Source organism: Myodes glareolus, chromosome 1 (assembly GCF_982192425.1).
Source record: "Myodes glareolus chromosome 1, mMyoGla1.1, whole genome shotgun sequence".
Classification (NCBI taxonomy): Eukaryota; Metazoa; Chordata; class Mammalia; order Rodentia; family Cricetidae; genus Myodes; species Myodes glareolus.
In genome coordinates this window covers 3,658,740-3,802,918 of record NC_142026.1, presented here as the reverse complement: position 1 = coordinate 3,802,918, position 144,179 = coordinate 3,658,740, and the positions used below count along the sequence as shown (strand labels likewise).

General features: G+C 39.3%; 1 protein-coding gene and 2 long non-coding RNA genes across 3 annotated transcripts in view; all 3 read right to left on the bottom strand.

Moving 5' to 3' along the window:
• Window positions 1–39,689: 39,689 nt before the first annotated feature.
• Window positions 39,690–60,502, bottom strand: LOC125416396 (uncharacterized). The gene is made up of 4 exons (XR_007236875.3): window positions 54,729–60,502; window positions 54,074–54,237; window positions 42,483–42,580; window positions 39,690–39,730 (listed from the first exon to the last, which is right to left on the bottom strand). It is a non-coding gene; the product is annotated as an uncharacterized LOC125416396 (long non-coding RNA).
• A 12,245-nt stretch (window positions 60,503–72,747) lies between these two features.
• On the bottom strand, window positions 72,748–74,434 carry LOC148123240 (uncharacterized). The gene is made up of 2 exons (XR_015738092.1): window positions 74,321–74,434; window positions 72,748–72,982 (listed from the first exon to the last, which is right to left on the bottom strand). It is a non-coding gene; the product is annotated as an uncharacterized LOC148123240 (long non-coding RNA).
• A 65,147-nt stretch (window positions 74,435–139,581) lies between these two features.
• Window positions 139,582–144,179, bottom strand: part of Icos (inducible T cell costimulator) — a 21,728-nt gene continuing 17,130 nt past the window's right edge. Inside the window, exons 3-5 of the mRNA XM_048459191.3 lie at window positions 143,868–143,974; window positions 142,867–142,951; window positions 139,582–142,158 (exon numbers count right to left, since the gene is read on the bottom strand). Coding sequence (XP_048315148.3) covers window positions 142,145–142,158; window positions 142,867–142,951; window positions 143,868–143,974 — 206 coding nt within the window. The 3' untranslated portion in view covers window positions 139,582–142,144. The remainder of the gene's footprint in view (window positions 142,159–142,866; window positions 142,952–143,867; window positions 143,975–144,179) is intronic.

Here is a 144,179-nt window from a genome sequence, read left to right as displayed (position 1 = left end):
AGGCTTAGAAATCACAACAAGGGAGACCATGCATGCCTTCTCTCTTGAAAATCTCTTGGTGCGTCATAAATCTTTTTCTATCTGTGCCCTATTCTCTAATCATTTCACAAGTGGTCAGTCTCAAGACCCAGATTTACACTCAGAGTCCTAGCACTGACGTCACCAGAGGACACGATTTATGTAGTGGAGGTTGACTAAGTATGGGATGCAATCCAGTCCTTGTGACAAGAGTCAGAAATGCTCTCATCAGATTGCCCTGCTTACCATTCATCGGACCTCAGTGCTTCATGTGTCCTTAGAGGGTACCTTCTTCAGTCTCTTCCTTTTGCACATAAAAGTGGGGACCTGGGAAGCCGCTTTACTGGAGGATTGTGCATCAAAGAAATCTTTCTTTTTCTGATTTTCTTAATTCCTATTGTGCTATTATAGCCCAATGCCTCAGCTTGAGCAATTACTAAGGAGTAGAAATCTCTTTGGTTATGGTTCTTGGGGGTAGGAAGTCTGAGATACAAGAGGCTGTATCTGGAAAGACCTCTCTTGCTCAATCACCCCATGGCAGAAGGTGGCAGGTGAAAGGAGGAAGGCTAGATTAAAGCTTTTGTAAGGAGCCCACTCCTGTGTTGGTGGCATTAATCCATTCATGGAGGCAATGACGTCTTAAAGGTCCCACTTCTCAATTGTGTTGCAGTGAAGATTGTTTCCACGACATGAATTTGGGCTTGGGGGACATGTTTGAACCACACCGTACTCACCTGCAATTTGTGACTTTAGAAAGGTGCAGTCCCTCCTCCTACCACAATCTGGAGTCCAAGAAGCAGATTCTCGAGACCTTAAACTCTCCTGCTTTTACATGGAAGGAACATGGCCTCACTTGCACTTGCCTTTTGGAGCCACAGAAGGATAGTTTGACCAAGCTAGAAGACTCAGATCTCTGACCCGTAATCATCTCCAATAGGTTTTATACCAGCCTAAATAAAATGCTCATCAAACTCTATTCAATAATATGCATCCCCAAAAGCCACACATGCTAAAATGAGCCCTTTAAAGCAGAACTATTTGACAAGTGCTGTTGGGACAAAAGGGTAGACATCTGGGGGAGAAATGGTTCTATACCTCCCTCCCATGTAATGATCCATTCTAAATGGATCGAAATTCAGACAATAGAAATATAAGCATTAAAGTGTGAGAAAAATCTAATATAGTTTTAATTCTTGGGCAGATTATTTTAACCCTTTCTCAACATTTAGGATCCATCCAAGGAAATGTTAAAAGACATATGCAATAGCAAAAGCTTTTATATAACAAACATATATACACATAACATGCATGCACAATGCATGCATGCACATATGCAGGAGCACACATACATGCACAGAGCCCTAATAGAAAAATTCACAAATTAAAAAATCACAACTTCTATATAAAATGAGATTTATCTCTCTGATTAAAAAAGATAGCACCCACACATAGAGAAATAAGAACTCAACAAGCTAACAGGAAATTTTTTAAAAAGTGGACAAAAGATTTAAACACACAATTCACACAAAAAGAAACACAAAAGGCTCTTAAGCATTTGGAGAGACGCTCGACTTCACTCATAATAAAAGAAATGCAAATTAGAACTATATTGAGATACCATTTTTCTCCTATCAGGTTGGCAAAAATCCAAATCCACTCCACTGGAATGGATGTAGGAAAGGACCTTTCTTATACGTTGCTTATGGGAGTAGATGTTAGCATAACCCCATATGGAGAGCAATTTAACAAAATCTATCAAAATTACAAATGCTTATATCTTTTGCTCCGACAGTTTTACTTTTGGAAATTTATGTTACAAATGTGCAAGCAAATAAATGAAAGGTATTCATCACAGCATTGTTATAAGAAGACATACACAAAATTTTATACATAGCCCAAACTGTTAAATTCAGTAAGTTGCTAAAAGACACAGATTAAACAAATTATGATACATTCAAACAAAACAATTCTATAATAGTTAAAAATTAAAAACAATAGACCAGACTATAGTAATATGGAAAGGTGTCCAAGAGATCATGATAAATGAACACACTTGTACATAAAGCAAATTGCAGAAGAACATAAAAGGAAGCTACCTGCTTCATAATAAGGCAAAAATAGCCTATTTCTTGACCTCACATGGCTGTTGCACTTGTGAACTCATAGCAGCAGAAGGCCCTTCAACAGTTCATCATGGATGAGTAGGTAGGGCTTGATGTGGCTCACCCCTTTGAGCAACTATTGGGAGCTAGTGGTTGTTGCTGATGGAGTAATTTTCTTCAGGTTTGTTGCCACTGACAAGTTATTCATGCCCATGAAAGCAGCACAATACTAATTAAACTCAACAGCAAGTCACAGGGGGACGAAAAAAAGATGGAAATAGGAGGGAGATTAGCAGGGAAGAAGGAATACAACAGGAGAAAGATGAAGGACAGGTTGAGGAAAGGTAATGGGAGACATGAAAATGACCAAACTCATTACTAGGGAGAATACAGATTTACATTCTTCTAATATACAGGGGGAAATGCACCGGGAACTAAGCAGAGGAACTACTAGTGAGGTTTGAGTAGAGATGGAGATTTTTCAGTGGGTGAGAGGGCTTGCTTTACAAGCAGAAGGAACTGAGTTCAAACCCCTAGTGCCCAAATAAAAAGCCAGGAATAACTGTGTGTGTCTGTAATCCCAGCACCGAGAGAGTAAAGCTTCCTGGAGGCTGGATGATCAGGCAATCTGGTTGAAAAGGTGAGCTTGCAGCTCAAAGAGGATGAGAGACCTCAAGGCAGTTAACTTGGGGAGTGATAAAGGAACACACGCTGGCATCCTGCTCGGGCTTCCACTTCTACCTTCATGTTCACTTGCATGCACCACACTCCTACACTACACGCATGACTTACACAAAGGAACAAAGTAAGAGAACTCTGGCTGTGTGGGACCCAATTACCAAGACTGTTTACTGCATATACTGATGTTAAACACATATATATTATGATATATAGAGAGAATATATAAACTTAAAAATTATATTTTAAATAAAAAATAATGAATTCTCTGCGTAACTCTAAGGATGTCAACAAGTCTATCTTACAATTCAAGGTAAGAATCTAGATTAACATGTCACTACCCAGTCTTGGCAGATTCATTTGTTTTTCTTTCTTCCCTTCATTCTATAAAAATTCATTTAAAATGCTCTGTATAATATATGCTGAACTAAGTTCTGAAGTTGCATGGAAAGAATTCTGCTTCCTATCATCTACATTCTAGTCCAAGGGCTTCTTGTTTGTAGTGTGGGGCATCCCACCAGTATGTAAGGTCTCTAGGACACACATTAACTATTCTAATTTCATTATGTCTGCCTTTTTTGTCTTTTTTTGGATGGTTAGCTTATTGTTTTTTGTTTTCCAAGAAATGGTTTCTCTGTGTAGCCCTGACTGTCCTGAAATTTTCACTTTGAAGACCAGGCTGGCCTCAGACTTACAGAGATCTGACTGCCTCTGCCTCCCAAGTGCTGGGATTAAAGGCATGCAACACCACGCCCAGCTCATTGCATCAGCATTTTAAGTGTGAGCATGTTAAATCTTCATTGACAAAGAGTTCAAGAATTCAATATCTTTGATGTTTGTGAGCAAGCAAGATCTTTGTAGAATTCTGTAAGTATCACTTATTGTGCATAATCTAATGTAATTTGAAACTCTTTTCCAAATATGGCCCTTGCTTATGTGTAACCAGGCTTGCAATAATTTCTTGTGATTTATTCTGATGCCATTTCATTAAAGCTCCAGGAATTCAGACCACTTTATTTCCCTCTGTTTTTCCCTAAGCCTTATCAGCCCAGTGTACATTTGTGTGGATATAGAGCTATCTGTAAGGAAGGCAGCATATTTATTTTCTTCCTTCCTTTCTTTCTTATTTTTTTGGGGGGGTTGTTTATGTGTTTGTTTGTATGGTTGGTTTTTCAAGGCCGTTTCTCTGTGTAGCCCTTGCTGATCTTTAACTCGCTCTGTATACCAGGTTGCCTCAAACTCAGAGATCTGCCTACCTCTGCCTCTGAGTGTTGGGATTAAATGTGTCCACTACTATCACCTAGCAAAGGTAATGTCTTTTAGGGCTTCACCCATCAAAACAAAACAAAGCAAAACAAAAACCAATGCTTTCAGGCTTGTATTATCTGTAGAACCTTTCACAGTGATCGAAATGTCTCGTACTTAAGTCATCCCATATAGCACCTGTTAACCACATGTGACTAGTGAGCATTTTAAATGCAGCTGGTGGAACTACAGAATTATATTTTTATATTATTTAAATGAACTTCAATGTTTAAAAAGCTAGCAGAAAGAGCCTATGTTAAATTAGAGTATATAACTTCAGATAGAGCAGCTAGTCACTGAAATGGCAGATCCAAGAGTGAGAAGTTTAGTCTTTATAATCTCTGAGCCTCAGGTACCCCAAATGAAGGGTCCTTAACTGGGGAGGTGGAGTTCACAGAGACTAGACAGTTTCCAGCTGGCTTCTGACCTCAGTCTGAACAGAATGCATTCCTTCTACACTCTATCCTAAAAGAATCAGTAAGCATGGAGAAACTGGTTAGCGCTCTGAGCAGGCACTTTGGTGGGCCAAGGCTAAGTCCCTTCCATCCTCAAGTATGCCTCAAGAACAAAGGAGAAAGGACCATCTTATGAACTAAGCACAAGTCCTGGACACCATGGATACAAGGCTTAGGAAGACAATTATAATTGTAGACCTCACTCAAGAGTGGTGATGAAATTCTACTGTATACACCTCCCATACCCACCCTGGTTAGCTCATGACCTGCCTACAGTCTTCATTCTCAGTAGGCAGAAAGGCTCCAACAGAAAGGAGCTGTTAAGCTCCATGTCTGACTGTTTCACCTTGCTTAATTTAACCTCATTTCTTAACAGGGTTTTCTACAACCTGGGAAACCTGCGATGCTCAGCCTTTGCAACTGCCACATTCACCCCAAACCCCAGCCAAACTTACCTGAGTGTAAGTCCTTCCTTAAACATAACCCAGCACCTCCCACACCTATGCCCTTGCTCGGGCTATTGCCAGAAATGATGCTGTTCCAGTGTCCTTTTCAAGGCAAAACCTCTGCACTTGTAGCTAATTTGGAGTACATGGTCTCTGAAGCCACCTTCCCTGAAACCCACAATCACTCTTCCTTGGTGTCCTGTGGCACTTTTGGTTAGTGTGATTGTTTGGGTACTTATATTCTTCTCCCTTATGTTGTGGCATCAGTGATTTTTCTCTGACCCTGCCTCCTAATTTGTGACCAGTTCATGGAAGGGGCCTGTGCCCTTCATATTCTGTTCCCTTGACTGTGTACAAATACAGTTGGTCTCCAAGAATTTTTTACTACTGCGACGAATGAAGGATAGTTGTACCCATGGTAGAATTTCAGTGAGGATTCAGGAAAAGGAGATGATTTTAGCAATGACATACATGTTGTGTTTGACACAATGACATGTTGTGTTTGACATACAATATCAGTTTTCAGAAGACACTAATATTTAAGTTTAGGGAAGTTCATATAAAGATTACTGCCTCCAAATATTCTTGAAAAGCAAAAAACCAGATACAACATGCTGGTCAGTTATTTCTCTCAGCTGATTTGCCAGCTCTCCACAATCCCTGCTTTGTTCTCTGTAATGACTGAGCTGACTCTAGTTTTCCTTGGATCATATGTGCATAAAGTTTGAGACCTAGAACACTGATAATGATCTACCCATGTTGTTCATGAAGCTCCTGTACCTGTCTTCAATTACATTGGTTCTGATTATTTTAGTAGTTATGATTTTGGGCTTGCTTTTTTTTCTGTACCATTCATCAAAATCCAGAGAGTACAGTCCATGTCCAGATATAAATAAGATTTAGAACATGGAAAAGGAGTGTGATAGCAGACCCAGGTTAATTGGCACTATCTGCAAGTATGAGTTTTTAGACATTAGCTTGGTCAAGAGGCTCAGGGTGGCAGGTCACGAGGCTTCCTTGTTGAAGGCTGAAGAAAAGCGAGAGAGACCTGCATGGCACTGAATGTTGACACTTCATTTCACATCCATTGCGCCTTTTTGTGTGAAGACTGTCAAGGAGATATCAAGCAGTAGTTGGGATTCTCAGCAACTGAGGGGAATGGAAGCTGTCTTCCTCATTGTCAGATGGAGGAAACTGAGGCTTTATCTGTCAAGTTGGGAAGGATCCGTCTACAAGAAACTTGGTAGTTAAATTTAATTATCCTCCTTTCGACCTTTCCCTCCCTTCTTTCCACTTCCTCTTTGATTTCAAGGGTAATTTATGTTAGATCAATTTAAACTCCCTCTCAGAATTGAATCAATGCCACCTGTAACTCCCAACTCCCCTTAGTGAAACCTTAAACTTCAGAAAAATGGAAGGACTAAAGAATGGGAACATGCAAAAGGTAAACTAGATAAGAACTGCTGGGATTTATAGACAAACATCTGGATTGATCTATCTGTCTGTCTGTCTACCATCTATTTATCTGTCTGTTTGTCTATCTATCTATCTATCCATCCATCCATCCATCCATCCATCCATCCATCCATCCATCCATCCATCCATCCATCCATCCATCTATGTGAGATAGGGTCTTCTTATGTAGTCCTACCTGTCCTGGAACTTATTTTGTAGACCAGGTTGGCCTTGAAATCAGAGATCAGTCTGCCTCTGCCTCCTAAATGCTAGAATTAACAGCATGCATGATTTCCATGCCTGACCCACTACACCTGAAATTCAAAATGCTTACACTCCGTTGTCAGTACTCCCTCACTGTCCTCTCTCCCACCTCTGCACACTCTGGCACACACAGCATTTAATAATAGCATTAAAAAAAAACATTTCTGCTCAGTTTTTACTTTAAAGCAGCATACTTGCACCACTTGTAAAGAGACTTAACTTCTTTGACCCATGAAAAGTTCAACTTCTTTTTTAATTAGATCTTTTAGCTAAGTCAACACTTCAAGTATCCAGCAGGTGCTTTTTGTTTAGAAAAGAACAATATTCTGTCTTCGACTGTTAAATCCATTAACCTATTCACAATGCAAATGAACCATTCCAGGGTACCCATTTAGCATGCTGTCCTCACACACATAGAATTTTTCAAGTGCATGGTTTCTTGGTATTTTGAGTAGGATCTGGCTGTCACATCTTCTCTATAATTATCGTTCTCATCTCTGATGACATCCCCCTGACCAAGTCATTGAGAACAAGTAGAAAAGGCAAGAAATAAATACTCAATCACAAGTGGCTTCAGTGACCTTTTAGTCCTGAAGAGAAGGATTAAATGACATCAGATAAAAGTAATTTATAGATCTCTATCCTAGGTAATTAGGGAATCTGGAAAGAAGAAAGTGATTAGACAGACCTGCCCAGACACCATGGTTGTAGGGAAGAAAATATACAAACTTGTGCTTCCTGTCCCTTGTAGGACTTTGATGTCCTCAAATGATAACATTTCTCCAGTTCCAAGTGGGTGTGGGATACTCCAAGTCTGCTGCTCGGGAACAAGTAGGGGTTGCATCAAGCCCAGCCTGGGAAAATCATTAGCTACCATTTCTCCCTTGGATGTGGCTCCTGTACACCCCCAGCCCAAGCCCTTTCTGAATTGCCCCAGGGTGCCCACATGGTCTCAGGTCTCAGCTCAAGCTCCTCCCCCAGCTTCACTGTTGTGAGATCATGCCACTGGATCACCAGCTCATTCCTCCCGTCAACTCTTCTTGTACCGGTGACCTCCCCTGGATCATTTTATGTTCTGTATTTTTCTAAATTACATTGTTCTCTGGAGTCTGCTGCCCAAGTGAGTTACATTTTCTTTCTCTGTTAGTTACTCCAGGTATCAATCATTCTGTAACCACCTGTCCGAGCATTAACCTTCTTCCTGTCTTCTGAATCCAAACCCATTTCTCACTTCCATATGTCAGCACGAGCCACATGCATTGATTAAATGTCTTTCATTTGAAAGCACACAGCCCTGCCGCCCTTGCCTGGGTCTGAGTGCCTCGCATATGCTCTGCATGCAGGCCTGGTTCTCATGTTCCCTCCTCTGCAAAGTCATTCTTCATTGCAATAAGTCTCCCAAAATAAATGTATTCATCATCTTTTTCTCTGACAATCATGTTTCTCCACTACGGGAAATTAAACACTGCAACATATGGCCTGAGCAGCAAACTTGAGTGCTTGCTCGCTCGATTGTTTTAACACATTGCCGCCTTCACATAGTATTCTGTTTGCCACTAGCATGTCAGGCTTCCACTTGACATATGTATGAGACATGTTAATGTCAAGAGAGAAACCAATGGAAGCTGACAATATGACGAAAGAAGGGCAAGTGCCTATTAATTACAAAAACTCACCTTTCCCACCATTTAGCAGAGGAAAAATGAAAAACAAATGAATGTCTTCAGAACATGCCACCACATCAGCTTGGGGAGGTGTCATCTGATTAAAAAAAATTAAAACTTTGGAATTTAAAACAATGGAAGATATTTGTAGTGTCAGAAAAGCTAGTATAAATGACAGCAGGGCTCTCCCTACTGGATGAGCCTATTGGCCTGCTCTGTCTGCTTGCTGGCATGCTGGTTAAAAAAAACAGAATGCTATAGTGGCTGAGTTCTTTCTGTGGCTGTCCAAACACCCCAGTATATGTTAAAGAGCTCTTTCCTGTTAGTGAGCACACAGCTGTTGTGAAAGCCCACTCTAAGTGCTACACATTCCTGAAAATAATAGAACACTGTTTTCTTCTTGGCCATTGCTGTTGAGATTAAATAATTTAATTGACTCTGGGTTTCTATTGTGAATCTACTGACTCTGAACTCACCTTTCAGCTAAGTCATTGTGACCTCAGCATTTGTCTATAGTCTGTCTTTGCGTGAAAGCAATTTTTAGGAGTTTCTTAAATCTGTATTTTTAAAACTAATCCATTGTTATTATAATTTTAAGTACACATGCGTATCTCAAACAATAGAAGGTTTTAAAGTTTTTCAGTGGATATTCTATTAAATTTTCTTTTGTGTTTTGAATTTTCTTTAAGTAACTAGAATTATATTGAGTTGTGTGTTGTATTTGATATCTAAGAGCAGCCAACAGCCAGCAGGATTCCTGGAACTCCAAGTTGGAGTCTCCTGTATCTTTTACATTTCCTGAGATCTCAAAGTCAATGGCTCCCGAGGAAATCCCCCATATCAATGATGGCATGGTTTTGAACTCAATGTCAGGTAATAGTTATTCAAAGTTTTATTGAAAGGGACCACATATAGAAGTATTCTGATGTCCATCCACACCTCCGACTCTCTGAACATTGAGACTAAGACACATGGCAGAGTGATATCCCTACAACCTCCCTGCATTAGTCCTCTGTTGAATTGCTTTTCCACCGAGGTCAATGTCATCAGTGTGCACAGAGGAACTGTGAGAGGCTATCCTTCAAACTTCAGTGGAGACAGTCTTCAAGGTTTATCCAGTACATTACAAAGTAGCTTGGTTATAAGAACCTATATGATAAATTTCTTCTAGGTTCCCATTACAGAAAGGGATGAGACACTACTGAGCATCAGTTTTACTTTCTAAAGAGTAAGAGCACTGAATCTGCTTTATGTATTGCCTATTAGAGAGCTTGAAGTACATAAGTACCCCAGGACTTCAATATTTTTGTGTCCGAACTTCTATAGTGGTTTTATTCCCCACCCCACTCCAAACAGGCTTTGCTTCTTCCTGGTCTTATTTTCTCAACAATTTATTTGAAACTGAGAATGCACTGTAATACAAATGAACTTATACAAAGGCCTTGTGATTTTACAGAAACGAATTAGCTTAAAAGAACTGAAAAAAACACACAGGAACCAGATGTGAAAATGCACACACTTATTCATTTTTGCTAATGCACTTGCTTAATTTCAGCCTGTGCTTGTTGCATTTGAAACCATGCAGCATCAATATGAAGTTTTTATTTGTTTTGTAAAGAAATAGAGATAGCCTCTTCAGAAGAGTGCTATAAAAGAGATACAGGAATACAAACTGTGATTTACAGAGTCACAAAAACAACTGCATGTAAAAGTACATGAGCATTAAGAGGCTACAGAGCCCCGAGCTACTGAGAACAAGGGAAGAAATTTCAGATGAGCTACCAGGCTGAATGTGACAGTAATAATTCTGTTAATAATCTCCAAATAAAGAGGCATGTCATATTGAGAGGTGTCATATCATCAAAGTCTGTATCCATTCATTGGTTCCATAGTATGAATTAAGCAATGTGTTCAGAAAGAGATCTCGGGAGCAATAGGACACGCTGACTGTGTTAGGGGACAGGAACGTTCTAGGCTACATGCCAGAAAAAGCACCCTGCAGGGTTTGATGTGTTTGTGGAAGACCTATTGAAGAGACAGAGGCATCCCAGAATAGTCTAAACATCACAGCTCAACCTAACCATTGAAAGGTTCAAAATAAATGTTGAGTGTCCCAGGAGAGCATATCTTGCTGGATGAGAGACATATTCCTGGGGTGAAGATTGGATACTGGAGCCTGTTCCCTTTCCAGGCAGCATTGAGAGAGCGGCTGAAATAGCTCACTCAGCGGCATCCCCATGACCACGAATGCTCATGGTACTCACACAGCAGTTGATAATCCTGAAGCCCTCACCGCTATTATTTTCTTCTCTTTTTATCCACTAAGATCTAGGACTTTTTTTGAGAAACTTGACAAGAATCCATTTGGTTTATCTTTAAAGTATGTTTAAAGTTCAGTCAAGTTTTTTTTTTTCCTGATATTTTCATCGCATGAGTTTAGCAGCACAGAGAAACTTCACATACGGCCCCAAGGAAAGTCAGAAAACATAAACTTCTTTTCAAGATTTGTTACTCCAAGTCATGTATTTGGATTAAAGTACAGTTCGAGGTTAGCATTTGCAGCCAAGAGATCTCTTGTTTATTTCAATATTTAACTACCAACTGAGGAAGAAAGCAACCTATGACACTGCTTGAGTGGGGCAAAAGATCAAATTCATTGACCAGAAATGTATGTGAGACAAGATGACAGTAAGTACAGTCTTGAAACAAAGATACAGCAACCTCTGTGTGCACACTAATTAGATGACTTCTAGGCTGTACCTGATGTTACCAACTGATGGATCAAGGAAGACCCTGATTACAAACATTACACTGATTCTATTTCAAAGTCACTAAGGTCTGGAACTTTCTTGAGAAGACTGACAAGAGACCATTTGGATTTTTGTTGTTGTTTGTTTTTTAAATACAAATGTACCTTATTTGGAAAGCTTTGAGTATTACACCCATGCATACAAAATGGATCTTAAGTCAGAAGTATAATGATAAAAATAAGAATATTCCCCCACAAAGGCTGACTCGAAGACTGTCTCAGAAGGACAGAGCATTTATAGTCTTGGTGCCTTAACATCTCTTGCCACAAGACTTTGAAAACTGATCAGGAAATGAATGGGGCGACTACCGTCGAGGCTGATTCCTCCAGGAGACTCTTGTTTCTGTCATGCCTATCTGGTTCCTCAAATATAGTTACAGAACTACATTTCATATATTGGCCAGAAATGGGGACCATAGCACTTTACCACACTTAAAAGCTAAAAGGTTCTTTTCTCTTTGTCCCACTTTGACTGGGACCTTTCGTTTTGGCCAGTGAATATAAACAAAAGTATGTAAGAATTGATGATCGCTTGTTTTCTCTTTTGTGGCCACATTGACATAGTGTGGTCTTAAAAGCCATGTAATTTGGAGTGTTGAACTCTTATATGGAGAAAGACAACTTTCTGGAGTTTCCCAGTCCCGCATCAGTCATTACGTGAATGAGACGTAAACTCGTGCTTGTGTTGAGGCACTGGAGATTCTGAGGCTGCTTGCTGTGCCAGCATAAACTAGAGTACTCTGATTAATACACCCTATAACTTCTGCTTATTGTGCTCCATACTAAATCCAACTCATGGTCCTATATTTTTCTAAATACAAAGAAAACCAGATTTGAATTTTAGGTTTTTGCCTTGCCCTTCTCCTACACATAGGACACATGTCCTACTACCACTGTGAGGATTGCAAATCTTGAATGTTCCAAGCTCCTGAACAAATCTGTCTTTCTGAAAAATGTATTTTATCATTCAAATGGTCAGATAGTAAACAAGGATTTAATAAGAAACAACTTTTAGGCAGGAACCATTCTACATCTTAATAGTACAATAATAAACAAAAAGAACATGGATTATTATCACCTTATCAATATTTTGATCTAGCAGGAAAATCACACTCCAAACAAGCAAATACATAAATCTGAGAGTCAATGAATGAAAGAACACTGTTTATCTCAGGCTATCTTGAAGAAATGGCCTTCAGGCTGATAACTGAAGGATCAGGACATCAGCATTAGGAAAAAGACATCCTGCAAAATGAGCAACAGATGCAAAAGTTCTGAGGTGCACATCAGCTTGGCATGTGGGAGAACCCACGCCGGAGGCTGATGCGGCGGCAGTGCAGCACAGGTGAGAGAGTTGAAGAGTATCAGTGAAAAGGAACATCGAAATTATGTCTACAGAATCAAGAAGGTCTGATAAAAGAGTTGGGTTTTACTTGATCCAACAAAAAGCCACTGGAGTGTTCTACATAGAAGGGTGTCTTGCTATGACCTACATTTGGAATAGATTACTTAACTGCATAAAAATGGATGGTGGAGGGAAAGAAAAAAACCAGCAATGACTTGAGAGGTATTACAATCATTCACACAGGGGTGATAGAGAGGTATGATAACTGGGATGCAGGATTTACTTGTTTGTTTGCTTGTTTGTTTATTTATAAGAAAACAAACTATCTCTTTTTCATTTTACATACCAATACCAGTTTCCACTCTCACCCCTCCTCTCATTCCCTCCACTGTATCCCCCTATCCACTCCTCCTAGAAGGTAAGGCACATTGTTTTGGACCAAGTACAAGGCTCTCCCTACTATAGCTAGGCTGTGCAAGGTATCCATCCAAAGAGAACAAGTTCAAAACAGCCAATACAATCAATAGGGATAAATCCTGTGCTCTTTTCCTTCCCTGTCTGGCTAGAGTTGGTGAGCTCCCATTAGCTCAGGTAGACTGTTTCAGTGGGTGAACCCATCAAGGTCTTGACCTATTTGCTCATATTCTCACTCCTCCCATTCTTGAACTGAACTTTGGGAGCTCAGTCCAGTGCTCTGATTTATATCAATGGTCCTCAAACTTGCCTGCAGCTGTACGGACTTGGGATGAGACAGCTTGAAATTCAGATTAATTAGATCATAATCACTGAGGACAGGACACAGTACCACTTTCCCCCAAGAGATTTCAATGTGAAATAAACTTGGGAAACCCTGATGTGAAGTATTTTGAAGACATCTCACAGGACTTACTGGAGGTCAGGCAGTACAGAAAAGGAGGTAATGATGCTACCTGAACTTCTGACACAAGCAACTGCACAGACATTAGTGCTATTTCCTGAAACTTGGGGGTCTAGACAGTGAGGGCTTTGAGGTGGAAGGGGTTAGAATCAACAGTCTAGTTTACATGTGGAAATTTTGAGATGTTTCCTATATAATTCATATTATACACTTTGTATAACTTTATGAATCATGCAGGCAAAAGAGCAAACAAGACAAGACAAATTTTGTAGACAGAATGGTAGACATAGCATTAAAGCTCTGGAAAAAGAGGAAGCAAGCAGACAAGTGAGGGTAGCCTGAGCTAAAAAAGACTGCTCAAAGGATTTAACATTGGGGTCACCTGCCATCTGAATCGGATCAAAGGATTTAACATTGGGGTCACCTGCCATCTGAATCGAAAGATCTTCCTAATCTTGCTTTGATCCTTTGGCAAATTGGCAAGAAAGGATACTTTCCTTCTGGAACATTAACATGGGCTCAACTCTTTACCTTTTCCTCTAGTCATTGGTTCCATATCCCAATCTATGCCCTTTCAAATTACATGCAAAGAACTCTAGCTCGAGTCTTGAGATCTCTTGGATTCTGACTCTGGCTCTTCTGAACTATAGATCTCAGAATGTCTCCCCCATAGCCGTACATACAGAAAGTGTCCAGTGAGGCTCTACCAATGCTAGACACTGGGCTGTGTCAACTGAATGCAGCTGCCTCTGCCTCTTACTCTCTCACCCTTTCCACGCAGATGTGCAGAAAAAATAATTCTAAGATACTCAGCTAATGCTGCCCTTCCGTTACTGTTTATGCTCCTTTGTGGAATTTGTTTCTCAATAAAATACATTTCCTTTTTATGTTCAAGTTAGTACTGCACTTTTTGCTATGTTGACAATTTATTCAACAATTCATTCCTTCATACAGGGAAAAATCCTAAAATCAGCCAATCCTTGAATCAGTCATGCATGGAAGTTCTTCAATTTGTGACTTTGTATCAGTGTTTTATGTCTTCTCCCAGTCTTAGTTTTCCCACTCAGAACAAAGAAAGCCTAGGTAACTGAATCTATCTGAGAGTTAAGCAGGCTGCTGTAAAACACCAGGGCACAGTGCCTTACATAGACTAACTCCTCCACAGATTGTTGCTGTCCAGCTAGTATGTGTCCCACTAGTCCATGGTCTCTGTCCTCTCGGGATTCTGGAGCACTGATTTTTTTTAAAAAAACTGTTCCTAAAGTGTTGATAATTTCTGATAGTGGCCCCAGGTCCGTTTTCAGGCAAATGACATTGATACTTGTTTGTTTTCTTACTGAAGCTGCTGCAAGTCACCCAACCCCTAGGCTTGGTTACAAATGAGGAGCTTGCCTCAGAAAAGACAGCTGCCCAAGTAACTAGTGTTCCCATTTCCTACTCCTTGACTTCGTCTTCACGACTGCATGAACTTCCCATGTTCAAGCTAATGAATCCATCATCTGTGGCTTCCCTACGGTGAGTCTCCAAGGTTACCTTATTATAATATGGTATCTTTAATCATATTTAATCATATATTGAGAGGGAAATAGAAGCAAGTCCCACATGACTGTAATGGAATCTCTTTCCATATTACATGTAGCTGTTTAAGGGTCTTCTCAAAAAGCAAGTTATAAAGTGTCTTTAGCAACTTTAATAGTGGGATTATGGGACATGAGTGTTTAGGAACCTGAGAGTTATGAACTCTCCTTAACTGGTTAAATGATCTAATAATCTATGTCCTTGAAACCATGTTAAGAATAAATTTCTTTTCTTCTTCTTCTTCTTCTTCTTCTTCTTCTTCTTCTTCTTCTTCTTCTTCTTCTTCTTCTTCCTCTTCTTCTTCCTCTTCCTCTTTCTCTTCCTCTCCTTCTCCTTCTCCTTTTCCTCCTCCTCCTCTTCCTCCTCTTCCTTCTTCTTCTTTTCCCTACAAAACTGAATGCTTACTTATTTGAGCTTTTCTGGATGAAGAATGAGTGAGAAAAAAATGTTTTAAAAATTTAACCAGAGGAAAAGGTTAATGAATGTGCTTTACAGTTTCCTTTTGGAACCAAATCCTCTTAGAATTGTGCTAGTACAAGAGGCTTTTTGAGGACATTTTGGCTGGAATCTTCTAACCAAAAGTCCCTTATGATCTTCATCATTTATAGAGTAAATCTAAGTGTGGGCCAAACAATCTAAAACTGATTTGTGTAATTCTACATTCACCATGGGTGTGGAAAACTTAGAGACCTTGCCGGCACATGGGTTTCCCAAGCCCAGCCTGCAGATCAGAGCTTGGGAGATTAGGTACACATGTTCTCCATCAAAATAATCATGCTGGTGAGATGCCTGCATGTCATCATATGCGAGCTGGTTAATAAAAACTGGTGTGATAAAAATAAACAGTAAAGTGATAGTTTGGTTTTCGATCCAGCCTTTCAATCTGTGTTTGAGAGAGAGCGTTCACAGGATTCTTTCTCCCTAATAACATGCGTGCACAGCTCTCATTAGCTCCAGTGAGAGAAACATGTGTACACAGAGGGGAACTCCAGGCCTCACAGTAAGGCATAAGTGGACATAAGTGGACATGATTTTCGGCAGCTTGTGAGATGAAAGCATGGAGCACCTCTGGTTACCCTGCCTACAGGAAGTGATGTGTATGCATATGTATTGCTTATATGATAAATGCCAAAGGCTGAGGAAAAACACAAAGACAGAAATTAGTATATTTTGGCCTCAGATATCCTGGACTTGACCAAACAAAGGTAACACTTGGAAGTCCCTCTTAACTATTTCAGAAAGTACAAATTTGGATCCAGGATACTCTTAAGATTCCATCACAGCTGGATCCTCTGGGCATAAATTCACTCCAGTGGGTACCAGTTACTACAGTGTCTGCAGTGCCCCTCCTTTCATGCATTTAACCATGGCAAATACTGTGAAATAACATTCTCATTTGTGTCTTCTCTATAATATGCTAACAGACAAGGCTACTATCACTTAGGAGGTCTTGCTGCTAGTGTCAAATTAGAAAACAGTTCGTGAACAGTCTTGAGAGCCACGCTCTGTCAAGAAAAAGAAAATACATCTCTTGTTTTGCTGAGTGCAGTTCTCTATTTCTAGAGTCTCTGGCATGTGGCAACAAGAGACTCCTTAACTGCATCCTCACTGTTTGCAGGAGTGTTCTAGAATCAGTGCAGTTCAATAGAAGCATTCGGAGGCACTGAACGATATCAGGAGCCTCTTAGAAATGTTATTGAGCCTGAGATCAATGATCATTTTTGATACAATTCAAAAAAAATGTGATCATCAATGACTTAGTTGTTTCCACGTAGGCTGTTGATGTGTTTCTGGTATGAATACTCTAAACCTGCCTCTTAATGATGGAGTTCCCCAATTTGATGGTGTGAGAGATTCTTTGAAGCAAGAATCTTATCTACTCTCCTTTGTGGTAATTTGGGGGAGGAGGAAAGGGAAGTATTATAAACGATAATAGTTTCTTTGATTTGCTGTACACCAAGCACTCCCGTGGATACCACCTGGAAGACTTTATCTCACCAGAAAATCTCCATGGTGGTGGTTGTGTCCATTATTAACATAGGTAGTGGGTTTTTGAAGTTACTGACCAACTTATACCAGACTACACAAATAAGGAGTGGCTAATTGTGATAAGCCATAAAACTCATGGGTCTTTCAAGCCTTGTCTGCTTCTCTTGTAGAGAAAGGAATCTTTCTCCTTGCTTAAGAGGAGAGGACTCAATGAGGGCCCTGAGAGGTACTAGCAGGATGTGAAATGCCCATACCAGGGAGAAATTCTTTCACTCTGCCAGCATTAGTCAGCATGCCAGGTGCTGTCCACAGTCCCCAGCAAAACCCCTCGGGTCTCTTTCCATTTTTAAACATACCAGCTCACAATTGCCCACACCTGCATCTCTCTGTCAGAAGGCTGCCCTTAGGCTGAAAGGGGCCTGTTCCGTGCACACAGACAGCTCAAAGTGCTTGGAAATTTATGTTCCCCTGGAGAGAAAACCTGACAGGTCTGGAAGCATAAATATGAACTTGGTTTTCCCTGTACAGGACTCTAGAGCCCCATCTGTTGGACTGAGTCAAGATTGCCCCGTGGGATGCTTTGATAACTTACCTTTGTTATCACTGACCTCCGTATTACTGTCATTATGTTCTCTGAATACAGAAGTGAAGTATTAGACATAATCTAAAAAGAAAGACAGAGAAGTTCTTGTTGTTGAGAATATTGGCTGTGATCAGAAACACTAGGTTTTCTCCTCGGATCTCTATGGATTACCAGTTAAACCAAATGAGCTACACTGGAGCAATCCCCACAACTAACTTGTAAGAAATATTTCCTGCTTATAAAGATGTAATACACTAAAACTGGCTCTTGAATTTTTAGAGATAATTCAGAAGGAAACAAGCAGCTGCCACAGTTGCTACGAGATGGTATGATTGATTGTCCGTGACCCCTGATTTAACGAGGTTTGTTTGCTTGTAGAGCTGACTTCAGGATTTGCCTGGTAACCTCTCTACCTCAGTTTCCTACTCTGTAAAATCAGGGTAAAATGAAACTGATCCCAGCTCTTGTGAAACTAGTGTGGTATACAGTAATACATTTAGGTTCCCTAACACAGAGATGGACTCCTTACGTGATAGGCCTTAGCACTGACTTTTATAGCTTGAGGTCCTTTTCAGATCTGTAACTTTGTGTCTCTTTCTATCTCAATCAAAGGTCTGATATTGGAAGTAAGAGCCTGTGGGCCTTGTTACCAAGCATAGAAACACCAGTAGAGATGGCCAGGAGGTACTACCATCAGTCCCTAAGACGATGCCAGGCTTGTGAACATGCGTGTCACTGAAAGCAATTGCCATGTACTGGTTCTAGAAAATATTAGTCTTTCCATGACACGTCACACAATCATGTCATTTAATTAAGCTTTATACCCAGCTGTTTTTAATCCTCACAATGATCATTTGAAGTAGCCATTATCCTAAGTCATAGAGGACACAGTCTCAGAGAAGTTAACGGTTCCAAGATCAAGTGACCGAGGCAAGCTCTAGACCAAAGTCTCCAAGACTCTAGCTGCTGCCACCTCCCACTGTACTCCATTCCATGCAGAGAATATGCCTTTTAGGAATTTTGATTCATCTGCCTCCAGGAAGAGTTTGGCCTGGGTAGAGAAAGTACGTGCACCAGTCTGCAAATTTGAACTAGGCCTAAGTAGCTTACGTTCTTCAGAGGAGAAATGAGAAACCCAACAAGGTGATTAAGATGAAGACATCATTTCTCCCTAAGAGTAAGCTTGTAAAACCAAGGCAACACCTTAGTTCAGCATCCCACCCATTACCTCGGGAGATAAGGAAACTTAGTCCTATAAAGAAAAGCTGTCCAACATTTCCAAAGAACCATTTAGAAACTGCAAATTTTCTGTAGTGCCCTCTAGCAATGAGCCGACTGGCAGGATTCTTGTCCTTTAATTTCTGCAGACTGCTGAAGGGTAAGGGGATGCCATGAAATACAGATATGGGAGATGATCCGAGTCCTTGGCAATTTTCCTAGGAAGCCCCCAAGGTAAGCAGCGCTAAAGGAAATCCTAAAAGACTCACAAGAAGATTTCTTTACTCAATTTCCAACCCTCAAAAGACTGCGCATGCCTGGGCTTGCTAGCAGGAAGTAATAACCAGTTGCCGCTAGTCGACAGACTGGTACCTCAACTGATTCTGCTCCTGCCTCCTGCTGAAATTCTGGAGAACTTGCACAAAAGTGACTGCTTGTCCTTATTTCAGTTCAGAGGCCCGGTGATTCTCTGGTGACTTCTTTAGCCCAGCGGTTCCCGCAAGACTCCCCGTGAACCTAATGCAATCTTCGGTAAAGAGATGATTCCCGTGAAAGAAGCTGTATTGTAGTCAAACATTTCAGTGATAACCGTGGGGTTTGGGAAGAGGTAAAACCTGCGCTAGTCATAAGAATGAGTGGGAGGCTTCTTTTCTTCTTCCTTTCTTCCTTGTTAACGTATTTCAGTTAAGACAAAGAACTAGTATTAAGATAACTACAGTCCAATTCCCTGCCCTGTGCTCCCCTGTCAGGAATCCATTCTTTTTTATGATGCCATCTGCATAGCTGGAGGTGATATTGGAATGCATAAATCTCTTGTGAGCCACAAAACGTTAAGCTGCCGTTGTCCTCATAATTTCATTATCTCCGTTTCTGCCCTAAAACGTTTAACACTAATTGAACACCCGAGGTTTTCCTGTGAGTTTATTTTCTGAACATTACTGAAGTGCTGTTGATAAAAGTCAGAATTTATGGAGTCAGCAATCCTTAAAAGGCCGTGATAGATTTGAGCAGGAATATATATATATAATATATATATATTAAAGCAGGAATATTTTTTATGACTTTGCCTGGAATTTCAAAGTCTTTCAATCATTCTGCATTATAAAACTGTCGATTTCAAAGTGCATTCTGCAAGGACCAAATTACTTCACCAAACTCAACCTTTGCATCTGCAGGTTCAGGCTGGACACATGGGGCTATCAGGTTCAGCTACATTTCAGACTGGCTCTCTATGTTTATTTGTTCCTGATTAAAAATAGTAGACTTCTCCCACCCACCCTCTTTTCCAGGCTGCCCAGAATATGTTAATACTAGCAGTGGTTTCACTAATGACCATCCACTCTTCTTCTCTGAAAGAAATGCATTTGCATGAGTCAGAGCCATCAAATATCTCTTAGTTCTTTAAGAAAAGGAATGGTTTCCTGTACTTTTTTTTTTTTTAGAAAAATCATAGTAAAGAGTAGCCATATGCTAAATCTATCTCTTAGATTTTGTTTGCAATTCAATTAATTTCATATGTCTCTGTCAGAAAGTAATTTAGTTCAAAAATGAACTATGATTGGTGTCTCTTACAGATTTTTATTAATATTTATGCATAAACATCTACAGAAAATCACCCACACTCACAAAAAGAGTCACAGCTTATGGTGTGTAATTCACAGGCAGTATTTTCACAAAGCAAAAGTGAAGCAAGAACTTAGATGTAAGTGTCCATTTCTTGGTGAAAAGAAGTTATTCCCAGTTACTATGGTAACTCCCAACAGACTAGCATTTTCTGTTATTATTGTAATTGGGAAAGCAAAGAATCTATTTTTAAATTATAAAGCATGGAAGGAACTGTGCATCTCAAGTGGGTCCCTAATCTGACTGTGCTGTGGGACTATGGCCTTTTGTATTATTTTTAATAAAACGCTGATTGGCCAGTAGCCAGACAGGAAGTAGAGGCAGGGAAACCAATCAGGAAGTAGAGGCAGAGCAATGAGAATGCTGGGAAGAGGGAAGCGCAGTCTGCAGTTGTGATCCAGCCACGGAGGAAGCAAGATGTGACTGCCTCACCAAAAAAGGTACCAAGTTATGTGGCTAACACAGGCAAGAACTATGGGCTAATGTAAATTATAAGAATTAGTTAATAAGAAGCCTGAGCTAATGGGCCAATTAGTTGATAACTAATGTAGACCTCTGTGTGATTCTTTGGGACTTAATGGCTGCAGGACTGGGCGGGACAGAAAACCTCCATCAATAGAATGGTGCCCACGTGGACAACTGCATCTACATAAAGCCTGAGAGAGCTTGGGAAGTAATTCTAGACAGAAAAGAATCGAGCAAAGAAAGCATGGCTTATTGATAGCAACACTTTCTTGGGTGGGCTCTGCTTGCTAGAGGCAAGCGCTCTCATTTAAGAGAGGCTTCCTGACTCAGCATTAGCTGCAAAACCTTGCAGCTCTTTTAAGAGGTTCTGCCATGAAACACTTAAATGGTGTTGATGAAAAGCTGACTGCATGCTTTTTGATGGTGGCGGGACCTTGAAACTCCATAGAGTTGTGGCAATAAACATAATTCCTACTGGTACCACTGCCACGAGGCTGGAATCTCAGAAAGCTAAGGAATGGGCTGGATCTACCCGTCAAAGCCATTGCTTTAATCTTAGCCATATCAGTAAGCAAATTAAAGACTCATGTGGTCAGAAAAAGAGAGATACAGTAAAGATAGTTTCAGATGAAAAAGCCTCTAAATAGTTTGCAGTGTGTTAAAAAAATATATGTAGGCTTGAGAGAGAAAAGAAAAAGGATTAAGTCCTTAAAAAAGAAAAAGACAGAGTAGTTGGGTGTGGTGGCACACACCTTTAATCCCAACACTTGTCAGGCAGAGGCAGGCAGATCTCTGGTGAGCTCAAGGACAGCCTGGTCTACAAAGTTAATCCCAGGACAGCCAAAGATACACAGAGAAACCCTGTCTCAAAAGGCCAAAAATAAAAAATAAAAATAAAAATAAAAAATAGAGGTTAAAATAAAGCCAAGAAAATGCAACAGATATTTACCCCTTCTGGGACAAATGTTCTGGCTCCATTCTCCTGACCTGGGGTTCGGACTCCGTTCTGGGCCTGGGGTTCTGACTCCATTCTCCTGGACCTGCAGTTCTGGCTCCATTCTCCTGACCTGGGGTTCTGACTCCAGTTTTAAGATAAAACTCAAAGCCGCTTTCACAAAGTGAAGCATGACTGAAAACTGTGGAGTGTGCTTTACTTGTGTGTGTGGTTTGCACTCTGGAAGTGGAGTCTGTGTTTCTCACAGTACGTTTCCAGTCTGTGCCCTCTACTACAGTCCCAGCACCCAGGAGCAGTAGATTGCTTTCCTCATGAGGGAGGACTTCTCTGCCCCTGCGCGCTTCTCCCCCTGTACACACTAGTCTCCCTTTTCAGTTTTTTCTTTCTGTGCAGGAGTCAAGCTAAAAAGAAAATGTCCAAACTGCTTACAATGGGCAACACCAAGTGAACTCATCTTTATGCTTTAATGAAAAATGTAAAATTTTCTGCATAAATGCACACTTCTTTCATGATATGAAAAGCAGATATATTTTTTAAAAATATACTTTAACTCCCTGTGGATTTAAATGACTTTCTACCAGAAATAAAATCTCTACATTGCCCAGATATCAGAGCACTAGATATCAAAATTTACATGATAAAACTGAAATGGTTCTTAAAGGGCTATTTCCCACCTTAATCATTATATCAGAATATAAAATGTGGAAATAAATGACCTAGGACTCTGTTTTTGTTTTTGTAAGATGAGTTATTGATGAAAGATATTTAAAGGGTACTTCTTTAAAAGATGTCTCTCCTGGTATTTCCTGTGCACAGCAATAAAATATTGGCCACAAAGGTTTTCTCTATGGCAGAGTTCCCATGATGTGTCCTAGTATAACTGGTTTTTTGAGCAGCTCCAGCAGGCATGGCTTGGCCTGACCAGCTGTCCCAATACACAAGTCAAGAGACAGATAATTGTGGAAAGCAGAGAAAGAAGATGTAACCAATATATGTTGGAAAGATGAAAAAAATAAAGGGGTTCTAAGTCCATCTTTGCAGTACTGACAGCTTGATGTTTAAGGAAAAGGAAAGATGGAACAGGGCAGGCTGCGGGAGGAAGAGGTATCCATAACTAAGCATCCCCGGTGTGGTCTGGTTCATCATTGCCTCAGTTAGGATCTGCACCGCGATCTGAGGAAGTCCTTACTGCTTGAGGGGACCTCTTACTTTACTGGAGCTAATTACTCCTTCTTCAGGGTGACCTCATGTGTCTTGTGAGTGTCTGTGGGTTCTACAGACTTAAGACAACACACTTTGGGAGTTTGGACAGGATATTGTAAAACACTGACAGTAAGATACATATTGCTCTTTTGTTTGCACCTTCAGTTTTTAAGGGAAATAAGCTAGGTCAGGTACCGCTGGTTTCCAGGGAGATAGAACTTGAGTAATGAACACACCTATGTGCATAGGTAAGCGGTGGCCCAGAGTAAAGGAGGTGCATGTAAAAGAAAGATAGAGAAGCCAGATTTTTTCTTGAGTTTAGTTGTCTTATAATCTTAGTGAGGAATAAATACTTTTTGGCTAATGTAGTTTCTAAATGATTTAGATTAATAACAAATATGATTTCTATGTTTTTCATATGTATAGGGCCTTTCCATAGCCTGAGCTCTCATACACTGCCTAATATTTTAAGAGGGTATTAAATAAAGAGTCTCAAATTCTTTTCATTCACATGGCTCATCTACACTGATAGTATCACATGACTACAATAAGAAAGGATAAGTGAAGGCCTCTCCACCCATGTTGTCTCTACTATGCTTTCTCCCTGTCTTAAGCTATGGCCGACAGCTGACATCTGAGTATATTCCTTAGAGTTTGGTTGCTTATCTGTAATGTATGTGAATACTAAAAACATTAAAATTTCCCTTCATTTTTTTATGCCACTACCATGAGTCTTTATGTGACTTGAGAAGCTGTGTGTTAGTTACCAATTACCAACAAGTGACCACACTTATTGGCTTAAAATCACGGGCATTTATTATTCCTCAGTCTCTGTGCATCAGGATTCTGGGTGTGGCTTACTGGGTCCCCTGCCTTATGTCTTCTCATGGACTCCTACCTAGATATTATAAGGCTGGTGTTTCATCTGTCCGTCCTACAGGAGGCTCTCCCTACAAATTTATGCTGTGCTGGCAGCTTCAGTACCTTGTAGGAGTCCTTTACTCTCTGATTGCTTAGTGGGTAAAGGACTGCCCAGTTCATTGTCCAATAGGGCTTTTTCAACGTGTAATTTTTAAAATTAAAGCCAGTAAAGGAGAGTCCACTAGCAAAATAAAATCTCAATATCACAAGACCAATCATGGAAATAAGAATCTTCTTTGTTCTGTTTCTTAAAACCCAGTCACTACTTCAGCCCAAAATCAAGGGACAGAATTATCCAAAAAATGTGTGTTCCAGGAATTGAGGATTCTTGCTGTGTCCTTGAAGCTGTGTTTCCCTTCCTGTTGTTAGAACAGCTATACGATGGGTGAATAGAATACACAGAAGGTTTTGTGTGTGTGACATATGTAAGATCTCCTGGAGCCCAGACAATTTGTACTAAGTGGTGCACAGGAGCAGAGCCTACTAAAGAAGAAGTTATAGCTTCCTGAGTAATCACGGTCCCAATGTTCCTTCAAATTGGAGGGGAATTTCTTCCAAGTGAGGAGGGGTATGCAAAGCAGCTGGGCTGCATGGTGCCAGAGCAGCTGGTTGCCAAAGTAGGGGCTGTTTGACTGACAGCTGCCACTCAAGACAGCCATGAATTTAAAAAAGAAAGTCTGTCATATGTCATTCAAAGGGCCCAACACCCACGCTAGACAGCTAGACACTTTTATTCATTCATAGAAAGAAAGAAGAAAAATCAAAGGGTACAATAAAGATCTGGGAAATTAACATTCTTAACAAAGGTTAACAGTGTTTAGCCTCCTAGGCAAATACAGCTTAGCATTGGGTCACTCTGATCTGTCACGTAAGAATTACTAAAGACTTCCCCACATTCTTTATTCATATATATGTTAAGTTTTTCCATGTGACCTCTGACATATGCCCTAAGAATTTGGCACAAAAGGAGACTCCCCCACATTCCTTGCATTTACAGCATTTCTCCCCATTGTGTCTACTTGCAGAACTCTGTAAACATGAGGAACAATAGCAGGCCCATGCATTCTTCACACTCCAGAATGTGTGTCTAGGTAGGGTCTGCTCTGCCATGCTTATTAGGGGATGAATGACCTATAAAGGCTTCTCCACATAGTGCAGCAATGGAAATTTACAGCAGCTGGGGGTTCTTAACACAGCAAATTTGGGAACTAGTTGGTTACATTAATTTCTTTTATAGAGACACTGCAATTCGAGGCTTTTTACCTGTTTCTCTTTGTTTTGTGTTGAACATTAATGACATGTTATTCCCGATTTTCTCTTAAAAGGGAGAATCAACTAGAATAATTTCTTAATGCTCTATTTTCTGGTCATTGAATTTTTTTCTCTATGAATATCCTGCTGAGCCACTGACACAGTGGGTTTTAAATTGATCCCACAACCTACTGCAACCAGGCTTCTAGCACATTGCTTTTCCATCGTCACCTCTATGAGCACTCCTTTGAGAAGAAGTTTGCAAACCCTGCTCCTTCTAAGTCAGCTTCAAAACCACATCTTCAAAGACCAGCAAGTCTGTTTCCTGGCTCAACTGTTTGGAGGTTTTTTGGGGGGAGTGTCAGCCCCAAAGTTCAAAGGAGAAAGAGAGGATGGTAGAATTACGGCACCTGTAGCAATCTGAAGTTGGCTGTAAAAAGTGTGTGACACTCAGGCTGGCAGAGGAATAGTGGTTTTTACTTGGCAATAATGTTCGTGTACTCACTTTTAAAATCTATTAAAACGCAGATAATATTTTTAGCTGACATGTGTTTATGACCCTGTTTACTCTATTCCATCATCAGCACCTTCCTTAATTCTTGTCATCACTCTTAGGAATTATACTAAGTTGTTATAGTTGAGGAACTCAGGTAAGGCGTCGCATCCTCCATAGTAAAGTATCCTCATCCAGTTCTCTCTTCAGAGACACTGGATATGTAAACGGACAGTAGTCTGACCATACGTGTCAGAACTCCTGTCCATAACATCTACAGACATAGTTCTTGGAATCTGAACTCTAATCTCCACCAGCAATTGGCCCCATGTAAGCAAGATTGGCCAATAACTGGCAGCTTCTCTATTTTTCCCCTTTCCTATACCTCAGGATCAACAGAGAAAGCCAAGAGTTCTGCATGAACCAGATAGCATAATACATGCCCCTTCAAATTCAGCTCCCCCATGCCAATGACCTCCAACTAGACCAGATTATAAGAGCAAAGGAATACCTTTTCTTTCCATTGCTAACAATGACCTCCAACTAGACCAGATTATAAGAGCAAAGGAATACCTTTTCTTTCCATTGCTAACTATATGACCGATGTACATAATTGAGATAATTTAACAAGAATTCTTTGTAAACTTTTGTATACCATCTGTGTGACATGGGAACCTTCCTAATGAAATCAAGATTTAAAGTCAAAGGCATAGGGAAGTGCATATTTTTGTGCTTGAGTTTTGTGAAGAGGTGGTGGCTCTAGAGAAAGAAGTAAGACTGAACCAAGTAGTTATGACCTAATGGTAGTAAGCCTGACAGAGAGTGTTGGCAAGGCTTGTCTACTCAGCTTACTCTCAGTACCCCTGTGTCTTCAGACAAAGAGGGGCCCTTTCCTCCTGGTATAAGAAGTCTAGCTCTAGAATGAGTGTGTTATCACCTGCTTCAAGATTGGAGGGCAACGGAAAGGTAAGTGAAACCCTTGGTTCAGTGGTTTTTTCAAACACTAAAATGCCTTATATCCTGAAGCCCACTAATAACAAAAGCCTTCTGGTCCCTGCCAACTTTGGGGAATCTGCCAACATGCACAAGATGATGACTAACTCCATCATTATGAACTAAATAAGTGCTCGCTGGTGTCGCCCTCCCTCCCTCCTTTTATTTCTACAGTACACTTTTTACTTCTATGATACTAATTTATTCCATTTGTATATGTGTGTATGCACATATGTGCATGGGTGCATGTGCATGCCATCACAGGCATGTAGAGGGCAGAGAACAACTTGTGAAAATCAACTCTCTCCTTCCAGCTCGTAAGTTTCAGAAATGTCGGTCTTGAAAGGAAAGTGCCTTTATTTACCCTTTGAGTCATTTCACTCTCTTGTTTGGTTCGTTTATTTATTTATTTCTACAAATAAAAATACTGGTGGTTCAAATACTTTTGGATATCTCTCACAGCAGAAGGAAATAAGCATCATGTTTAGGAAAGTTACATCTGCTTTACAAAGTAACGGAACTGCAAAATTTTATTATATTCTTATTAGACAAAGAAGAAAGCTCAACAGAAACAGGTAAAGTTCTTTATCACCCTGCTTCTTCTTCCCATAATATCTGATATTTTATGCAGAGATAAAAATATAGAGACAGTTGTTTTAAATTTCAGTACACACGGGTTTTTTTTCCTTCCCAGATTGAAGCAATAATAAAAGCCAGTGTTTATGGAGTGCTTAGTATATGCTGGGAAGTGAACTACTGCGTCTACAGAATTACAGCAGCCCCATGGAGAAGGTGCTATATTCTCACCTCCCTTTTCCAGGTGGGAAAACAACAAAGCAGAATCTTGTAGCAGACACTTCAAAGTAGGCCTGGGGCTGTAGTCATCTTTTTCAAAGCAGCAGCTTCTAATCTATGGGTCATGACCCCACTGGGGCGATCAAGCAACCCTTTCACAGGGGTCACCTAAGATCATCAGACAACGTAGATATTTACGTTATGATTCATAAAAGTAGCAAAACTAAAGTTATGAAGTAGCAATGAGAATGATTTGATGGTTGTGGTCAGCACAGCATGAGGAACTGTGTTAAAGGGTCACAGAATTAGGAAGGCTGAGAGCCAGGGCTGTGAAGTTTTGCCCTGTCCGCTACATTTCTCAGGTTGCTTGTTATGCCACATTGTGTTTTCTTTAAACAACTGTATTTTACTGTGGCACCCAGGACATTTCCAGTCAAGAGCAGCATTCCTAGGTTTTCACCTCTGCACTAATAGATGTATTGATGAACTAACCTGCCCCCATCTTAGGTTTGAAAGTCATTGTATAGTAAAGACAAAACAGCTTCATTTCTGTTTATGGTTCAATCTGTTTCTCAAGGATTGAACTATGTCCCACTTGTTACCTTAACTATAAATGGTTCTGTACTGTCTGTTCCAGGAAACACCAAGCATGTCTTTGTTTCAAAAAGTTAAAACCATCTTGCAACTCTACCTTTGTTTCAAAGAATTGTTATGACTACCTTGTTATGACTACCATATACCCACCTTGCAACCAGGAGGTTGTTATGACTAACTTATTATGATTATATTCTGCTCCTGTAACCCTGACTATTTTGCCAGCTAAATCACCCATATGGAAACTCCAAACTTGAGCTGTAAATACCTTGTCTTCCTCATGTCCATTGTTGACCTCTTCACCTTAGGGGGAGGCAGTCTGTATACAGGAATCAAAAAGCTTGTTTTAATTAATTGTCTGCTTTAATTACTTTTTGCTATGATTAATTGTGTCAGTGGTCTTTCTCCTCACATCTTTGGGATTAGCAGGATTCCCTCATCCTTTCTTAATTGCTTGCATTCTGTAGAGCATGTGCTATTTTCAAGGTCATGTAAATTTCTCCCAACAGTTGCTACTTGAATGAGCTGTATCTCCTCTCCTCATTTCAAGGTGGACCTCCCCACCATTCGACTGCTAGTGTATCCCCCTCCCCCTCCCTCTGGAGGTAAGTCTGGCCTGCTTTGTTAGCCTCTACCATTCACATGCTCCATCATTCGTCAGAATACATCCAAATAGGACTTCCTCGCTGCTTGCTGCTGGTGAGACTCCTGTTGTGAGGAAATGGGGAACAGGCATGGGTAGAGAGAAACAGCCACTATGTAACACTATGGGGGAAGTCACTTCCCCAGGAACGGAAGTTTGGATGAATAGAATTTAAATTTTGCAAAAATTAGGCGTTTACTTTTTGCTGAGCTTGGAGCAATACCCAGTAGTAGAGACTGGCAGCATCAAAAGAGTCTAGCTGACTGATTGGTGTCTGTGCCTTCCTTGTCAGGATGTCCCAGTTTACTGATTTTATAAGAGTTTTAGGCTGGCTGCCGGCAACCAAATAGCACATAGGCTCTAAAAGGTTCTAAAGTTTTCCTGTTATTATTTAGGCAAATTTAGCTGCTAAACTAGCTGCTGAGGTTGGCTCCCATGTACTGTGAAACTTGTTCAAATAAGAGTTAATATACTCCCAGGTTTCTCCATGCTCTGGTCAAATCCTGGAGAAACAGTCATGTTCAAGAGACACAGGAGGCAGCCAGTGACTGGAAGTGTGACCTTTCTGATCCCCTCGGTGATTCTGCTGGGGAGGAAACCTTGTCATCAACCCCTCATGTGAGCCAGAGGCACTAATCTTGCTGACAGAGCGTTGGTCCTAGGCAAGGCTATGCAAGCAGTTAATTATACCCAGAGTTAATTGAGTGGTCATATTAACAGTCTGGTCTCAGGAGATCTCAAAGAGAATTCTAGAAATTTAGGTATATAACACCCCCACAACAATGTCAAATGAGACATCATGTTCTTTTTGACCCTCCCTTTCAATTTGGGATGATGATTTCATAATTGACAGATGCTAATTAAAATAGCAAATGGGATCCTCGAAGGCAGTTTCGTCTGCGTTTCTTAGATGACCATTCAGTTCTTGACTGATTTACCATGGCTCTTTCTCCTCCATTAACAGACAAGTTAAACTTTATATTCCCTTAAAATTTTATTACTCATAATTAGGAAGCAAAAAAGATCATTTTGCATTTTACAACTTTAAAATGTGGAAGTAAATTGGATACTCAGATAATGTAGGACAAATTTCTAATACAAGATAAGTCAGAGAGGGGGGATACACCAGCATCACCACAAGGCCTGGACCCCCTGGACCTCTCATTTCACCAACCCACCTAAGCCTGTCCTCAGACAAAGGTTCCTTGTAAGAAATTTCATTTTTATTCATTTTTAATTTGAACATGACTGAAGTTTTTAAATTCCATGGTAATTAAATATAAGAATCTAAACGTTAAAAAATTACTACACAAGAAATTGCCTTTCTAGGCTTTAAACATGGCTCAGTGGGTAAAGTACTTGTTATACAAACACGAAGATCCGAGTTCTTAGTATCTGCACCACCAGAAGAAGCTGGGTGTGGTTTTCTACACCTATAATGCCTTGTAATAAGACCCTAGAGGCTTCCTAGCCAATCAGCCTAGCCAACTGGTAGGTGTCAAGTCCAGAAAATACCCTATTTCTAAAACTAAGATGATGGAGAAAAGTAAAAAAGAAAATGACATCTGACACCAACCACTGACCTCCGCATGAGTGTACACACACATACCTCCCCTCACAAAAGAAGTTGGCTTTTATCCTGTAGCCAGGGAGAGGATTATTTCTATACACACAATATATGAACATGGAGGAACAAACATTTGTCTACACTCTGCAGTCCTGGACTATTGTGGAATATTGCATTAACTGTGTGAAGGTGTGTTACATTTGTTTCTGCTGTTTTTGTTAGCAATGCAGAAATGTGTTACATTCATTTGATTAAATAAACTTAACCTAGAATCAGGAGACTGAGTCAGTAACTGGCTGACAGGAAGGGGTAGGGAGGGTTCTCTAGTTGGGACTGAGTAGAAGAGTGGCCCCTTTTTCAGGAGCTGTGAGCAAGGAGAGAAGGTTAACTATGTGCTACTCAGCTTCTCTGAGCTAGCAGGATTTCACCGCAACCTTTGAATCCTGAGTTCTATAGAAAGAAAGAGATTTAGATAAAGTTTTCTTTAGTGGCAGTGATAGAGCTGGTGCCTGAGGGAAGAGTTCCCACCTGGCTGTGCCGATGCGGTCACTGTTGGTAGCTGCAGAGCTATAATTGCTGTTTGGTCCAGCAGGTGCTTAAGGTGCAGCCTCTGTACCGAATGTAAAGCAACACTGGACAGTATACCAAACCATGCGAATGTTCAGTGACTTATTAAACTGAATGGCTCTGTTGTATCACCCCTCTGCAACGCACATGCTTAGTGCGTTTTCTTATGTTTTTACCATTCAGATACACTCATAATGAGAAACTTGAGTACTGAGGGTCAGGTGTAGATACTTGAATGACCTTTCTTGAAAGTGTTGCCTTAATCTAGTCCCACAGCAAAAAAGAGTAAGTGTTAAATGCTGATTGTATCTTATGCCCTAAACAAGAAAGAGGACATTAGCTATGAATGAAATAATTTACATTATATCAAAATAAGCTCAATAATTACCTTTAATGATATTGATTTTCTTTGACACAAATTTTCATTAAAATGCAATTTTAAGTTCTATGCCAATCCAAAGTTTTTTCCTCAGAGGAGAAAATATTGGATTTCAATGGTTTACACTTTGACTCTAAAATGAAATCATACTCTTTTTCTCAGAAGTCTCTCTCTCACACAAACACAGATACGTGCACACACAAACTTTGTAAATGATGTATTTTGAAAGGAAAGGAGAAGCAGAATGGTGGGGAGGAAAGCTTAATTTCTGATTCTTCATTCTTTTTAAGCAGGTGTCTTACCTCAAAAGAAACTTCCACATGACCTCAGGAAGAGATGAGCCATCAATGCAGCCCCCTACAGTCCTAGTGCAGCTAAGGATATCCACAAATGCCTAGGAGAGTTCTTGTCCCCCACGAACTGGAAAGGACCACACCTATGTCTCAAGAGATAAGTGGGCAGATTTTCTTGAAAAGTGGCTCTGACGATAAACTAGCAGAGAAGCCCACTTAATTCACAGGTAGTCCTGGAGGAGTCCACACTCTGCAGTCTCTCTGGAACTAGAGAAAGTTCCATTGAGAATTTATCTAATGACTTGGAAAGGACCTTTCAAAATATGCAAGACGCAGCAAGTTTCCTTCTGTGTTGTAGAGTACAATAGTACAACGAGTGAGATGACAGCAGTCTCTCATGGTCAGCCTCGGACTGAGGTGGTCAGCCTCGGACTGAGGTGGTCAGCCTCGGACTGAGGTGGTCAGCCTCGGACTGAGGTGGTCCTGGAAGCAGGGATTTCAAAACTGACTGTCTCTGGCAAACCAGGGCAATCGCTCACTACACATTTGATGAGAATTGCCTATTTCTAATTGCAAGTGTTTGGGGTTTCACTGAGTGATCATTAATTAAACATAAAGCCACTCTTCTGTAGAAAATAAAGATACTCTAGGACCTTTGATTTGATGTTGGTGGCAAAATAATCCCCTGTTAAGGGAAGGAAATTGGTCAGGAGAAATATTTTAGAAGGATTAAAAGCTGCTACTTAATTATATAGGCAATCTCACTGAACTATACATACCTCATACTGTCCCAGTAACCTCCCTACCACGCTGTCTCTCCTTAACCCAAGAACAGTAACATCCCTTTACCTTTCCTTTGGCATCAGGTAACACTTTTCCTCCATAAACCTGACTTTATCACCAATTACAACTTTCACATATAGACAATGGTAGTGGTACTCTACAGAGGTGATCCTGGGACTTTGTCCTACACAGGCTTCTGTCACACAGTCATTTGATTTTGACCAGGGAACAGGTAGGCAGAGAGATGGAGTCAAAGATCTTGGGCTAAGATTCCATTCCACTTGGTATTCTCTACCACACACTGTCCCATCCCACTGTTATCTAAAAATTCCATATCTAGCAAATAGGACAGTAAAGATGTCTTCTGTGTCACAGTGTTAGCAGAAGTCAGGGTCCATCTTAAAACTTCTCAAGGCTTTGGGTAGACACTACCTACGTACCACCGCAACAAATGCACTCAGGGAACTAGCTGAACTCAAAGCCTTAGAGATTGAATTTGTACCTATGAATGTCCCTTCATCTAATGATGTGGAATAGACTTGAATCTGGGAATGCATAGTGGATTACTGCCTTGGAAAAGGGGTTTGCCACATAAACTTTGATCTTTCTGCAACTATTAGAAAATGTTTGGCAGCAATTTGTAGTTTGGCTTCTAAGATGGCAGATTTTTTTTTTTAATTCTTCAGTTTTGAGGTGTCATATTAGTATCTTCCTAATGTTCTTGCCTAGACTTAAAGGATATATAACCACTGAAACAAGCATATCCAAAGCAGGCATTTGAGTTTAGAGATATAACACACGTGGCTACAGATAGTTCGCAGTGTTATGGTCAATGTATGGCAGCTTTAAAACCAGACATTTGTGTTCATTTCTGGAGGTGCAACCTTCAGCAACTTGCTCTACTCTATATTGTCATCTACAAGACAATAATGATTGGAGTAACTACTAGGGCTCTTGTGAAATTTGGGGAAAGAATCTGCATGGAGTAAACTACACAGATCTAGGCCCATGGTGTTTTGTATTTTACTATTTCCCTTTCACAGAGTATTATGGCTATTAATGAAGGCGCATGCTCAATTCAGGACCCAAGTCAGCATCCCTTAAACCTGGGGGTGTCTGAAAACATGATAGGACTTGCACTCTGCTCCAAACCAGTTAAGCTGAAATTCCTGGAGAGGGGGACCAAAACATTGATATACATTTTTAAGACTCTGCAGATGATAGGCAATCAAGACTGAGAACAACTGATTTATGAACTTCTTTGCTTGTGGCTTACGAATTAATAGCAGCCAGCTGCTGTCTGGGTGGCAGCCACTGGACTGGCTCACAGGTGTCTCTGTTAAGACTGTCTGGTTCTACAGTTTCTGGGTAGAATACTGTACAGTTACTTTACCTTGCTCCTCACTTTGGACTAGTAAGTTCTCAGTGACATATTTCAAAGCAAAATAGCAAGGCTCTTTAGAGTTGAGAGAATAGGATGGTAACAGATTGAAGGGAACACTTGGGTCCTTAAGTGGTTTCCAAAGGTGCCCTTATGTCTAAGTGAGAGAGAGGAGACCAGGGAGCTAAGAGTTTAGAGTTTGAGTGAGGACACTGGGGTGAATCATACATGAGCAATAAAGAAACTGAACCTGAAGGTGAAGTCATTATACACATTTCTTATCGGTGGTCTAAAACAAAGAAGAGTTCTGAGTCTCCTATAATGCAGGAATCAATATCTTCCTCATCATATGGCATTTGAGGGCTAATTTAGCTTTTTTTAGACTGATGATAAATATTTGAATTTGGCTATTATCCACATGTTAAAGCAGAAGAATCCATTGGTCGTTCCCTGAGCTTCTGTTTCCCCATTACTACAAGGCTCGTTATATCTATCTCTTCATTGCCTTTTAGAAGTTTTCTACTTTAAGCTCACAATATCTTTTAAACTAACTATTCATTTCATAAACTTGTTATCATTTCAAACCTGATACTATATTACAGCTTTGAGGCATAGCAGATATGTGCAGCTTGTTTCCAATAATGTTCTCAGGAATTAAAATATGAGAGCAAACAATGTACTCTAATTTGTTGACAATTTTATTTTGTAAAACTTAGTTATGCAGCAGAAGCTAGAGGGGAAGGAACAGATACATGGATACATGCATGGCAGAATATATAAAATGGAAATTTTCAAGAAATGAGAAGCTAGGGAGGTGGCAAATGGCAGGTAAAAAAATATATCTATAGGGAATAAACACTGCTGGGGATTAACGAGTGCAGCGCTGATTTTCATGGAATGATTAAGACACTCAGAAATCATTGAAGAGTTTCTTTCAGAAAGCGGGATCTACTAACGAATCTCTCTAAGAGCTGTGAAGCCCCATGCTACTCGGATTCTCCTCTTCAGTTTACTAGGACGGTTAGCCATTTTCTCCTGGTAAATAAGTTCCCCAAGGAGAGGAGAATGCTGTGGTCAGTGTCCACTTATAGTCCGAAGGTACACCAATTTCCTCCATGGGGAAGAAGCTAACAAAATCATTGCATAGTGCACAGAAAGCATGTGACCCAATGGTAACTATCGTGCTTTGATTGTGACCGTATCGTGATTGGCTCAGGTGTTTGAGCATTGGTGTTTGAGCATACTGGTGGCAGTATTTTGTCAGTATTCCCTTTAGAAGGTAAGTGGGGAGTGGGACACTATGGGTAGCACTGAGGTTTGTCACCCAGCCCTACTTCCTGGTCTCTGCTTCCTGTCTCACCAGGATGTGAGACGAGACATCTCAGCTGTACAATCCTGCCACCATGGAGCCTCTTGCCACTTTAGCTACTGCCTGATAAGCTGTACCCTCAAAATATAAGCTGAAATACACCTTTCCTCATTTAAATTGTTTCTTTCAGGTATTTGGACATAGAAACAAAAGAAATAACTAATACTGTAGTTAGCGAGACTGCATGAGACTCAGGCCCTTGCCAAAGAGCTGTGCTGCATCACTGGTGAGCAGCTAGCACCACAGATTCCTAAAAGCAAGTTACTCTTTTCTCTTCCTGCTTCCCCTGTCCCCACCCAGTGCTGGGAACAGAACTCAGGACCTCGTGCTTGTTAGGCAAGCACTCTCTACTCCTGAGCTAAATCCCTAAATTAGTTACTATTGTTAATGCTGGAACAAGATACCTGAAAACTGAACCTTAAGGAAGGAAAGATCTATTTAGCCCACGGTGTGGGGTGGCAACCCATCGTGATGGCGAATTCATTGTGGCAGAAACTTGCAGCAACTAGTCTCATTTTCTCTGAAATCAGGTAACACAGAGAGAGACAGATGGATTCTGGTACTCAACTTATCCAACTTTCTCCTTTTTATTCAGTCCAGGACCTGCAGGCTGGAATACTGTTCACAGTTAGATTGACTCTTCCCATCTTAATTAACCCAGTTGAAAGAATCCCTCATAATCTGTTTTTTAGTTCATTCTAGTTTTGTACAATGGACAATTAATATTGGCCATCACAGTCACCAGTACCACTCCTTTTAAAATTGGTGATATATTGGAAGGCAGGACCAAGATGTGGAAGGGAGAAGATGGGTCCTAATGACGTCATCTGAACTCTAGTAAAGCAATGGCCTCAACTTTAAGTTACATAAACCACTAGATTACAGTTTTTCTTAAGCCAGTTTGCTGTGAATTTTAGATGACTTGTGACAGAGACCTCCTAATATGGACTATGTTCTATTTACTTACTTTTATTCTTTGACATTTTCACAATTATTTAATAAATTTTAGTCATCCCTCTTTACTCTCTCTCTTTCCCTCTCTTCCTACTTTATTTACTCCATTGTCATGGAGCCTAATTTAGTAACTGGCACATAATAGGCCTTTAACAAACACACGTGAAATTAGAAGGATGCTTAAATGTCCCTGCAGCAACAATATTGTTTCTTCTCATCTCCACTTCATTTGTAGAGTATTGAACTTTCTTAGTCACCAAAAAAGTCTATGTCATGACACTGATGGAAATTAAAAATACATATGTTCTCACATAACATTGAGGACTATCTTGACTCTCATTACTGTGTATGTAAATATCACCCGAACAACATAAAAATAATGATGACAGGTCTTCTATTTCCTTTGGGTTTGATCACCATTATACACAATCCTCTTTTTTAGCATGCATCCAGCCAACGTGTCCTAGAATGAATTTCCATTCATTCCAGGTGTTCCTATGACATTGAGCGAACACTAGGGCTTTTGATATTTGCATTTTCCCCTGTGGATTCCTCTAACAACAAACTGCCAGATATATCCAAAAAAAACTTTAAATTTTTTTTTCTTTTGGGAGGCAGAATATGGTGATAGGGAATTGGAAATAAACAGATGCAGGAGGCGTGGTCTTGGTTCTTAGCCTCCTAGAGACTTCCAGCCAAACTTGAAAAAGCTTTAATATCATTGGTCTTGGTTTTTTCCTGCTTCTTTATAAAGAAGAACTAGACATAGAGTTGTCAGAGTAATTCAGCAATGAGAGGATGGTATTTTAAGAAGGAAAGCTTAAATATTAGGATCCCCACTCTGTAAAAACAAGGGTACATACAATGAACACCGTTTTGTTCCCTAAAACCTAGTGTACTAGGAGACAGGTTGAATTTTCTATGGACACATTTATGAATAACAAGTTATTCATATAGTGAGAATAGAGTATTTAAAAAAACGTAATAAGAGTAAGAGATCTATAAGTGAATTAAAACCACCATTGGTGATTTATAGTCTATTAAACATGGGGGCGGGGAGGAAGAGGGAGAGAGAGAGGAAGGGCGGAGAAGGAGAGAGAGAGAATATGTTGGACTTTATTAATCTGAATCTGGCCCATAAAGATCTTGTATTTACATTCTTTATCAACTGTAAAATAAATCCAAAAAATTCTCATAAAAATTTTGTTGCTGAGGGTCTGAAAATGCTCAGCAGAAGGAAGATATAAATAAGAATGCTTTTATTTCAATGAACACATGTCCATAAATCAGGTTTCTGAAAGTTGTGCCCTCATCTCTCACCCATTTTCATCTCCAATTTGGTTTATACTAGTACTAAAGTACAGAACCAAGTGCCCTGAAAGCTAATTTTCAGTCCTATTATAAATAGCTCCACAATCTCTGTCTCTGTCTCTCTCTCTCGTGTGTGTGTGTGTGTGTGTGTGTGTTGTGTGTTGTAGGCGTGTGGGTGCACATGTGTTTGCAGGGACGCCTACCCACTGCATGTGTGGAGCCCAGGAGTCGGTACTAGAGTCCTCACCCACTATTCTGTACTTGGTTTTGATACGGGGTCTCTCACTGAACATGGAATTTACTGTTTTAGGTAGACTGGCTAGTCAGGGCATGCCTAACAGGCACCTGTCTCTTCAGCACCAGTGTGTGCACTGATGTATCTGACTTTTTCATAGGTAGTGAGCACCTGAACTCCAGTCCTCAAGCACATGTAGCAAGCACTTTACCCCTTGGTTGTCTCCCCAGTCCCAAGTTCTGATATCTTGAACATATCATTTTACCAGCTTGCTTCAGAATCTTTATCTGTAAAAATGATGTTTAGATCTAAACTTAAGGACTCTGCTATCTCTGTAACATTTAAACATAACAAGCAAACTCTGCAGAACAGGCAGAAGGAGTTGGAAAATGGAAGAGTTCTCAGACATCTTTAAACCTGAGGAGATTTGTGCCAAGTAAAGAACTATGGACCCAGGGTGATTGTGTGGGAAAAGTGAAACTAAGTATCAACTAAGTAGAAAACAAGCAGGCATAAGCCCAAAGTCATTCAGACCCCTAGAATTTTCCCCTCTTTTCTCTCCCTCGCTCATTCTTCCTCTCAACTCTCAGAGAAACTGTGTGCTGCAAAGATTAGGAAAATAAGAATTCACTTTGCTCTTTTGTGATTGACAGTGCCGCAGGCTATGACAAGCAATCTTTCATTGCTCAACCATTTAACAATGGAAATAAGACATCCTCTCCTTATTATCAAATACAATATTTGCCATCCTTTGTTAGGGAACACGATACAATTAAACCACCAATCTTACTCTCTGTCTTCCTCTCTCCCACTCACAACTTATTCAAACAATGTTGCTTTATACTTTGGAATCTCTTAGATAATATTCAACATTGGAAATGTTTGTCTTATTCTGTCCTGTGTCCAACTCCCAATTTCTTTTAAAACATGAAGAAGAAAGAGGGTTTTCCTTGATTGCAAATTCACCAGGGAGGTTTTGAATTTTTTGCAGAAAAAAATGCTTTAGGTATATAGACTTTGTAATTTGTGTGTGCCTAATTGGATTGCCTGATTCAAGGACATAGTCAGCATTTCAAGATAGCAGTTGCTGAACCAGAGTGCTCTGGTGACTGGGCCTCTGGTGTGAAACCCTACACCCCTGATTTGATGAAATTAGTGCTGTGCAAACCAGAGGGAAACCATGAGACTTCTCAAAGCAGGGCACTGGTAAAGAATTCACAGGTTTTCACAGATTTTAGTGTTCTTTAAAATTCTCCAGAGCCTATATCCAAGTCTTACCCCTGATTTCGGGTCTCCATTCCAGGTGTGTGGATACCAAACCATACAAACAGCAGTACCCTGTTAGCACTTAGCCCTATCTAGGTTCTACATTCAATCATTCTATCAACTCCCAGTAATGTACATTTCCCTATCTTTATTAAACGGTCCGCACTGATTAACAGTGATTAATAACGTGACACAAGGTAGAATCATCCAGGGGAGAAGTCTCTTACATACCTGTAAGAGATTATCTAAATAGATAAATTAAGGAGGAAAAAATCTGCCATAAATTTGAGTGGTAGTATTTCATTGGCTGGGGTCTCTGAAGTAAGCAAAAAGTGGCCAATGAGTCGAGCATCAGTGTCCATATCTCTCTGTTTCTTGACTATGGATACAGTATGAGCAACCAGGGTCCTGCTCCTCTTCCTTCCCTGCTGCTATACCTTTGTAATCATGATAGAATGATCCTCTGGTACTGTAAGACAGAACAGACTCTGACTCTCCTTCCCTTACATGGCTTCTTGTCAGGTATTTGGTCACAACAGTGAGAAAAAGCAATTATTATATAATCCTCTCTTCAAGCTGGCCACAAGCTCACAGAAATCCACCTGCCTCTCTCTCCCAAGTGCTGAAATTAAAGGTGTGTGCCACCACCACTGGGCACACCATCTTTTCTTAGACATAGCAATGTTGATCTGCTAAACCGACAGAGATAAGAGATCTATTTTCCTTGAATTTTTATCTCTAAGGATTGAATGATGTAAAATGCCATGTGATCTGAGACCAACTCAAAGTCTGCAGGCTAGCACCCAGATGAAAGGGTAGCATACACCCATGTCAGAACATAATGTATCCAACTTTGAACTTACTCTTTTTCCTTTTGCTCTAATTTCTTGGTCCTCCAAATAGCTGTCAAGAGAATACAAAATATTACCTAAAGCAAAGCTAAAATTGCATGTTTTAAATTTTTATGTCAGGAAATGCAAAATTAATATTCTTCTTGAGATATTGCTCATTAATACTGTACTTAGAATAAGCTATGGTTTTAATAGCCTAATTCAAAAGAGTGGAAAATTTTATTTTACTTAATTTAAATCATTTAGATGTATGAGATATTTTATTTCCATTGGCACCTTTTTACAATAAATGTAACAGAGAAAAAAGTGACTGAAACTCTCATAGAACATAAACTCATGCTGAACTGCAACAAGTTTGAGCTTCTAAGTACTTCTGGTATAATGAACCTCTCAGAACATTCTCGGGGTGGGGAGACAACACACAAGTCCATATAATGTGGTCAGAGGGAAAGCAAAACATGACATGGTACTTTTGCATCTCCTTATGAATTACCCATTCAGAACAAGGGAAAACAGCCTGCACTTTGAGAGCTACACAATTTCAGAAGCATGAAGGTGGGGATGATACTCAGAGAAGTCATTAGGAAGCACTGGAGGCAGGGATTGACAGAGGAATGATTAGAATAAGACATTTTCTAAATCCTATCTTTTAATAAAGAAACAGTCCCCATATTCCCTTGTGGAGGGCCGGACCACATTCTCCATTGCTTCTAGGAACAAAGGTAGAGATTGACCTCTGTGACCCCAAGGTGTGGCGGCACACGCCTTTAGTCCTGATGCCTGGGCGGCAGAGGCAGATTGACCTCTGTGACCTCAAGGCGTGGTAGTATACGCCTTTGGTCCCAATGCCTGGGAGGCAGAGACAAGCAGATCTCTGTGAGTTCAAGGTGATGTAGCACACGCCTTTAATCCCAGCGCACGTGCTTTGTAACTCTCTACCGCTGCGTCCCTGCCTACTCCCGAGGCATCATCTGGGATAATGGGCAGTGGACCAATCCAAGAGTGACACGTCAGAAGCGAGGACTGTTTCCTTTATAAGGGCTGGGTTCCCCTCATTCGGGGTCTCCGCTTTGGAAGCTGATGCTCTCCCTCTCAAGACGCATTAAAGCTTTACTGCAGAAGTATCCTAAGTGCCCCGCGTCGTTCTTGCTGACGAGAAGGTAGCGCGGGACATTCCCTCAGCACGTAACAGCCGTGGTTTAGGAAGTCTGGATAGACTGCTGACCTGTTGTGTCACTGCCTGGCCTCAGTTTTCTCATCTATGACAAAAGTATGTTCTAGGCTGGAAGGATCCTGTGGCTTCTGCCAGCTTTGTTTTCTATTCCATGGTAAAATGGCTTCAGGGAAACAGAGTGTCAACCACAGTTAGAGGAACTCGTGCATTAACATCTTCTAAATGAATAGATCTGTACTAGTAACTACTCACGAAAATACAGAAAGCAGAAAAGTATTTGTATCCTTTTATTAATATATATGAATAAAATAAATAAAATAAAAAAGGATACAAATTCTTAAGATAATCCAGAAGGCAGGTGTCAGTGTCAGACAATGATTTTCTAAGAGTATCTATTGTTTCCTCTTCCTACCCATAAAAAATATACTAACTGGATCAAGAGTTGAACCTCCCTGATTTCTCCATAGCTACTTCCATTTCCAACATTTATCCATTATTAGACCATCATGCTCATTTTTAGAAGATAAACTGACCTCAATAGTAATATGCAATGAGAAAGGAGAAGACTAAGACCAATGAAGCTATGGGAAAGAAGTTAACTAGAGGACTGATTTAGAAGAAATGTACTCACAAACACAGAAACACCATGCAAAAAGAAGTGTAGGATTCTCAATCAAGATGTGGTTCATAGTTAAGAGTAATACCACAGGATCCAGAATCTCTAGATGAGCCTCACCCTTCCACTTCCAATTGTGAGGCCTTGGGTACGTTGCATTGACTTTCTATGGCACAGTTCTAGGTCCATATATTCAGCTTTCTACTCAATCATTCTAGCTACATGTCAAAATCAACATGCCCCAAATCAAGTTCCTTATATTCCACCTGCCCACCCAAGTTTGGTTCTTCCAGTTTTCTATCCCTCAATGGAAGCAAATTGTTTTGGCTTCATCCTTGATTTATCCATTTTTCTCATAGCCCACATTCAAAACACTAGGAAAATCATACTGGATATTCTAAGTAGACTGGAACATGCCCATAAGCCCAGCACTCAGAAATTTAAGCTTAGATGTTTAAGGCCAGGCTTGGCTTACAGAGTGAAGTCTTATCGCAAAAAGAAAGAAAAAGAGATAGAAAGAAATAAAGAGAGATAGAAAGAAAGGAAGGAAGGAAGAAAGAAAGAAAGAAAGAAAGAGGAAGAAAGAAAGAAAGAAAGAAAGAAAGAAAGAAAGAAAGAAAGGAAACAACATACCAAAACAACAATCAGAATAGAAGCAACTTCAATCTTCAAATCTAACCACTTTCCACTGTCTCAATCCACCTTAGTCTACCATTATTTTTTACCTACTCTATTTACTCCTTGTCCCCAACAATCTTTCCCTAAAATATCTTGAATATTCTAGTACAAAATCATGATATATCATATTTCTATTCAAATAATTCTAGTAATTTTCTAGTGCAGGAAAAAGATCAAATCCTTCCTGTGACCTGCAAACCCTCCCAAGTCAACTTCAATTTTTACCATCCCTTTGCTTTTCACTCTGCTCTAGGCAAACCAGCCTCATCGGTATCCCTAACTGTCTTCATTACTTTGCTACTGCTGCGAAGAGATACTATGACCAAAGCAACTTACATTGGGTTTATTGGGGACTTGCTTGCAGTTTCAGAGGGTCGTCCATCACTTTCATGGCACCAGGCAGTCAGGCATGGCGCTGGAGCAGTAGCTGGGAACTAATAGGTAAGAGAGCCAAGTGGAATAATTTTGGCTTTTGAAGCTTCAAAACCTACTCTGAGTAGCACACTTCTTTCAACAAGTCCACATATCCCAATCCTTCCAAACAGTTCCACCATGTGGAACTGCATTCAAGCTTATGGGCCTATAGAGGGCAATTCTTATTCAAACCACCACACCAGGATAAGTCAAGGCAAACTGTTCTATAGTCTTATCTTTCTTTAGAGAGGTATAGGCTTGATTCTGTCTTTCTCAAGGCTCTGCCTAGATGCCACAAATGAAAGCATCAACAGTGGTCCTATATGAAACATCACCTTCTTTTTTTCTGTTTTATTTTTATTTTTTAATTAATTAATTAATTTAAAATTTCCACCTCCTCCCATCCTCCCATTTCCCCCCACCTCCCCCACTCTCCCTCTCCCCTCGCTGTCCAGTCCTAAGAGAAGTCAGGGTGCCCTGCCTTGTGGGAAGTCCAAGGCCCCCCCCCCCCATCCTAGGAAGGTGTCCATCCAAACAGACTAGGCTCCCAAAAAGCCAGTACATGCAGTAGAATCAAAATCCAGTGTCATTATCTTTGGCTTATCAGTCCGCCCTCATTGTTAGTCACATTCAGAGAGTTCGATTTGATCACATGCTTGTTCAGTCCCAGTCCAGCTGGCCTTGGTGAGCTCCCACTAGATCAGTTCCACAGTCTCCGTGGGTGGACGCATCCCTCGCGGTCCTGCCTTCCTTTTTTATATTCTCCCTCCTTCTGCTCTCCATCTGGGTTTTGGGAGCTCAGTCCAGTGCTCCAATGTGGGTCTCTATCTCTATCTCCATCCCTCTCCAGATGAAGGTCCTATGGTGATATTCAAGATATTCATCAGTGTGGCTGTGGGTCAAGGCCAGTTCAGGCGCCCTCTCCTCAGCTGCCCAAGGACCTAGTTGGGGAAATCCCCTTGAACACCTGGGAACCCCTCTAGAGTCAAGATTCTAGCCAACCCTATAATAACTCCCTTAGTTAAGATAACTTCTTCCCTGCTCCCATATCGACCCTTCCTCCATCTCAATTATCCCATTCACCCAAGCTCTCCCCAATCCCCCCTTCTCCCTTCTCTCTCCCCATTTCCCCTTCCCCCCAACCCACCCCAACCCCCCTGCTCCCAACTTCTGCCTGGTTATCTTGTCTACTTCCAATATCCAGGAGGATAACTATATGTATTTCTTTGGGTTCACTTTCTTATTTAGTTTCTCTAGGATCGCGAACTATAGGCTTAATGTCCTTTGTTTATTGCTAGAATACACTTATGAGTGAGTACATACCATATTCCTCTTTTTGGGTCTGGGTTACCTCACTCAGTAAAGTGTTTTCCATTTCCATCTATTTGCATGAAAAATTTCTCCAACTACATCCATCTTTCCTTGTACTTCTTGGCACCCTGTATCACCAATGCTTATTTGTTTTTAACTATTGTCTATATACCCTCACCAACAAAAACTTTTGTCTGACATTTTCTCTGCTGTCTACCCATTGCCTGAAAAATGCATGTTCACTAAAAATTTTAATGTAATTGACTAAACTAATATGGAAGTTGGAATAAGAATTGTAAGAACGTGAAACAATTGGCATAAGACTAGTAGTTACCACATAGGACGATACAAATTTTAAATGAGGAAGCAAATGTAAAATTTTTACAGATAAACTAATTGAACATTAACGACTAATGTTAACATCAATCAAACTTGTTTTGCCAGGCAAGAAGTTGACTTAGCAATGAAGCAAACCTTAGGTGAACAGAACAATCTAAGGCAGTCAGATTGCAGCACATCAGTCCAGTATGGATGCATCAATACAGAAGGAGAAGAGATAAAGAACACCAAGGGATAAAAATCAATGTTTGTTAATAAACCTCAAGCAAGGAATCTTATTATTATGTATCTACCTAAGATCATACATAATATATATGTGTATGTACACACACACACACACACACATATATATATATACATATATATATATATATATATATATATATATATATATATATATATATATACATCTCTCTCTTTTGTATCTTAAAGGTAGTTATGTCTCTGAAGCTGCCAATGTTCCTCACAAGAACCCCAGTACCAGGCATGAGAAGTTTCATTTAGATTGTTTGGTCATAGTAGTGTAAGTGACTCCCAAAACAGTATAGACTATTGCTGTTGCCTTTGGTTGCCTTTCAAAAGTTGAAGGTTATGGGGGACCACAGAAGAAGCTGAGAAGGATGGGAGGAAGGAAATGGAAATGTATAAAAAATTAAAAAGAAATATTTAAAAAGAAAAGGATAACATTACATTTTTACTGAGTAAAGGCACAGTAAGTGGATTGTAAAGTATTAAAATTGAATCCAGATGAAGAGAAATGAGATCTGTTAAGATAGAGTTAGACATCAGAGCCCAGGCAAAGCTAATCAGGAGTAATCAGGGCCACCAAATTGAAAGAGAGTGATGAAAAAAAATATAACGTGCGTACACTCCAGTGAGCACTTAGCATTTTGTCCTTAGTGTCACCCTCCCTGCTAGACTCTAGTGCAGAAAGGCAAGAGCCACAACAGGTTCTTTTCAGGAGAGTATGTCAACTAGAGAGAGCCTTGCAGAGAAGGACCAGATACTCATGAACTGGAAGAAACCTCTAAACTATATCATGTGTATCAAGGCAATGGTAAGCAAACAAGAGCTGGATATTACAAGTCACCTGCAGTAACTGTGACTATCTCCATCCACATGCGTAACCATCTGCTCACCTTCTTTCGCACATCACGTTAGCAGAACCACATGTAACTGTCTATGAAGCAATGACTAAAGTCAGAGTACTCTGTGCTATTAAAGCTTTCACAGTGCTTTGGAGGAAGGTCCAAAGCCCTCCCTACTATATCAAGGCTAAACAAAGTATCCCTCCAAAGAGAATAGCTTCTCAAAAAGCCAGTACAAGGAGTAGGAATAAACCCTGGTGCCACTGCCAGTGGCCCCTCAGTCTGCCCCAGGAATACAACTGTCAACCACTTTCAGAGGGTCTAGTTTGGTCCTATGCTTGTTCCTTTCCAGTCCGACTGGTGTTTGTGAGCTCCCATTAGCTCAGGTAGATTGTTTCAGTGGGTGTACCCATAATGGTCTTAACCTCTTCACTCATATTCTCATTCCTCCTACTCTTCAACTAGACTTTGGGAGCTCAGTACAGTGCTTCAATGTGGGTCTCTGCCTCTGTTTCCATCAGTCGCTGGATGAAGGTTCTATGATGATATTTAAGATGTTCATCAGTCTTACTACAGGGCCAGGCCAGTTTGGGCACACTCTCCTCTATTGTTTAGGGTCTTAGCTGGGGTCATCCTTGTGGATTCCCGGGAATTTCTCTAGAACCAGGTTTCTTGTTAACCCCGTAATGGCTCCCTCAAACAAGATATCTCTTTCTTGCTCTCATCTTTATCCTTCATCCTTCTCAACTATCCAGTTCCCTCAAGTTCTCCTCACCCCTCCCATTCTCTCCTCCTCTTCCCCTTTTACCCTCCCTTCTCCCCCAACCCCTATATTTCCAATTATTCAAATGATCTTGTATTTTTCAACTTTCCAGGTGGATCTATATATGTTTTTCTTAGGGTTCACTTTGTTGCTTAGCTTCTCTGGAATCATGAACTATAGGCTCGATGTCCTTTGTTTATGGCTAGAATCCACTTATAAGTGAGTACATACCATTTTCATCTTTTTGGGTCTGGGTTACCTCACTTAGGATGGTGTTTTCTAGTTCCATCTATTTGCATACAAAATTCAAGATGTTATTGTCATTACAGCTAAGTAGTACTCCACTGTGTAAATGTGCCACATTTACGTTATCCATTGTTTCCAGGTTTGGGCTATTACAAATAATGCTGCTATGAACATAATTGAACAAATGTCTTTGTAGTATGATTGGTCATCTTTTGGGTATATGCACAAGAGTGATATTGCTGGATCCTGAGGTAGATTGATTCCCAATTTTCTGAGAAACCTCTGTACTGATTTCCAAAGTGGCTAGACAAGTTTGCATTCCCACCAGCAATGAATGAGTATTCCCCTTACTCCACATCCTCTCCAACTAAGTTATCATTGGTGTTTTTTATCTTAGCCATTATTACAGGTGTAAGATGGTATCTCAGAGTTGTTTTAATTTGCATTTCCCTGAACTAAGGATGTTGAACATTTTCTTAAGTGTCTTTCTTAATGTCAAGTGGCCATTTGAGGTTCTTCTGTTGAGAATTCTCTGTTTAGTTCTGTACCCCATTTTTAAATGGGTTATTTAGAATTTTTATGTCTAATTTTTTGAGTTATTTATATATTTTGGAGATCAATCCTTTGTCTGATGTGGGGTTGGTGAAGATCTTTTCTCATTCTGCCCAATGTGCCTTACCCTCTCTGAAGAGTGAATGGACTGGGGTAGGGTGATATGCAGAAGGAATGGGAGGAGGGGAGTGAGTGGGAACTTAGATTGGTATGTATAATGAAAAAAGATAGTCTGCTTTCTTTTTAAAAAAATAATAAAATCAAATTAAAAGAAAAAACAAATTAACAAAAACATTTTTCCACAATGTAAACTCATTTTTTTTATTTTTGTTTTTGGTTGACTTGAAAATAGTGATGCAGGACATTGCTCTAGTAGTAATTTCGTACCATAAGATGACTCCTGAGACGCATTGCAATATAACACAGTCTCTAAATATACTAGTTTCAGATTCCCCACATGTTTAATAAATAGGATCTTGTTTAATTTTTGGTTTTCTTTCTTTGTTATGGTGTGCTTTATCACAACCTAGTCTAAATCAGTAGAACTTAAAACTTATAATCTCAAGGCAATTACAAATTGAAGTAGAAATTGAAAGCAAGGTAGCAATATAAGAACTTATTACACTTGTTAGAATAAAAATAATCTCAGCTCTCAGACAATGCAAACAGAACAACAGCAGTAGAAATGGAAGTTATTTATCTAGATGAAAAAATATTGCAGAGGTAAAATCAGCATTGGGTTTTTAAGAGTCTAAAACTGATGACAACGTATGTAATATTGCCAAGTTTCTACTCATTGAGCACAAAAAGTCATGACAGTATTCATCAGAATTAATAACAAAGGAGAAGTTGGTCATCAATGAGTTTGCTGAGTGTGCTGTCACACTTTTCAAATTGTGAAGCAAATATACAGTCTTGCATTTCTGAAAAAATAGTTTTCACAAAGGACAATATTTTAAAGCATTGCACCACTGTTTGAATGGAAAAGAGAAAAAAAGATGAATCATGGTTGTTAGTGATCACTGAATTTCTGGATAGATAACAGAATAAGTAACCCAGGAATGAAAAGAAGATGGGCCAAACTTGGACTCAGTGAGGACCGTGGATTGTGATATTGGAGATCACTGACTTTAGACTTGCCAAGATTGGTTTGATTACTGACTCTACCACTTACAAATACTTTGGTCTTACAAAAGTAATGTAAACTCTTTAGAAAATCAGCAAGCTGGTTACCATCTTATTTGGTACTTGGGATAATTCAACTGAAGGAATCAGGTAGCATGACTTTTACTATTCTTAGAATATTATGAGTGTTCAAGCAGATTGTGCTAGAATTTCTGGTGATCTTCCCCAAGAAATATCTAAAGTAGCAATCTCCCCAGAGGTAAATAGAGAAAGTAATTCCCAAGCTATCTACAAGAAAATTCATCTCAAGGAAATAGGACACTTGGCGAGACAGATCTTCAGAAGTTAGTCCAGTTCCCATAATAACCTGCCCTACTTCTCCAACCCATTTCCATAAAGTTTCCTCTTCCTAATGTTCACTTGATTTGAAACTAAAGATTGTTTTTATATTCTTGCTTACTAAATATTATTTTCCCTTACCTTTGGGCACTCCCTTATACTCACACTATTCCTGATGAAAAGCAACCCTCTTTTAAAGGGATTAAAGTGGATTCCTTAATTCTGAAGTTGAAACCAACAGAAATGTATTATATTTTATAATATTAGAAGAACTTGTGGTTTGCTTTTTTCACCCTTCTGAAAATATGTAAAACCTCTTTTTCACTTTGTATTTTTAATTTGCTTTCTTCCCCCAAGTTCCTGTTCTCCTGATGTGTGTGTAAAATTGAGAAAATGATTAGAAAATTACTTTTTTTTTACTGTGAAAAGCAATCAGAGCTAATACACACAAAGACTAATTACCGTGAAGATGGATGATGTGCTTTGCTATCGAATCATATTCTATTTGCTAAGGTGATGCATTCTAAGTGGCTCCATCTTGCCTTCATTTAAATAGAAAAAATGAAAGACATAATCACTGGGCAGAACCACTTAATGAACATTTTTGTGAACATTCAAATCTAGGTCTCAGGGTAAGTTGAACCTGTTCAGTTCCTGTTTAACCTTTCAGGACCACACAGCCTGAACTGTGGTGTGGGAGGAGATGTATGAGAAGGTCAAGGAAGCTCATTTCTTTTCTCTTCCCCTTTACACAGCATTGTGAACACAAATGGCTGTTGGAGCCTAGAAAACCAATAATCTAATTCATGTTATATAAGTAAAGTGTGGCCCTTTCTAACGTGGTTATAAGACACTCACCCATTTTTTCTTCTCCTGATTGCCCCCACTCAGTGAGCCTTCTCTCACAGAGGTTGCATGCAGTTGTCCCCAGATTCACTTTTCAGTCTTTATGTTGATGATCACATCGGTAGCATTTCACTCTTGTAACTAACCTCTTCTGTTCAAAGTGGGACCTCTTGCTGGTTTTAAACCACAGCCAACAGTTTTCCCATGGTCTCAGAGGCTTTTTCCCTTATACCTATTTGTCCATCTTCTTTTCCTTTCTACTTTCATTAAAGTTGTGTGATGCAGAATTGATTCCACTCTTGATTTCCTAATCCTACTCTTAAAGACGTTTGGGATAATGCTCACCACCATGTTTCTAGAAGTTCGCAAATTCTGCATATTTGGATTTTTGATGTAGTTGGTGATTTCCAGCCTGGTGTAGGAGGTCCTTCTGTATTTGAGTTGCTTTCATTGGTTAAATAAAGAATCTGCCTTGGCCTTTTGATAGGGCAGTATTTAGATAGGTGGGAAGACAGAACTGAATGCTGAGAAAAGGAAGACAGAGAGGGAGAGCCACCATCAAGTTGCCAGATCAGAGATGCTGAATCTTTCCAGGCAAGCCATGACCTCAGGGTGATACACAGATTAAAAGAAATGGGTTAGATCAGCATGTGGGAGTTGACCAAGAAGAGGCTAGATATAATGGGTCAGGCAGTAATTTAATTAATGCAATTTCTGTGTGGTTATTTTGGGTGTTAAGATAGCCAGACGGTGGAATGCAGCCTGTTCCTTCTTACTACAGAATGGCACCCAACATGGAGCCAATTAAATCCACTTAAAAACCCTAGAGAGCTTAATTTTAAACACAGAAAAAAAAACCAGAGTTTAACACAGCTTTTTGCTTTTGCTGGCAACTTGCCACAAAGAAATTTTCCCAACTCAGCAGCAAGAAAAAACTGGTGGTTTTAAAATGCCAGCTTTCTGGGCTGTCCCACCAGCATGATTTCTGTCTCTTCCAGGAGACAGAGCATTTAGATGGGGTCTGTGAGTAAAATGATATGGTTTGCTTGATGGCAATGTGGACTCACTGTGTGCTTGGAACTGTACACGGCTCAGGGGCACCAAATGGCTCTGAGGCAGGAGTGGCTCAGCTCCATCATGTTGCACTGTGCTGATCTCAGGCAGGAACTATTGTAATTATCATAATAACAATGCTGTTAAGGTTTAGACTGGGCAGGAAAAAGGTGGTACTGCATTACTCCCTAAATGGCACAAGCTAAAATTTTTAAGAAGCACTCAGCATTTTAAGAAGTGCTCCTGGACAGTAAAGAATTACAGATTCACAATAGGACAGATTCAGACATAAAAGACCTCTAAATGGGTCACACTGTTAAATAAATGTATGTAGGCTTAAAAGAGAAAAGATAAAGAGTATAGAGACTCATAAAATAAAGTTAATGCTTAAAAAAGGGTAAAGTCTTTAAAGAGACAGAGTACAGATAGTAATAAAAAAACAAGCCATGTAAAAATGGAAAATTCACAGAGAGTCTGGATTATGTACATTGTGTTTCTTTTAAATTTTTGGACTGTAAAGGAGCTACATGGAGAGAGACATTAAATGGGCTGCCAAGTTAAATCAGCGTGTATATTGTAAAGATATCTTCAAAATTTGGGTCTAAGGGTATAATGCTTTGGAAAAGAGGTTCTTCTTTTGTTTTCACAGAAGATGAGAACCTGTAGATTGCCCCCAGGCCAATATGTTATAATAGACTACTCCCTCCTGAAAGGTTGCTGTAAATACCCTCAAAAATTTCTTTGCCCTACTACTGACTTAGATAATTCTAGCACACAGGATATATCATAAATGACTTGATTAACAGCACCTCATACAGCATGAAGCTGTTTGGAGAGAGGAAACTATGTCCATATTCCCAAATATTGTTTATAAATGTTCTTTTACATTTAAAGGGGGATAATGTATATATGATATAAATAATTTGCATGGGTATGGATTTAGCTTTATTGATTCAAATTTAAGGTCAATATTGTTATATGTAGCATGAGGGTCGGCTTGTTGGGGTTTCTGTTCCCACCCAGTACCGCACAACCGGCAAGTCCCAGAGAAAGTCAATCACACAGAGATCTCTGTAAGTTATAAAACTGATTATTGGCCCATTAGGTCAGGCTTCTTATTAATCCTTGTAACTTATATTAATCCATTATCATTATCTATGTTAGCCACACAGCTCAGTACCTTTCTCAGTGTGGCAGTTCACATGTTGCCTCTTCAGTGATCTGACCGAAGATCAATTGACAGACAATTTTCCCGCACCATTTCCCTCTTTTTTTAAAAAAAAAAACAAAGGAAAATACCCATAGTCCATTTGTTGGGAATGTGGGCATAGTATTTTAGGCTACTTCCTGCTGGTTGGGGGCGCTGATGATCTTATGGGGACCTAAAGAAAATTTAGAGTTATAATCAAGTCCTGTCTGGAGTATCCTGTGAGTCCTGATCATCTCAGGCAGCATCTTGAATCCATTCTGGATGTAGAACTCAGACATCTGGGTCATCTGTTCCTACCAGAGATTTTAAAATAGCACAGCATTTTTCCTGCTACGCCTGAAAACCGAAAAGCATGTGTTCAGCTTTTCATCAACACCATTTAAGTGTTTCATGGCAGGACCTCTTAAAAGAGCTGCAGGGTTTTGTAGCTAAAGCTGAGTCAGGAAGCCTCTCTTAGATGAGAGTGCTTGCTTGCCGCTAGCAAACAGAGCAGACCCGAGAAATTGCTGCCACCAAGAAAATATGTTTTACTCTATTCTTTTCCAAGCTTTTTCAAGCTTTCTGTGGATTCAGTTATCCACATTGGGCGCCATCTGTAACATGAGGGCTGGCTTGTTGGGGTTTCTGTCCCGCCCAGTACCCCACAGCCAGCAACTCCCAAGGAAAATCACAATAAGCTGATTGGCCCATTAGGTCAGGCTTCTTATTAGTCCTTGTAACTTATATTAATCCATTATCATTATCTATGTTAGCCACACAGCTCAGTACCTTTCTCAGTGTGGCAGTTCACATGTTGCCTCTTCAGTGATCTGGGCAGGAATGGCGGGGGGAGCTTCCTGCTTCCCAGAATATTCCTATTCTCATTGCATCACCTCTACTTCCTGTCTGGCTTTCCCGCCTATAGTTCCTGCCTGGCCAATCAGCATTTATTTAAAATATGATTGACAGAATACAGACAATTCTCCCACACCAGTTATACGTACATGTATTTCTCATCTTGATTAAGGTATTGTGATTGTATAGTTCAATTAAAAATGTAATGTTGAATTAGGAAATATGGGTTGTTAATGGATAATCATCAATAATAGTAAAATTTGTAGTCATGTTAGTTCAATTTTCTAGATATATAGAGATATATTTCAGTTAGATAGAAATTCTTCATATATTTCAAAGACTACAAAATATGGCATTTAAAATGTTTTAATAACTTAGGGCTTTTCATGACAATGAGACGTGCCTGTTCCTGGCAGCACCAATCTACTTCGAGAGGAAGATGGGCATCGAAGAGGCTCCTTATGGAATTGGTTAGCCATTTGTGCAAGAAACTGCTCTTGCCTGGACTGTTACATAAACTGGACATGAAGAACCTGCAAAGAGATAACTGCTGAACTTGCCTAAAGGTGAGATGATCCATGGGGGTTCCTGTTTCATGAAAGAGTCTGCAAGACATTCTGCAGGACACAGAAGAAAGTAACTAAACTGTCCACAAAATTTCCTGCTTCATGGAAAACTCTGCTTGATACTATGGGCCTGTAGGCTGAAAATGGATGCCCCAATGGTACAAAAGAACTTTGGGTGACTGTACAGGCAGCGAGATGTCTCTGTCAATTCTAAAGTTTGGGAAGTTGCTTACTTCTTGTTTGCTTAGGTAATATTATATCCTTCTGGAGTCTTTGATGGAGTTGAAGAATAGATAGATAGTTATAGTTTTCCTTTTTTATGATAAAAGATAAAATAGATCTAAATATTGTTACTGTAATTCTTGCTTGATACCTGTTATATGTAATTTTACTATGTTAAAGCCTTCCTTTTTGTTTAAACAGAAAAGGGGAAATGGTGTAGGAGGTCCTTCTGTATTTGTGTTGCTTTCATTGGTTAAATAAAGAAACTGCCTTGGCTTTTTGATAGAGCAGTACTTAGAAGGGAAGACAGAACTGAATGCTGGGAAAAGGAAGGCAGAGAGGGAGAGCCACCATCAAGTTGCAAGATCAGAGACGCTAAATCTTTTCTGGTAAGCCACAACCTCATGATGATACACAGATTAACAGATCAGGATGTAAGTGTTGGCCAAAAAGTGGCTAGATATAATGGACCAGGCAGTAATTTAATTAATACAATTTCTGTTTGGTTATTTTGGGGATTAAACTATCCAGGTGGTGGAACACAGCCCGTTCCTTCTTACTATACCAGCCTAGGAGGAGAATCTTGGACATCCCTGCTGTTCTCTCCTCCTACAAAATAACCACTTCTTCTCTCTCTGTCCCCTTTCCCAGTCTTAGACTTTATCTCTTTATCTCATCATATTTAATTTTTAACAATTATATGAATATTATTCATAAGTTTATCACAGTGGTTTATACATGTAGTCACAGCCCTTAGGATACTAAAACAAGGAGAATTATGGTGAGTCTGAGACCATCCTAGACTATGTAGTAAATTCCAGGCCATCCTGGCTACCTAAAACTCCTCTCAAAACAATCTAACAAAAAGCTAAGTACTAAAAATTGTGACTAAATTGTATAACATATCACATTGTAATTATTTTCCTACAATAAAATGTTTCTTTGTGGTAATAATAACTGCTATAATAAAGACACTTTCAAATCTCAGTAAATTATCACAGAACCAGTTCATTTCTTACACATAGAAAGTTGAATGCAGATGTACTGGTAAGCTCTCCATAGGATGATTCAGATATCCAGGCTCCTCTTATACTGCTTCCCTCCTACCTTCTGGCACCTTGGGATCCTTTGTTGAATCATTCACACCTTCAGGGAAGCCAGAATGATGTGTTCCTGAGGGAGACTGGGAACGATATAGACAATCTCCACTTATTTCTCATTGGTTAGATTCAAAGAATGAAGGATAAACCAAACAGCAAAACAGGATAGAAACAGAATCCCCTCACAGATAGAAAACAAATGGGAGTTTGGCACTGTTCCTGCCATTCACTCACTCTTCTTCTTACACGTACACAGTCAGTTCTTTCATTAGGGCAGTAACCCAAAGGTCACTGCTTCCATAGTGAAGATCAAGACTCTTAGGTAATGCATAGAATTCCAGCTCTGACTCTTTGAGGTCAACAAACTATGAGCCCAACACACAAACCATTGCCCGGTCTCAGTCTCCAGGGCGTCTACACAGACTGAGCAGCCACTGGGGAGAAGCAGGGATCGTGAAGGGGAAAACAGAAAACACTCAGCAATTGTTGGCACATTTCAATAATGGTGCCTAGACCCTGCTTCTCTTTTCTGGGATGACAGCCTCATTCACATTTTTATGGCTTCTGAATATACCTTTTGGGGATTTTTTCCTGGTTCATGATTTCGACTAACACATCAGAAGTAGTGTTGTGTCTGCCTCTTTTGAGAACTCTGCGGGTTTAAAAGAACATTTTCAACTTAAGAATCATTTAATGTTTACTTAAAATTTTTATGATGTTTTCTAATTTTATGGTGCATTTGATACAACTCCCTCAAACGTTCCTTAGACTTCTGCTTTACTGGTTGTCAATCATTTTCACATCTACTCAAAGTTCATTCCCAGATAATGTTCTCAATCCTAACTTCACTACCTTGCTCTTACTTCTGTCTTTCAACTTGGGGCAATTATCTGGAAATCAAGTAAAACCCACAATTCAGCCAGGAAGGTTGAGTCATTAGTGGAGTCTTTGCTATAGCAAAATTGTTTGGGGTAACAGAGAATTCGTTAAGTCTCTTCATACTTTGTCTTCCAATTCTTCATGAGAAATGTAAAGCTCTTGTATGTTTAAGCACTTCATTCTCCCTTCTGTGTAAAGAAATCATTCCCAGATCCACATTCTCCGTTTGGATCTAGTTGCTCTCTAGGTCTCTCAAACAGTTAGAGCACTGAGGTCTGTGTTTATATTCATCCTGGAAAAAACAAAATCTCCTTCTCTTGCTGATAGTTTAAAGCCTCTGTTTCCTGGATCCCATTGTCAGAATCTGGGATTCAATTTACTCAAGACACAAAGCAATACATTTACCTGATTTTGTGCTAATTAAATTAGAAGAGAGAAAGATACATCTAGATCACAAAGGCTTTAATATAACAACACAACAAGCACCCTATCTGTTCTCCTTCTACTCCCCAGTCCCAAGGGGATGGCACGGAGAGGCTTGGGTAGATGCTGCACATGCTATGAAGTGCTTTACATAAAAGGAACACTGAGCTTGCATTTTATTCCTGTGATTTTATTAGGAAGCTGTAAGCAACCTGCTCTTCATCCCAGAGGGGGTATTACTTCATCCTTGAAGATCACCTGATGCACTTGGAGCCCTTTCAAAATGGCACTTGTAAAGAAAGATCAGGGCCTTGTGTTCTTGGCATACTTTAGATGTTCAGGGATGTTAATGGTTAGTGAAGGCTAACTTTCTCAAAACCTATCTGAGCCACACCCACCTCCTGAATTCTTCAAATTTACCCTATCATGGTTTTTGGCCAGAAAGATGTCTAAGAAAAATCAAGGACCAAATCTATTAGCTACCATTGGATGCCAAAGGCTATGAATGGCACATGGCAGTCAATCACTCCATAATTCAAATAAATGAAGACAAGAGATTTATTCTGTAAATGGTATGTGTTAAAACATGGGTAAAAAAAGCATACATGTGTCCTTTGGAAGATCTTTTAAAATCCATCTATTCTCTATATATTTAACATCTAAATTTTTATTTTCCCTTTCAACTATCTCATATTCCACAACCATTAGAGATCCTAGTTTGACAAGCCCTGTAACTTAGATAAAACCATCCTAGCTTAGAATTCACGTCTATCTGACCTTAAAGTCTGGGCCTTTCCACATGCTTACTTCTCCTGCTCATTACATTTTCCATAAATGTCTAATGACATCCAAACTCCTTCAGTGATTGCTCAAGTGTGGTGGTTCTTGACCAAGGGAATTTTTGTGATGTCTAGAGGCATTTTTGTTCATTATAGCTAGTGTGGGAAGTAATAATGGAAATTTGTGGTCAAGAATTTTGCAAATACCACTCATGGACAATAAATGATCTGCTCCAAAGTGGCCACAGTGGCAATACTGAAAAACTCGGCTTTGGTGTGAATGGATGGCACTTTCTCGTGGGTGTCATTCTGCTGACTGCTTCCGTGTCAAGTGAGCAAGAACCCATTCTTCCCCAGTTTTCATGCCTTAGTGTCTCAAAAGCCCAAATTTATCTTTCATTTAGTGCTATAGACTTTGCTTATTCTGCCACGTTTCTCTCTTCTATCTTTTCTTGTAAAGATTTACTTGTAAATTATTTACTTTGTAAAGTAAGTGATATCCAAAAAAGAGCTTCAGTTAAACAACATGGATGTAGGGCTCATTTCTCCCTGACTCTCAGCCATAAATACTCCTGTGTGGTCAAATTTATGGCATGCTACTGTTTGAATAACAAGGACACAATAGACATTTCATGACCTTATATCTTGCCCTTAGCAGTAAATTAAGTTTAAGATTATTTCAAAAGAGATTCATCTACATAACCAATCTGACCCTTTTGTCAAATATTGGCCTCACTTAAACACAAAGTCCCTAAAAGTTTAGAAGACCTAATCCTACCAAATTAACTAAGTATTTCTGCATTTGTGTTTGGGCTGGGTCAGGAAACAATGTAAACACTAATAATCTACCACTAGATAAGTCCTGTTTGCATGGTCACCTAACCTGACCTAACCCAGGATAAACAGGTAAATCAGTACATGAAAGTTTGGCATGTGGGCTTAATTCCCAGACCTAAGAGATTAGACGTGAGTTTGAAAAGCTATATAAGCACAGATCTACTAATGTATACAGATCACTGTTAAACCCATCCTACAGGTAGAATTCCTTGGCTTCATCTGTGCAATTTCCCGCCTGACAACTCAGTTTGCATTATCTCTTGACAGGTGTTAGAAGCTTGGCATTTTCCACTCATCAATAATATTGGAAACTAAATGGTTGTATAGAAGACGGAAGCCTCCCCCAAAATGTTCTGTATCTCTCCTGGTCTCTTGGAGTTGTCCATGTAGCACCATTGTTCTTCATTTGTCTCTTCTGTATTTCTGCTTTCCTTAAACTTTATCCTGGCACTCATTCCCAGCAAGCTCTTTCCCTCCCTTCTGGCTGCCAACTCCTTTCTTCTGCCACTGCCCTTTTTTCTGGCTCCAAAGAAATCTACTCAGCAGTAATTCAGACTCATAATTCAAGGGTGCAACTTTACAAACAGGAGTGAGCTATTTTTCCATGAAAAAGTAATACTAAAGCCTGCATCTTCAATTACAGGGAATTATATGGAGTGGTAACTGAACTTACAGAATTTCCAATGTTTTTAAGGTAGAAAGGAAAAGGGAGATGTAAGAAGAGAAAAAGGATCCACAAATAGATTTTTTTTTGTCTTGAAGCATACCAGAAGTGGAAGTTTATGTGCCAACAGAATGTTCCAAACACCATTTTTTTAATGCTTTCCCATGAATGCAAAGTATAGTCCCAGTACATCGTTTATTACTGAAACTGGCGTTCATGTGATACAGTAGTTAAAAGGCTACAATAGCTTCCTATAATTTAAGTGACTAAAGTCTAGATGGATGAACTGGGAAAATGGTGGTTGATGGAGGCAATGGGCTTTGCAAGGCAGCCAAACATTTCTCAAATCTCTAGACAGACAGGAAGTGAAGAAAGATGAAAGATTGAACCAGAACATAAAACCATACACCTCTTCTAAGAAAAGAAGAGCTGTATTTGATGCATTCATCTTCCCAGGAAGGAGGTAAGGAATAACAGAGGGTGAACATTGTTCAAAACTCTCTAACAGCTTCTCAATTGATTTAATTTAACCCCACAGATAATGTTCTGGATCTGGATCCAACTCTCATCGTAAAGGCTCATGATAGTCAGTGACACTGAACTCACTTTCTCTTTTCTTTCTCCCAAGCAGGCACTGAACTCTTTGTCTTTCTTGAATATTTTCTACCCAGAACCAGGGACTGGATTTCTACAAAGTCTAAAATGAAAACTTCAAGCCATTCTGGTGGAAGATGGTGAAATAATTACATGTGAAGTTATCCCTGGGGTCCTACAATATGAGAGCAGTCCTTTCTGACCTCCTGCCACTCCCCTGTCCATCTTCAAGGCATTAAAAATAAAATAAGCACTAAAGTCTATCTGATGACAGCGTTTGATAAATGAACTCCTGTAGCTGAGGAGGAAGGAATCAGGTTTGGACTATGCTGAGAGGCAATAGAATGTTTATCAGTTGGCCTGTGGAGACTTACACACTGTTTGGCACGTTTGTTTTTGTAGAGAATAATTGGTAACCATATCTCCTAACTTTGGAAAACTTTCCATGGACTTTGACATCCCAAGATGGAGATAGCTTTGTAGTTTGACTGGTGAGAGGAAAATGTAAGAGAAGGGGAGAAGGAAATAATTTTTCATCTGAAGGTAGAATAATAAAAAAGCACTCTTCTTTTGTTTTTTTTTTTTCAAGACAAGGTTTCTCTGTCGCTTTGGTGCCTGTCCTGGAACTAGCTCTTGTAGATCAGGCTGGCCTCGAACTCACAGAGATCCTCCTGCCTCTGTCTCCTGAGTGCTGGGATTAAAGGCATCTGCCACCACCATCCGGCACAAAGAAGCACAAAGAGTTGAAAACATTTAAACAAATAACTGCTATTTTGTGTGTATGAGCCTTCTTAAATATATTGGAGAGAAAGAGCATACACACACACACACACGCACATACACACACATATGAATTATAGAAAATAAATTCTGCTTTGTTCATGAAAGAAGCAATGGAAGAACCAACCATCCTGGCATTTAAATCTAGACCTGGGGAGGAGTAATTGCAAGAAGCCCTTGACTGTTCATTCTCTTCTGCTGCCCTCATACTCTGTTTAAACCTCCTACAGCACTTTCCACATATGAAGGTAATTAAATATTAATATATCTGGTTTTGTCAACAACTCTTAAGATTTTTTAAAGAAAAAGTCTGCCTTTTTTTCAGCCTGGTTACTGCTGACATATTTGGGATCTTTAAATGTTGAATGAGTGAAGGTATAAATGAATGAATAACATTCTGCATGATGATTCCCTCTTTCAAGAAATGCCCCCACTGAAGAACCATTATGCACATGAAATGAATGGAAGTAGGTAAAAGTGTCATTAAAATGCAATGCATCATCAGTAGTAACTTAAGGAGCAGTGACACCAAGATGAATATGGAGCATGAGCAGATGAAGGTAAGGAGACTTAGAGCATCCAGCCTCCAGCTCACTGGCCACAGCCAACTTACAAATGTCTAATTATATCTGAAAAAGACCCCGTCTGGAGTTACCTAAGGAAAAGTCCATCAGTGGTTATTATTCATTACATTGCTTCTCCCACTGGTCCAATTTATGAAACCAAACTTCTGTTGTTTCTGGAAGAGTTTCCCTACCCTGACGGGCCCAGTAGAGACACAGGAGTCTGAACCTCTCTTCCTGACTTCATTTGAGTGATCTGATCCAGATGGAAAACTTTTCATAGACATTGGAAAGTACTCCATCCGTGAAGCAAACAAAAGAAGGTAAAAGATAATGAACTATATGGAAGTTGAATTACCCATTAGGACGTTACGCCAAGGTCTGATAGTGAATTAACTCGGTGTCGTGTGAATGCAGCTGATAATGCCGAGGAAAACACTTTCTTTCTCTGTTTGCCCTTTTGAGAGTCACTGAAATTATGAATGTCTTTCTCAGTTGGTGGAAAATGTAACTTCCTAATTACTTATTTAACTCAAGTTAAATAAGATTTTTAGCTGACCTTTCATCCTTTTTTTCTTTGTAATTTAGGTATACCTCTTGATAGCAGTACGACCTTGGACATTTTTTAAAAAATATTTTGAGCTTCAGTTTATTTGTAGCAGAAGAGACTCCATTTATTTCACAAGCCTGTTCTCTATGTGATGATAGTGAATGTTGTCAGCAGCTTCTGTCAGGTTGTTGGCATACCATGCTTTGCTGTTTACATCCATCACTTCAGTACTAAAATACAAGAAAGTCAGGTGCCACTGTTCCTTCACAATGGCAGAGGTTAGCTGGAAACTTTGAGCTCCAGGTGCACAGAGCTTGAGTTTATAAGTGTATGTGTTAAAATATACTGATACTTAAACCCATCAGAACATCCAAAATTACAAACAACAACAGTAAATGTTGGCAAGGCTGTGGACCTTTTGTTTGTGGATGGGATTGTAAAATGATAATACCACGTTGAAAAGTGATCTGAGAGTTTCTTATAAGATGGAATGCACACTTCTTCTGTGACCAAGAAACGACACTCAGATATTTATCCAAAAGAAATGAAAGCATATATGCGCAAAATGCAGTATGAGAATATTCATGCAATTTTTACCAAAGCTAGACTGAAGAAACAGTCCAGATGTCCATCAATAATGGATTGACTGTGGTATGAAATGATCACTCATTGCATAACAGTAATTAAAAAAATCTCAAAACATGTTGAGTGAAACCCTTACTCTAAAGAGAATGTAGTGTAGGAGTCTTTTCATATGACATTTTACAAGAGTATAGGGCATGAGGCCTGGGAAGGAGCTAGAAGGCACTTTGGAGGTGATGGTGATAACCTTCTTTGACCTTTTAAGTTTATTTGTTTAAATGTTTTACCTGCATGTATGTCTTGTGCACCATATGCATGCCTGGAACCCACAAAGGCCAGAAAGGATGTTGGATCCCCCGGGACTGAAGTTGTAGACTATTGTAAGTCATGGGGTTCTGGGCATTCAATCCAGGTTCTCCGAAACAGCAGCAAGTGCTCTTAACTGTTGAGCCATTTCTCTAGCACCAATAATCACAACCTTCTAGGTCTTGGTAGACAGACATAGGCACCTGAAATTCTTAATGCATAATTAAGATTTATGTATTTCATTGGATGTAAACTTCATCTTGAACTTAAAATTCTAAGTGATATCTCACTCTCCTTAATTTGACACAAGAAAAACATCTAAGGGACAAATACTGAATCAGCAATTTATTTTGAAATGAATAAAATATATGGGGATCAGCAATTGATGGAACCTTAAATAGATCCATGATAAAGTAAATGCTAGCAGCAAAATGAGAGTGGGTGAAACACTGTCTGTTGTAAAGTTCTTTCAGGACTGTATATGTTTGATAATTTTCATAATGAAATGTTGAGAGAAATAAAATGATGGCAGAAATTCCTTGTCTGCAGGAGTAGTTCTGAAACATTCCTTGGTCTTGGGAGTCTTGTTCTATTAAAAGAAAGTTAGTCAATAAACTTGATCAAAGGGGTGTATCAGATGTACAAGAGTCTAGGAGTGAGAGGAGGTGATCAAAGACCTCCCCAAAGACAGGAGTGGTTAAAATCACACGCCCCTTGCCGTCTTTGTTCTTTCATGTTTCATTCTGTATTTCCTACTTGCTGCCTGTGCCATTCGACCAGTTCCTATGTGAGAGCGGAGCCTTGCCTATCTGCAGTCTAAGGTGGAGACAAGACTTCTCCTTAAATATCCCACTATTTCAGAGAGAGATTGAGATGATGGAAGATGGAACCAGTTATGGCTCTCTGCAGAAACCGAGTTATGTGTGAAATGAGCTTGGTGACAGATGTGTGCCTTTGCTGTAAAGATCGAAATACCTGCATTGCCAGCACATTAATATAATGAATATGGAGGGAAGGAAAGAGTTTGCTTCTCGTGGAGCCAGGAGGAAGAACAGTACTGTATATGAAAAATGAACAACAGAATCTGGCTTTCCACTTTTCCACATTAGAACAAGCTGGTGTAGTAATTTATAGGGTCTGGCCCATACACACTAGCTATGTCTTGACTTTGATATGTTTTCTTGATTAAAATTTTCAGTAAAATAGAAAAGAAATACATTATCTCAAAGAATAAACTGAATTTTCAATAAGGACCTCATCAAGGCAATATTGTTTGTTCTGTTTAGACAGTTACAGGATTTTATTTTTTATAACTGAGCATGAGATCTGGTTATTTTAGCACAAAGAAGAGGAAAATTCAGAAAGAATCAAAGGAAGTGAGCTTATCAAAGGTAGGACCCTGTAGTAGTAGGCTGACTACCCCTGGCTTTAAAGAACACATGAGTGAGCATAATTAAGCATAATTATTAATTTTCCCTATAGAATTTTGGAATGGTCACTTTCAGGAAATGGAACTAACAATGTCAAAAAAGCAACCAATGGGTGTTTGAAAGTGTCACTTACTTTCCCCCAAAGTGACAGGAAATAGCATTTCCCAAAACAAACCTCAGGTGACTGTCAGACACAACATCACAGGAACCTACATCATCAAAAAGTGACACAAACCTATGCCCACTGGTGAAAAGTTTACTTCTTCAACTTTTCAGCTTTGTTCTAGCATCCATCGTGTAGACTTAAAAAGATCTGTCTTGCTAAATCTTGAAGAAAGTGGTTCAAAGGCAAAATCTTTAACGTTTTTGTACATTGAAAAAAGTTGAAAATATTAAAATGGCCAACCCTGAAAGCATACATACAAGTACCATTATACAGGCTGAGCAAGTTTTATTTATGAATATGTATGTATACACATGCACTTCACACACACACTAGCACACACACGCACACGTGCACAAGCACACACATGCACAATAACAATTAGCAAAAAATAAAGAGGCCATGAATTTAAAAGAGAGTGAGGAGGGGTATACAAAAGGGTTTGGGGGAAGAAAAGAGAAGGGAGAAATATTGTAATTAAATTGTATCTCTAAAATTAAAAAAATAAAATAAATTAAGGTGCTTTCGTGAATTTTCTGGAAATGGGACACCCAAAGCATGATTATCAAGTGCTGCTCTTTGTCTTTCCTGGTTTAAAGAAAAGGTTTTTAGAAACAGTGACCACTGAAAAATGTACATGGTCAAGAAAAATGAAAAATGTCCATTCTCATTAGTAATTTAAGAAATATAAATAAAGTAAAGAAATATCATTTTTCTTATCTAGCAAACTAAGCAAGGATTAAAAATTATCCATAAAATGAAGGGATAATGTTTTAAATAACCTTGCAAGGATGGATACAAATTCACTGTAATTTTTTTCTCTAATGCTGTTGGTGGGACGTTTTGGTGATATGCACTGAGAGCTTTGAATATCTTTATTTTAAGGTATTATGCTGATGTAATGGAATTATAAACTAAGGTGTCCAATCTAAAAGATTTTTGAAAGTAATTTTAAAAATAAAATTAAGGTTTTAAGAAGTATTTAGGAAAACACTTACAATATGCATTAAACAAAAGGTGAAAATTATGTTTGCGGTGCTGTTCTACTTATAGCACAGGTCCATGGTGAAAATCTGCAAGTGTGTGTGTCAATATTTGTGTGTGGCAGGACTCTGGGTGATTTTTGTTTTCTTACATTCTCTGAAGTATCTGTATTTTCTACAATGAGCACATTCTGCCAGGCACCAATGAATCAATACTGTGAATTAGACAAAACAGATTTTATGTTTTGTTTGGATCTCATGAGCCATTGTCAGTCAATTCAGTTGAATGATGGGACAATTCAATGACTTAAAAAAAATAGGCAACCTTGTTGGTTGGCAGTTTGCAGACAAAAGGATTGGCTAATTTCCCATACTTGTAATTTTTCAACTAGTTGGTTTGGCGTCACATAAATGCAGCCAGAGTTGGAACATTTGAAACTGAAAAGGAGTTTGTGCCAAAAATCTCTTAGACTCAAATTGAAAAAAGATGAATACTGAATTTTTAATGCAGTTTATCTCATACATAAAAATGAAGTAATAAAGCAAGACTCCCATCTCTACCAGCTATATCTTGAGCATTTTAAACTGTAAATGTAGTCATTAACCCTAGCTGGCTGCAGAAGAGCTATTGGTTAGGCTGCAAAGAGTGTAGGGACCTTGGGATGGGAGGCTGCCTCTGCTTGGAGCATGCCTAGCTTCCTGGCTTTCTTACTTCTTGACACATTTTCATGCTGCTATTTTTCAATTGATCACTTTAGATAGAGTCACATTAGTCGTTATAATTGCTACCACATTTAGGTTGAGTGAAAGATTGTCCAGAACATAATCTTCTTTTTAACACTGCAATGTTTCCAACAACTAGAATAACCTCTAACACACAATTAGGGGTGGAAAAAGATCTCCAACCCAATAAATTCCTAGGGTTCCATGACCATTCAGTCACACCTTCACAATGCAGTCTTGGGAGAATTACTTGAGTGAAAATTCCATTTAAAGGCTAAAAGTTTAAGTTATCTATAATGTATGCTTCAACATATGGGTCCTTAAGAACGAGTATGACTGAGATTGATGGTCTAAAGATAGAAAAAAAGCATGGCTTTAAACCTTAAACCACCAATGATATTCAGGGTCCTGGGCAGGAGGTTGGGAGTTTGAACCAGCCTGAGCTACATCACAAAACTGTCTTTTAAAAAAAAGAAATAAAATGAAAGAAAAGAAAAGAAGAGGAGGAGGAGAAAAGAGTGTTTTCCTGAAAATGATGATAGCTTTAAATAAGTTACCATGTCTTTCAACAGATCCCTAATAATTTTTTTAAAAGGAAAGGGAATTTTTGAGAGCAGAAACTTCTAATATTGTGCTAGATGTTTCTTAATCAACTCCTGCAGTCATCTCTCAAGCACGGTGTTTCTTATGTCCATTTTACAGATAGGAAACTTAACAGGCAAAAAGTGGAAGAGATTTCATTTATGCTAAAGCTTTCCACTCCGCAGGGGATGTGTTTCAGTGGAATGCTGCGAGTGCTCAACCAGAATTTGGTCATCTTATCAGTTTTGTAAATCTGGAGTCACTGATGGGAATCCCTCAGCAGAACTGAGCAACTGGGTGAGTCCATGAGAGCTGAAATCTAGAGGGCCTCTTCTGTAACCAAGCAAATAAGACTTCTACAAACCTATTACCCTGTTCTTTTCACAAATGCTATGATTGCTACAGCAACCTCCTGAGCAGTCAGAAAATGCTCCCTAAGCACCTCAAATATCCTTAAATAAATACTGAAAAGTTCCAACTAAATATCCAGAAAGCAAAGGTTGAACTGAAAGCTAAACAACATTAAATTATTTAAATTTCCAAATATCAAATAAAAGTACTAGACACTAGGTAAATTAGTGAGTTGTTTATGCTCAAACTGGATAATTTCTAATCTAATTTGCAGTGGCATTTGGAATATTGCTGACCATTTGAAATAAATAGCATGTTGTCTTAGATTTGGATGATTAAGACACTCTGCGAGGATCTGTTTCATGGTACAATACAGGCTAGCAAAGGAATATTGCTTTCAGAACGACAACTGCCAAATGGGGATTGTTTTCAGGATATACATGGCTGAGGATAATTGTATGCAACATCAATCTTATCACCATACAGAAAATTCAAACAAGCTTTCATGGATAATAGCCGAAGCTGAAATAAACGTGATTTAGAGGGCTTTTATTCCTGAGGGTAATTGTGCACTCTGGCCAGCAGTTAAAAACTATAAACAACGTCCGGGAAGTCAGAAACAAATGTTTTAATTTTAGTGAGTTAAAAAGTTCGTGAGGGAACATCTGAGGAGAACAAGGGTGCTCTTGAAAGCAAGAGTGAAAACTGACTACTCCCTCAGAAGGGCAGCTTTCCAGGAGACAATTTTGAGAACTGGAAAGTTGGCCTCCCTTCAGCCCAGCTTCCTAATTTCTATAGCGCTGGCTTCCTCTTTTGCCAAGAGAAAAGCAAGGCATGTGTGAGAACAGAAAACGGACACTTTCCATGAGGCTTGTCAGTTTCACAGTCCTCAAGTCTCAGGGCCAAGTGCTTAACAGGTAACAACAAAATGACTGAACAAAATCATTCCAGACCAGTACTGAGCTGTGTCAGAAAATGGGTTGAGATGGGTATGCCAACAACACTTTAGTAGGCTTAATGATTTTAGAAGATTGATTTCAAAAATTAATAATAAGAGTTCATAAATATCCATGTTTGATGTCAGGTTCAGAGGTATGCGTCTCTAGGTGAACTATGTTCTGGTCAATAAATATTGCCTAAGAACTACTGTATTATTGCATGTAATAGTTGCAGTGGAGGAGATATTATTTGATAATCTTTCAATAAAAGGGAAACAGAAGAAGTTGACACTTATCAAAGGTCAAGTTCATGCCAGACATGGTTCTAAGCATTTTACCTTTAGTGAGGCAATCTTCAAGAAAGGCATTAGGATTTTATGAATGAAATGTGAATGGAACAATTGCAAAACTACATGATAGTGTATAATGAAGTCTCATGCTTAACATACTCAGATTCAATAGTTTGGGCCTTAGTGAGTAGCACAGGTAGTTGAGAAAAAGATAAAATAATTTATAAGAGTGATCCCTACAAATGTTTTTGTGAAGAAGGTGGTCCTTGGTTGGATTTTTCAACACACATGTAAGATTGTAAGACATGAAACCATGTCTGGATGAGAAGTTGGGCACTACAGCAAAAAGCCACATAAGCAAAAGTAAAAATCTATTCATAAAGTATGCACAAGGCAGTGGCCACTTGAAAAGATTAGACAGTGGAAACCCTAATCAGAAGAGGAAGTACACTCGGGAAAGTGTCAGAAAATTCACTTAGAAGAAAAACCTTGGGTGTTGGGATTCCAGTTAATAGGAGGGAAGGCAATTCAAATTTCCACTGAGGTTGAAGAAGGAACTTTTAGACTTCGAGGCACACAGTACAGTCATAGCACCATTCTGGACACATCAGCAAATGTGTTATGAAGACTCAGCTGCTTTAGAAAGATACTTATATCTGATTGAGCATTCTTTGATATATGCCCAAAAATGGTATTACTGAATCTTGAGGTAGATTGTTTCCTAATTTTCTGAAAAATCACCATACTGATTTCCAAACTGGCTGTACAAGTTTGCACTGCCACCAAACAATGGAAGAGCTATCTTCTTACCCCACATCCTTTCCAGCATAGGCTGTCATCAGTGTTTTTGATCTTGGTCATTCTGACAGGTGTAAGATGAATTCTCAGAGTTGTTTTGATTTACATTTCTATGATGGCTAAAGATGTTGAGCATTTCCTTAAGTGTCTTTCGACCATTTAAAAACAATAAAAAAGAAAAATACTTGCATCTGAAATTTTGGAGATTAGAACAGGAATAAAACCCAACATAGAGAGAAGACCATATTCCACATGACCACCACAATCTAAATTAGAGTCATAGAAGTAAACAGAATAAGAGTAGTGTTGGGCTAATTTAAACAAAGAGTGTATGGGACTTTGTGATAGAAATAGGGTGTTTGAATGAAATGCATGGAGGTGGCCCCCAGATCTTCTGCCAGGCAGTGGAAGAGCCCCTGGTGATGCAAGTGTAAAGTTTAAAAGGAGAGCATCTCAGTTCTGCTGGGCTTTGGCAGCATCCCTGCTTTAACTAGCTAGCTTGTTCTCACCCACACATGGTAACAATTAAAAGTGAGAACTAGGGAAAAGGACTGAACAGGGCAAAGAATTGCTCATAATGTTTACCTTTTCAGTCCAAATATTATCTTTTCAAAAGAGCTTTTGAAAATGAGGGAAGGGATCTACAGAGTAACTCCACATGTGTACAGTACTGAGGGAACAAAAATTAATGTGATCATGATAGTTCCATTGGCCTCCAGGAACTCTCACATAAACACAGCTCCATAACCCAACATCAATCATCTGGGCCACACCTACCATGCTGTGCCTACCAGTATAATACATGAGACATTCTACATGAGAATAGGACCTGAAAATATCTTGTTGATGTCTTCCTGAACAATCTTGAATCCAAATTGGGGTTGCAACCCTTTGGTCTTCAATTCTCAACGGAAAAAGTAGAAGTGGATTAGAGGGCTCTAGATCTCTGGCCCTATAACCAGTACAGATGAGATGCTGCTGACTTTAGGATTGCCTGGACAGGGTATCTAGTTGGATAAGATTTCTACTCCAGTCTTAAAATATAACTTACAGTCATCTTTGCATCACTGGATGTGCATCATTCCAAAGGTCTTCTGTGGCAACTGCAGTGCATGTGGCCTTCAAACCCTCCCAGGGTGACTCATCCATGAATTTTAGCACAGTGGGCATAGCCTTTGGTGATTATTAGTACGACCCCTTTCAGAGGAAATACCTGCTGAGATGAGGCCCAGTCCTGCTGCTCTAAATAGAAAACATTAGCATGCACCCTTCTATCAGACCTACCAAACCTAATTTTTCTGTTCCTGTTTAGGTGTATCTTTCTTTTCATTTACAATTAAAAGCAGCACTACATTTATATAGATTTTTCTTGTCTAGAAAATATGCAGTGGTAGAAGGTAGGTCAGAGTGCACTGGATGGCTTTAGTGCTCTATCTCAGGCTAAAGAACTTGCATCCCAGGGATCCTAACCTAACCCCTTGAGGAAAGTTGCTTCGGAATTCTAGTCTAAGCTGCCAGGAGAAACCACACCCGCTTCACCAGGCCATGCTTTCCTTGTCCTCCTGGAGTCAAGGCTAGCTTAGATTCCCTCATTCTATACAACTACTCCTTACAAGGACTACGTAGCCTCATGTCTTGGAGTTACACAACATCAAACTCCTTATCAAGTATGTTTCTTGAACAGTAATCTTTCCTGGAGCTGTTAAAGAAAACGAAGCCCCGCTGCTACCTTCTGCCCTCTGGAACTGCAAAATAAACTGTTATCTTAAGCTACCACATCAGTGGTGATTTGTTGTAGCCACCCTATGAAATTTATTCAATTTATCAAGGAAATTAAATACAGGTAGAGGCGCCAAAGACCCTAGGCACCGTCTCCTGGAAGAGGAAGCTAGAGGAGCTGACATACTCAGTGTGGGGAGGCATTCCAAAGCCTTCCTTGTTCTTCTAATTCACACGAATGCCAAAGCGTCTGTGTCATCATCAAAGAGATGATGGTAAAAACATCACCATGGTGGAAACACTGATTGTTAAGACAAAGAACTGGAGAAGGAACAAAAGAGGATAAAGACAAAAAAGAAAGGGAATTGTGAAGAACAGGATGGTTCTAAAGAAAAAAAGTAGCATTCCTATGACTTTATATTTTGACTTGAGTCAAAGCTGAATAACACCCAAATCTGCATCTACTAGGTGAAACTATTATGTGACTTGCTTACCATTTACGGCTAATTGCTTTTTTGAGGACCCATAATAACAAGTGTATCCTTCAATGTTAGATTTAAATTATTGTAAATTTTATCTGATCAATGTATTAAATCTATATAAACAAGGACTTCCACAGTGTAGCCGTTATTAGCTCACACTCTAAAAGAGATACACTAACAGAAGCAGTCAGTAACATCGTTTTCTATCATTCAAATATGCACAGAAAATAACATGATGCATGTTATTCATGAACTTTACCATCCAGACAGGATTTAAAAATTATTAGAAAAAAATTAAACACATTCAACAGGAAAGCAAATGTTTTAAGAACACAAGAAGTCCACAGTGATGCTGTGTACCCTTTTGTATGTGATATTCCAAGCCCCAAATAAAAGTGTCATGTGTTCAACAGAGGAGTATTAAGCTTTCTTTGGCATACCCCAAACATACCTGCTGCCTGGGCTTTAAAAAGACTATTTGTGAGTAATTCATTATCTCCAATTACATATCACTCCACATGCAAAATAATGTCACTTCTCATTTTCAGACCAAGACAAGAAAAATATCCTGTAGTGTGAATGCATAGTTCTATGTAATTGTTGCAACTCAAATGAACCTGACCATTCCCATTTGGAAACCATGAACACAACCTCACAGTTTTCTTCTCTCTGAATCATCAGATTTTTGCTGTTGTTGTTGTTTAACGATCAGTCTGGGTTTAAACAAAATGTAATTTGTTTTTAGAGATATTTGAAACTAAAATGGAAGTCTCATTATTGGTTTATTGGTCTATAACCAGGTTCTTTCCTGTTGAGAATTCTTTCAACATGCAGCCAGGAGACCACAGTTCCAGGATGGGGTGCTGGTGCCCTCTGGAGGAAGGAAGAGGTAGGTGGAGGAAAGAAAGCTGCAGGAAGCGTCAGAAACCAGATCCTATCTATCTCTAAGGATAATTCAGTTCTGCCCAGGATGTAGCCGAGAAGCTTTCTGCTTTTTTTTTTTTCAGCACAAAGACACATATTGTAATATTTATAAGTACAGCCTGCCTTGCTCCTGCTTTTTATTTATGACGTGTTTCCTAAGGTAATGCCATCTGAGGGCAGCAGTGTCCCATTGTCTTCTCATAGCTGTCAGTTAAGAGTGACACTTGATTAAATCCACACAGTCACTGTGCCATTATATTTGCCACTACTGGTCATGCCTGAGCATTACAAATCTCAAAGAGCTTCTCCACTTCTTACTACTATGCCTTCTTCTAACTAAGCACATTTGCTAATTTCACTTTTTCTTGCTACTCACTTCTGCCAAGTAGCTAATCACTTGTCTTACGCTTCTTTGAACTCAGTCCAGTTTTCTGCCTAATTCTGATTTCAGGAATGTGAGCTCAGAGAGTCTTTTCTTTTTTAATGTAGAAGAAATAAAATTCCCCTACAACATTCTTCTAGATGGTTGTGATTCAATGAGGTCACGGTTGCGATGCTCAGGCCAGAGCCTGTGAAATGACTGCACTCTGTAGACGTGCTAGATGCTTACTGTGCAGTGAGGTCTCTGCAAACCCTTCGGAGATAGGAGATAGGATGTCTGTCCAGACAAGGTTAAACATGAGGACTGCCTAACCCTCAGTTACCACTGTTAAATTGACCATCCTCGCAGGACCTGTCTCAACGTGGGCCCAGGGTTCTGCTGCCAGGAAAATTTACAACATCTCTGACTCCTCTAAAACTGTCTTCTTCCTCATGGGGCCAGAAGAGACACCACTTAGGTGAGTTCAAATGTCCTTCCTACTATGTCTGTTAGCAAACACCTGCAGAATCGCATATTAGCCACTGTGTGCTGTTGGCTATTTTGTTGATACAATTCTGGGGTCTCAAAGAAGAGATAACAAGGCAATATGGTCCCTTCCTAGAAGCCTTAAATCTTCTAGAAGTTGTGATTGCACTGGGTTTGAATGCAGCACAAAACGAAGTGTCCTCACAGTATCACTTATAAGTGTATTTTTGGCCACAGAGTGTATTGTTTGAATGATTAGAAAGATCCCATTTTATTGCTAACAAATGACATTCCATATTCTTAGGTGCGACCTCTCACCTTTCTGTATGTTAGTCTACTGCCCATTTGACTCATCCTGAGGACTATATAAGAACACGTCAGACTAAGGGATTGTAAAGGATACTCAGGGCTGCTTTCACTATGTATTAGAGGTATTTGAGGCAGCTAGCCAAGAAGAGCAGGACAACCACCTTCCAGAATATTCCCAGTGTCCAACTGCCCCATCTGTTTCTCATAAAATCCACAAAAGCAAAAAGGTTCTTCTTTTGCCTCAGGTGGCAAATTAGATTACACAGGCATCCTTGGGGTTGAGAATACAGCCAAGTGTAAATGAAATTTTAACTTATTCAGTACGTGCATGGATAAGAATGTGGCAAGGGCTTAGGGGCTGTTTTCTCTTAAGGGGATCTATTGTTATTGTTTAATCATCTCACTGATTCTAGCACATAAATTCAAAAGATCCAAGATCTCAGTTTCACCCTGTAGAGTTTTCCCCATTGCTTTGGAATTCCCATATTAAAGCCTCCCATCACTAAAAACTGGTGGTTACGTGTGTTCAGTCCATAAAAGTGTTTCTGAGGTAAGCCTTGTTTACCTTAATACTGGATAGGCACAAGATAGAATGGGCTAACTGAAATCACTTAGATACCATCAATCACGGAAATTAAACAAGGCTACCCAGAGTTATTCTAGTATTTTTAAGCAGAGTTCCAAATAGACTGTTCAGTCCATAGCCACAGACTCCAAAATATGAGCTGAATATGAAAACATTTTAACTTTCATGTTTTAATGATAAGAATGTTGTTGGCATTAATATTTGAACATTTCAATGTACCTAGTTCTGAAAGCTATGTCATGGCAGGCTCAGAATCCACAGGCAGACTATAAATAAAACCTTTCTATAAATACACTTTATGCCAAACTACCAGAAGAATATATTTTTCATCTTTTAAACAGATGGTAGAAGAGAAAATCATGCCTGTATATGATTAATCAAATGTGCTTTTGCTGTTCGAATTTTCATTACCGCTACCAGCAGGAGTTTTGAGAAATTTCTGCATTTTATATTTTCTTTTGAGAATTAGTTTAAGGAAATTATTGCTATAAATGAAGACAGAAAGATAATATAATATGTTTAGCTTCTTTGAGGTCCAATTGGCTTATAAGACCTTTTCTTTAAAGCAAAAACAAAAACAAAAAACAAAAAGGTGACTAGGGATATTGAAGTCAGTACTTAGCTTGCCCCTTCTTGTTTCTCCAGGTTATTTCTCAGAAGTCTTATTCTTCAAAGGAGTTTGTCTTTGTTAGACTCTCTTGATGTGACTTTAACACTCTTGATAATGATGACCCATGTGTAAGATACTGAAATAAAAATTGAGAACACCCTAAGAAGGAAATCCACAATGAAGAATGCCAGAATACAAAAAAAATATGTCATGCCTACTACAGCCAGGGGCTGTGTTTGGTGTCTGTGTCCTGTGTTACCACCGAAGGCCATGCAGATGTTCATGATCTGTATACTGCCCCCTGAAGTCACGATGTCCATGAACCATCTACCTGAGGCCACGTTGATGTCCTTGCCTGTTCTGCTGCTGAGGGCTATGATGGTGTCCATGGCCTGTGTTGTGACAGAGGGCCATGTTGATGTACAGTGGTCTATACTGCCACCAGAGACCATGCTGAGATCCACAGAACATATTGATGTTGGAGGCCATCATCAGGAACCTTGTGGAAGTCCATGACCCGTGCTCCCACTGACAATAAAAGGCAAAGAATCTCCTTTTGCCATGGAATTGATGACTACAGATTCAGATCTAAGAAAGAGGAACACAGAAGGCTTCTGTGACAACCACTACCCCCACCCCAAGGTACCAGTCTAGACAGGAAGTCATCAAAGAGAACTCTTAAAAATTGTGTTAAGGATGGGGAAGTGTAGCTCTCCACAGCTAATGACTTTAGGTGGGAAATACGGATGGGAAAGTACTCAGTTTTCTTTAAAGGGCTGGCCACTGGAAGTTTGACCATGTTCCAGTGAATATATGGACAATACAAATTGAACTTGTGTGTTCTGTGTGCTTTCTATAAGACCTCTACCCTTCATCCTGAGATTTTTATTTCCATGCTTCTGGTCATCTTTATTTAACAGCCTTCCGAAGGTGCCTATGTGCCTCAAGATAACAAGAACAAGTAATTAGTTACTAACACACTCCTCATACAAGAAAACTTTGAAACATTTTAAAATACTCTTCTGCACATGGGGTAGCTCCTTCTTAACTCAGTATTTACCTGTTTGTTTATTATTATTGTTGCTGTTGTTATTGTTTATTTTATTACCTCCTGTTGATAAGACACTGTTTATTGGCTTCCTTTGATTCCTCATTTCCTATCATTGCAATGGAGCTTGTTGAAATTTCCTTCCAAATAAATACCTTACAATTAAAATAATAGTAATAGTAATAGTGGTATAATAATAATACCACAATCCAAAGTTCTAGTGGATCATGCTATTCTGAAGAGCTATTTTTTAAATTAATTAATTAGTTTTATATCTCAGCCACAGTTTGCCCTCCCTCCTCTCCGTTTAGTCCCTCTCCCCACCGCCAATACATTCCTCTTCCTTTTCTGTTCAGGAAAGAGCAGGTCTCCTATGGATATCAACAAAACATGACAAATCAAATTCCAGTAAGACTAAATAAGCACCTCCACATATATTAAGGCTGCACAAGGCAACCCAATATGAGAAGTAGGGTCCCAAAAACCTGAAAAGTGTTGGAGACAGCCCCTGTTCCTGCTCTGAACAGCTGTTTGAACCGTGTGGTGGCCATGAGAACATAAGTGAATGCTAGAATAGAATGTGGAATTTAGAACTGGAGTTCCTCAAGGCACCAAGGAGCTACCACCCCAGCTCCTTCCTGCCCCCACCAGCATCTCTAGTAGCAGGAAATAAGGCACTCTAACCACCTTTGATAAGCTAGTCTCCTCGCCTCATCGTCCATTTCCATAAAATGAAGATAAATTTAAGTGTAGATAATTTCTATTTTTCAGTCACACAGAATTAAAGATGAATGGATTTTCTGCAGACTGAAATCATAAGACAGAATAAAGCTAGTGCATGCCATGCAGGCACTTCCTTCCTGCCACACCTCACCCATCTCACTATCTACAATCTACGTGGTGTCAGAGTTGGGAGCAATGCAAATGGTGGTGAGAAAGAAGCCCTTATATATTGCTGGTGGGAACGACAGCATGTATAGCCACTGTAGAAATCAGCACCAGTTTTCTCTAAATGCTAAAGATAGAACTACTATATGATCCAACCATTTTCCCACTGGATATAGATCCAAAGAAGTCTAAGTCACCATACCACAAACATACTTGCACACTCATGTTTATTGCAGGTCTAATAACAATAGCCAAGTAATGTAGTCAGTATAGGTATCTGTTAACAGATGACTGAATAAAAAAACTGTGAACTAGAAATATATATGCATGTATTATACCTACATATGAATACAGACTGGTGTTTCATTCATTCAGACACTTGCAGAAAAAAATGAATGAAATTAAAAATCATCATGTTAAGCCAAGTAGGCTAGACTCATAATGACAAATACACATGTCTTCTGTAGTGTGTGTGTGTGTGTGTGTGTGTGTGTGTGTGTGTGTGTGTGTATGAGTGACTGTGTGTGTAAGGGGGAATATGTGGTGAGGACAAGAGAATGGGAGATATAGGGAAGAACAAGAAAAGAGTAATAGGAGAAAGAAAAACCTCTCACATTTTCTTTTGTGCTTAGAATCTAGATTTGCATATATGTTATATATAACATATGCGTGTGTATAAACACAATACATATGACACTGACATGCAAGCAGAAAGGAGAATGCTCTGGAGGAAGAAAAAGGCAAGCCGGGAGGAAGAAGGTGGACAAAGGAGAGTCCTGTGAAGGTCAATGAGAGAAGTGCAGTAATATATGTAGATGAAAATTTTTTTCATGAAACTTATCATATTATATGCTGACTCAAAAATCCTACTAAATGAATGAAAGTGAAGATAACAATGTCTTGCTTAAAGGAATATAGGCCCTAGGTAAGAGGCTATGTGAAAAACAGAATAGGAAGATGTGGTGATTGCTTTTGTTTTCTTCATAGAATCTAGAATCATCTGGGAAGAGAATGCCAAAAGGGATTTTATCTGGATCAGGGTGGCCGGTGGTCACGCCTGTGAGAGATTTTCTTAACTGGGCTGAAATAGAAGACCTTTCCTGAATGTGGGCAGTGACATTTCATGAGTTGGATCCTGAGAAAAGAAGGAGTTGTCTGAGGAGAAGCAGCATGCTTTTTTTTGGTTGATTATTATTTAATTTCTTATTGATTTTATTGAGTTATACATTTTTCTCTGCTCTCCTCTGCTTCTTTCCTCTCCCTTTCAACCCTCACCCATGGTCCCCATGCTCCCAATTTACTCAGGAGATCTTGTCTTTTTCTACTTCCCACATAGATTAGATCTATGTAAGTCTCTCTTAGTGTCCTTATTGTTGTCTAAGTTCTCTGGGATTATGGTTTGTAAGCTGGTTTTCTTTTCTTTATGTTTAAAAACCACTCATGAGTACATGTGATAATAGTCTTTCTGTGTCTGGGTTACCTCACTCAAAATAATGTTTTCTAGCTCCATCCATTTTCCTGCATAATTCAAGATGGTGTTATTTTTTCAGCTGTGTAAATGACCACATTTCCTTATCCATTCTTTGGTCGAGGGGCATTTAGGTTGCTCCCAAGTTTTGGCTATGACAAACAATGCTGCTATGAATATAGTTGAGCACATGTCCTTGTGGCACAATTGAGCATCCTTTGGATATATACCCAAAAGTGTTATTACTAGGTCTTGAGGAATGTTGTCTCTTAATTTTCTGAGAAATCATCTCACTGACATCCAAAGAGGCTGTACCAGCTTGCATTCCCACCAGCAATGCAGAAGTGTTCCCTTTTCCCCACAACGTCTCCAGCATAAGTTGTCATCAGTGTATTTGATCTTGGCCATTCTTATAAGCGTAAGATGGAATCTCAGAGTTGTTTTGATTTGCCTTTCTCTGAAGACTAAGGATGTTAAGCATTTTCAAAAGTGTCTTTCAGTAATTTTAGATTCCTCTGTTGACAGTTCTCTGTTTAGGTCTGTCCTCCATTTTTTTATTGGATCACGTGTTCATTTGATGACCAATTTCTTGTTTTCTTTGTATATTTTGAAGATCAGATCTCTGTCCGATGTGGAGTTGGTGAAGAACTTTCCCATTCTGTAGGCTGTCATTTTGTCTTGTTGACTGTGTACTTTGCTTTACAGAATCGGTTTCAGGAGGTCTCATTTATTAATGGTTTCTCTCAGTGTCTGTGTTACTGGGGTTATATTTAGGATGGTCTCCTGTGCCAATGCAATCAAGTGTACTTTCCACTTTCTCTTCTATGAGGTTCAGTGTGGCTGGCTTTATGTTGAGGTCTTTGATTCATTTGGACTTGAGTTTTGTTCATGGTGATAGATATGGTTCTATTTTCATGCTTCTACATGTTAATATACATTTATGTCAGCACTATTTGTTGAATATGCTTTTTTTCCATTTTATATTTTTTCTTCTTTGTCAAAAATCAGGTGTTCGAAGATGTGTGGATTAATATCCGGGTCTTCTATTCGGTTCCATTGGTCCTCCTGTCTGTTCTTATGCCAATACAGGCTGGTTTCAGTACTGTAGCTCTGTAGTAGAGTTTGAAGTCAGGGATTATGATACATCCAGAAGTTCTTTTATTGTACAGGATTGTTTTGACTATCCTGGGTTTGTTTGTTTGTTTGTTTGTTTTTTCTTTTTCATATGAAACTGAGTACCGTTCTTTTAGGTCTGTGAAGAATTTTGCTGGGATTTTGCTAGGTATTTCATTGAATCTGCTTTGCTTTTGGTAAGATTGCCATTTTTACTATGTAAATTCTCCCTACCCAAGAACATGGGCGATCTTTCTACTTTCTGGTGTCTTCTCCAATTTCTTTCTTCAAAGATTTAAAGTTCTTGTCATACAGGTTTTCCACTTGTTTGGTTAGAGTTACTCCAAGAAATTTTGTGCTATTTGTGGCTATTGTAAAGGGTGAAGTTTTTTTTTCTCAGCCCATCTATCATCTGTGTAAAGGAGGGCTACTGATTTTTTTGAGTTAATATTGTATCCTGCTACATTCCTAAAAGTGTTTATGAGTTGTAGAAGTTCCTTGGTAGATTTTTTTGGGGATCACTTATGTAAACTATCATATCATCAGCAAATAGTGAGAGTTTGACTTCTTCTTTTCTGATTTGTATCCCCTTGATCGTCTTTTGTTTTCTTATTGCTCTAGCTAGGACCTCAAGAACTATATTGAATAGATATAGAGACAGTGGACAACCTTGTCTTGTTTCTGATTTTGGTGGAATCACTGTGACTTTCTCTCCATTTAGTTTGATGTTGGTTGTCGGCTGCAGTGTGCTTCTTGCTCTCTGCTCTTAACTATGGATAGAAGGTGACTAGCTGCTGTAGTTTGCTACTGCCTTGATTTCCCCACAATGATGGCCTGTAACGTGATACTGTGAGCCAAATAAACCCTTTCTCCCTCAAGTTGCTTTCATTGTGGTGTTTTATTGCAGCAACAGAAAAAAAAGCTATGGTAAGGCATAGCAAGTGCCAGCTCCTTATCTTATTCTCCATGCCTTACTTTGGAGTGTAGGACAGTTTCAACAACTGAGAAGTGAGTGACCTGGGGAGTTTCTCAGCAAAGCTTCGGTTTTTAATGTTCTGAAGCATGAAACTGAACCTTGACTTCTGAGAAGGTGAGTCATTTAGCTAGCTAGGGAGGTTGGCATCTTGCTACCAGCCCTACGCTGTTGTCTTCCACTTAGGCACTGGCTCACTCATGATATGACTAACACCTTGTTTCTTTGTGTAAACAGCACTAAAACAGAAAAGCCAAATGCAGCGCTTGTGATAGCAATAAAGAAAACATTTAAATCCTAATAAGGGTATGAAGTGATGTTTTCTAGTGAGAAACATGTCACTGTAGCTGTGATTCTGTGCCATGATGGAAATGTGTCTGCCATAGGCTCCAAGGCAAGGGAAAATGGCTTTGAGAGAGCATCAAATATGACTCTTTCCCTCACTATCTCATTAGCAAAGGCTTACTATGGTCTATGATCCACAGGCAAAACCCAAGTAGCAACCAAATGAAAGAATCAAGATGGGCTAGGATCTTCAGGATTAGAAAGTCTCAATAATGAAGTTTGCTTTAGATCAGTTCCAGAAGAGAAGCAACTTTCACTTATTTAATTTATACCTACTTATTCTCTGCTCCTCCAAAGCCAGGAAACATTTTACAATGACAGGCACAGAATTAATATAACTATACAATCAGGGAAAATGAGTGGAGAAATTAGGTAGTGCAGAGTTGCAATGCCTATGAACCTTGGTTGTGACCACCACAGCATGAAAATCCTGAGGGTGCAATAATGACACTTGCATCTTGAAAGTAACCAACAACTTCCTAATTGGACTTAAGGCACAGTCAACAAGATGGAAATCATACCTGATACTGGAAACCCAGCCAACTTCCTGGGGCTAGTGAGATTATGAATCTTAGAGAAGAACTTATTTACTAAAGAACTTTACTAAAACAATGTAATTCCTATCTACATCCTCAGTATCTGTCCTTATACTCATAGGTAAATGTAGCTCTCACCTCTCATCAGAGAAGCCTCTTTGAAACAGAAGACCATTATAAAACATTATAACTAGTCAAAATATAGAAAACAAGTGGTCATGTGTTGTCCAGCTCTAAAGGGTATGTCTACAACAAAACTCCCACAGAAAATACTCAGGGAACATGACAAAGAGGAGGGCAGAAAGCCTGTGAGAGTCAAAGGATCAGGAAGGAGGCTATGAGATTGGGTCCTCTAAAAATGACAGGGAAACTTTACCCATAATGCTTGACAACATGTCTGTCTAAATAAACCTGAAGAAGTACAACACACAACACCCATAAACATGCTAACATGGAAGGAGGAAGACTATTCTTGCAGGGTCACACCCTGAAGCATGATTAATAAAAGCTCAGGATCAACCTGAAGATCTGAAAAGCAAAGCAGCCAGCCACTGACTCTTACTTTGACCTCAGTCTGAAATGGAGATCCTGCTTCCCAGAATCTCAAAAGGAGACTACGTCTGAGCTCTGTCTCGTTTCATCCAATTTCTATGGCAACTAGGGTGGCTACCTTAATCTGGTCTGTAAGGCTGACCAATGGGGCTGCTTTACTCTTAGATCTTCAGGCAGGCTTTATTTATTAAAATGCATTTGCAATGCCACTACACCACTCCTAGACAAAGAACTACAGGCTAAGACTAAGGAATACGGAAAGATAGAGAAATAATTCTCCCCAGAGATGAGCCTCCTGATTGTTTAACCAATACCAAGTAGTTAGCCCAAAATTCAGATACATAAAAATAACACTAAACAAGTAACAATAAGTGGAGTGTGTGTGTGTAAAAATAACAACCTTTGAAAACAAAAATGAGTCCATTATTTCAAGAGGAAACATGAGGGGGTGCATATGAGAAGGGTTGGATGGAGAAATGGGAAAGGAAGTGATATATTCTAATTTAAAAAAGAGGACATGGGGGTAGATGGGAGGAATTAAGTGAAGGAGGGTCAAAATAATAAAAGTCAGAGAATTAATGCAAACATATTTTTAAAATAACAAAAGAAAGGGGGTGGTTGAGAGGGAGTAATAATTACAATAAGACATTTTGGCTTCCAGTCTGGAGATGCAGCCTTGAACCATGGTGGGTGAGCAGAACATGCTCATTGAGAAGAAGAGAGGACTATGCGCCCAACCCTTCCATGATGTCCTATAGCTGCCCTCTGTCTACTCTGCCATTGCCTTCGCATGCTCGCTCTATGGTGGCCAACTTCTGCAGGTTGCCCTGCCTTCTTACTCTCATTAGCTCACCCTTTGGTGGTCCCCACAGAGAAACAGAGTGGCAAAAGGAGAATGAGAACCACAGCACTGTCACCGTATTCCAGTGCCTGCCCTGTGAAGGTGCCATGAATTATTTGCATCTCCCAACAGAGGCTTACCACTCTCCCTGAACATGGCTCTCTTCTGTTCGCTCTGAGTCCAAGGTAAGTAAACAAATTCAGCAATACAAATAGAACACGCCCAGTGAGACTTGAATTTCATAAAGTCTATTTTTAGTGTGTGTGTGTGTGTGTGTGTGTGTGTGTGTGTGTGTGTATAGCCAAATCCAGATCCTCTGGAAGAGTGGCAACTGATTTTAACAGCTCAGCCATCTCTCAAGCCCAATAATGCCTCTTTTTTTTTTCCTCTGATTTTTTGATAAAGTTTCTCTATATAGCCCTGGCTATCCTGGAACTCACTCTATAGACCAGGCTGGCATCGAACTCAAAGATCCATCTGCCTGTGCCTCCCAAAAGCTGGGATTAAGAAACTGTGACACCACCACCCAGCCTCCAATATTGTCCTTTTAATGTAGTTATGTATCATGCAATATTTGAGTTATACATTATGAGAGATCATCCATTATTTACCTGTATTTCAAATGTAACACTGCATCTTGAACACCCTTGCCTAAACTGTTGGCGGTTGTTAACCCTGATTTATACTCGTAGAGTTTCTCTTTTCCTGCCTCCTTTGATACGAATCCCTTTGTCTCTAAGTCATTCTTAAAATGTCCTGATTTGAGAATGCCATCTGTTTTCCCTCAGGATACTGATGCAGTCATCACACCCCTTAGCTAGTCGTTGTCAAGGTGATTTCCTCTCATCTGCTGCTAGTCATTTTTTTCTTCTTGCTAAGGACTGAATCCAGAGCCTTGCATATGCTGGGAAAGTAAGTAACCCACATTTGAGCTATACCTCTGAATCATGTCCTTTTGAAACAGAATCTTACTATTTATTCCAGGCTCCTGCTTCAGCTTTCACGTGCTAGGGTTACACAATGCTCCTGCCTTGACTTCTATAAGCTGATATTCATATCTGATTTCATACTATCAGACCCAGTTTTATTTGTGATTTCCCTAAAGGTTCTGTAGAAGGAAAATCCAATGACATTCTAATTCTCCAGAAAACAGATGGTGCAGATGTAGCAAAGCCCTCTTGATACGAGACTCAAAAATGTTGATGTGAACCACTGTGCCAAAGTAAGGTAGAGTCTGAGACAGAGGCCTGCTTACAGATGGTTTATTTCTGAATATAGCACCAGGGAGTAGGAGTCCCGGTGAGGGAAGTTGATAATGGGAAGGCACAAAACCAACACATGCAAGAGTTATTGAGGTGGCTGAGGCAATTGGGATGTGGTCCCATAAATATCTGAGATCCTTACAAACGTGACTTGGACCATCTATTTGTCTAGGACACCAAGAGGGGAAACATTTGTCAATGGCTTCTGTTCTGCAATGGTTAAGAATGGCCTCAAGAGTGTATGGGGAATGGAATGGGGAGGAGGTGGAGGAAGCAGGAGGAGGGGAGAGGAGAATTCGGGTTGGTATGTAAAATGAGAAAAGATAGTTATTTTAAAATAATAAATTAATTTAAAAAGTCCTTAAAAAATACAAGAATGGCCCCAAGCAGTCACCGCATTTCTAGCTAAACATACACAATTGCTAGACCTGTACATGGGATCTCTATGTTACAACAACAGAGAAACTTCAAATCAAAAGTACTATAAACATGAGACTGAAATAAGATCCAGTAGCAGCTGTCTGGGGGTTTCCAAAGCACCTTCAGCACTAGATTGACTCAAACAGAATCTGAGTAGGTGGCCATCTTGTTTACCCTGCCCAACAGAGGTCTACACGTGTACAGATGTAAACTCAGGAGAGAACCTTCTTTCTCAGTGTGACATCTGGAGAGGCGCTGCCACAGTCGGCAGTCTGGGCAGTGACGTGTATCCCCAAGCGCTGAACATGAGAACAAATACTTGAGTGAAGTGTAGGGACTTGTGAGATATTAAACTTGGCTGTTCTTTGAAAAATGGACTTATAAGTTGTGTTTGTTTATAATGGGCTATACCTGGGTTAGCCTAGGGAAAATTCATAGACTTTCTAATCCAGATTCTGCTCAGAGTTATTTACCCCAGTCCGATGGCAAAAATAAAAAGCAAAAAAAAAAAAAAAAACAAAACAAAACAAAAAAAAAACCTTACAACAAAGAAAAGAGGCCATAAGGTGCTCAGTTAAAAGCACTGGCTGCTCTTGTAGAGGATCCGGATTTGGTTTCCAGAACCTACATGGTGGCTTACAGCTGGCTGTAATGACTGTTTCAGGGACTTTGACACCTTCTCTGGCCTCTAGGTACCAGGCATACATGTACATGAAACATACTCACTTTAATACAAATAAAATAAATATAATAACTAGAGGTGTTCTTGAGGTCTATTCAAACCTTCATTTTCATTCATCTCTGAACCCAATTTATACTCCCAGATCTAATCTAAAATCAAATTATCAATGGGGTATTTTTAGTACAATGGGTAGAAAATACAATGGCTAGGTATTAATAACATTATAGAGCTTTAACAATAGAACACAATTTATTCATAATTCACATCTGTAACTTGTACACTTATTTGCAGTGGAAAGCAAAATCTAATCTGATTCACTTTCTGGCTTAATAGCTTCACTTAGAATAACTGCTCACACCAAAGCCAGCACACATTTTGTAAGCCTTATGTAAGTCAGATTAATATCACCACACAGATAATTCAACTCTTTTCCTTGTTTATGTAGAATAGAGTCCTGTAGAAGACATTCTGTATTTTTCTTTTGCATGCAAAATGCATTTGTATGAAATATGGTCACAATAGCATGAATGATTAGTTTCAACTTCTTTTCACATCCTTCCAGCATTCAGAGAATCAGAAAATATACACACCACCAAACCACATGATCTAAAAAGATTTAGAAACGCACACCCAGCACACACATTTTATTTGTTTGTTTGTTTGATCTACTGGTAGAAATACACTAAAATTATAACCACTGTTAAGAACTTGACTTCAACAGCTGTAGTTAAATGGCAAGACTAAATGACCAAAGGCTCATAGGCAGAGGCTGTAATTTGATTTCACACACACACATACACACACACACACACACACACACACACACACACACACCCTCTATTGTGAAGACAGAGTTTCACTATGTAACCCTGACTGCCTGAACTCACTATGTAGAGCAGCCTGGGCTGGGATTCACAGAGATCCATCTGCCTCTGTTTCCCAAATGCTTGAGATTAAAGACACATGCCACCATGCCCAGTCTTTATAACTGCATTTTTATAACACCTCTTTATACCAATATAGCAGCAATGGATTTATCACCTTTATCCTCCAAACTTCACATCATCTAAGGTTTTAAAATGTACTGTGCTTAGAGTTACCTGCATGGTCTAAAGTCTGAATACATTCCCTTGGGTAAGACTGGCCATACAAATTATTTCAAGACTTCAGATATGAGACTTCCCCAAAATGAGCTCAGGTCACAAACATGTTTCACACAACAATCATAAAGTTAAAATATTTCAATTATTTCCCCCTTTTTGAGCTGTGCTGCCTTGTTAAGTCCCAAAACATACAATAAAAAACATGACAGAGACATTTATCAATTGAAGATGGTGATAAAAGGGACTGAGAGCAGTGATTTGTGGGCAAATTATGATCCTTTACAATTGGAGCTGCAGTAAAAGATGTTTTGATTCATTAATAAGTGAATAAGAACTTGACAAGTGCTGAAAAGAATCTAAAAGATTGATAGTGTTCTGGGTTATGGTCAGTGAGGCAGGCTGTTGAGCTGAGAAGAAATGCTTAGTTCCTTGGCCAAATGTCTGGCTCCTGGATTCTCAATGAGTCACTGTCAAAAGTGTGAAGGGTGTTCCAGTGCTTGTCTGCTGCATGGTGACCAAGGTAGATATTAAGTCAAGGGATGGAGGAACTGGAAACCAAAATCTCCTTGTGACTTCTAGCCTCAGCTTTGTATTAAGCTTGAAATTCATCATTACTGTCTTTAAGAAAAATGGACAAATTAAAAATCAAACCTTCCCTGGATCTACCATTAGGTAAGGTTGTAGAACAGACTATCACCCCCAAACCTGAACAAATAGAATGCTCATAAGACTCAGTCAAGATCTGCTATTCTAGAATAGAAACTGTAGGAACAACTGCAAATAGGTAAAGTCACTTACCTTGATTGATGATTATTTGGAAGCTAGGCACAGCCCTGCAGGTAATGTGCTAGCTGAGCAAGCAGGAGGACCTGAATTTGGACCCTTAAAACCCATGCAAAGAAACCCATGAGTGTTGACATATGCTTGTAAACCAATATGGAGTAGGAGAGAGCAAAGGCAGACCAATCCTTAAGGCAGAGAGTGGTAACTTTCCTTTTAGGAGCAGCATAAAGGCCGCTCAACAAATCCTCAGTGGCTTCCTCGCTGCATGTGCACCATGACTGAATCCACTGGTCAGGCTCCATTCAGTTTCAGTAAACAGAAACACAGCTCAAAGTAGTTTCATAGAACTAGAAGTGTATTAGTCTCTGATACTAACAATTGGGCATAGAGCTTTTGTTGTTATTTAATAATTAGAACCTAAATACAAATTTTACATACAGATCTGTCCATTCCCTGGTCTTTCCTCTTTCTCCATCTTTTCCTTCCCTCTGCTTTTCTCTCTAAGTCAACACCATTTCCAACTTTTGTAGACAGCCCCCCCTAGTTTGATGGGAGATAATGACTAACATAATCCCATTCATAAAATATTCCAGTCAAAAAATTCCAGCAGAGGGGCAAGTTTGTCTCTCTAAGAGCCCATGTATTAGTCAGATGATGTTGTGTGCCCAATCTTTAAACAATCACTCTTTCTGGAAGAAAAAATGTAATGATTACCCAGAGTGTGTTCCACTAGCATCTCATGGAATGGGAATGGGTGATTCTGTAAGGAAAAAAATGTGAACTGATGCTAGAAGAAAACAGGATGATGACATCTTTGATGATGATGACCTCATATATTACATCCCCAGCACAGTTTTCCCTCCCTCCACTTCTTTCAGTCCCTTTCTTCCACCTCCCATCTCCCCAGATCCACACCTCCTCTATTGGGGATGAAGACATCTTAGATTGATACAGCGGATGTTCACTCTATTCTTCTCCTGATTTCCCAGCATGTTGCTTGGCCAATACATGCACTTTCTGCCTGCCTAACTGAGAACCCTATCATTTTCTCACTTTAGAAGATGGTTTGCTTCCTGTTGCTCTTATACACGCCATGACCAAAAATAACTTGGGAAAAAAGGGTTTATTTGCTTTACATGTTCTAGACACAGTCCATTCTTGAGGGAAGTCAGGCAGGAAGAAGTTCAGGGTAGGAACCTGAAGTCAAGAATTGAAGCAGAGACAGTGGAGGAATATTGCTTACTGGTGTACTTCTTGTGGCTCGCTCACCTCACATTTTATACAAGTCAGAGGCTACCCAGGGGTGACACCAACCACAGTGGAATGAGCCTTCCCATATCAAATGGTTAATCAAGAAAATGCCTCACCAACTCGTCACTGGCCAATGTGATGAAAGAAGTTTCTCAATTGTGGTTTCTTCTTCCCAAAGAAACACAACTTGTGTTGAGCTGAAAAAAAAAACCAACAGCATGCAGAAATCTCATGTAAGTTTGGCATCTCTGGATTGTATGCTCCGACTAGGTTCAGGTGTGGGTTTTTGGAACCACATCTAGCCACAACATTCCCATGTGCAGTAGTAGAAGAGCACATATTCACAACAATAGGAACGGTCACCTCGTGAGCAGACAAAAGAACACCAATATCATATGCCGTAGTCTGTTGAACAGAAATCATAAGAACGCATGCCGTAGGGCCGGGGGATTGTGGAATGTTAAACCCATCCCTACCCCTGCTTGACTACTGATTGTCAAACAATTCCTTCAGTAGACAATAGCTACTAGGATCTCTCTAGTAGCCTAATTCCCATGACCTAATTATGGAGGCCTGGGAATTGCCCAGGGGTTAAGCAGTCATGAAGCCCTTTCTATCAGTCCTTATATTCTGATATTCTCATGGACATCCATGGTGTTCCCATATGACCTGGAAAAAGGGGATGAGAAATGCCACAGGGAATTCTTATCTCTGTTGCTAGTGGGACTCATGAAACACCAAGTAGGTCTCTGGCCAGAAAACAAAAAAGCAAATAAACAAAAGTAACATACCGGAAAAGCAGATCTGAGCAGTTCAACTACACAGCAGACGCTTTGGAATATCCACAGCTGAGTCACCAAGAAAGACTGTCGGTGGCAATGTGGGACACAGCTGCAACCTGCAGTATTTTAAGAAGTTCTTTCCAGAGACTTCCACCTAGATGAACCTGGCATTCTTGACTTAGGCCACAGAAAAAGAATTTCTGAACAAGTAAGTGTGAAGCAAAGTTGGAGTTTAATTTTTAACTTCCAATGTAGATTTAAGTGCAGGCATTAAGGGGTGGTGGGAGAGATGTAAGACAAGGTCAGTAGTATGCACCCCAGAGTAACCACAGGCTTCTCAGAGATAGTTGTCGCAGGTCTCTTTCTAGGTGTGGGGTTTCTATGCTAGCAAAGCTCCTTAAAACTCTAGTAAATTTTTAATGGAGTAAGTTCTGGGAAAACTTCATTAGCTTGGAACCAATGCCAGAAATTTTGGCCAGTCATGATTCATGAATCTGAATCCTGCCTTTCAAATTTCTGTCTCTTAGCTACAAGCTTTGGTCCCCTGTTTACATTCCTAATCTCTGTTTCACTCATCAGTCTTTATCACTGTTTTGAGACTATGAGATAATAGATGGTGATACTAAGGTACAGATAATCTGTCCTTAGCCTGAGCTTCCCATTGGATAAAGTCTTTGTATAGGGTTAATTATTAGTTGTATTTAGTGTAGTGACATAGAGAAGGGAGCATTTGGGAGGTGTTCTCATAGTCTCTGACCTTTCTCTGGTTCCAGTCTTGATGTGGGATTCCCCTCTGTATGCTGTGAATACCATTGGTTAATAAAGAAACAGGCTTGGCCTGATGGAGTAGAACAGAATTAGGCAGGGAAAACTAAACTGAATGTTGAGAGAAAGAAGGTGGAGTCAGTGAGAAGCCTAGGAGCTGCCACCAGAGACAGACTAAAGGTAAGCCATAGCCACTAGCTATACACAGATTAATAAAAATGGGTTAACTTAATATGTAAGAGCTAGCTAATAAGAAGCTAGAGCTAATAGGCCAAACAGTGGTTTAATTAATATAGTTCCTGTATGGTTATTTCAGGGCTGAACAGCCAGAAACAAACAAGCAGCCTTCACAACACAGTCTTTTTATACAGCAAAGTGAGGGCTGCACCAATATTTTGACAGTCACAACTCTTCAATATATAATTATCCTTCCCTTAGTGGTCTATGTTTTATTTGTGGTATTCATCCTCTGCTTTTAGTTCTCCAACTTTGAAGGAAATAGTGAAGTCTTCAAAAGTCAGTATCACTTTGATATTTGATATTTTGATTTTTTTAGCAAATATCCCATTGCTACAGAATTTGTAGCCTCATAATATAAAACCCCAAAGGTGACAATGACCCAGCTTATGAAGTAGGGCAGTGGTTCTCAACCTGTGTGTCAAGACTCCTTTTGTGATCACATATTAGATATTCTGCATATCAGATACTTACATTACAATTCATAACAGTAACAAGATTATAGTTATGAAGTAACAACAAAATAATTTTATTGTTGAGGGTTACCACATCATGAGGAACTGTATTAAAATGTTGCAGTGCTAGGAAGTTTGAGAATCACTGAACTAGAGTCTTCCAAAACTGGCAATTATTATGTTGGCCAAATCCCCTTTGCTATCAAATGACAGACATATTGCAAACAAAATGCAAAAATAACTCACCTGCTGTAGCTAAGGTGATTCACAAGGCGACTCAGAATTATATGGGGTTGGTTTTTAGTTTTCCCCTCCCTCATTCTTCTCTCAAGTTATTTTTCTTGTCAACTGTTTGAAGACAGTCTTATGCTGCATAGTGGGAGGAAGAGCCTCCGTGGCCCTAAACCCAAGGAATCCAGGTACATCTAGCAGAATCAGAAGAAAAATTACATGTAGGCCATAAAATCCTGTTAGCATCTTTCTCCAGTCTCCAATTATTGCCCCATGAAGAACTTTTGGGAAATGAATCATAATGAGGTGGCAGGCTTTGAAAGAACAAAAGTTATAACTGCCACTTTTCCCCAACATAAATACAGCACACAGATTAGTCTGCCAACAAAGAGTGGGGAGATGTAGAGAAGAGGAATAGTGATTCTGATACCCTAGCTTCATATGGGCCGAGGTTCCTAATGCAATATGCATACTATCTTGACTAAGAACATGAGATTTAAGGTTCATAGTGTATCTCAGTGAGAGAGGAGAGAGTTCTGTCACTCACAAAAATGCAGATATTTATCCGTGGCTCCTATAAGAAAAGATACCATGAGCCATGAACATACCTTCTCTGAGTACCATATTAGCTAAACATGGATAATGCATACCAGTCTATGCATCTCTCCAATCATTTTCAGAGTGACCCAGGAGCTGATATTCAAAGACGAGTGCTCTGGAATCTGAAGGGCCTGAATTAACGAGGCAAGCCATCTCTTTTAATAATCTGTACCACATTTGTGCTTCTGTGAACATGAGTGAGATAAGCAGAATATTACGTAGACGAAGAAGAAGTAGAGAGGCAAGTTTTTATCATGACAAGAATACATAATCCCATGGTGGGTGGGACTCCAGGCACAGACTGCCTGATTCAAGAAGCAGCTGAGCTATTTGAGAGACATGCTTGGAAAATGGCTCAGTACTAAGAACAAGAGCACTACTTGTCCCTGAAAGCTTGTGGGGAGGGCAGACCCAAAGAGAGAAAGAAGTGGGGTCAGAAGAACAGTGGTCCAAGTATTGAAAACATTGTCTAAGCACTCAGTTTTGAATGGGTATTTTGTTGACTACAATTTTAAAATGTAGAAAATGTATCTTGCACAATAATCTGGAGTCTTTGGAACCTCAGGCTATTATACCACACCAAAAGCATTGCGGGGTTGCTCTTACAACACAGAGCAGTACAGAACACCTAGCACAATGGTTCTTACATTAAAAAAAAACAAATAAAATCTCTTTTGCTAAATAAAATATTACAAGAAAATTTCACCTGTAGGAGGATGCAATTTATTTATCAAATAACTAAGCTCCAGACTCCGAGTTAAGCGATAACACAAGGCAGGATCAAGTGAGTTCCATCAAAATGACTCCTGTTGAAGCCCAAAGGAGGCCAGAAACTCCCGCAGTAGTCCCAAGGTACCTAGGGAGCAAAGGCCCACCCTGCCATTCTTCCTCACCCACAGAGAGAGGTAAGACTCCTTATAGTATTTTCCAGCTCAACCCTCAGAAGATTTAATTACATCTATTTTTTCTGTTACTTTAAAAATAAAAGGAATGGTAAGTTGCCCTCCTCCATCTTTCTAGAAAACTAATTCCTCCTACAGCTGCCTTTAAATTTATTCTGCTTTGAGTAAATAAACATCATCTCTCTCTCTCTCTTTCTCTCTCTTTTTTTTAAAAAAAAAACTGGGGATGGGGGGTCCTACCCTCTTCTACTGTCATTTTATTTCTGGAAAGAAATCTAGGTAGGAGAATGAGAGTACAGTTAAGTTGGCAGAGTAAGGAAAGCAAATGATGGTCTCTGTAGGCAGCTGAAGTCTAAGGGTGGAGACAGAGGAGGCACAGAAAGAAGATTATTAAAAATCACCAGGAAAGAAAGCCTGGAAGTTAAGACCAAAGAGAAGAAGAAAATGTCACTCACTAAGTATGCCTATGGATGAACAGTGTCAGGAAGAAAGAAGCACACTGTCAAAGCAAGGCCTGAAAAGGCCATCAAATGACCAGAAACAAATATTTGCATAATAAAGAAATATTTTTCAAAACATACTTTCTTCATAAAGACATTCTTGTCTTGCTGCTTTTTAGCTAAGAAAGCTCTTAGGATACAATTCCTACTCAAACTAGAGGCCATCCTGTCACTGATAATTAACACAATGTTATCAACCTACTGTGTAGCAGGTACTGTGACATAGACTGAGTGCCTGCAGGAGAAAGACTTACAGCCCTGTCTCCCAGGAGCTCTCCGGATGGAAAGAGAGAAGAACCGAACCCAAACAAACACAATAGTAACTCGTTTGTTCGAGTACTGTGTACGCAGTGCCTACCTGAGCCGGGTATTGCACTGAACAGCAGCAGCAGCATTTCCTCAGCTCCTAGAGAAGCTGGAGAAGAAGCCAAAAGTTAGGCACACTTGTAGAGCTGCCTTGTATAGGCTGTGAAGATTGTTTCCAGAGAGCTATGAGAGCCATAATTATGTGATTTGATCTAGGCACAGAACCCAGGAAAGGCTTTTCCTACTGAGATATGGGGAAAAACTGGAATTAACTTGGCATATAGAGGTAGGAAGCATTCTATAGAGATCTATAGAGGCCAGGGAGAAGTCTGGATACAGGACTGACAAGGTGGAACAAGATTTAGATAGGAACTTGTAAATGCATGGAGGAATCTTTTTATCTTCATCCTGAGAGTAAAGGAAATCTATAAAGCTTCTATGATAGGTATATATAAGAAACAGTGTGGGCGTGAGGAGGACACAGCTAATTCTTACTGAAAGACAAGGCTCTGACAATACTGCCAGGACTCACATTTGTACTGGCTTCCATCAGATGAGGGGTGAAACTGAGCAGATGAATGGAGGGGCGGGCTGGAGCTCAGCCAAGCATGTGAAAAATGACACAGCAGAATGCATAATGTTGTGGCCATAATGGCAAGTGGTTGGGGAGTATTTGGTTGCTGAAGAAGGAGTTGGCAATGATATCAATGAAAAAAGCTTGAACAATGGAGGTGTGTATTGAAAATATGAAGATGGAGAAAGAGGGAGAAAAAGGAACAGGTACAAAGGCTATGATAAAGTTGAGAGGCTGGGATGTGGCGTTTCAGTTTTCTTACTCCAGGTAAAAATTGTGCTCCCTCCATCTTTCAGGCAATCCTGTAGGCAAACATGCTTCTACAGTTATAGTTAGCTATTTCTGCTCAGAGGAGCTCTTCTGTCTCTGGAAAGGTGTCTACCAAATGTCAAGGTCCCAGCAAGTTGCATTCCCATTTCATCACCCCATAAGATTGTGTCAGGCTCTTTGCTTTGATCCCAATCTTTGTCACCCATATTCTTAGTCAAGGGTTCTTGACTAAGGTAAGGTATGAACCTGTACCATATAGACTCTGCCATCTGATATCCATGTTCAAGTTTTCCACTCCAAGTTTCTGATCTTCTGAAACTGTCTCCCCAACCCCTTGTCTTCCATCTCCCCATTGACACATCTGACTTTTTTAGGTTCTTCAAACCCTTGAGACTCACAAGCACCATATGGACACTTGTTATTCCCTATCCACTAATTTTCCAGTTTACCCATTTGCCTCTTTCTGATCCATTTTACTACACCTTTCAGTAAAGACCCTGGAATATTTTGTCAGCCCACTAAAATGAGACACAGTGGTTTTTCCTAGTTCCCAGTGCTCTCATGAATGCCCCCCCCGTCCTATACTATTGTGTATTAGCCCATTCTCTTCAGCCCTTTGGACAGTCAAAAGAAATGTAACACCTGAACACCTCCAAGTATAAGTCACCCCTAAGTGCCAGTCTTCCCAGCATCTTGGTTAATAATTGGACAGAACAAAACAGAAGTTGATACTAGCCTATGTTTTTCTATATCAACTTCATAATTCTAAGAAAGCACATTTAAACCTTCTCCTTTCTTTGTATTTTTTTATTGATTTTTATTGAGCTCTACATTTTTCTCTGCTCCCATGCCTGTCTCTCCCCTACCCCCTCATGCTTTCCCCAAGGTCCCCATGTTCCCAATTTACTCAGGAGAGCTTGTCTTTTTCTACTTCCTATGAAGTAATTCATCTAATCTATGAAGATTAGATCTATGTAAGTCTCTCTTAGTGTCCTTATTGTTGTCTAAGTTCTCTGGGATTGTGGTTTGTATGATGGCTTTCTTTGATTTAGGTTTAAAAACCACCCATGAGTGAGTACATGTGATAATTGTCTTTCTGGGTCTGGGTTACCTCACTCAAAATAATGTTTTCTAGCACCATCCATTTTCCTGCAAAATTCAAGATGTCATTTTTTTCACCTGTGTAGTACTCCATTGTGTAAATGTACCACATTTCCTTATCCATTCTTTGGTCAAGGGGCATTTAGGTTGTTTCCAGATACTGGCTATGACAAACAATGCTTCTATGAATATAGTTGAGCACATGTCCTTGTGGCACAATTGAGCATCCTTTGGATATATACCCAAAAGTGGTATTACTGGGTCTTGAGGAAGGTTGCTTCCTAATTTTCTGAGAAATCACCACATTGACATCCAAAGGGGTTATACCAACTTGCATTCCCACCAGCAATGCAGAAGTGTTCACTTTTCCCCACAACCTCTCCAGCATAAGTTGACATCAGTGTATTTGATCTTGGCCATTCTTAACAGGTATAAAATGGAATCTCAGAGTTGTGTTGATTTGCATTTCTCTGATGACTAAAGATGTTGAACATTTCCTTGAATGTCTTTCAGCAATTTTAGATTCCTCTGTTGACAGTTCTCTGTTTAGGTCTGTACTCCATTTTTTAATTGGATCATGTGTTCTTTTGATGACCAATTTCTTGAGTTCGTTATATATGTTGAAGATCAGACCTCTGTCTGATGTGGGGTTAGTAAAGATCTTTTCCCATTCCATAGGCTGTCATTTTGTCTTGTTGACCATATCCTTTGCTTTACAGAATGTTTTCAGTTTCAGGGAGGTCCCATTTATTAATTGTTTCTCTCAGTGTCTGTGCTGCTGGCTTTATATTTAGGAAGTGGTCTCCTATGTCAATGCTCTCAACTGTACTTCCAACTTTCCCACTTTCTCTTCTATAAGATTCAGTGTGGCTGGCTTTATGTTGAGGTCTTTATCAATTTGGACTTGAGTTTTGTGCATGGGGATAGATATGGATCTATTTTCATTCTTCTACATGTTGATATCCAGTTATGCCAGCACAATTTGGTAAATATGCTTTCATTTTCCATTTAATATTTTTAGCTTCTTTGTCAAAAATAAGGTGTTCATAGTTGTGTGGATTAATATCTGGGTCTTCGATTCTGTTCCATTGGCCCTCCTGTTTGTCCTTATGCCAAAACCATACTGTTTTTTTCAGTACTGTAGCTCTGTAGTAGAGTTAGAAGTCAGAGATTGTGATGCCTCCAGAAGTTCTTTTATTGTACAGGATTTTTTGGGGTATCCTGGTTTTTTTTTCCATATGAAGTTGAGTACCATTATTTCGAGGTCTTTGAAGAATTTTGCTGGGATTTTTATGGGCATTGCATTGAATCTGTAGGTTACTTTTAGTAAGATTGCCATTTTTACTATGTTAATACAAAAGCATGGTAGATCTTTCCATTTTCTGGTGTCTTCTTCAATTTCTTTCTTCAAAGATTTAAAGTTCTTGTGATACAAGTCTTCCGCTTGTTTGGTTAGAGTTACTCTGAGGTATTTAATGCTATTTGTGGCTATTTTAAAGGGTGAAGTTTCTCTGGTTTCTTTCTCAGCCATTTTATCATCTGTGAAAAGAAGGGCTACTGATTTTTTTTGAGTTAATCTTGTATCCTGCTACATTACTGAAAGTGTTTATGAGTCATAAAAGTTACCTGGAAGAATTTTTGGGATTGCTTATGTAAACTATAATATCATCAGGAAACAGTGAGAGTTTGAATTCTTCTTTTCCGATTGGATCTTTTTTTGGTCCTTATTGCTCTAGCTAGGACCTTAAGAACTATATAGAATAGATATGGAGAGAGTGGACAACCTTGTCTTGTTCCAGATTTCAGTGGAATTGCTGGGAGTTTCTCTCCATTTAGTTTGATGCTGGCTGTTGGCTTGCTGTATATTGGCTTTATTATGTTTAGGTATGTTCCTTGTGTCCATGCTCTCTCCAAGACCTTTATCATGAAAAGATGTTGTATTTTGTCAAAAGCTTTTTCAACATCTAATGAGATGATCATATGGTTTTTATTTTTCAGTTTGTTTGTATGGTGATTACATTGGCAGACTTTCGTATGTTGAACAATCCCTGAATCTCTGAGATAAAGCCTACTTGATCATGGTGGATGATGGTTCTGATGTGCTCTAGAATTTGATTAGCCAGTATTTTATCTAGTATTTCTGCATCAATGTTCATGAATGAGATTAGTCTGTAATTCTCTTTCTTAGTAATGTCTTGGTGTGGTTTGGGTATCAGGGTAATTGTAGCCTCATAAAAAGAGTTTGGCAAAGTTCCTTCTGTTTCTATTGTGTAGAATAATTTGAGGAATATTGGTATTAGTTCTTCTTTGAAATCTTGTAGAATTCTGAGATGAAACCATCTGGTCCTGAGCTTTTTCTGGTTAGAAGACTTTTGATGACTGCTTCTTTTTCCTTAGCAGTTATAGAGCTGTTTAACTTGTTTATCTGATCTTGATTTAATTTTGGTAAGTGATATTTATCCAGAAAGTTGTTCATTTTTTAAGCTTTCCAATTTTGTTGAGTACAGGTTTTTGAAATATGACTTGATGATTCTCTGTATTTCCTCCATGTCTGTTGTTCTGTTCTCCTTTTCATCTCTGATGTTGTTAATTTGCATATTCTCTCTCTGCCTTTTGGTTCATTTGGATAAAGGTTTGTCTATTTTGTTGATTTTCATGAAGAACCAACTCTTTATCTCATTGATTCTTTGTATTGTTTTCTTTGTTCCTATTTTGTTGATTTCAACTCTTAATTTGATTATTCGCTGCCATCTACTTTTCTTACGTGAGTTTGCTTCTTTTTGTTCTAAAGTTTTCAAATGTTCTGTTAATTCACTAGTGTGGAATTTTTCCAGTTTCTTTATGTAGGCATTTAGTGCTATAAACTTTCCTCTTAACACTGCTTTCATTGTGTCCCATAAATTTGGGTATGTTGTGTGGTCATTTTCATTGAATTTTATGAAGTCTTTAATTTTTCCCTTAATTTCTTCTTTGACTTATCGATCGGTGATTCAGGTGAGAATTGTATAATTTTCACGTGTTTGTGGGTTTTCTGTAATTAGTATTGCTGTTGACTTCTAGTTTTAAGCCATGGTGATAAGGTACATTGGGTTATAACAATTTTTTTTTATTTGTTGAGGATTTTTGTTACCAAGTATGTGCTCAATTTTGAGAAGGTTCCATGAGGTGCTCAGAAGAAGGTCCTTACTGTACTCAGAAAGGAAAGTGAGTACATACTATATTTGTCTTTCTGGGTCTGGGTTACCTCACTCAGTATGATGTTTTCTAGCTCCATCAATTTGCCTGCAAATTTCAAGATGTCATTATTTTTTCCACTGTGTAGTACTCACTCATGGATCTAATCTATATGAAAATAGAAAAAGACAAGATCTCTTGAGTAAATTGGGAGTGTGGGGATTATGCTAGAGGGTAGAAGGGGAGGGAGGATGAAAGGAGGGGAGTGGAGAAAAAATATAGCTCAATATAAATATAAATAAATAAATAAATATGCTGATTGGCCTTGTAGGAGGTATAGGATATAGGTATTTAACCAGATAGCTGACCCCCAGCCAGCCAGTGCTCATGAAGGGTTGCTTTTGCAAACTACTTCAGCATTGAAAATATGTAGATTCATGTTATTTCACTGCATTTTTTCTGAGATTAAGTTGTATGGTAATTGACTAATGAGTTAAGCAAAAAGTAAACAGTTTAGGTTAGCAGTTGCAAGCATTTTCTATGGAAGGCCAGATAGTAAATATTTTAGACTTTCTGGGCAAGATAGTCTATCTTAACAACGCCATACTGACTTAAAGAGGATAGTTAGCCACCAAAAATTAATGAACAAATAGATATGGTTGTGTCTCCATGGACTTTACACAAGTGGGTATAAAGTCAGCTGGATATAGTTAACTGGCTTTGATATCTTCAATGCTCTTCAACATCCTGGTAGAATTAATATCTTATCAGACAACACAACATACTATAAAAGGTTGGCTGTTTGCCCCATGTTGGTATAGCTCTCTGAGGCTGCAGCTCACTGCCAATGCTCAGCATGTCATTAACACAGAAGAAAACGAAAATTTGAGTATGATTTCTGCATATGCATTACTTTGTGCTATTATAAAGTCTAAAGATCATAAGTCCAAACGATCTTTTGCCAGGGATCATGTATACACAGTTTCCTGTGATCCCTTAATGACTAAATGAGTCTTTTTTTAAATTTATTTATTTATTTATTAAAAATTTCCACCTCTTCCCCGCCTCCCTTTTCCCTCCCCTTCTTCACCTCTCCCTCCCCACCTCCTCCTCCCTGTCTAGTCTTAAGAGCAGTCAGGGTTCCCTGCCCCAAGGGAAGTCCAAGGACCTCCTCCCTCCATACAGGTCTATAAAGGTGAGCATCCAAACAAACCAGGCTCCCATGGACTAAATGAGTCTTTAGCTGTCATGGTTTTAATACGAACAATTCTGGGCAAGTACATAGGCTGAGCGTACTTGGTCTACAGCTTAGTGATTCTGTTTGGAGAGATTATGCAAACTTGAGGAAATTGAGCCTAGCAAGATGAAGTAGGTCTCATGGGGATGCCTTAGAAGATATACATGGTCTCTAGTTCTCCCCCTTCACCCTTCTCCTTCGTAGCCATGAGGTGGACAGCCTCCTCTTCCACACTCCAGACCGTGATATTCTGCCTCACAATGTAGCTAGAAACACAGAACCAAATAACCATAAGTTGAACCCTCTAAAATCATGGAATAAAATAAGTTCTTTCTTCTTTGCATTATTTGTCTCAAGTATTTGGTCACTACAATGGAAAGATGTGTGAATTCCCAGAGAGAAGATGTGCCTTCAAAGGTTGATTGAACAACTTCAGGGATAGGAGAGGTTGGAATGATGCAGATTAAGAGCCTACATTAGCACCCTAAATAATAATCACCTACCTACCCTTTTGTTAGGATTAACATCTTGTAACTAACAGATAAAAGTTCTTTGGAATGTAATAGCATACCCTTAGTTTCCACCAATCAAAAGACTAAAAATGATGTCAGACAGCATTTAAAGGTTATAGCAGAGTTTTCCCTGCTTTGCTATAACCTACATACCCAATGTACTCACAAATGTATTTGAAAAATGTCTTGATTTGTGCTTTCTTTGTTCTGTTGCCATGTGCATTTTACAAAGCAGCTTTCATGTTAGAATATGGAGTTTGAGGTGGTATAGGTAAGTGAACAGACTAGAAGAATTCTGAGAGGAGGAAAGGCAGAGATACAGTTGCAAGTCATATGCAGAGGAAGCGAGATGAGAATGCCTTACTAAGAAAAGGTATCAAGTCACGGGGCTAAACATAATAATAATTACGTAAATTGTGATAGTTAATTAGTAATAAACTTAAGTGTTGATAGAGGTTTTTGTCCCACCAGATCCTGCAGTTGTTCAGTCCAAAAGAAAGACACAGAGAGGTCTACATTAATCATAAACTGGTTGGCCTATTAGCTCAGTCTTCTTATTAATTAATTTTTACATTTTAACCAATAATTTTTGTCTGTGTTAGCCATGTTGCTTGGTACCTTTTATCAGCGAGGCATTCTCATCTGCATCTTCTACATCTGGGTGATGACTGCAGACTGCAGACTCCTCCCAGAATTCTCCCGTTCTCGTCACTCCACCTCTACTTCCTGTCTGGTTACTGGCCAATCAGCGTTTTATTAAAAATAATACAAGTGATAGGATAAAAGACCATTGTCCCACAGCACTTAACCAAAGTGCTTATAATAAGGCCAAAGAGTTTATAATTAAACAAAAGAAAGGAGAGCCAGCAATCTGATCCAGAGTCAGATTCGAGATGGTCTAAATCTTGTTCTGGTGCCATAGCCACTCACATAGAAAGCTAGTTCCCATCTCCTTTGAGCTGAGAGTTTTATTTTGCGTCAATAAAATTTGTCTAATTATTTTAACAAATATTCATAGAACCTATTGGGCTGAGTTCTGGAAATATAGTTACGAGACTCACAGATACAGTTTCTGTTCATTAGAAAAGAAAGCTATATGGAGAAGGTAGCTATAAATTCAGTCAGCACACATACAAAGTTATAAACATCATTAAGGCAATGAAGGAAAGATACACAATTTAATAACGAGGTGTTTGCTTATTTGCGTACTTGGTAAAATTGACTAGAGAAGTCTCTAAGTTTCTCAGGAACTATTACTTGAACTAAGAACTGAAATCTGAGGATGAGTTCACCAAATCAAAGAAGCTGTGGAAGGACTTCCAAAACAAAGGATAGATCATAGGCAAAACTCTGAACGGGAATATGCAAAGAATAAAACACAGCCAAAGCACACGTTTCAGAGATACACGTTTAAGACATGATGAAAGAAGATTCTCTGGTGGTCTAGGGATTATGATATGGAATGATAAAAAAGGCTGGTGGTTCTAGTTGAAGATGCTGATCCTTAGTCTAAGAGCAATGTAAGCTGCTAATAAGTCTTCAATATAATGGTATTTGCATGCTAAAATAATCATGCGTTCAACTACCATGCCTTCAACTAAGCATTAAAATAAAATGCAGATAGAGATTGTGATGATTAGTGCAAACTATCAACTTGACAGAACCTAGAATCACCTGGGATAAGGTCTTCTGAACATGCCTGTGGGTCACTATCTTAATTACATTAATTGAGATGGGAGGAACTGCTCACTCCAGTGGCGACCATTCCTACAACTCAGGTCCTGGGCTGCACAAGAGGGAAGAGCGAGCTGAGCACGAACAAGCATTTATTTATTGTTTTATTTTATTTTATTTTATTTACTTTATATTATTTTACTTTTCCATTCAAAAAATTTTCACTTCCTCCCCTCCTCCCAATCCCCTCCCACTCTCCCACTCCCCCTCCAGTCCTAAGAGAGGGCAGGCTACCCTGCCCTGTGTGAAGTCCCAGGTCCTCCCCACCTCCCTCCAGGCCTAGGAAGGTGTGCATCTAAACAAACTAGGGTCCCAAAAATCCAGAACATGCCATAAAAACAAGTCCCAGTACCACTATCAATGGCTTCTCAGTCAGCCCCCATTGTCAGCCACATTCAGAGAGTCCAGTTTAATCACATGTAGATGGTTCAGCCGTTAAAGGTTAGGCTCACAACCAAAATTATTTACTGTTTTTGACTTTCTGATTGTGAACGCAATGAGTTCAGCTGCATCAAGATCCTGCTCCCTTTCCATCATCACCGACCTGGAAGTGTGAGCTAAGGTAAGCTCTTCCGAGGTTAACTCTCTTTTTGTCAGAGTATTTTATCCTGTTACAGAGAAGAAGCTGAGAGAGACAGAGAGAGTCGCAGGACAGCTAAACCAGTCTTCTAAAAGAGAGCACTGTGTACTTTGGAGATTTGCAAGTGAGACAAATGCTTGCTTGCATCATGGAGAAGTCATTTAAGCTCTTTTCGGACTGTGGGGAAAGGCAAACTTGAATGTGCGCCAGTCTTTTGATCTTCTCAATGTTTCTCTTTTGTCGGGGGCAAAATGCAAAGACATTTGCATAAAAGTTTATTCACACACGGTTTTGGTTACCTACTGACTCAACCTGTTTTTCAACTTGACTTATTTTCCACACGTGAAACATTTTGGCTCAGACAGCAAAATACAACTCCTATTTGATTTAAAGTCAAAACTATTTGAAAATAAATTATTCTCATAGCTTACTGCTAAGCTGGGTACCTCTAAAATGGAGTTAAATAAAAGAAATGATCCTTTTAGACCCCTTTATTTGGTCATGCTCCTTATGATGACACCGAAATTGCCAAAGATCTAGAACAGTGGTTCTCACCAAAGGAGGTTTTGTTTCCCCTAGGGCCACTTTTGGTTGCTTTATTATTTTGGGGGGAAAATGGGGGACTTTTAGGAGAATCTAGTGTGAAAAAAATAGGACCGACATTTGTGTTGAACCTCTATAACACATAACAGACCTTCTCAGCTTCAATTAACAAAGATTCTCTGTGCCTAGAGGTTAAACTCTATCGTCTAGAGCTGTACTGAACTATGCTCCAGGTCATATTTCCTGCCTCCTCTTTCTCTTCTCCTCCTGTTTTTTTTTTTTTGTAATGATACATAATCTGACCCAGAGAACTACTCCTCTTTACATACCCAAGGTACCAGTTGCATTTAACCCTTGCTTTCCCATGTTTAAAGCTTGCCTTAAGAAAGCATATGAAGTCTACTATGGCACTGACTGAGCTCATAGAGCTAACTACTTTGCTAATAAAACTCTATCCCAGAAACATTTTTGGAAAGGAACTCAAGATGTAAATTTTAAAGTAACCTCCACTACATCTAGTCAGAGCTAGTCTGGGATAGACCCAAATGCTTTTGCTTCTGAGTCTACCTATCTCACTTGGCCTGGTTCCAATGCTAAAGTGCCTCCATATTTTAGACTAAGGTATCCAAATTTAATTTGTGACCTGATGTTCTTTGTTGAATCACCTGTGCTTCATAGTCTGATTTGATATTTCTTAGCTTTTTCTTAAACTATTAAATTTCCAAAGGACACAGGTCACTTCTCCTCTGGTTTTTATTTAGCATCTGTAGTTGGCTAGCTAAGTTCTAATCACAGTAACCCATGTCCTCAGTCTGCCAATCATTTTTCTCTCACTCTGACTGCCTTATTACCCTGCAATCATTCTTGTCTTCGCTCCACCAAGCAATTAGCCTTTTAAACATGTAAATTTTATCCTCCCAATGTTGATGATTAGTAATAGACTCTAGTGGCTTCCATATACTGTAAAGCTATAGTTTACAGTGATCTTAGTTAGAGCTTCATTGCTGTAAAGAAGCGCTATGACCACACAACTCTTATAAAGGAAAAGATTAAATTGGCACTGGCTTATAAGTTCAGAGATTTAGTCCATTATCATCACGGTGGGAAGTATGGAGACATGTAAGCAGACATAGTGACTAGAGAAGTAGTTGAGAGTTCTACATCTGAATCTGAAGGCAGCAGGAAGAGGGAGTGACACTGGGCTTAGCTTGAGCATTTGAAACCCCCAAAACCCACCCTCCAGTGACATACTTCCTCCAAGAAAAATGTGACACCTACTCCAAAAAAGACCACACCTCCTAATAGTACCACTCTCTCTGGGCCTATGAGGGCCATTTTCATTCTTGACTGGGCCTTTCAAAATCTCTTTCTACTGTACCACCTCCTACTTCATCAATTTCACTTTACATTTCTCTTCCTTCTTCCTCTTTATTCCAGTGACCCTGAACTCTTTAAGTCCCTCAAGCACAACATGATCTCCTTCAGTTCAGGCATTTGTCTGTTCTCCCCACACCAGCATGCTTTCCCCTTCATTGTTAAAATTTCTACTTAGCTTTCAAATCTCATTTCTCAAAGAAACTTTCTTGACTGCAGTCTAGGCTTAGAACATTAGAGAGTAAAGTCTGCTTTATCTTTCATTTATTGTTAATATTGGCCTTCTCTGCCAGACATTAAAGCAAACCATGAGTGGGTGTTCAAAAGAAATCTTGCATTTTATGCTATTAAAACAGTTTCAATCTTCTTTTTTGTAACCACATGTCATAGACACAATGCTTCCTCTTAAGAAAGGGATAGACGTGGGCATACATACAATGATTCCGACCTCTCTTTTAGAATTATTCAGTGAGCTACATTTATGAATCCCAGTGTGAAGTCATCCTTCTTGTGATAGCCTCCTCAAAGAAGGTCTTAGATATCTCTGGTGCTATGTCTCATGTTCTTGTGGACAACTCTTTACTCGAGAGGTACAACTCTTATAACTTATATTAGGCCATTATTCTTATCTATGTTAGCCACATGGCTCAGTACTGTTTTCAGCAGGGCAGGTCATACCCTGCTTCTTTGGTGTCTGGACAGGACTACAGGAAGAACTTCCTTCTTCCCAGAATATTCCTGTTCTCATTGCCCTGCCTCTACTTCCTGTCTGGTTGTCCTGCCTGTACTTCCTGCCTGGCTACTGGTCAATCAGTGTTTATTTAAAATGTAATTGACAGAATACAAAATTGTCCTGAATCATTTCCCCCTCTTCTTTTTTTTTTTTAACAAAGGAAAATATCCATAGTCCATTTTGGGGGAAGGTGGGCATAGTATTCCAGGCTACTTCCTATTTGTTAGGGGTGCTGATAATCTTATGGAGACCTAAAGAAAATTTAGAATTATGATCAAGTTCTTACAGGAGTATCCTGTGAGTCTTGATCATCTCAGGCAGCAGTCTTTTCTCTCTTCTCGATGTAGAACTTAGATATCTGAGCCATCTGTTCCTACTGAAGATTTCTCAGGTGGTCTTCCATAGTCAAACCTGATTTTTCTTAACTCAGAATGAATCCATAACCTCTCAATTTTATAGAATATTCCATCCAAACAGAAAAGAATATACCTTCTTCTCAGCACCTCATGGAACCTTCTCAAAAATTGAGCACATACTTGGAAACAAAACAAACCTCAACAAGTACAAAAAAATGGAATAATCCCATATATATTATCAGATCACCATGATTTAAAACTAGAAGTCAACAGCAATACTAATTCCAGAAAAGACACAAAAACACGGAAATTAAACAATGCTCACCTGAATCATCATTGGGTCAAGGAAGAAATAAAGGGAGAAATTAAAGACTTCCTAAAATTCAATGAAAATGATCACACAATATACCCAAATTTATGGGACACAATGAAAGCAGTGTTAAGAGGAAAATTCATAGCACTAAATGCCTACATAAAGAAGCTGGATAAAGCACACACTAGTGAATTAACAGAACATTTGAAAACTTTAGAACAAAAAGAAGCAAACTCACCTAAGAGATCTAGATGGCAGGAAATCAAATTGAGTGCCAGGTGAGTTTCAATGGGAGACAAAATCAGGAGATATAGAGCATAAAGTCTCCATCTCTTCCCCTCCCATGTTATCACAGGTCGATTGTGTGGTCTCCTACGGTCATACTGTACCAGATAACACTATAGAGAATGTGTTCACGTGATCCATGTTTCTGCTAACCTCGGAAGTCATCCTGTCACCTGGTGTTGTTCTGGGGTCTTGCCTACACATGGCTAAGTAGCCTATGACTATTCCTGTACGGGTGGAAAGATGGCTCAACACTTACAACCATCTTCTACTCTTGCAGAGGACCTGAGTTCAAATCCCAGTACATAAGGAGGCTTACAATGCATACAACTCTAGCCTGGGGGAAATCAGTTGCCTCTTACCTCCACAGATACCTGCACTCAGGTGTGCATTCTCTCTTTCTCTCTCTCTCTCTCTCTCTCTCTCTCTCTCTCTCTCTCTCTCTCTCTCTCTGTGTGTGTGTGTGTGTGTGTATGTGTGTGAGAGAGAGAGAGAGAGAGGAAGAGAGAGAGAGAAAGAGAATTAAAAACAAATCTTTAAAAATTCAAAGGAAGGAGTGGGAACTGGGATTGACATGTAAAAAATTAATAAATAAAATTTCAAAAAAAAAGAAAATTCAGTTTTCACTGTGTCATTTTGTTTTTGGCAAGACACTTCCTTATAGTCCCCTCTAAAGCAAACTGAAGTTCAAGGTGATTACCTCACACATTTCATCCAAATGTCAGGTAACCACTTAAGAAGAATAAAAGAAGTCTCATCTGCTTTTACTGTCTTGGGGAGATTGTTGATGTTGTCCTAAACATAAAAGGACCAACTGCATTATTGCTAATATCAGGTTTGGGCTTCCACATGTGCTGGGTCAGCTTGCATTTTCATCAGCGTCTTTCTCTTAAATGTCATGTCCCCATTTTGTAGGTTATTTGCTATTATTTTTAATAATGTATGCAAATTTTGTGAAAATATATTATTTCCTATCTGTTTTGATCATCTTGACACCACATTTTCCTGTTACACAAACATTTCAGAGTGTGGTTTGTCCTCAAAGACCATGCCAGTTGAGAGGAAATGTTTCTGAGACATGTCTGAGTTATATGTGGCCATTTTTGATGAAGTTTGCAATTCTGACAGCTATGTCCTAAATTAAGTAGAAGACGGGCATTTCTCCAGAGATGAACCAGTTCATCAAGAACTTATCTTGCACATAATAGAAAACTTTAATAATTTAGCTATACTTTGCGATCGGCCAGGCTGAAACATATTGAAAGAAAGATATGTAGTTTGGGCTTTGAAATACAAACAAGAACTTGAACTTGGTAAACAGAACACGACCAAGGACAGTTCTAAGGAAATCTGCATAAATAAACAGCTAGGAAAGATTCATAATTGGTGAATCAATTATTTCTGTGTGAGTGTATATTTATGATTCTTAAGGGTACTTAAAAAGTTTGTTCTCGTAAACAAATTAAACATTTCTCGTGAAATACTGTTTGTCCTATTAATTTATTTTAAAAATTCATCACAGAATCATAGCATTTCAGAGCTGAAAGAGGCCTCGGAGAAAATCCAGTGCAACTTTGTTTTTGCAAACAGATTCTCAGATGTCTCTTACGTCTTCACTCACAGTAGAAGGGCCAGTGTTGCACAAACACCCTCAATGCAGCTCCAATTCCAGAGACGCTACCTCCAGCTCAGCCGCATCCTTTTGACTCTAGAGGAAACCAAATAAACCACATTGTGCTATACAATACTCCACTCACCATCCCTGCCCCAGGGCAGAAACTTGCACAAATCTACTCTAACTTCTCTTTCCTTCAAAGCTAGGTGAGTTCATGCATTCGCATCCCATATTTTGCAACTCTTTTCGGCTGCAAGATTCAGAGGTAGAACAACTCCACCCATTCTCCATCTACAGGTTCTCTCCAGTCCTTTAAAATCCCCATTCCATTGGCTTTTGTCACTATTAATGAAGCCTTTAATCCTAACAGTCTGGAGGCAGCAGCAGACTGCTGTCTAGGAGTTCAAAGTCAGCCTGGTACATACATTTGTGAATTCCCAGTCCAGCCAATGCTACTACATTCTGAGACTGTGCCTCAAACAAAAACCAACAACAACAAAAACCACTACAAACAACATAACTCAAAGACTGTTTTTAATTTATTCTGTGACAATAATTTCATGCATACATATATTATATCTTATATATGACCACATCTCTACACCAAATTCACCCCTGCCACTCCCTTCTGATTCCCCCTAAATAGTTTCCCTCCATCCATCTTTTCTCTCTCTCTCTCCCCTCCCTTGAACTTTTCTCCTCCTGTGACTTCTGTTCCTTTTCACAGCTTTGTTCACTGCTTCCCAGTTTTCTCTCTGATGTCATATTCCCTTCCCATTCTGTAACTTTTTTATGTCAAATTGAAATCACTACTACCAGTTCCTCAGTGAACTTTAGATTACTTACTTTAAGAGTGCAGCATCTGGAGCCCATCTTTCTTTTCACCTAACCACCTACTAACACCTCCTGAAATTACATACATGCTTGGAACTCAAAGATAAACAAAAGAACTCTCCTTCCCCACAAATATGCTTCCTACTCATGCTGTTCTCTGTAGAGAGTGATGTATTCCACATGGGTGCCTAGACACCGTTATTAGATCTTTCAAGCCCCCTTGCTTCTGAGGCAAAGTATAAAGTCCTTAGCATAGCACATGAAAAGAACTACTGAGATCTGATAGTTGAGTACCTCACCAGCTTCATACCCCCCCCCTTTCTCTCTGGCTTTGAATGGGTTTCTTTTCTTTTTCTTTTTCTTCTTTTTCTTCTTCTTCTTCTTCTTCTTCTTCTTCTTCTTCTTCTTCTTCTTCTTCTTCTTCTTCTTCTTCTTCTTCTTCTTCCTCCTCCTCCTCCTCCTCCTCCTCCTCCTTCTTCTTATTCTTCGTTTTATCAGCCTTATCTCTTATAGCTCAAACTTACCCCACCTACTACCATTCCATGCCCCTCAGATAAATTCTACCTCAAGCTCCAAGGGTCAGTTTAAATATTATTATGTCCTCTATAAAAATTTTTCCTCACCAACTTGCTGTTCTTTGGGAGTCTTCCACTATATGCCTCTGCCTGTGACTCTCGGCTAAACAATTTTATTTATTTACTTGTTTTTTATGCTTTTATCTATATGCTTGTTTACATGATTAGAAGCATCTTTGGGTTGGGAACTGCAACTAGTTTGTCATGATGTCTATTGGAATTAATGTGGAAACATAAAGGTTGTTCCAAAGATGTAAAAAAAGAATGATATTAAATAAATGAAGAGATGAACAGAATACGTAGAACTGAAGATTTTTAATGATCTAAAGTTGCTATGAATATGTTTCTAGAGATTCTAAATGTCATTCACCTTGCGGTGCCAGAATTCATTGGGGCTGAGGCTGTGAATGATGAGAGAAGAGGTTTAGTGGCTAAAACAACTTTGCTGGAAAAAAACTATTTAAAATTTAAGAAAGTAGGGAGTTTAGGGAGATGGTTGGGCCCTAATTTGATGAACTTTGAAGGTCAAGGTAGAGTGTTGGGATGATGTAGGTTCACTCAAGTTTTAAGGATTGAAGAGTAGCTCAGGGCCACCATTGGTTCATGAACAAGCAAGAACATTGATAATGAAAATCCTTAATTCAGGAATCTTAACATCACCTCACTCAACATAAAGAATTCAAGACCAAAATCAGGAGGAAGAGATGGGGATTAATGAACCAATTTAAGCCCTATATTAAGATTTTAAATAGGGTTATTATCATTGGGAATAGATGAAAGAACCAAATTTAATGAAGAGTCAATGGTATTGAGAAAATTAAAATCTCAGGTAAAGTGAACTTTGTTACACAACCATCTCTGGTCCTGGATAGCATACAAAACTATTCCCTCCCTTAAGACTCTACTCAGGATACTTTACTAAAAGTGAAATGACTCTAACATTCTGTTGAAATAACCATTTCTATGCGATTTCTTTTCACTAGTTACTGAGTACTGGAGACGGACATTTTTGGGTGTTGCAAATCACAGCTCCATCAGTAAAGAGGAGACAGAGGAAGGATGTAGGTAGGAGAAAAACAAAGATATGTATTTCCAGTATTTCCCTATCTTACATCTTTAGTCTAGAAAGGCCAGACACGTGGGAAGAAACAGGCTGAGTGGCAGGATGATGCCAAGAAATCACAGGTTCAACAGAGCAGGTCTCAACTGATATCAAAGGAAGGGATGAAGGCTGCTACAGAAAGTGAAAGACAGGATCTCTCTCTCTCTCATAGTCTTGGCCATGTAGAGCAGGGCTGAAGTTGTCCAGTCAAGTCTAGGGGTCAAGAACGCTTCCCAGGATTGTCCAAGTCTTTGTTTACTTTCAAATCACCTCCAAGACCTCAAACAACCACATCAACTAGAACCAACATTCTGGAAGAGTTAAATACAAGATGATGCTACCAGTAGTACCATGTCACCCACAGTATGTACACAGCAAATTTATACTTTGCCCTTAAGGCATTTAAATGTCACATAGTTTTATTCAACTTGTCTGGGCACTTATATAAAAAGTTATGAATGCAACTCTCTTTTCCAAAGACACTTAACATGATGTTTGTCTCAGACTTAGAAATGTATGGTCAGAAAAATTACAAAATTGAACACTAAGAAGCAGGTCTTCATTATCACATTTTAGGGGTCACCTCTTTTGTAAATATCTTTCTCTATGCGGCAAAATCAGGAAACTACAAGAAAATCTGCAAGGGCCTTCAATTTTGCCAAGGAGAAAGGAAGAGACTGTGCACACAATTAACTGGCTGAGTGGGAAGTTTCTAAATGACTAAGACTCTGCAGATTGACTCAGTCAGGTACCATGCGGCCTCTAACAGAAAATCTTCTAAAGGAAAATATCATAAACTTGCAGATGAAGCAAACAGATGAAGTCTTTAACTTCATGACAAGAGCAGGGCTCCCCTTGATCCTCAGTCAGTCTCTGAACCAAGGCCACTGAAGGACAAGGAGGTAAAATGTGTTTCTAGTGAATTTCTGGAGAAGGAAAACGTGTTTTTAAACCAAGTCCTCTAATTTCTTTTAATAATGCCACCATTTCAGTTGGAGGAAAGAATATAAGGGAACTCTGGCAGGTGTGAATGGGTGTCTAACTCGTCACACATTTTAATAAAAAGGAAAGCAGCACTCTTCTCACTAGAGGGACACTAACAGTCATTGCATTTGCCATGGACTAGGTGTTGTGGGAGAAGTCCTGTTACAAAGTCTTACTTTTAGACATAGGAGCAATAATGTCATCTGTGTCGACATAGTTATTAAATGTGAGGTCTTTTCAACAGAACACACCATTGTCACAGTTTTCAAAGTTCATTGACATCATTCCACGTTCGGGTACTTCATTCCTTTTTTAGTTACCTTTTGAGAAAGCTAATTCTCCTGTATGAAGGGCAGCTGCTGTAGCAACAGATCCCTTGTCTGGTGAGGTCTTCAATAGTTCTTGTGCTGTTACCTTCACACAATTTGTACAGGGCCCATGAAAGGACAACTAGTATTGTGACATTTCTTAGGAGACACAGTGTTGTCTTCTACTGTCTTCTGTTTGAGCTTAGTCATTATTTGGCTTAGGAATTTCCTACTCATATGTAAGTCAAAGGCAAAAGGACTGACCACCACAGACTTGCCCAGATCACATGGGAAGAAAGAACAGATTGGAGGTGTATCAATCCAAAGATCTCCTCTCCATTTCTTGCTATGTTGCTCACCTGTCTTACAAACTCAAAAATATCTTGTATTTGGAACTCATGGGAATTTAGTCTTCTTAAGAATTCTGTCTATTGGTTTTTTTTTTTTTTGGCTACTGTCTTACCTTAATGGGCCAAATCTAGTTTGAGTACCCAGGCTGACATTGGTCATATGATTTCCTCCCACAATTTGTATTTATATCTATTCCTTCATTAGCTAGCATCATCAGAGAGAGACTCACAGTATTGGAAACAACTTTCATCAGCATCTTGTTACAAGACCTACTAAAACACAGCCAGTTAGTACTAGAACAAGAGTTAGAACACAGAGGGAAGGAGATGTCTTGGGGAAGAAAACGTCACATATGCATGAATCAGACTTAAAAGATTATCTATGGAATGTCATTCTGCTGTGGGAACTTGCACAGTTACCTAATCTTGCCTTGCTGCCTTCTCAGGGCCCAGTGTCAATGGAAGGAGATGAAGGGCAGAGTGGCAAACACTGCAGTTACCATAGTCCTATTACCGATTAAGTTGAACTGCCATCATCCACAGGTGTCTCCCAGGGAACTGACCAGAGCCCATAGTTCCACCATTGTTTCCTCCATGTGTAGAGCTGAGACCTTGTGAGCACTCAGATTCCTCAGGTGCAGACAAGGTGTCGCCTCAGTGTTAGTAGATACTGTATCAGGACAGACCAGATCCTCAGCATCCAGAAGATCCTTCACAAGTTCTAAAGCCAGCCATCTTCTCAGTACCTTATCAGTGCTCCACTCTGAGACCCAGGGGTTAGGCACCTAGGGAGTATTTTGAATAGGAAATAAGTTTATTGTTCTCACTTTATGGTTCTCAGGAGCAAGCAGAATGTAGCCTGAACTTCCTTTTAGGCCCCAAACACATTAGACTATCATATACAACCCACTACTTGTAATTGAATCTTTATATTTACGATCACAGATTTCTCATCCCAAAATATTGTCTTAATTATAGAGAAATGCTTACTCCTCCAAATCTAGCAGAAAATGTTCCATGCTATGCAAAGATCTTTAGCACACATAAGCTTATGTAGTTAACATTTGTCCCGACTCCCCTTTCCATAGGTCCTTGGCCCAGAGTATCTTTTATCTTGCCACGTCAGAAGCATCTCTTCCTTCCTGATGCCTATTCTCTTTCTCTGACAGATTCCCACGGTTCTCCCAGAGCTTAACTCAAACCATCTCTGCCTTCACAGAACGTTCTTTTGGGTCATAAATTGACAGGAAAACCAACATCATACACCTCCTGTAACAATTAATGGCTCAACTTTTGGGGTCCTATGACCATAAAAGACTAACTAGAGTCTGTGATGACCTCATACAGGTTTTTTAATTCCTGAGTTGATTTTTCCTATGTGAAGAAAGGAGTCTGTAGAAGCCTAGCATTTTGGGTGGTTTTGAGTCACATTCTAATGCTCCCATTGTAAGTTGAAAACGGATTGAATAGACCCAGCCTACTGAGTGTACTCACACAGCCACACAGTACACTGCACAGCCCCATCATTTCTTTGGGCTCCTAAGGATACAGGGAGCTATAGCTTATTGCTCTACCCCACCTCATGAGAGAGTATCATAATGATCAATCACTAGCCTGGAAAAATACTGATAGTCAAAATCTGAACTATGGTTTCTATTTTCACACTATCATAGAGTTGAAAGAAAAATCAAGCTATCATAAGTTGGGGACCATATTTAGAAGAGATAACAAAGAGTTTGTTGTGGTGTCTATGAAATATAAATGATCTGCAAATATTAACATTGTTTTTATAGCTGTCATTAGATAGTGACCAATACAAAAATATCTAAACCACTTTCTGTACCCTTAAAGAACTTATACAGTACTTAGATGGCAAGATATGAACATATAATAAGAAATACTCTAATAATTTACTTGAGGCCATTATCTTTAAGGTGAGGATAGACTAGTGTGGACTAGAATACAGTCTAGAAAGACTCCAGGAGCTACATAGAGAAGAAGTTTGGTTTTGACAAGTTGTCCTTAGAGAGAGAGAGTGAGTAGGAGTATGAATTCTAGACAGAGAAATAGCAATAGCTAGGTACGGTCACTAAAGCAGGAGGGTCAGAAGTTTACAGTCAGCTTTGTGTGTGATATATCACAAGCTCAAGACCAACCTAGGGTACAGAAGATCTTGTTGAAAAGAAATAAACAAACAAAAAATGGGGCAGAAAGAAAGAAATGAGAAGACGGGGGACAGCCGCAGGAAGGTATACAAATGAAGGCCATGTGTGACAGACTCTAGGGAGCACAACATCAGCCTGCACGGCAGCTCGGCTATGAAGAGCACTGAGGGTAAACCTATACCCTGTAGGCCTGTGAGATTTAGAACCATGAAGTTGTGGAAGCTTAACACATAGCAGCACGTGGGATGGATTTAGAATGGGGACAGTGCAAGAGGTGTCAACTTAAGGTGAAATACAGAGGACTGGGGAGCTCTCTGGGGGTAGAAAAGGAATCCAGGTGAAAGAAACTTAGAGGGTTAGAGGGGAAGTTCCTCTTCTGATAGGCAAGTACAAGGTCAGGTGGGGTGTTGTGTAAGTGGAGAGTCACAGAATTCTGTTTCTGTCTCAGGAAGGAGAGACAACAGGGGAGAGTATTGTCGTGCCATGTGGAGCATCAGCCTGCCCTCCTCTGGCTCCTGTCAGGTCACTGGGACCAAGATGAATATGACTGCCCCACCTTCCAGGAAATAACACTCCAGTCAGAAGAGGAAACTGGCTTGAGGAAGAAAGAAGACTATTTACTTATAAGTGACTCATAAGACTGGTGAAACTTAAATGTCACCTAGAAACAAACTATCAAGGTGAGAATCTTATTTCTAAAGCACTAAGTAGCTGCCCAAATTCACACTTGAATTACCCTTATCCCAGAGCTTAGCGCCAGAATTCTGTGTCAGCCTGTGCAGTCAGTGTCTGCATGCACAGACCGCACTACCTGCATGCCTGTTCGGCATGCTATGAACACTGCCTTCAGACATCAGTCACAGGAGAGTGCAAACTGTAGGCAAAGGAAAATTATTGTTCACTCACTTCTGCTGTTCTGGGCCTTTTTACTCCCCAAAGGTTCTACTCACTTCCAGCACCTGGGCATCCAGTGTCTGTAAGAACACGGACTTAACCCCACCATCCAGATGAAACTCTCTGTCATCTCTATACCCAAATGCTTTTGGAGTGGTATCGCTCTGTGTCTTCAATGCTAAGCAGATTGGCTAAATCATTTCACGGCTCCCACTGTTATTTTAGCTCAGGTCCTCACTATCATTGTCTCTAAAGTTCTTTTTACCTACCTTCCATCTATCTTCCATTCTGCCATCAAAGAGTCAAACATGACATTTTTACTACTTAGAAACCAACAGTTTTTTTCACTGACTACAAAATAAGATCCAATCTCCTAAGCCTAGGCTGGAAGTTCATTGGCCTCTAGTTGCTCCCCAGTTCTTTTTCAGGTATACTACGCCCCCACAAAATGCTACCACCATCAGAAGACTTTAAGCCTATTATCTCCTGTACTTTTGTTCATGCGATCTTCCTCTTTTCTCTGTTTCTTATTTCTTGCTGCCCAAACTCCTACTCATTCTTCAAAGACAATCTCAAACATGGCCTTCTGAATAAAGATGTCTATTAATTACATTTGTTTAGAATGCATACTATGAAAAAAACAAAGCTATAGAATGTCACACTAAGAGGCACATAACAAATAAAGCAAGTTCAAATCGACCACTTAGGAAAACATAATGAAGACAGAGTCATGTTGGGCCACAGCATGATTCATAAGCAAATGGCAACATTTGTTAAATTTTCAGTTACTCACTCAAGCCTCTGGGCTTTTAGGCATTTGTTTTACTGTTGTCCTTGAAAACAAGAAGTTGTATCTTAATGATTGCTGTAGCTGCAGTTTCTCAAATAATGTCTTACTTACTAAGCACTGAAGACAATTATTGGATAAATGATCAAATGAATGAATATGTGCCTATCAGACTCAGTTTATACCTCTGCCCCATACTGAATACTTCAAAAGTACAGAAAATTTTTAAGGAAATATCTAAGTGCTTAGAGATAGGCATTATGTATTGAACCTGAAAAGGGAAGAGGAATGGGAAAAGGAACCAGTGAAAGAAATTTAAAGTGCTCAAAATAGGAGGGGGCGATAGAGGAAAGGAAAGCAGGGAGAATGATGGGTACAAAGCTGTGGGTTTTTAAGACAGACAAGTCTTCAAATACAGATTAAATGAGCCTTGCATGCTCTACGTCCTGCATGTGGCAGCTGTTTATTAGAAATTGTCATTTCAGAAGTTGGACCAAGAAAATCTTTAGACTCCATGTCAGGATCACAGCACATATGTGGCTGCTCCTCCCTGGGTGGAGTTTGGATTCCGTGTGCACATCTTCACGCCATTTACCATACCCGTGTTGATCTCAGATGTTCTGCTCTGCTTGGTATGTGCTCCTCTAGACTCTGGAGCATGAGGAAACTCCTTTGCCAGTGATACCATAATTGCTCACCTCCCCTTCCTGTCAGGTCTCACGTGGTTTCTCTATCTGCACGACACTGCTGACTTGCACCTGAATAAGCTAATGCTGGGCAGTGTAACACCTTATTCTGAAAACGTGGTTGTGGTAACCCACTCAGCTACATAGCTCAGGAACTCTCACGCCTTTCCCTGTCCCAAACCAGAGCAGTCTTGGCTCTACCAGACTTAGAAGTTCAAATGCTGCTTTATTGGACCAAATGTATGGAGCTCACTTAAAGGAAGACAGTGTTGCTTTGGTTTCCACTGTTTTCAACCCACTGTGACTCAACTCAAATCACTACAAACAACAAAAGGCAGCTGGCAACAAAAGAGAGCAACTACATAGAAATAATCTTTCCAAAATCCCTGCCATATTTTATAAAGAATTTTGTCCAATGTTTCTGATTTTTAGATTGCTCATCTATAATTGCCAATATTTAAATACAGGAAGGATTTCTGCTGCCATCTTTGACATTTAAAATTTTTTTTGAGCTAATATTTTTGAAAGCTGTGTTCTGCATATTCCTTTTGTGTGGGGCTAAGAATTAGGTGATTATTAAGTGGACATATTCTACATGTAAGATTGTCGCCAATAAACAGTGTTCATTGTGGTTTCTAAGTGGTTCCTGCCTAAGCATTCTTTTGGGAGCATTTCCCATTCCCTTAATGATGCTCAAGGGAAGAAAGTATAAATATCATACCAATATATACTAAAACTGGAGAAATGTGAACTTAAAATCTGAAGTGAAACCTGAATGGATTATTTCATTCCTAAGTATGATGACAAAGAGCATGTGCATATGATTATGTGCATGTATGCATGATGACAGAGTACAGTTGGAGGTGTGTGCGTATGATTATGTGCTTGTGTGCATGATGACAGAGTAGAGTTGGAGGTGTGTGCGTAGGATTATGTGCTTGTGTGCATGATGACAGAGCAGAGTTGGAGGTGTGTGCGTAGGATTATGTGCTTGTGTGCATGATGACAGAGTAGAGTTGGAGGTGTGTGCGTAGGATTATGTGCTTGTGTGCATGATGACAGAGTAGAGTTGGAGGTATGTGCATAGGATTATGTACATGTGTGGGTGCATGAAAGTGCATATCCTGTGATTTAGGTGTTTTTCACACTCCTGTGAATTCTTAGGACTTTCCTAGAAAATAGAGAAGTAAATTGTGTAAATTTGGAGTGTGAGGCTCTTAAAAGTAATACCACGGAAATATTTTTAAAAGACTCAGAGAAATGTTGCAAATGTAATTAATGATACGTTTACACACAGAGGATGGTTTTCTCATCCTCCTGAACAAAATCAAGAGCCAAAGCCAACCAAGCATAGTGGCCCACAGCAATATCCCAGAGCCAGCCCTCAGGAGGCTGAGGCAGGTCAATCTTGAGTTTCAGATCAGCATGCACTATATAACAAGATAGTGTATCAATACCAGTATCAATAATGACAACAATAATAATAACAACAATACACTCTGAAATACAAGTAGAGAAGTAAGCAGCATGCTTATCCCATTTTATCTTCTGGTAAATATAAAGAAATGTTAGAAACCAGCTCCCAAGGATTAAGCCATAAAGTTTAAATGATAGAGTTACAGCAATATCATAGCTACAGAAGAAATTTAGCAAAGTATTTCACAGTCATATCTGGGATTTTCCAGACTTCTTCACTGTGAAACAGATCCTAAGACCCTGCTGTGTTGGCAGAGGCTACACAATCATTTCCCAGCCACCCAGACTCCCAAATTAATCACACAGAAATCTGTAATAATTGCAATTGTTTGGTGAATAGCTTAAGTGTATATCCTGCTAACTGATATCTTAAATTAACCCATTTCTATCAATCTGTGTATCACTATGTGACTGTGGCTTACTGGGCAAAGTTCCAGCACCTATCTGCTCCAACGGCTACATGGCATTTCACTGACTCCATCTTCTTTCTCCCAGCATTCAGTTTAGTTTCCTCCGACTAACTATACTCTGCCCTATCACAGGCCAAAGCAGCTTCTTTATTCACTAACCAATAAAAGTATCATATGTACAGAAGGACTTTCCACATCATCTCCCTTTTCTGTCTAAATAAAAAGAAAGGTTTTAACTTTAACATAGTAAAATTAGATATAACAAAACAGTTATCAAGCAAGAATTATAGATATAATATTTATATCTACTTTATCTTTTATCATAACTAAGGAAAATATAATTATAACTATCTACTTTTCAACTCCATCAAAAATTCAAGAAGGATATAATATTACCTAAGTAAACAGGAAGTACATTGTAAGCAAATTCCAAAACTCTAGAATTGACAGAGACATCTTGCTGCCTGGACAATCACCCAAATTTCTTCTTTATCATTGAGGCATTCATCTTCAGCCTACAGGCCCATAGTATCTGGCAGACTTTTCCATGAAGCAGGAAATTTCAAAGACACTTTGTCTACATTGGCAGTTTGTCATTCACTTTCTTTTGTGTCCTAAAGAATGTCTGACAGACTCTTTCTTGAAGCAGGAACCCTGAAGGACTGTCTCACCTCCTTCTTTTGGCAAGTCCAACAACCATTTTTCTGTGGGTCCTGCATGTTCAGTTCATACAACATAACATCATGCAGTCCAGGCAAGAGCAGTTTCTTGCACAAATGGCTAAATAACTCCATAAGGAGCCTCTTCGATGTCCATCATCCTCTTGAAGTAGCTTGGTGTTCAAGCTAGGAACAGATGTGTCTAGCTGTCATGAAAAGTCTTAAGTTATTAAAACACTTTAAATGTCATATTCCATAGATCTTTGAAAAGTTTGAAGATTATCTATCTAACTGAAAAACCTAAGTAACATTACTACAAGCCTGTCTATTATAGATGACTATTAACCTATATTTCTTAATGATACATTACATTTTAAAATGAGCTGCACAAACACAATACTTAGTCAAGAGCAGAAATATATTTGTAACAAAATTGACCTTAAATTTGTATCAATAGACCAAGATCCATACCAATGCAAATTATTCATATAATATATCATATCCCCTTTTAAATGTAAAGAAACATTTATAAATAATATTTGGGAATTTGGGTGTAGTTCTCTCCAAACTGCTTCCTGTTTTTTGTTGAGTGAACTAGTAGGGGAGTTCACGGAGATTTTTTAGGGGGGTCTTCCATCAAATCACATTAGTCTGGAAAGAATCCACAGGTTCTCATCCCCTGTGGAAACAAAAGCAGAAACTCTTTTTCAAAGTAACATATCCTTAGATCCAAATTTTGAAGTCAAGGTGCTTTTAAAATATATATTCTTTTTTAGCTTCACAGCTCATACAATGAAATACCTCTTTGTACTTAGGTCATTCACAGTCAAAAAATCCAAACAAAACACAATAATACACACAATCCAGACTCTCTGTGTATTTTCCATCTTTACATGGCTTATTTTTCTTTATTCCTTTAATCAATGGCTATCTGTACTCTGTCTCTTTAAAGACTTTACTTTTTTAAAAAATCATTTACTCTTTTTATAACTATCTATATTCTCTTTTTCTCTCTCCTAACCCTGTGTACATTTATCCAACAGTGTGACCTATTTAGAGATCTTTTATATCTGGGTTTGTCTTTATCGCATTATATCTCTATTTTTTGACCAGGCATGGTTTGTTTGTTTGGTTGATTGTTTGTTTGTTTTAAATGCTAAGTGGTCATGACTAGGACCAACTCCACAGCACTGCCTGTTGGCTCTGCCCAGTCCAGCACGGTGGAGGCATGTTCAATGCCTCTGAGAGCCAGGCACATTGCCCCAGCTCTGGGGTCACAGTGGGTCTGTGTCACCATTAAACAATTTGTAACATGCTGCTCACAGACCCCATTTAGTGCTTAGCCTCTTGAAAGGGCCAGAGCTGTTTGAGCAACTAATACAAATGAGAAAGAACACCATTTGTTTTGAAACCATACATTTTTTGTTTTTTTGGTTTTTTTTTTCTGCTACTGCTGAATCAGGAAGATCACTCTTAAAGGAGCTGTGGTGCTCCTGCTTGCCACCAACAAACAAAGCCTTTCTGAAAAAAAATGCTGGCTATCAAGAAACTGTACTAAACTCTGTGTTTTGTGGCTAGAATTCCTTTTCAAGCTCTCTCAGGCTTTTTTATGTGGATATAGTCAGCCCACGCTGGTGCACCAATTGGTTGTAGGAAATTATTAGTACATTTCCTGACCACCCTGACTTGAAATAATCACACAGGAATATGTGTTAATTACAATACTCCTTGGCTAATGACTCTAGTATATCCTTATTAATCTGTGTATTGCCACATGGCTGTGGTTTATTGGCAAGGTTCCAGCTAATCTCTCTCTCCAGAGGCAGTTACATGGCTTCTCCCTGACTCCACCTACTCCCCCCCGTGTGTGTGTGTGTGTGTGTGTGTTTCTTACAGTTTAGCTATGTTCTGTTAAGCTTTGACTAAAAGCAATTTCTTCATTAACCTTTAAAAGCAATATACTGAAAGACTTCCCACACCACTTCTGTCCTGGGAAAAAAAGGAATGTCGCTCCCTCAAGTCATAAGAACACAGCAGGATGGGAACAAAATAGCTTTGCTAAGTTCTCCTGGTTTTTTACTCTGAAATTAAGCTGAATTTCAATTCAGCTGCTCAATTACTCTTTTGCATGGTTTATCAGAACCAAGCCATAAAAAAAAATCAGAAATTCCTATCTGTATCTGGATATAAACAGAATACTTATATTAAAAAAACTTTCCACATTTTTCTCATGTGAATCTGTCTTTGCCCCTAGGGACTACAGCCATGAACGCATGGATGAGTAAGAAATCTTTTCAGAAAAAATTAAGGCATTAAAATTTGTCTGATGTTGACACGTGTATGGGAAGGTGACTACGCAGTCACCTGAGAAATGAGAACAATTACAAACAGCTCAGGCCTGAGGCAGTTCTGGTAAACACAGGAGGAAGAGGCCAAGCTGTATGGGGTGCCAGATGTTGTGACAGTTAAGGTTATAATCCCAAGCCTAGAGAGGCTGAGTCAGGAAGACCATGAGCTTGAGGCTAGTTTGCTCTACATATGGAATTGTGAGCCAGTATGATCCACCTAGTCAGATGATCACTTAAGTCTGTATACAAGAGTTTGGACTTAAAGAACATGGGTACACTTGGGGCAGATAGAGTGGCCTGGTCTTTCACAAGCCCAGACTTCAAGTCAGATTCATTTTCCTCTCTCTCTCTCTCTCTCTCTCTCTCTCTCTCTCTCTCTCTCTCTCTCTCTCTCTCTCTCCCTATCCCAGAGCAAAGAGACAAAATTGAGAACATGAAGGTGATAACAAAGAAACTGGAAGACTCAAAACTAGTGATAGTTGTGTAGAAAGAAATGAACACAAAGTGCAAGAGTCAGCGAGCTTCTGACAATTATAACAGCAGAAAATGGACTAATTTTAGGCAGACTATTAGTGAACATTGTATAACCAAACTTTCTTTCAAGCAATAAAAAAACAAGCAAAAAACCACTTCTAATCTTTTTTCTTAAAAGGAACAACAAATTTAAAATTCAGGTTTGTCTTTTATTAAAAAAAAAAGCAAGAAAGAAAGAGAAAGATTCATGTGTTAATTTGATCGACAGCACCTCTTCAGAAAAACAAATTATACTATGGAAAAAAGTACTTAGCAAGAATTTCTGTTTTGTTCTTTGCTGGTGGGGTGGTGGTGGCAGCAGAGTTTCTAGACTATAGGCATCTAGGTATTGAACTCTCCCATCTCTGGTGCCCCTCCTGTGCTGAGCCTCTGAGTACAGATGACTGTGACGTACCCCCTACACTCAGTTCAAGCTAGGCAGGAAGAGGGTGAGCTAGGTTGGGTGCTTGACCTTGTGATAGTCTATACCTCTAGACACCATTCGCTGTTGATTGCGAAGATAATAAAAGGAGGCAAAAACCCACAAAACTTCAAATACGCCCAAACTTCAAAAGTTTAACAAGTCAGTATCTGGTAAATTTGAGTTAAGAATCTTTCATGGGGATGAAGTTGACATAATTAGAGCCTTACCCCTCCTGCCTTTAACAACAATGCTTTTAAAATAGAGAAATTTAAACTGTTTTCTGGAAATAATAGAAAAGAAGACACCAGGGCCACTTGACCTAAAAAGCAGCAGTAGGGGTTTGCTGGCCAGCTTCAAGAATAAAGCATGACATCCCTGGAGAGCTGCTGGCCTTGTTCTAATGGCCATTCAATGGTAACTAATGTGAGTTGTTTTTATTTAAGAAAGGAAGAAATTGGAAATTCTTTAAATAAATAAATAAATAAGAAAAAAAAGAGACCAGGAATTGGTGTTTTGAAAAGTAGTGATGGGAAAAGATTTGTTTTGCTGGGCAGAATTGTCCCATGATTTTATTCCCAACATTGAAAGGGAGGCAGAGGCAAGTGAGTGGATCCCCGTGAGTTTGAGGCCAACCTGGTCTACAGATCGAGTTCCAGGACAGCCTGAGCTACACAGAGAAATGAAAAATAAAAAAAGAAACACCCCCCCCCCCAAAAAAAACAAAGAAAGGAAGAAATTGGTTTAAATTTCAGTAAATAAGAAATACATTCTAATGGCAGGATGGTGGTGGTGCACACCTTTTATCTCGGCACATGGGAGGCAGAGACAGGCTGATCTCAATGAATTCAAGGCCAGCTTAGTCTACTAAGGGAGTTCCAGGACAGTCAGGACTGTTAGACAGAGAAACCCTGTCTTGAAAAACTGAAGGGGTGGGAGAAGAAACACATTCTTCGGGTTGCTGTGCAAGCATGAGGACCTCAGCTCAGATCCTCAGACTCCACACATGTCTACAACCTCAGCAATGGGGAAGAGGAGAAAGAGCAGACATCCAGTCTAGACAGACTAACTTGCTTCAGGTTTACAAAGAGATCCTGACTCAAAACTTAAAGGTGGAAAGTGACTGAGAAAAGACATCCGTCATTGACCTCTGGCCTCCCCAGATACAAGTACATAGGTACATGTAGACCCACCTCCAACACATATATATACCCCCATACTAAGGTGTATATACACCATGGACACAACACACACGCAAACACACACACACACATACACACACATACACACACACTTGCACATGCAAAGAAGGAAAACAAGCTAGTGATGACTACTGGAAATGCACAGGGAACAATCATCTCTGAAAACCTTAGGATTGGTGAAATGCTATAAACATGGTATTTCTTCTCAGGAACAAAACTGCATCTCAGCACACCACAGTCAATCTCCCCTGCAACTATTCTAGTGATGTTCTCAGGATTATTTGACAAGAAAACTATTGTTTTTACCTATATGCTCTTAAACCCATTCCAGTATATCTTGAACAAGGAGGAGATATGCTCCTCCTTGTGACTATCAGCTCCTCTTGTTGAGTTTTGCTTTGTTTTTTAAATCAGGAGAGGATTATGTAGGAGGACAAATGAAAAGTTTAGGGAAATCAGAGATGCAAAAATGCTCAGAGTGAAATGAAGCCTTCTTAAAGCCAAGGAGACAATGACATCAAAGTCAAAGCATATTTTTTTGATTTGTATTGAGCTGCACATTTTTCTCTGTTCCCCTCAAAGCAGATTTTTAAGGACCCCACTTTCATGAGTTCAAGTTACCTCATCAGAGGTATTTGACATTTCTTTTTCATTGATGCTACCAGCTTCCTACAAATTGAAAGGAATAATAATAATAATTTTTGCTGCAAGCTTTTCACTATCAGCATCAGAAAACACCAGAACTTGTGCCCCAAGCAGAACCAAATGTATTGAATGTACTGAGGTAATTGCTAGATCCAATACAAGGCTGGGTGACTGGGAGGCAGATCTTACAAGGCAGGAAACTGATTGGAATTTTGAAGAGTTTGTGACAAAATGACTTGATTTAGAGAACACAGTGAGGCAAGGATGCAAATGCTGGTCCTGATGAACAAGCTGTAAGAGGTGAGTGTGGAGTTTGTTTTTGCATTCTTGGGGCAGATTCTGGGAGCAGCTTAGTACTCAAACTGACATTGGAAAATGACACTGAGAGCATATCTATGGATAGACAGGGAGGAAGCTGGTTTGTCTATTTTCAGGTTGTAACATGGGTTCCACGGTTTTAATTATCTCCCTTTTGGAGCTCTGCATTTGAATGACTCATCAGATATGTGGTGTGGGAGAATTGTCTGTATTCTGTCAATCATGTATTATAATAAAACGCTGATTGGCCAGGCAGGAAGTAGAGGTGGGTCAACCAGACAGGAAGTGGCGGCAGGGCAATGAAAATAGGAGAAGGCTAGGGAGGAGAAAACTTCTTCAGCCATTCCTGTCCAGACCACTGAAGAAGCAACATGTAAGCTGACAGCTGAAAAAGGTACCAAGCCATATGACTAACATAGATAAGAATAATGGGTTAATATAAGCTATAAGAGTTAACAAGAAGTCTGAGCTAATGGGCCAATCAGTTTATAACCTAATGGAGACTATGTGTAATTTTCTTTGGGGTTTGCCGGTTGTGGGGTACCGGGCAGGACAGAAACCGCAACAAGCCGGCCCCTCATGCTACAGATATGTTCTATATTTGGTCACATCAGAGGACATAAAATGTTTCTGGGAAGGAGAGACTTTGAGCAAGACATGTTTCTTCAGCTGAGCCAGCCCTCCTGGGAATGACAAATAAAAGGCTTTCTTCCCACAGCATTCTAAGCAGCTAAATCTGAAGGGGGGTTACCTGTACTGAATAAACAGCTCATTGATTTGAGTTGGCCTCAACTTTCTTTAGGAGACAATTGTGGAATTTTATTTGGTATCTTTGTTTAAGGGATAAATAGGTTTAGTTGTTTATAAACACTTTAACCCCTCTCTATAGAAGGAGCAGCGGGCTGAGTTTCACCACCAGGCTCCCGGCTAGCTTTACCAGAAATAATTACACAGAAACTTTATTCTTTTAAGCACTGCCTGGCTCATTACCTCCAGCCTCTTATTGGCTAACTCTCACATATTGATTCAACCCATTTCTAATAATTTGTATGTCACCACGAGCTCGTGACTTACCGCAAAAGATTCAGCATGTCTGACTTGGCAGCTTCATGGCGGTGGCTCTCGGCCTCAGCCTGACTCTACTTCTTTCTCCCAGCATTCTATTCTGTCTACTTCACCTATCTAAGCTGCTGTCCTATCAAAAGCCAAGGCAGTTTCTTTATTAACCAATGAAAGTAACACATAGACAGATGACTCTCCTCCATCACCTCTCTTCACCACACTTGAATTTATACAAATCTCATAGAAAAGGGTGTTTTCTATAAATTATATTAATTTTTTATCTCAGATATCTTCACCCAACTTCTGCCATTCAGATGCTATATGTATTACCCTCTATCTAGAACATTCTCTTTTTTTAATTATTGATTTTGATTGAGATCTACATTTTTCTCTCTGTTCCCCACCATACCTCTCCCCTTCCCACTTTAATCCTTCCTGAAGGTCCCCATGCTCTCAATTTACTCAGGAGATCTTGTCCTTTTCTACTTCCTATGTAGATTAGATCTATGTAAGTCTCTCTTAGTGTCCTCATTGTTGTCGAAGATCTTGGGGTTGTGATTTGTAGGTTGGTTTTCTTTGCTTTATGTTTAAAAATCACTTATGAGTGAGTACATGTGATAATTGTCTTTCTGTGTCTGGGTTACCTCACTCAAAATAATGCTTTCTAGCTCCATCCATTTTCCTGCACAATTCAAAATATCACTTTTTTCTGCTGTGTAGTACTCCATTGTGTAAATGTACCACATTTTCCTTATCCATTCATTGGTTGAGGGGCATTTAGGTTGTTTCCAGGTTCTGGCTATGACAAACAATGATGCTCTGAAAATAGCTGAGCACATGTCCTTGTGACACGATTGAGTATCCTTTGGATAGATACCCCAAAGTGGTATTACTGAGTCTTAAGTTAGGTTGCTTCCTAATTTTCTGAGAAATTGTCACACTGACATCCAAAGGGGCTGTATGAGCTTGCATTCCCACCAAAAATGCCTGAGTGTTCCCTTTACCCCACAACCTCTCCAGCATAAGTTGTCATCAGTGTTTTTGATCTTGACTATTCTTATAGTTATAAGATGGAATTTCAGGGTTGTTTTGATTTGCATTTCTTTGATGACTAAGGATGTTGAACATTTGCTTAAGTGTCTTTCAGCCATTTTAGATTCCTCTCTTGAGAGTTCTTTGTTTAGGTCTGTGCTCCAGTTTTTATTGGAATATTTGTTCTTTTGATGACCAATTTCTTGAGTTCCTTGTATATTTTGGAGATCAGACCTCTGTCTGATGTGAGGTTGGTGAAGATCTTTTCCCATTCTGTAGGCTGTCGTTTTGTCTTGTTGATGGTATCCTTTGTTTTACAGAAGCTTTTCAGTTACAGGAGGTTTCATTTATTAATTGTTTCTCTCAGTGTCTGTGCTACTGGGATATATTTAGAAAGTGGTCTCCTTTGGCAATGCATTCAAATGTACTTCCTACTTTCTCTTCTATAAGATCCATGTGGCTGTCTTTATGTGGAGGTCTTTGATCCATTTAGACTTGAGTTTTGTGCATGGTGATAGATATGTTCTATTTTCATTCTTCTACATATTGATATCCAGTTATGTCAGCACCATCTGTTAAGTATGTTTTTGTTTTTCCATTTGATGTTTTTTGCTTCTTTGTCAAAAATCAGGTCTTCGTAGTTGTATGGATTAATATCCTGGTCTTCTATTCTGTTCCATTGGTACTCCTGTTTGTTCTTGTGCCGATACCAGACTGTTTTCAATACTGTAGCTCTGAAGTAGATTTTGAAGTGAGAGATTGTGATGCCTCCAGAAGTTCTTTTATTGTACAGGATCCTTGTGTTTGGAACACAGTCTCACCAAATTGATAAAAATGAACCAATTGTGACCTGGAACTGAAAGATGTGAACACATGTGCCCATACTTAACCCAGAAGCTATCTACAAGTAATAACAAATTGTAAATGAAAATTTAGTTTTCCCCAAGGAAGTGTCACAGAGGAAACAAACTACTCTTAAGGATAGGCTGCATGCACCTAAATTCAGTGCATTTTTGGAGGTTCCGTGTCTCATAATGTTGTGTCAGAGCATTTTCTTTCTGTTTTTTTTTTAAATCATATCTGGTAGGGCTGGATAAGAAAGCCAGGTCAAAGACAATAGGGTTAGCAAACAGATCACAAAGGATGGAAAGGATTGTGATGACTGGATTGTGTGAGGCTGGGTGTAATTCCCCAACCATTTACCACCATTTTATCTGTATTCTTTTGAGAAATGAATCACATGATAGTTAGCTTTAGTTGACAACTCAACACAATCTAGAATCACCTGGGAAGACAGTTTCAAAGGAGGGATTGTCTACAATGGATAGACCTGTAGACACTGCTGTGGGATGATTATCTTAATTAAGTTAACTGGTATGAAAAAACTCAGTCCACTGTGGGTAGTCCCATTCCCTAGACAATGGGGCCTGAATGGAGGAAGAGTAGAGCAGTCAAACTGAGCACAAGCACACAAGCAAGTGAGCCTGTGTGCATCTGTTCTCTCTGCTCTTGACTGTGACTGTTATCACGGGCTCTTTAATGTTCATTTCCTGACTTCCTCACAATGATGAACAATGACCAGAAACTGTAAGTTAAAATACACCCCTTCTCTCCTGAGTTGTGTTTTGTTGTCAAGGTATTTTATCACATCAGTAGAAATGAACAATGATGTTTTTGTCAGCCAAGAATGTGTATGACTCTCTTCCACAAAACATTTATTTATTTAATGTTATTCTCAATTCAAAGACCCCTTCTTTCCTTCTTTTATAATTGTATATTTATTAAATTTTTGAGAATTTCATACTCTGCATTTGACCATAGTAACTCCCCAACTCAGTTCTCATAGATCCACTCCAACCTTCCTACCCACCCAGCAGCTTTCTCTCTCTCTCTCTCTCTCTCTCTCTCTCTCTCTCTCTCTCTCTCTCTCTCTCTCTCTCCATCAAGTTCAAATTATGTTGAGGTGCTGATCTTTTATTTTTTAAAAAAGAAAATAAACAAACTGTCTTTTTTTTCCTTTTACATACCAATCCCAGTTCCCACTCACTCCCTTCCTCCTATTCCCTCCATCTTCCCCCTCACCCCACCCCCATCCACTCCTCAGAGAGGGTAAGGCATGTTGCTTTGTGGACGGTCCAAGGCCCTCCCTACTATATCTAGGTGGAACAAGGTATCCATCCAAAAAGAATGAGTTCCAAAAAACCAGTAGGGATAAATCCTGGTGCCACTGCCTGTGGCCCTGCAGTCTGCCCCAGCCATACAACTGTCAACCACATTTGGAGGGTAACATTTGGTCTTATGCTAGATTCTTCCCTGTCCAGCTGGAGTTGGTGAGCTCTCATTAGCTCAGGTAAGCTGTTTCAGTGGGTGTCCCCATAATGGTCTGGACCTCTTTGTTTATATTTTCATACTTCCTACTCTTCAGCTGGACTTTGGGAGCTCAGTCCAATGCTCTGATGTGGGTCTGTCTTTGTTTCCATCAGCTGCTGGATGAAAGTTCTATGGTGACAATTAGGTAGTCATAAATGTGACTACAGGGCAAGGCCAGTTCAGGCACCCACTCTGCTATTGCTTAGGGTCTTAGTTGGGGTCATCCTTGTGAATTTCTGGGAATTTTTTTAGTGCCATATTTCTTGCTAGCCCTATAATGGCTCCCTCAATCAAAATATCTCTTTCCTTGGTCTCCATCTCTGTCCTTCCTCCATCTTGACTATTCTCTTCCCTCAAGTTCTCCTCCCCTCTTCTCCCCTCTTCCTCCCCTTCCACCATTCCTACTCCCCCACCCCCATGCTCCCAATTTTGTCAGATCTCGTCTATTTCCCCTTCCCAGGGGGAATCTATATATGTTTTTCTTAGTGTTCACCTTGTTACTTAGCTTCTCTAGGGTCATGGACTATAGGCTCGTTATCCTTTGCTTTACAGCTAGTACCCATTTACGAGTGAGTCCATGCCATGTTCATCTTTCTGGGTCTGGGTTACCTTACTCAGAATGATGTTTTCTAGTTCTATCCATTTGCATGCAAATTTCAAGATGTCATTGTTTTTGCTGTTGAGTAGTACTCCATTGTGTAAATTACCACATTCTCTTTATGAGAGAGCATCTAGGTTGTTTCCAGGTTCTGACTACTACAAATAATGCTGCTATGAACATAGTTGAACAAATGTCCTAGTAATATGATTGAATAGTCTCTGGTTATATGCCCAAAAGTGGTATTGCTGGGTCTTGAGGTAGATTGATTCCTAATTTTCTGAGAAACTGCCATACTGATTTTCACAGGGATTTTCCTCTTTTGACTGGTAGTAGGGTCATAAAATTGCTCCAAGACTATACACTAATTAGATAACTTCAAATATATACTTCATAAAAGCCTGAGAATTTAATGTCTCTTCCATTCTCCATCACAAATTATGTGCAATACTCAATATTTCAAATAAGAGATTTTGCTGATTAAGTGGTAATGCTAATATATTCCACTAATAAGTTTTGAACAACTCAAAGATGCTCAAAATTTATATATAAACTCCCTCAAATTGTAAAATTCCCATAGGAAAAGTACCAATTTCTTGAGTTCTTTGTATATTTTGGAGATCAGACCTCTGTCTGATGTGGGGTTGGTGAAGATCTTTTCCCATTCTGTAAGCTTTCGTTTTGTCTTGTTGACCATGTCCTTTGCTTTACAGAAGCTCCTCGGTTTCAGGAAATCCACTTAATAATTGTTTCTTTCAGTGTCTGTGCAACTGGGGTTATATTTAGGAAGTGGTCTCCTGTGCCAATGTGTTCAAATGAACTTCCCACTTTCTCTTCTATAAAGATCCATGTGGCTGGCTTTATGTAGAGGTCTTTGATCATTTGAACTTGAGTTTTGTGCATGGTGATATATATGGGCCTATTTTCATTTTTCTACATGTTGATATCCAGTTATGCCAACACAATTTGTTGAATATGCTTTTGTTTTTCCATTTGATATTTTTTCACTTCTTTGTCAAAAATCAGGTTCACCTGGGCCTTCTATTTGATTTTACTGATCCTCCTTTCTGTTTTGATTCCAATACCAGGCTGTCTTCAGTACTGTAGCTCTGTAGTAGAGTTTGAAGTCAGGGATTGTGATGCCTCCAGAAGTTTCTTTATTGTACAGGATAATTTTGGCTATTCTGGGTTTTTTACTTTTCCATATGAAGTTGAGTGTTGTTCTTTTGAGGTCTCTAAAGTATTTTGCTGGGAATTTGTTGGACATGGCATTTAATATGTAGATTGTTTTTGGCAAGATTGTCATTTTTACTATGTTAATTCTACCTACCTAAGAGCATGGGATATCTTTCCACTTTCTGGTGTCTTCTTCAATTACTTTCTTCAGAGATTTAAAGTTCTTGTCATACAGGTCTCCTCCTTGTTTGGTTAGAGTCACTCCAAGAAATTTTGTGCTATTTGTGGCTTTTGTGAAGGGTGATGTTTCTCTAATTTCTTTATCAACCCATTTATCATCTGTGTAAAGGAGGGCTACTGTTTCTTTTTTAGTTAATATTTTATCCTGCTACATTACTGAAAGTGTTTATGAGTTGTAAAAGTTCCTTGGTAGAACTTTTGGGGTCATTTATGTAAACTATCATATCATCAGAAAATAGTGAGAATTTGACTTCTTTTCTAATTTATATCCCCTTGACCTTCTTTTGTTGTCTTATTGCTCTAGCTAGACCCTCAAAAACTATATTGAAAAGATAGAGAGAGAGCTGGCAACGTTGTCTTGTTCCTGATTTTAGTGGGATCGCTAAGAATTTCTCTCCATTTAGTTTGATGCTGGCTATTGGCTTGCTGTATATTGCCTTTATAATGTTCAGGTATGTTCCTTATATCCCTGCTTTCTCCAAGACCTTTATCATGAAGGGATGTTGCATTTTGGTGAAGGCTTTATCAGCATCTAAAGAGATGATCATGTGGGTTTTTTTTTTAGTTTATTTATACGGTGGATTGCATTGACAGATTTTTGTATGGTAAACCATCCCTGCATCTCTGGGATGAAGCGGACTTGATCATGGCAGATGATTTCCTGATGTGTTCTTGGATTCTGTTTGCCCTATTTTATTGAGTATTTTTATATCAATGTGTATGAGGGAGAATGGTCTGTAATTCTCTCTTAGTTGTGTCTTTGTGTGGCTTAGGTATCGGGGTAATTGTAGCTTCATAAAAAGAGTCTGGCAATGTTCTTTCTGTTTCTATTGTGTGGAATAATTTGAGAAGTATTGGTATTAGTTCTTTGAAACTCTTGTAGATTTCTGTGCTGAAACCATCTCATTATGGGTCTTTCATGGAAGACTTTTGACAACTGTTTCTATTTCTTTAGCAGTTATTGGTCTATTTAATTTGCTTATCTGATCTTGACTTAATTTTGGTAAGCGATATTTATCCAGATAATTGTACATTTTTTTCAAATTTTTCAATTTTGTGGAGTACAGGTGTTTGAGATATAACCTAATTATTCTCTGGATTTTCTCCATGTCTGTTGTTATGTCCCCCTTTTCATTTCTGATTTTGTTAATTTGCATATTCTCTCTCTGCCTTTTAGTTAATTTGGATAAAAGTTTGTCTATTATGTCGATTTTCTTGAAGAACCAACTCATTGTCTCATAGATTCTTTGTATTGTTTTCTTTAATTCCATTTTATTGATTTCAGCTCTCAATTTGTTTATTTCCTGTCATCAAGTCCTCCTGGTTGCTTTTGGTTCCTTTCGTTCTAAAGATTTCAAGGGTTCTGTTCACTCATTAGTGTGGGATTTTTCCAGCTTCATTATATAGGCATTTAGTGATATGAACTTTCCTCTTAACACTGCTTTCATCATGTCCAATAAATTGGGTATGTTGTGTGGTCATTTTCATTGAATTTGAGGAAGTATTTGTTTTCTTCCTTTATAGAAATGCATTTCTATAGAGGAAATTGAGATAGAGATACTACAGTAACATCAGAAAACTTTGTATTCTTATCACCCTGATTACAAGAGAGTAATGATTTGTTTTCTACCAATATAGTTTTGGTTGTTTTAGAATGTCATTGTAATTTGTAATTATGTAAAAGAGTATCTTCTCCAGGTGTTCTTGTGAAGCATTCATGTTCTGTCATGCATCAGTTCCTTCACATTACTAAATTAGTATTCTAATGTATAGATTTTGCATAACTCATTTATTCATTCAGTAGATGATGAACATTTGCTTGTTCTTAGTTTTTACTCAACTATGGATAGTATAAAGATTTACATGAAGGTTTTTGTTTCAACCTGTATTTGTTATTTCTTTGGGGAAAGAGACTTACGAGTGAAATTCCTTGGTCATATGGTAAAAGGCTCTTAAACTTTATAAGAAATTTGCAAACTGTTTTCCAAAATGGCCTTCTGTAAATGGAGACTGCACTTATGTTTCCCAGCTGTCCAGATCTAAACAATCACACAAAAACTATATTAATTACAACACTGTTTGACCATAGGTTCAGGCATATTTCTTGTTAACTCTAGCAACTTAAATTAATCCATTTCTATTAATCTGTGTATCTCCACAAGGCTGTGGCTTACCAGTAATGTTCTGGCATCTCTCTTCTTTGGCAGCTACATGGTGTACCCTCAACTCTGCCTACTCTTTCCTTCTATCTCTGTTTGGATTTCCTGCCTGGCTATATTCTGCCCTGCCATATGCCAAAGCAACTTCTTTATTAACTAATAGGGGTAATAAAACATATTCACAGCACACAGAGAATTCCACATTAGTCTTCTTGTTTTCGATTACCAATAGCAATGTATGAGAAATACAGTTGTTCTAAAGGGTCTCAATATGATTTGAGGTACATTATTGTGTAGACAGATCTTTGGGCCACCAGCTCACAAAAAAGTGACACTGAGTCTTATTGTTAAGTATGAAAGCTTGACCTATATTTTAGACTTATCCCATAGCTCTTAGAAGTTAAATTAACCCATTTATATATTAATCTATATTTTGCCTCATGTTTTTTTTTTACCTTTATTCTATCTTGCACCTCTTGTTTCCTTTCTATGTCCTCTGGAGAGAAATCTCCTGCACCTTGATTCATCTCTTCTTTTCTCTCTGCAGGGAAATCCCACCTTATCTCTTCCTATCTAGCTATTGGACATTCAACTCTTTATTAAACCAATCAGACGGCGCCTTGTCAAATACACATCTTCACAATGTACAGAAAGATTATTCCATAAAAAGCACTACTATGTGGTTGGTATTATACTACTTTTGTTTTATTTACATTGGCCTGCTATTGGACACTTTTTTCATGCGATTATTGCCATATGTAGGTCATTGAAGTGCTTGCTACATCTTAGTTCTACTTTTAAGTGGGCTGGTTTTTATGACATCTAAGAACTATTTATAAATTCTGATAGTGTGTTTAATGTCAGATATATATATATATATATATATATATTAAGACTTTTTACAGATCTGTGACTTTACTTATTTATTTGATTTTGTGTGCATATGGGTTTTATCTGCATGTATGTATGTGCACCACTTGCATATGCCTGATGCCTACAGAGGCCAAAAGAGGGTGTTGGAGCCCCTGCAACTCTGAGTCATCACATGGATGTTAAGAATCAAACCTGGGTTCTCTGGAAGAACAGCCAGCACTCTTAACCACTGAGCCATCTCTTCATGTTCCCTCCCTCCCTTCCTTCCTTCCTTCCTTCCTTCCTTCCTTCCTTCTTTCCTTCCTTCCTTCCTCTCTTCTTTCTTTATTTTTTTGTATTTTATGGGATATTTATTTTAAAACTTAGAATTTACAAGAAATTAGTGAAAAAATCAAGAGTGGCTGGGAGACAGTATATATGGAGGTGTGAAGAGAAGTTAGGGTTTTAATATCTATACGAACATCTTCTGTTGACTGTCAGTGTCATCCAGGATAAACATATTGTGGAGAGAACTGGAAGCATGCTAATTGTGAAATGACTTTTGATTTTTGTTTAGACTCATTTATTTTTGTGCATGAATATTTTGCTTGCATGCCTATATTTATGTGCACGGCCTCATGCCTGGCCGGATACCTAGAAGTGTAAAGTGCCACATCCCCTGACGTTGATGTTACAAGTGGGTGCAAGCCATCATGTGAGTTCTGGGAACTGAAAGGCCTGGAAACTGGGTCTCTGCAAAGGCATCAAGTGCTTTTAACCTCTGAGTCATCTCTCCAGTCTTTTTTTCCCAGGGATGAAAGAATAGCTTCATGGAAGATTGCTTGTCCGGTATACCCAAGCATACCATAAGAATTGCAAGTGTCTCAAAGAATTGATGGGAGGGTTTTGGCTCATGTGATAGGATTCAGAAGATTGGGTCATATAAGTGTCTAGCCCCATTTTCTTAATAGTACTTTTAAAAGAACAAAAGTTTCAATCTATTAATTCTAATTTTTAGCTGTTTTCATAATTCATACTTGGCTCATTAAACTGCTCTGACAGAGTTAACCTATTCAGTTTCAGAGGATCCCAAGCATCTTCTAGCTTCTGTGGGAGCCATCCATGTATGTAGTCCACAGAAATAAATGCAGACCAGCACTCATACACATAAAATAAAAATGATACTTAATATAAAACAACTATTGATGAGCATTTTCAGATGTGACAAAAATTTACAAGAAAAGAAGGTTACACCAGTTATCTGGTCAAGGCAGAATGGAGAGCTGGTGTGCATTGGCTGTGGAGTAGGGAGACTTAGAAGTAAGGGAGAGTCTTCATGAAAGGCAAGAAGATTTTTCTCACTCAGCTAGCTTCCCAGCACCTGTTGCCACCTCGAACTCCCTCTCTCCTTTAATTCTTTTCAAACTCTGCCCTGTGGGTTGTGAGAGTTGATATTGTATAGGATAAAACAAATGGAGAGGGAGATGGGCATTAGTTTTTGGTCTTCTCTGTAGGAACAGAGACAAGGGAAATCACTTTGCTCTTTTGGGCCATCTGTGAGGTTGAAATGGGAGTCTTTTAGCATCTATAATTGGGGACAAGATTCTATTCTGCTGAATTTAATAAATAGTTTTCCTTTTGAACACATTTGATGCCTCAGATTTTGCTTTTACTCATGTATAACTGATTAGTTTAGGCAGCTAAAACTTGGGATAGTTAGATTTCTGTAATAATCTTTTTGTAATACAGATTAGCATAATTGTTCCTTTAAGATGAGGAAATGGAGTCAGACAGGAAAAGAAGGGGGTCTGATCATTTTAAAATACTCCTTTAATCCTTGCATCCCCCAAAGGATTTATTATCAAAGCCCCACTTTGGAAACATTAGACCTGATTCAAGTCGTGGCTAAAAGGCAGGCTGCAGCCCCCATAGTCCTTAGGTTCACTCACTTGGGTTTCTTCCTGTCAGATGAGTGCTTCCCAGAAATAACTGCTTTTCCTGAGGGTGGCAAGGACTTTGATTCAGACACCATAGTATTGCGTGTAATGTGCACAGGGGCTGGAGGAACATGGAAGATACCCACTCTGGCTTCCATTAGAAGGGAAAAGCTGACCTAAAATAATTTAAGTCTAGTCCACTTGGAAAAAGTGATGAAGCAAATGAGTGTTAAGAAGCTAATGTCATCTTCTTTTAGAATTTTAGCAAAGTCTGCCAGAAGAAAAAGAAGGAGGAGAAGGAGGAGGGGAAGGAGAGGAGGAAGAGGCTAAGGGGAAGGAGGAGGGGAAGGAAGAGGAGGAAGGGGAAGAGGAGGAGAAGGACAACAAGAATAAGAAAGAAGAAAGAAGAAGAAAGAGAGGAGAAGGAAGAAGACGAAGAAGAAGAAGGAGAAGAAGAAAAAGAAGAAGAAGAAGAAGAAGAAGAAGAAGAAGAAGAAGAAGAAGAAGAAGAAGAAGAAGAAGAAGAAGAAGAAGAAGAAGAAGAAGCTGGGCAGTAGTGACACACACCTTTAATCCCAGCACTAGGGCACTAGGGAGGCAGATGGATAGTTTGAAGTCAGCTTGGTCTGCAGAGCTAGCCCAGGGCTACATGGAGAAATCCTGTCTGAGAAAAAGAAAAAAAAAGTAGTTGTGGTCCTAAATGGAAATGTGTTATAAAAGGCAAGTAGAAGGAGGTTTGTCACAGAGGAGAATGTAACTGTGAAAGTAGAAGCTGAAGTTATAGAACCACAGATCAGAAAGTAAGAAGAGGGATTTTTTCCCCCAGAATCTCAACACCCTGGGTTGAGCTCAGTAAAAGTAATTATCAAACCATAAATGTACTATGGTTTGCACCACATGAACTACCCAGTCTGTGATCATTTGCTGCAGCAGCCATAGGAAAATTGTACAAGGGTGATGAGAATAAGGAATAGAAATCACGCCAGCGGTTTTAAGCAAGAAGGTCTGAGAGAAATGAAAAAGGCATGCGACTGCTTAGGGAAGAAAGGGGGTGCAGGGGTGCTTTCCGCAGTGCCTCCATGTATGGAAGAGATCTTGCCCATGAGAAAAGGAGGTTCTTCTTATTGTTGTGAAGTTCTGCTGTGCTTTCAGAATGAACCCATTCCCTGCTTTGGCCTCAAAGGCTGAAAAGACACATGATTTTCTGATGAAACTTATTTCTGATGAGCATTTTTTTTCTTTCTTCTATTCTCTTTTTTTTCTTTGGAGTGAACCCTACAGCTACTTGAATTTTATACTAGGTGTTTTCCTGGAGTTTGTTGACTGATGTTTCTATCCTACCTGGTCCCACAGTCATTCAGTCCCAAAGCCTATTAGCTCAGGCTTCTTATTAACTCTTTCTTATATCTTATATTAGCCCATTATTCTTGTCTATGTTAACCACATGGCTTGGCACCTTTTTCAGCAAGGTATTTTCATCTTGCATCCTCTGCACCTGGATAACAACTGCTGACTCACTTTTTCCTCTTCCCAGAATTCTTCTGTTCTCATTTCTCCACCTCTATTTCTTACCTGATTGCCCTACCTATACTTCCTGCTTTGATATTGGCCAATCAGCATTTTATTAAATGAGTACAAGAAACAAATCTTTACAGGGTAAAACCATTGTCTCACAGCACCCCCCACCTTTTTCAAAACAAGAACTCTGAATCCAATCTCACTTGCTTAGCTTTCTTCCTGACCATTATTCACACAACTTGGAACCAACACTCTAAACAAAGAAAAAATCCATAATTCAATTTTTAGGAATGTGAAAGTAGTTTTCCAGGCTACTTCCTGCTGATTAGGGGCTCTGATATCTTATAGGGACCTAAATAAAATTTAAAATTTTGGTCAAGTCCTGACTTGAAAAGTCTGTGAGGCTTGATCATCTCAGCTAATAGTCTTGAAACTGTCCCGTATTTAGAACTCACAGAAAACTCCAACAGAAGTCCTCTGAAACATTGTATCATCTGGGCCATCTGTTCCTATCGGAGATTTCTCAGGGGGTTTTCCTTGATCAAACCTTACTTTTCTTAATTCAGAATGAATCCACAAATTCTCTTCATCTGGACCTTGAGAGCTCAGTCCAGTGTTCCAATGCGGGTCTCTATCTCTATCTCCATGACTAGACGAAGGTTCTATGGTGATATTCAAGATATTCATCAGTGTGGCTATGGGAGAAGGCCAGTTCAGTCACTTTCTCTTCTGCTGCCCAAGGACCTAGCTGGGGACATTCCCCTGAACACCTGGGAACCCCTCTAGAGCCAAGTCTCTTGTCAACCCTAAAATGGCTTCCTTAATTAAGATATTTTCTTCCCTGCTCCCATATCCACCCTTCCTCCATCTCAACCATCCCACTCCCCCAAGCTCCCCCCAATCATCACCTTCTCTCTTCTCTCTCCCCCCTCCCCTTCCTCCCACCCCACCCTACCCCTATGTTCCCAACTTTTGTCTGGCGATCTTGTCTACTTCCAATTTCCTGGAGAATATATATTTGTTTTTCTTTGGGTTCACCTAATTATTTAGCTTTTCTAGGATCACGAACTATAGGCTCAATGTCCTTTGTTTATGGCTAGAATCCACTAATGAGTGAGTACATACCATATTCATCTTTTTAGGTCTGGGTTATCTCACTCAATAAAGTGTTTTCTATTTCCCAGGATAGCCAAAACAATCCTATACTATAAAAATACTTTCCGAGGTATTACCATACCTGACTCCAAACTCTATTACAGAGCTACAGTAATGAAACCAGCTTGGTATTAGCATAAAAACAGAGAGTTTGACTGATGGAATCAAATCAAAGACCCGAATATTAATCCACAAACCTATGAACACCTGATTTTTGACAAAGGAGCTAAAATTATACAATGGAAGACAGAAAGCATCTTTAACAAATGGTGCTGGCATAACTGGATGTCAACCTGTAGAAGAATGAAAATAGATCCTTATCTATCACCATGCACAAAACTCAAGTACAAATGGATTAACGACCTCAATATAAATCTGACTACAAATTCTCATTTCCTGTGGAAACAAAAGCAAAATCTCCTCTCCAAAGTAGCATATCTTTTGACTTAAGTTTTGGAGTCAAGGCATTTTTAAAATATGTATGTTGTATTAACCAGCACCATTTATAATTAAATGTATTTTAGCAGCTGCTGCTCCTTCCTCAGCAGTCATATAATTCAAAGACAACACAATAACATACAGTGTCCAGACTCTCTGTGTATTTTTCATTTTTACATGGCTTTATTTTAAACTCTATTTCTTTTATTTTTATTTTTTAGTTTTTTGAGACTAGGTTTCTCTGTGTATCTTTGGCTGTCCTGACACTCATGCTGTAGACCAGGTTGTCCTTGAACTCACAGAGATCCACCTGCCTCTGCCTCTACCAGTTTATAATGTAGACCTCTGTGTATTTCTTTGGGACCTAATGACTGCGAGATCCAGACAGGACAGAAACCTTAGTCAACAGGAATTTACATAAGAGTTTGGACTGCAGATGAGGTAATTTAGCACCAAGACAGTATTTTCAGTAGACTCCACATTATTGCAATAATGATTGAAAAGAAAGGGCCGCATTGTTCAGTCATACATTGCAATCATATTGGGTCATTATTATAGAGCCAAAATAGCAGAATACAGAGACATACTAGGAGAAATCACACTTCAGGTGTGAGTATACTCGTCGGAGACTGTACATAGGTGCTATTGTGTTGTTGGCACCACAGAGCTGTTTTCAGTCCTCTTTCGACAGATGGGTGCACCCCTAGTCCTCTTTCGACAGGTGGAGAAAGGAGGCCAGACAACCATGTTTTGTGCCCATCTCTTCTCTCAGGGATCATATTTCCAGTGAACTGCCCTGACCACAGCTTTTGGCTTCTTGTCCACACAAGAAGGGAAAAGGGATGATACTGGGTCATGATTAGAACGTGTCCCCCAAATGGCACAGCAATGGAAAGATTTTGAAAGCCTGAGACAGTGAAGAGTCCACAGGGGTTGGCAGACACATCCCAGTCTGTCTCACTGCCATGTTCAGAACATATTGCAAGGTGGTGAGCTCTTAAGATTCAGAATCTGAAATTAGAAGCACTAACAAGCAAAGCAGAGAAAAATAAAACATGGCATGGAGGGAAAGACACCATTGCTTGCCTTCTGGTGAGAAGGGCAGTGCAGCCACCATCTTCCTCATCTTACCTAAAGCACAGACCCTGGAAGAGGAGAGTAGTGTTGATACTGATGCATTCACTCTTCTGGAAAATTGCAAATCCCCCAGCTCTTTTTTTTGTAGAATGGAGGTTAACCAATAGAGTCTGGGCACAATCTGTCTTCTGTGGCACTAGGGGAAATATTATCTACCTAATAAAAGTCTTTATTTTTTAATGGAGAGTTAAGGATTTAGATCACAAAAGTTAAAAAAAATCTCTCCTTGTAAGGACTGTGAACTGATTTTAAAAAAAAAAAACAATATTCAAGGTGGAGAATTTTGTTCACTGGAAGTTAAGACACTGTTACTGAAACTCTCATAAGAGCCCTCTCCCAGGCCCATGCTGGAAACAAGGTAAGGGAAGCAGTTCATAAGAGCCCTTCTTCTGAGGCCATACTGGAGATGGGGTAAGGGAAGCAGGTCACACTTTGCCATGATTTGACAGTGGCTCCACAGAAATGTTATAGAATTTTGAAAGTTCTATGGAGAGTCTTAAAGAAGAGCTTGTTCCTTATGATGTGGAAGTTGTTGCAGAGTAAGCAAGGAAATATGGGGTTCCCTCAGTCCAACAGATCAAAGGGAGTGTTTACATTTGAGTTCCTCTAGGAACACTGAAACAGCTTTCCTTTGTAAAAACAAAAATCTGTGAGAAGTGAAAAAAAACACTAATAGTTGTGGAAAGAAGAGAGTCGGTGAAGGAATATCTATTGATATTTGGTACGCCAGGTATTGTGGCAGGCAACTGAAACTTGGCTCTTCAAACACACTTTGCAGGCCAATGTAAAGCTTTGAGCTTGCAGATGTGCTTCTTCACCCAGGGTCCACTGTGGCGTTGGGTAAGGCAAGCAAGGGGAATTCCCAGGCTGGAGTGTGAGACCTCCACACATGGTAGAAGGGCATCCATGCAGTGGGAAAGCTCAGGGTGAGAACTGGGGCTCAACCTGAACAAAGAGAGTAACAAGGTTAGGTAGATGGGCATGAAAGTCAGTGTCCAAGTAGATACAATGTGGAGTAGGGCAGAAGATGGAAAGAAGAGGATGTCAGGTAGGTTTTATGCCAGGAATTGATCTATAATTAGTGTATTAAAAATGTAAAAACAGGGTTATTTATCTAATGTCAGATAAATAAAAGAATATCTAACTAGAATGATTCATGAAGTGTTTGTTGTGTGAGATCCATGGCATGTATGTGAACTTACAGATGTCTGAGTAGATACAAATATAGGTATGTATGTGTCCACAGATTGTTGTAGATACACAGACATGTACATATGTGCCTTGGTTGTCTCTGTATTTATACTATGTGTCTGGATATGTGTTGTATATCTCCAACGTTGTCCACTGCCTGGTCCTAAAAGCATGAAGACCCCAGAATAAATGAGCATAATTGATGTCTAGACTTTGGCTTTCATTTGTCTATCTATCTGGATAGATATTTATCTCCAACACTGTCCACTGCCTGGTCCTCAGAGAATGGAAATCACAGTAACAATGATTATAACTGATGCCTAGACTTTGACTTTCAATGCATTTCAAATGTATTTTTACTGACTGCTAAGGATGAAATAACTTTATTTTTAAGACAGAATAACGGATTGGAGATACAACTCAGTTGACAAAATACTTGCCTAGCATTCTTGAAGTTCTGATTTCAACCCCATTATCGCAAAAAAAAAAAGTAGGTGTTGTGGCTCACACTAGCAATACCAACCCTCAGAGGTAGAGGCCAAAGGATCAGAAATTAAAGGTCATTCTTAGCACATCTGAGGGCCAGGTAAAGCCACAGAAGACTATTTCTAAGAAATAAAAGAAAATAGAATAGTAATATTAACATTTATTTTTACCCATTGAATGAAATAAGAAACCATGACACCATGAAGCTACAAATGAACACATGAATAAATTGAAATTATAATGAGGAACAGAGGATTTCAAAATACTTTCTCACAAAGCATATTTATTAACTGTGGAGGACAGAATCACTTTACAATGGAGATGCTTGACAGACATGACCTCAGTCAAGTGATGAAAATGATCATTAATAACATAACAAACCAAAGCTGTGAGCTGCCCTTTAGGGCACAATTGAAAGAACACAATACCACTCTTCTGTTACTTCTGGTAAAGATGAATAACCTGATTCTATTCATGAAGAAACGTCAGAGTAGCCCAAACAAGGGACATCCAAAAAATAATTACTTGTGGTCTGCAAAAGAGCCAAGGCCACAGACTGAAGAACTGTCCAGAATAAAAACTCCAGAGACATAACAACTGCACACAGAGGGAAGTACCCAGCAGAGCCTTCAGCTCCTACATGCATCCTAGAAACAAGGGACAGATCTTGAATACAGACCAAAAACTAGCTGGAAATCTGATGTTGGTGGCTGTCGAGTCATCTGAGAGGACAGCCTTCTTTTCTGTGGGAAATAAGTGCTATTCCACGGGACTAGGAGGTCCATGCAGAAAGTAACTCAGAAGCCAGAACATTCTTTGTCCTTTGTCTGTTTTCTTATAAGTTTGTAGATATTTCAATGTTTAAAAAGGGAGAGAGCAAGATGAAGAAAGCAACTATATTATGCAGCACACGAAGTCATTGGAGAGCAAAGTCTAATTTATATGTGGTAGCTAACTAAGGTCATCACTTCTCTGCCTGCAGAAAACACAACAAGGTTATATAGTCCATTGCTAGACACAAATATTTATCCTTTACTTCTTGTTATTGCTAGTATCTTTTAACAAGTGGCTCCTCTTAAAGCCGGTTTCTATTTCACAGAAATTTTGTTCTTTTATAATTCATTGTTAACTGTTCAGTGTTGGGATGGGGTTCCTCCACGGAACAATGTGAATGCTAACCTCTGCAACTTCACCCCCACCTAGGAAGTTATATCCAACTCAGGGAATACCCTTCCAAAGCCAGCCAGGCTGCCTGAGTCAACTGAAAAGAGAGAATACCATACTTGATTTAAATTACAAGTTCAGTACTGTACTGTACATAGCCAGCATTACACATGCTTAACGTAATAAGTATATAATGATACATCAGGTCTCACTTTTGAAGTAAACTGTAAGTAGACAGCTACAATTTAAGACTATGAAGCAGCATTATTTTACTTAAAGTTAAGACAAAATGTTACATACACATTGACTGCTCCAGAAGCCTTAGGCATGCAGACAGGAATGTGGAGAAAATGGTCCTGCTCAGAGCAATCCTTACAGCTAACTCGTGTTCTAAAGAAGACTATCCTAAAGTGCCAGGGCTGACTTCCAGGCTGCATATTTTCTAGGAGAGGCAACTCTGTCTTGGCTCTTCTGTGCTTCTTCACACATCCTAGAGTCCAATGGAGCTGTTTGCCCCAGACTTGCTGACTTCTCACAACCTTGGGATTCCAACACAGTCTACTCCAATACAGTGCTACTCCAGGCTCATGGGAACCGCTGCAGTCTGTCAAACCCAAAGGAAGCATGGCTGCAGTCTGGTAGTCACCTCCAGAAACTACAGCTTGCAGGCTAAGTAGATAATTCACTCTAGCCCAGAAGAATGTTTGCCTACTAACCACAGATTGTTTTGCTTGCTTGCAACTATAACATGATCTACAAAAAAAAAAAAAACTATGCTTGTAATTAATAGCACCATGGAAAAATGGATAGTGGTAGAAAACATAATAGCAGAATTAATTTGCTTTTGATTCTGAGCAATGTTTCTTACCACTAATATCAACACATTTTAACTGAATTTGAGAAAATAAGATGTTTTTGGAGGGAAAAACTACTTTGGCAGGAAGAATATGAGGAAATTATATCTACTGCTGTTTTTGAGCAGCAGAAGGAAGAAACATGTAGACTGAACTTCCTGTTTGCAGTGGCTGCAGACTGCCAAGTAGACATGTGGAAGTGTCTTTAAAGGGAAAACTGAAGGCAAGAGAAAGCATCTAAACCCCTCCAACAGTGATCAACTGGAGTCTAGAAGTTGAAAGAGAATGTTGTGTTGGTACTAAAGCATGAGTTCAGTGTGGTATACACATTAACACCTTAGAAACACAAGCGTTACAGTCATGAAGCATCTCCCTCTACTGGCTGATTCTAGAAGGAATACTGATCCCTACAGCAAGAAAAAGTAATCTAAAATATGAGGGCAGATGCTGACCGTTATCTGCTTGTGTGCTTTGCGGATTAACACCCTTGGATTTTTGTGAAAATGTAGGTGTGCTTGTTTTACCAGCCTGTGTGTAACTAGAAGCAGATGTGGTGTGTGTGTGTGTTGGGGGGGTTAACCCAGTGAGGTCTGTTTGTTGAGTACACGTAAGTTAGGCCTTCTTTTAGAAGGTGTTTGCCTTAAAAGAACTCAGCAATTCTCAGGCAGTCACTGATTCAGACAAACAAAATACCCGAAGGAGATTCCTGTAGTCAGATGCCCTGTGGTCCAGAAAATAGAATTTCTCAGTTCAAGAGTCAGGGAAACTGGTCAATGTGGTTCCTCCATGGGTGTCAGAGTGTTCCAGATTATGGAGTCACGCCTGTAACAAAAATTCCACACGGGCTGAATTCCCTTCAACAAGCTTTCTGACCTATGGATCTTTTTCTTTTGTACTAAGATTTGAACCAAAGAACTCGTGCGTGATAGGCAAGTGCTCTACCAATGAGCTGAAAACACCTCCAGCCTTTTCTGTACCATTTGGTGGGAGACAAGGATGCATCAAGTGGCTCAGCCTGCTTTTTTCTTTCCCTTCTCTGCCATCCCTCCCTCTTTCTTCTTGCTGATTTTGAGACAGGATCCCATATACCACAGACTGGCCTTCAACTCACTATGTAGCTGAAAATGACAATGGCCTTACGATCCTCCTACCTCCAACTCCTGAGTACAGGGATTACAGGTGTAATTCTGCCTATGGATTACATGGCATGGTAATGGTAGCACCATGCCTTTATGTGATATTGGGATTGAATTCAGGGCTTCAGATATGTTAGATAAGCACTCTACCAACTGAACTACATATTTGACCCTGATAATCTCCTTGTAATAGGGATTTACAGACATTATTTTTAATATACTACATAATGGATAAAACCCAGTGAAAGTGAAAAATTGAGGTTTTCACATAAGATACTAAAATTATCCTTAGGGAAGTTTTCCTTTCTTTTAAAAATAAAAATATAGAAATGACTTCAAGCATTAGCATGATGAGTACTCCTTCTTGCCCCCAAACCTCTGAAGGAAGTCATACCTGCAAATTTAGACTTTTTGGCTGTGTTGACTGCTGCCATGAACATGTATTCACTATTGGGGTCATGTACACTGGATCCATATTTCTGAAAAAGAAAGTTAGAAACATGGTTTATTTTCTAATCTTTCTCACCTTCATGCTTGTTTTCCAAGTGCTTTCTGGTTTTTGTTGAAGCGACCAGTAACCAAAATCTCAGTAGAACAACATGCAAAATATTTCCACTAAAAAGTGCTTTCTGAACTAGAAAATGGATCAGAGGGAAAAAGCTCTTGTTGCCAAGCCCAATGACCTGAGTTCAACCCTCACCACCTACATAGTAGAAGGAGAAAAAAGATTCTTATGCCTAGAGGTGTGCCTGTGCGCGCACAAACACAGTGAAAAACGTCTTTAAAAATGCTTTCTACGTCATTTTCATCCTCATTTTTGACTTGATTATTCCTTCCTCAGTAGAGTTTGATAATGGACTTTAGGGCATACACTATCTCATTCTCAAATGGTTGTCTGGTACACACACACATACATACACACACACACACACACAAGATTCTGGCAATATAACATCTAAATAAGTAGTTTCCTTCTTAGCTACCATTGGTACCTAGTAAGATAACCTCATTGTTTCAATTTGCCCATTAAGAGAAACTTAACAACTCCAGCTTTGTCTTGACTTTGAGGAAGTGTATACTCAAATCTTAATTCAACATTTAGTAATTTTTAAAAATTAAAGGCACCTATTTTCATATTTAAACCTCCTTCCTAACATTTATCTGTGATAGGTTCAAATTTTCTATCCTCTTATGAAAAAAGCAGCAATAATAATGTATCTCTGTGAGCCTCCAAGTCCTTTGGGGGATGATGTGAGCTGTTCCAAGCCATTAGTTTAATTAGTGTATAAATTAGGGAGAAAGAATTGGGTCCTTTTTGTTCAGGTTACTTTGAGACATTGATGAGTAAATAACCAGCTAGGAATGAGAGCGCATGGGAGAGTTGAAATCACTTACCTTTTTTGCAAACCAGAAGATAAATATGCATCCAAAAATGTATACCACAACAAAAGCTGCACACCCTATGGGCAACCAGAGCTTCAGCTGGCAGCAAAGTTGTGATTCTGGGTTGGAGAAGGGAAAAAGATACATTGATAAAATATCCAGAAACACATGTCCTCATTCTACGCTGCATAGAGAATGTTTTCATAAAATGTAAAGAAGTTTTTTTAATCAAGGAAGGGTTTTCTTCCTTACAATCAGATAATCCAGTAGATGTCAACCAATGTCACCTCCACATTACAACAAGGACCCCAAATTTCAGACTGA